Source organism: Simochromis diagramma, unplaced genomic scaffold (assembly GCF_900408965.1).
Source record: "Simochromis diagramma unplaced genomic scaffold, fSimDia1.1 OVJJ01000567.1, whole genome shotgun sequence".
NCBI lineage: Eukaryota > Metazoa > Chordata > Actinopteri > Cichliformes > Cichlidae > Simochromis > Simochromis diagramma.
The window spans coordinates 161,501-305,091 of record NW_024386973.1 but is presented as its reverse complement, the minus strand read 5'-3'; the positions used below and the strand labels follow the sequence as shown (position 1 = coordinate 305,091).

The 143,591-nt window shown below is 42.6% G+C and overlaps 6 protein-coding genes across 13 annotated transcripts in view; 5 read left to right on the top strand and 1 right to left on the bottom strand.

The window, feature by feature from the left end:
• Positions 1 to 20,137: 20,137 nt before the first annotated feature.
• On the top strand, positions 20,138 to 24,340 carry LOC120738291 (ZP domain-containing protein-like). Its single transcript, XM_040039480.1, has 10 exons — positions 20,138 to 20,321; positions 20,666 to 20,806; positions 20,931 to 21,074; positions 21,157 to 21,219; positions 21,461 to 21,519; positions 21,844 to 22,034; positions 22,121 to 22,521; positions 22,790 to 22,889; positions 23,387 to 23,582; positions 23,675 to 24,340. Exons 2-10 carry the CDS (start codon positions 20,685 to 20,687, stop codon positions 23,815 to 23,817), a joined length of 1,419 nt encoding a protein of 472 aa, XP_039895414.1. The 5' UTR covers positions 20,138 to 20,321; positions 20,666 to 20,684; the 3' UTR covers positions 23,818 to 24,340.
• Positions 24,341 to 46,970: 22,630 nt separating this feature from the next.
• Positions 46,971 to 53,965, top strand: LOC120738289. The gene is made up of 15 exons (XM_040039478.1): positions 46,971 to 47,141; positions 47,676 to 47,881; positions 48,065 to 48,202; positions 49,058 to 49,196; positions 49,277 to 49,535; positions 49,593 to 49,844; positions 50,189 to 50,330; positions 50,455 to 50,598; positions 50,681 to 50,743; positions 50,983 to 51,041; positions 51,524 to 51,714; positions 51,801 to 52,201; positions 52,475 to 52,574; positions 53,072 to 53,267; positions 53,360 to 53,965. The coding sequence occupies exons 1-15, from the start codon at positions 47,019 to 47,021 to the stop codon at positions 53,500 to 53,502; spliced, it is 2,556 nt and encodes an 851-aa protein (XP_039895412.1). The 5' UTR covers positions 46,971 to 47,018; the 3' UTR covers positions 53,503 to 53,965.
• A 1,030-nt stretch (positions 53,966 to 54,995) lies between these two features.
• Positions 54,996 to 63,161, top strand: LOC120738294 (NACHT, LRR and PYD domains-containing protein 12-like). Its single transcript, XM_040039483.1, has 7 exons — positions 54,996 to 55,128; positions 57,209 to 57,389; positions 59,301 to 59,474; positions 60,562 to 60,732; positions 61,453 to 61,620; positions 62,438 to 62,611; positions 63,033 to 63,161. Exons 2-7 carry the CDS (start codon positions 57,268 to 57,270, stop codon positions 63,037 to 63,039), a joined length of 816 nt encoding a protein of 271 aa, XP_039895417.1. The 5' UTR covers positions 54,996 to 55,128; positions 57,209 to 57,267; the 3' UTR covers positions 63,040 to 63,161.
• A 2,437-nt stretch (positions 63,162 to 65,598) lies between these two features.
• LOC120738287 (NACHT, LRR and PYD domains-containing protein 12-like) lies at positions 65,599 to 108,919 on the top strand. 7 transcript variants are annotated; one of them, XM_040039471.1, is made up of 21 exons: positions 65,599 to 65,698; positions 72,522 to 72,665; positions 73,290 to 73,397; positions 84,132 to 84,367; positions 84,750 to 86,538; positions 88,867 to 89,040; positions 89,960 to 90,133; positions 95,352 to 95,528; positions 95,704 to 95,880; positions 97,562 to 97,741; positions 98,689 to 98,865; positions 101,054 to 101,230; positions 101,486 to 101,659; positions 102,157 to 102,194; positions 104,035 to 104,105; positions 104,470 to 104,525; positions 105,321 to 105,535; positions 105,745 to 106,004; positions 106,357 to 106,476; positions 106,584 to 106,713; positions 106,814 to 108,919. In XM_040039471.1, exons 1-21 carry the CDS (start codon positions 65,625 to 65,627, stop codon positions 107,212 to 107,214), a joined length of 5,052 nt encoding a protein of 1,683 aa, XP_039895405.1. In that variant the 5' UTR covers positions 65,599 to 65,624; the 3' UTR covers positions 107,215 to 108,919. The 7 variants fall into 7 exon arrangements, with proteins under 7 accessions (XP_039895405.1, XP_039895404.1, XP_039895406.1 ...); XM_040039470.1 differs by having other exon boundaries at positions 65,600 to 65,698; positions 84,747 to 86,538; XM_040039472.1 differs by having other exon boundaries at positions 65,601 to 65,698; positions 84,747 to 86,538; positions 98,689 to 98,733; positions 101,099 to 101,230.
• Positions 108,920 to 119,014: 10,095 nt separating this feature from the next.
• On the top strand, positions 119,015 to 130,398 carry LOC120738309 (NACHT, LRR and PYD domains-containing protein 12-like). The gene is made up of 10 exons (XM_040039497.1): positions 119,015 to 119,087; positions 119,182 to 119,264; positions 120,290 to 121,572; positions 123,646 to 123,819; positions 124,494 to 124,670; positions 125,818 to 125,994; positions 126,954 to 127,127; positions 127,209 to 127,385; positions 127,838 to 128,005; positions 129,540 to 130,398. Exons 1-10 carry the CDS (start codon positions 119,015 to 119,017, stop codon positions 129,547 to 129,549), a joined length of 2,496 nt encoding a protein of 831 aa, XP_039895431.1. The 3' UTR covers positions 129,550 to 130,398.
• A 1,441-nt stretch (positions 130,399 to 131,839) lies between these two features.
• The window catches only part of LOC120738288 (melanoma receptor tyrosine-protein kinase-like), a 41,530-nt gene continuing 29,778 nt past the window's right edge, over positions 131,840 to 143,591 (bottom strand). Inside the window, exons 14-28 of one of the 2 annotated variants that reach the window (XR_005696929.1) lie at positions 143,173 to 143,263; positions 142,529 to 142,686; positions 142,388 to 142,420; positions 141,091 to 141,235; positions 140,805 to 140,927; positions 140,535 to 140,633; positions 140,100 to 140,285; positions 138,204 to 138,359; positions 137,980 to 138,055; positions 137,198 to 137,344; positions 136,809 to 136,906; positions 135,438 to 135,572; positions 135,063 to 135,153; positions 132,143 to 134,924; positions 131,840 to 132,063 (exon numbers count right to left, since the gene is read on the bottom strand). Coding sequence is in view for 1 of the 2 variants with exons in the window: in XM_040039477.1 (XP_039895411.1) it covers positions 134,581 to 134,924; positions 135,063 to 135,153; positions 135,438 to 135,572; positions 136,809 to 136,906; positions 137,198 to 137,344; positions 137,980 to 138,055; positions 138,204 to 138,359; positions 140,100 to 140,285; positions 140,535 to 140,633; positions 140,805 to 140,927; positions 141,091 to 141,235; positions 142,388 to 142,420; positions 142,529 to 142,686; positions 143,173 to 143,263 (1,882 nt within the window). In the remaining variant the exon portion in view is untranslated. Of the gene's footprint in view, positions 134,925 to 135,062; positions 135,154 to 135,437; positions 135,573 to 136,808; positions 136,907 to 137,197; positions 137,345 to 137,979; positions 138,056 to 138,203; positions 138,360 to 140,099; positions 140,286 to 140,534; positions 140,634 to 140,804; positions 140,928 to 141,090; positions 141,236 to 142,387; positions 142,421 to 142,528; positions 142,687 to 143,172; positions 143,264 to 143,591 lie in introns of both variants that reach the window. The other variant, XM_040039477.1, reaches the window with a different exon arrangement.

Below are 143,591 nucleotides of genomic sequence, written 5' to 3'. Positions count from 1 at the left end.
TTGCTGTAGAAAGAAAGAACGAGGACTGTGAGACAAGCATCATCATTTTTGCATTAAAACTTCACACGCCACCTTAAAAGCTCAAAGTGATCTGACCTAAATTTCTACTGAGTTCAAGATCTTTGAATGAGAACAGGGCTTACACCGATCACTTTACATAAAACCGCTGACAACTTGAGACTAAACCAACTCAGATCTTTATCAAGAGGTGCACATCTCATTATTCTGATTTGTTTTTTTTACAAACTGATAATCTTACTTCATCATTAAAATAACATTTGTGGTCTCTGCTTCTCTTTTTAATCTATAATATACTTTTTAAATTATATTTCCAAAGATAAGAAAACATTTATTATTTGATGAAAGATAGACTCTTTCATTTTCCCTCTCTGTTATCTAAGCAGAAGCATTACTCGGCTTCACCCAGCCACACACATGTTTTACATTTCTCATGTCTATCAAAAGACTAAATCACTGTTAAAGCATCAGTGGCATGTAAGCAAATAATTCCTTGTTGACACGTCTGTTGTTCTAAGTGTTCACTTCATCAGTGTCAGTGTTACCTGAGAATTTCCCATTTAAAGACTGAAAGAGCTTGGCCGACTTCGAATCTCTGTGATGAATGCACTGAAAAGAAACAAAGACGTTTGTGCAGATATTGGTGTATGTCTTGATCCATGCTGCATCAGGTATGGAAAGGACTCTGTTTTATGTTTACAGTGGGAGAAACATTTCATCATCATCCTGGTGACTTCTTCAGTCTCAGCTGACTGCAGGTTTCCCCAACCTTATACACAGTACGTTTGCACAATGACTGAAACCAGCCCACTGACTAACGATAAACTGTGAGCTCAGTTTCATCATCATTAATATTTAAATTTTTCATGGCCATTGATCAGTGGCCATGAGTACCATTCACACAGAGGTGAAGAATTGCTGCAATCACAGCATTGTAAGATCCAAGGTGTTCTCCAGAACACCTTGGATCTTATTGAGAAGGTGAGAGATTGGAACTGTGTCTTCATTCCACCTACTTCACACACAAGGGTCAGTACTACAGGCAGAAACATGGGTGTGCCATTAGCTCCCCAGTTTCACCCAATTTGTACATGGAAGAAGTGGAAAAGAGGGCTTTGCTATCCTACCCTGGAACACAACCAAGCCATTGGTTCAGATATGTGGATGACACCTGGGTGAAAATCAAATCTCAGGACGTTCCACATTTCACGGATCACATTAACTCGGTGGAGCAACACATCAAATTCACCAGGGAGGATATGAAAAGTGTCAGGTTAGCCTTCTTAGACTGTGAGATTGCCATCAGTAATGGGGGACATCTAAAAGCTGACGTGTACTGTAAACCTACACATACGGATCAGTATTTAAGGTTTGACTCTCATTATCCACTGGAGCACAAACTGGGTGTCATCAGGACGCTACAACACAGAGCGAACACCATCCCCACAGACACAGCGGCCAGGGAAGCATCCATCCATTTTCTGCTGTTTAACCAGGGCTGGGTCATGCAGTCAGCAGTTAAGGCAGACAAGCCCAGACCTCCCTCTTCCTGGCCATTTCCTACTGGGAGCACACCAGATGATTTACTCTATCTAGAGTGTCCTGTGTCTGCTCTGGAGCCTCTTCCCTTTGGGACATGCTGAGAACACCTCAGCTTGGAGATACTCAGGAGAAATCCTGATCAGATGCCCAAACCGCCTCACCGGCTCCTAGTGATGCCCATGAGTAGCAGCTCAACACTGAGCCCCTCATGCTGTCAGCCCAGCCATGGTTTTTGTGAGGTTTCTGGTTATTTTATGAGACTGTTTAGTTCTTGGCTTTCTACTGTCAGTGTAGGGCTTTAGTCTCATTATTGTTTCTATGATGTTTTTCCTGCCACTCTGAAGTCTCTTGAGTTTTTTCATGTTTTGATATTTATTAGTCTGGCCTCCTTAGTGTCCACTAAATATTGATTAATTATTCCAGCAGGCATTCATTATTATTATTATTATTATTATTATTATTATTATTATCATCAGTTTTTGTTTTTTTCAAAGACATTTATACCTTGTTCCCTGCTTTTTAGAAACTTGCTTCTATGAGCCTGGCCTGTATTATCTGATTTTAAACCGATCTACATGAATGCATATGAACAAAAACAAAAAAAAGAGAAAACAATAGAAAATGAAACTATTCAATGCCACTGATCCAGATAGATGAACTCACAGCAACTTAAAAAAACACACACAGGATAAGACAGAAGAGAAGAGAGAAACAAAAAGTTAAATACTTGCTTTATTTGCACAGCACCAGTCTGTCATGAGAGCATTACACAATGTACAAAAAGAGCCGTGTTGTTTCCAAATACCATTTGACAGAAGGAACCAAATTGATCCAGAGTTGTCGACTATAAGAGGGCAGTGAGCAGCTACAAATGCCTGCCTTGACCAGTGTTGTCTGAGAGAACAAAGACGAAGGGGGGGGGGGGTGAAAGAAGTCCAGGCCCTTGTAGCAGAGGTCAGGGGCACCTGAAGGGTGAGGTGCATGAGTTCACCATTTACAGCAACTTCTTGGAAAAGCAAGACATTCTGGTAAGAGAAAGAGAGGAACAGAAAGCGAAATACCTCTGCTTTGTTTGCACAGCACCATTGTGCAATGAAGCGGTGCCAAAAAGAGCCGTGCTGTTTTCTGAATGCCATTTGACTGAAGAAACCAAACTATTAAATGTCTGACAACTGATATCACAATAAAAAAAATCTAAAAACTGAAATAAAAACCCCACGGAGAACTTACAAACATAGAAAGGCGCTGCAGAGACTGAAATCCTGTGAGGCAGAGCTAATTACTGAGCCAGGATTCTACACCTATTATTATTACATCCACATGACTGTGAGTAAGTCACAAAGCACAGTGTTTTATCCTGAGGTCATTGTCCATCTGGACTCGCTGATTCTTTATTCTGTTGTGTTTCTATGTAAAAGACACAAAGATTCAGAGACCAAACTACGATATGATACATTTGAAATCCTGTGCTATAAAAATACAGGTATCTGTACTGTGACACAATAAAAAAAAGAAAGCTGTATCAACACCGGCCAGTGCTCAGGCAGTCTTCATATTCCTGTATGTGATGGTACAGTTAGTATACGACCTAGGCAGAGGAACAGGAAGTAGCTCAGACTGGAAGGAAAACCAGATCCGGTGTGTGACCTTTGATGTGGGTGGCACTTGAACATGCTGTGTGGAACTGAGACAGTCCAACGGTTATAAGAATTTGCTGGCAAACCATGAATGATGAATAATGAAGTGGGTGAAGTAAGAGAATGGATGGAGACATGGAGCAGGTGAAAGTGAGAAGCCTACACAGCTCCCGCATGAAGGCAGTAGACAGGACAAGCTGAGAAAATTAAACTGTTCACATTCATTTTTGGTCCCAGCATTAAAGGTTATTAATGTATTAATGTACTAACTTAAACCAAACATTAAAACACTTTCTAAGGCATCTTAAATATTAATTATTAAATATTCCACCAGGTGTTTCTTTTATTTGCTAATTTTATCATTTATTTTTACCCTGTTCCCTCTTTGTTTAGAAGCTGGGCTGTGCGCCACCCTGCATTTTGATCATCTGATTTTAAACTGTTCTACATGTATGCATATGATTGAAAAATGAAACTAAAACTATGCAGTGCAACTGCAAACAAAAAGCAAAATACCTCTGCTTTGTTTGCACAGACCATTGTGTGATCGAAAGAGTTGCAAAAAAAGAGCCGTGTTGTTTACCTGAAGGCCATTTGACTGATGAAACCAAATTATTAAATGTCTGAGAACCAATGTTCCCTCTAATGTTTCATGTGTCTGAGCGAACACACAAACTCCCTGAGCAAACCCTTGGACCACTGTGAGCAACAGCAGACGTGTGCACTGTGGTCACACCAGCATCGAATCCATCCAAGTTACATGTTTATTAAAGTAATCAAATTACTGCATTTATGTTAGACTACTTTTAATTAACTGCTTTAGCCCACTTACAATGAAAATCTTTGAAAAAATCTTGTTCATGACCTGTGTAGCATGTTAACACTATTGGAAGTAAAAATAACTTGAACTCCAATTTTGAAAACACAACTTTCCTTCTTTCTTTCTTTCTTTCTTTTTTTTAAATAAAGCTCTGACTTGTATTATGAGTCTGTGGTCTGGGAGAGAGTCTTTAACTCTGTCTGCAAAATACAGTAAATAATGACCAATGTTGGCCAATTAATTATATAGTTACTTCTTCAAAAAAGTTACTGAGTTTTGCAAACAACAAAGTTTTGCAGCTGTTTACCTAAAAATGCAGCCAAGGCATTTTTTTTAAAATAAACATTTCAAACTATTTACAGAACAATCAGCTGTTCTGCATCAAATCTGATGCCACACAAATTATTTGTGCCGCTCCAAAAAATAATTTCTGTCCACTATGAGATGAAGGAGAACAGCAGCCTGATACCTGCAGGCCTGACAGCAGCAGATGTATCACTGCTGTAACACCTGTAACACTCAGCAGTCGCCTCATTGTTCTGACACACACAACAACACTATTGACTACACTACACACGAACTACACAAGATTTGCGCTAAACGTGGCAAATCTCTCACATCTCAAACACGCCGTCACTCCTAAAACTTCCCCCTCCCTAAACCACTAAATGCCATGTTGCCATATCATGTTTTGATTGGTCGACATGGTACATTTTTCCACCAATAGGAAAGGCTGGGGGTTTTTGGTGTTGTTTTTGCTCACAGGCTTTCGAGCGTTTTCCTTATAAAACGCCGTTTTTACCGTTTCTTCCCGCAGTAAATATAAACAACGACAGTATTCAAGAAGAAAACCAAACATTGCAGATATTTTTATCATAACTCTGGTTTTACGTGGCCGATCAACACAATTTAAAAACTGGTATAAAGTCCTCACTTTTTCCGTTAATTCTTCCGTCTGTCCTGCTCACATCTCCAATGGTTGTACACGTTGTCATTAACGTGGCTTCACTCCACATCAGCCGCTTTGCTAGCTAGTGATGTGGGGATCGATCCTGAAATATCGATTCCTCCGATACCAATCATTTATGTTCTAGAATCGATTCTCTTTTTTTTTTTTTTTTTTTTTGTGTCCCGTTTGGATCTATAGCCATCAGAATTGTTGTCTTAAGGCCAAGAAAGATGCCAAGCGGATTTATTTTACCAAGTGGATCGTCATGGCCTTGCCATATTGGTCCATTTGATTGACCTTTATTATAATTATGAATTTATTTTATTTTCAGTTGCTACAAACGGGACAGACATGACTGGAGGATAGGACAGGGAGAAAGAATGAAAGAAAGAGAGGGAGAGAAAGAAAACCAAATGGGAGAAGAGACGGTGAGAAGGGGGGGAAGAAAGAAAAAACAAACAAACAAAAAAAAACAAACTCCTGGGTCACCTGTATGGAGAAAAAAAACAGAAGAGAAAGCAAACAACAAAGAGCAACATAATAAATAAAAAAAACGGCACCATCACAATAAACTAGCTAGCAGTAGATATCAGTAGATACTAAATAATAAACGATATTGTGCAGCACGCAAGATAGACAGCGCACAATGTGCTTTGAGGCAGCAGCCAAGAAAGCTGTAGTCCGCGTCTGTGAATACCCGTGTGTACACCTGTGTGCATACCTGTGTGGATCAGCATGCTTGCATTCCAAAGGTTTCTCCATGTAACGATCTGCTAGGGAGTGTGGGGAGCCACAGCCCCGTCCTCCAGGGTATGAAGCAGGTATGGAGGAGATCCAGACTCCAGACATCCAGAGGCCCCCAGAACACAAGAGACCAAGGAAGACCAACAGAGGGGCAGCCGCGCCACTGTCCCAGTAAGAGCTGAGGAGAGTCCCAGATGAGGGCTCACTCAGCAGCCGCGGAGCAGAAGCCAGGGGGAGTTGCAGTGACGCGCCCGTGAGCTCCGCCGGCAGCCAGCTGTGCCTGAGTGACCGAGCCCCAGGCCGAGAGGCCGGGGGCACCCCACCTCCGGAGTGGCCCGAGCGAGCCCCAGGCTCCAGGCCCCGATAAGCGGCCGCCAAGGAGTGAGCCGGTGTGTACCCGGACGCCCACCCCCAGACACAAAGAACCACCAACGCACCGACACCTGAGGGAGTCCGCCACTGGCAGGGGAAGTGGTGGTGGGTGGAGATAGGCCTCCAAACCTTGGAGGGCCTGAGATGTCCCCAGGGCTCTAGAATCGATTCTCACATTAAAATATCGATATTTTAGTAATTTAGGGTAAATTTGTAGTTTATCATTAACAGGAACACAGTGGAAAGAAACTATATCATTCGGATTGTCTAAATTCAAAGGAACTACTTCCTCTTCCGCCTTTCAAAGTCATGTGCGAAATACGGCTGTGTAAATGTCTCGCAGCCCCTTGGCATGCGCACTCAACACAATGGCTGAGCGTAATTGTGCAAACGTATATTACCTCCACAAACAGCTGAGACGTGGTTTGCGATACATGTGGCAAAAACGTGAGGTGTTGTAGCTATACTTGCCAACCTTGAGACATCAGAATTAGGGAGACATTAAAAAGGGCTGTTGGGGGGGGTGATAAATACATTTTACAGGGTTTATTTATCGGATAAAATACGTGAAATGTCACCGTTATTATTGGCTGGCCCGGAAACAGCGGGGGTGTCCAAATTCAGAGGCTGCTTCCACCTGAGGACCCGGCCTTCGTGGTCTAAAGAAAGACGGGTAGTACGTCATGAGCTCCCTCGGTGGAGTGAAACTCTGCCGTCTGCTCCTTGCAATCTAAAATATAACCGGGCGCTGATGTAAACTCTCGACCGTCTCACACTTTGCTTAATTCGTTTTCTGTTTGATATTTATTCAGCTGTGTGAATCCCTCGGGAACCCTCCCTCGGGATTAATAAAGTTAAATTTAATCTAATCTAATAACTTTAATCTCAGCCAAACCGATTTACTCACGAACAGATAAAATACTGAAAAAGCCAAACAATAAAATTTTTAAGTTATCAAAGTGACTTATATATCATGTTTAACCCGAGTAGCGAAAGACCGCGGGGGTTTGAAGACGATGTGTTGGTGTCATGAATCGCTGTGCGGCAGGCAGGAGTTGGACCCAAAATGCAGGCACTCAGGTACGAGGTTTAAACACAACGAACTCAGCTTTATTGCTGGCAGGGGAAAGTCATACAGAAGCAAACTAAACTGGAAAATGACAAACTAAACACACAGGGAGACCTACACAGCATGAGAGACGACATGACACTGACTCAGAGAAACACAGGGTTTAAATACACTGGGAAGTAACACGGGGAATGAGACACAGAAGGAGGGCACAGCTGGGAGAAATCAGGACTGACGAGACAAGGGAGCAAAGCAGAACACATTCACATAAGACACAGACCTTCAAAGTAAAACAGGAAGTATTATAGCGGCAACCTTCGGTCCTTCTTTGCCGCTTCTGCAGAACGTAAAGTTTCTGACTCGTGCTCTTGTTAAGTCTCTTGGATGCCTTCCGGTAGTAAAAAACGAGGCGAAGGAAAAAAGGGGCAAAACATTTATTTTCCTTACAAATCGAAAGGTACAAAACAAATGCCTCTGGTGGGAGCTCCGTTTATATTCCCTTTGTGTTACAACACAAAATAACATTAAAACGGCGACGGTCAGAAAACTGTTGCTCCACGTCCTGCTTGCTTACCTAACCTTTTACCCACACCCCTCCGCATGCGGGTCAAATACACACCCCCTTTACGACATCCACCAACACTTTACAACAACAACAGACTAACAAAACAGGATTAATTTATGGAGCACAGCATATTACATTATAACCTAAAATGATCAAGATTATAATAGAAACTTAAAGATCATGACAAATACTTAAATATGGCATGATGTAACTGAGTAAAATATTGGCCTGGACTTGGCTCCAACATCCTGGCCCCTAATTGTTCTTGTGAGCCATAAAACAATTACTCCTATACATACACTTATATATTGTTCAGAACAACAAATCAAACCTTCCAGATAACGAACAGGCAAATATACAAAGTACTTGAACTGCTCATATGGCACATTAATGTCCTTGTTCCAACAGAAACTTCGTTTGTCTTGTTACAGCAGGAACTCTTCTTAAGCTGGAACATGTCTTCGCGGATGCGTGTATGTTGGGGAGATTAGGGAATGGAGTCAGAGGTTCAAGCACATGACTCACCGTAGGAGACCAGCCTTTACCGCTGTCTCTTGAGTAATATGTAGAAGGGGCGCTACATATCACACTCTAGCAGCACACAAAGCTTCGCCACAGGTCGTAGGAGAATGTTTTTGCTGGTTTTCACCTTGGCTTGACGAACCCGACCTTTGGCATCCTCAAACGTCTGAATCACTCGACCCATTAGCCATGAATTTCTTGGAGCGGAATCATCCACGATGAGGACAATATCACCTTGACTGATATTTCTTTGTGGCTGGGCCCACTTTTGTCGCCTTTGCAAGTCTGGCAGATACTCCTTGATCCACCGTGTCCAAAACAAATCCGCCAAGTACTGGACTTGACGCCATCTACGCCTCGAGTACAAGTCGCTCCTGCTGAATACTCCAGGAGGTAGCGGAGTTTTGGCTTTCATCAAAAGCAAATGGTTTGGCGTCAAGGCCTCTAGGTCGTTCGGATCGGTAGAGACTCTTGAGATAGGGCGGCTATTGATAATCGCCTCTACCTCACACAGCAGTGTGTGCAGACCCTCCTCATCAAGGATCTGCTGCTCCACAACGGAGCTGAGCACTTTGCGTATGGACCGTATCTGCCGCTCCCAAACTCCTCCAAAATGCGAGGCAGCTGGGGGGTTGAATATCCATGTGATGCCTTTAACCAACAAGGCTTCTTGAATCTTTGCATTATCCAAAGCACGCACTGCTTCCCGCAGCTCCCTCTCTGCACTTACAAAGTTTGTTCCATTGTCAGAACGCATCAACTGAACCTGTCCCCTCCTAGCAATGAACCTCCGCAAGGCATGAATACAAGAGTCCGTGTCCAACGAATTTGCCAACTCAATATGCACAGCCCTCACTGTCAAGCAGGTAAAAACCACGCCATACCTTTTGATCATGGTCCTAACCCTTTTGATTTCGAAGGGACCAAAGTAGTCCACACCGACACTTGTGAACGGTGGCTCATCGGGCGTGAGCCTTTCAGTAGGAAGATCTGCCATGATCTGACTTGCCGCTTTCCCATGATGCCGTCTGCATGCGACGCACCGGGACAAAATCTTCCGGACAGCAGCATGAGATCTTAGTATCCAGTACTTCTGCCGTACCTTTGATAGGACATGATTCCTGCCACAATGCCCAAGATCCTCGTGAGTAGATCTGAGAATGAGAGTGGCTATATGCTGATCCTTAGCCAAGATTGCAGGGTGTTTTAACTCCTCTTGCATGCTAGATCTGCTCAATCTGCCACCCACTCTCAGAATGCCATCCTGTACAACTGGCGACAACTGACAAAGAGGGCTATCCTTTGACACTGTCTTTCTTTGTTGCAGCTTGGCAATATCTTCGCCAAACCGCTGCCCTTGACTGAAGCGCACGATCTCCACTTCTGCCTCAGTCATGTCACTCAGAGAAAGTGGCAAGATGGGAAGGTTAGCCTTGAAGTGTGTCATTTGCTTCTCCTGCTCCAACCTTCCATCATAGAGATTCGCTTTTAAATCCTTCCTCTTTTGAGCAAGAAGCTTCAGCACACCTTTTAATCTCAAGACCCATGCAACGGCTCTTTTAACCCGACGCCAGCTTGAGTAATGATGAATGAGCTGAGAGGTGGCGTCTGCAGCTTCTTCAACCACAAGAGCATATACTGATGCTTCTTTGACTTCTGGGTCGTTACAGATTGGCTGGCATACACTGTCTGGAATTTCTGGCCACTCCATTTCTGGTTTCAAAATGAAATCTGGACCCGTGATCCATGTCTTTGCCTTGAGAAAGGCACCAACACTGAGCCCTCTGGAAGCAAAGTCTGCAGGATTGGCCGAGGTGTTCACATATCTCCACTGAGAGACAGCTGATCTATCCTTGATGGCAGCAACTCGATTGGCAACAAACGTACGAAACCTCGCTGTTTCATTCTTGAGGTACTTAATCACCGACGTGCTGTCCGTCCAAAAGACAGACTCCTCCAACTCCAACTCCAGTTCGGCTCTTACCATCCTGTCCATCTTTGCTGCCACCACTGCAGCAGTAAGCTCGAGTCGTGGTATGGTAACTGGCTTCAATGGTGTAACCCTGGCTTTACCAATAATGAAAGCACTATGTGGCTGGTTCAGATTGTTTTTTGAAACCAGGTATGTGGCTATGCCATACCCCCTTTCACTTGCGTCGGCAAAGTGATGAAGTCGAGCTGAAGAGATCTTGCCAAGGTTGACTGGTCTCACACATCTGTCTACCTCAAACCTAGCTAAGTGGTGCAAACTGCCGACCCATTGTTGCCACTGCATAGACAGAGCTTCTGGCATGAAATCATCCCATGCATGCTTTGTTCTGCTTAGCTCTTGCAGGATGTGCTTCACTGGCAAGATCAGAGGGGATAAAATTCCAAGTGGGTCATATATAGTGCTTACCATCGAAAGCAGTCCTCTCCTTGTGAGTGGTTTGCTCTCAACCAGAACTCTGAATCTCAGCGTGTCAGACTCCACGCACCACTGAACCCCTAAAGCTCTTTCAATAGGGAGGCAGTCCCTTTCAAGATCGAGCTCCTTGACTTCTTTAGCCCTGTCATCCTCAGGTATAGATGCAAGCACCGCTCTGCTGTTGGAAATCCACTTCGTGAGCTTGAAACCTCCTGCAGCGCACAAAGTCCTGAGGTCCCGAATCAGTGAGATTGCCTGCTCTTCAGTGCTGACAGACTTCAGGCAATCATCCACATAAAAGTTCCTTAGAACAGTGTTCGTCGCAATATGGTTGAACCTCGCCTGATTGTCCTCAGCACACCTTTGCAGCGCGTAGCATGCACAGCTTGGTGAAGAAGTTGCACCGAACAAGTGAACTACCATTCTGTATTCCTTGAGGCCTTTATCAAGATCTCCCTGTGGCCACCACAAGAATCTCAACAGATCAGCATCTTCAGCGGGAACCCTGACTTGATGAAACATGCCTTCAATATCAGACATGAAGGCAACTGGTTCCTGCCTGAACCTCATCAAAACACCTATGAGGGAATTGGTTAAGTCTGGCCCCTGCAACAGCTGTGAGTTCAGTGACGTGCCTTGATACGTGGATGCACAGTCAAATACCACTCTCAACTTGTGCTTGGTTGGGCGGTAGACCCCATGATGTGGGAGATACCATATTCTGCTACCACTTTTACAAGTTTCTGCCACAGGAACTTCTTCGGCATAGCCCCTTTCCAGTGTCTCTGTCATAAACTTTGTGTACTCTTGATGAAACTCACTGTCTCTTAACAGCCTCCGTTTCAGGCCTTCTGCTCTTTGTACCGCCACAACACGGTTGTTTGGAAATGCAGCCCCCTTGTTCTTTAAAGGAAGGCCAATGGTGTAGTGACCATGAACCTGCTTCACTGACAGTGACACAGACTCCATAAATTGTCTGTCTCTGGCCGACATTTCCATTTTCTCAGATAACTCATGCTCAGGGAAATCATACCTCATTTGCTGTTGTGAGAGCTCCTCTAGCTTTGTCACCGATATCCTGTTCACCATCACCGGTGGCCACTCAACAGCTCCTTGAGCAACACCCTCTTCTCTTAGCAGAGGTCCATTAATCGTCCAGCCTAGTGCAGTTTTTACAGCATATGGGCCGTTGCCCTCACTATTGATAACCTTCCAGGGCTCAAGCGCCTTTGGTACATTCGTGCCTATTAACATACCAATTTTTCCATCAATCTGCTTGAGCTGAACCTCCTTCAAATAAGGCCATCTGTCCACATCGCTTTGTTGTGGAATGTTCTCCTTTGTTACTGGAATCTCTGCCTGTGTGAAAACCTGGGGAATCTTCAAAAAGTTGTCCTCATCCAAACCACTGACCTCGAGACCCTTAACGACATGAGTACTGATTGTCGCTTCCTTTCCCATAGTGCGGAGCAGAATGTTGGACCTTTTTCCTGTGACCTGTAAATCCCTCATCAGCTCATCTGTACAAAAGGTTCCAGTGCTTCCTGGGTCTAAGAACGCGTATGATTCAACTGTTGTGTTGCTCCTTGAACATCTGACCTTCACAGGCACAATTGAAAGTGCACAGACTGCTTCGCCAGCCCCGGTACAACCGCATATTTCACTGCCTGCTGCTGGAGAAAAACTTGCTGCTGGTTCTCTGATACTTTTACTGTCACTATCAGGAGAAGAGTACTGCTCCTTATGCAGAATGGTGGGATGTTTCTGAGAACAAGTCTCACACGTGTGTCTTTGCTGACAGCCTTTGCTCAGATGCCCCTGTGACAGGCAACCAAAACACAAGCTCTTTGATTTGAGGAAATCAAGCCTGTCTCTGTGAGGCTTTTGCTTGAGGAGTCTGCAGGTACTGAGGTTATGTCCTCCCTTATGACAGAAAAGACACTGTCTTCCACCTGTAGAGCCTACATTTTCCCTTTCCCTCTTTGTCTGCTCTGCACTGTTTGATACAGGTGCTGTATTAGTAGCAAAGATGCTTTCCCTCTCCTTGAATTTCAGAGCATTCTCTTTGCACACCTTTGCTTTGCCCTTGTCTCTAGACAAAGTGGTGTCCTGAATGTTACCAAACAATGGGTGAGAAGCGATCTTTGCCTGCTTCTCTACAAAACTGACCAGATCAGCGAATCTAACTCTCATTGCTGTACGTTCTTTAATGTCACAGGCGAAACCCCTCCACCTTTCCCTTAATTTAAAAGGAAGCTTGGAGATGACTGTTCTCATATTAGTAGGGCTATCCATCTCCTCAATGTACTCCATGCTGTCTACTGTGTTACAGCAACTAGTGAGGAACATAGCAAACTCCATCAGTGCATCACCATCCTCTGGCTTAATTACAGGCCATTTTAGAGCTCTTTCAATGTAGGCTGAGGCAATAGTATATTCATCCCCAAAATGCTTGTGCAGAAGCCTCTTAGCTTCAGCGTAGCCCCTGTCAGGATACATGTGCGAACAGCTACGAACAAGAACCTTGGGTCTCCCTTGGGTGAACTGCTCCAGGAAGCGCAACCTATCTCTATTGCTGTCTGTCCTTTCCTCAATCCCATGCTCGAACGCTTTCATAAAAAACCCAAACTCCAGTGGATCCCCACTGAATACTGGAACATCCAAAGGAGGGAGAGTGGATGCTTTCTGTTGTTTTACTAGGAGCTCTGTAATCTCGTTTTGTCGCTTCATGACATTCAACAAGTCTTTAACATCAGCCATCCTGCCTTGACTAGTAATAGACCGGCTATTATCCTTCTTATTCAATGGATGAGGAAGCCTGCTACTCCTTTCTGAGCCCTGCATTATCTCTGACTCACATCCTCGACCGACATCTTCATGTTCTGGCTGAACCAAACCAAAACTGGCCCCAATACTTTGGCCCGGAGATCTTTGGCAGGTAGCCATTTTGTTGACCAAGTCAGCAGAAGTGTTATGGGCTGGCTCCTTCACAGTCAGCACCTCAAGCTTTGCGTTAGCTGCAGCAATAGCTGTTTGCAACTCCCATTTCTCCCTTTTTGCCTTAAGAACAGCTTCTTGTCTGTCAATCTCCATCTTTTGCTTTAATGCCTCAGCACGCGCTACCAGAGCAGCCCTATCTGCCTCAATCTTTAGCCTGGCAGAATATGTGGTCGAAGACACAACAGAAGAGGTTCAACTGCTTCGATGTGCTTTACTGCGTCTGGACGATATTGCTGAAGCACTGTCTGCAGGCTCAACTTCAGCATCAACCATTCTTGCTTCAACTGCTTGCATTTCCACTCCTTTTAACCATCTCTCGACTTTCTCCACAAAACTTCTCAAATAGCTAGCCTTTGGCTCATACCACTGTGTCTGATCATGAAGAAGTTCCGACTCAGTCAAGTGATTTTTAACTGCATCGTTGTTTTCACAAAACTCAATATATATTTTTGAGAAGTCAGTGGCTAATTTAACAGACACTTCCTCAAAATTGCCGTCATCTTCCATAAGCTCCTCAATCTCTTTTATCTTTCTAGTAAGATAACCCAACTTGGTTTTCCTTGTCACTTTAAGATGCTGAAGCTTTTCCTCTTGTGCTTTAAAGGTTGGCTTGGAAACTCTTTTTTCCTGCTGCTCCATATTAATTGCGCTGCCATAAACCTTTCAATGCAATTAATCCTTTACACAGGCCATGTACCACTTAACCGTACAGGAATTTTCACAAACCGTAAAGCAGGCACAGCCTCTTACTTTTCAGATGCGGGGTTTTCTTACTGCCGAAAGGATCCGGAAACACGGGAAGACTGAAGCGCATCCTCTTTCACGTCCCGTTTTCCAGTCTTCCCTTGCCGCGCCGCGGGCCGATTAACTCTGTGCGCCGGTGACGTGTGCGTAATCCTCTCACTTTCGGAGCAGTTTTCTGACTATTATAGCGGCAACCTTCGGTCCTTCTTTGCCGCTTCTGCAGAACGTAAAGTTTCTGACTCGTGCTCTTGTTAAGTCTCTTGGATGCCTTCCGGTAGCAAAAAACGAGGCGAAGGAAAAAAGGGGCAAAACATTTTTTTTACTTACAAATCGAAAGGTACAAAACAAATGCCTCTGGTGGGAGCTCCGTTTATATTCCCTTTGTGTTACAACAAAAAATAACATTAAAACGGCGACGGTCAGAAAACTGTTGCTCCACGTCCTGCTTGCTTACCTAACCTTTTACCCACACCCCTCCGCATGCGGGTCAAATACACACCCCCTTTACGACATCCACCAACACTTTACAACAACAACAGACTAACAAAGCAGGATTAATTTATGGAGCACAGCATATTACATTATAACCTAAAATGATCAAGATTATAATATAAACTTAAAGATCATGACAAATACTTAAATATGGCATGATGTAACTGAGTAAAATATTGGCCTGGACTTGGCTCCAACAGGAAGTATAACACAGAGACGCAAACTTGACTCGGTGGAGACAGCAACTAAGAAACACAGACATAAACCATAAGGCAGAGGACTCTAAGAACCAAAATACACAGAGGGAAATACTCAGCTTGGAACACAAGAAACTAGACTTGAGGGAGTAACAAAAGACCAACCATGAGAACATAATTCACAATACAGAGTGACAGAAAACACAAGAAACTCAAACATGCAAAGACACAGACGTACACTGAACAGAGTGAACATCTGTACAAAATACAAGAATCACAAAGAACTAAAAACGCTGGGTCAGGAGACCCAGGACCCTGACAGTCGGTCGGCCCAGATATTTGAAGTTTACACTTCAAACATTCTTCAAGCATTTTCACCTGAAAATATGTTAAAAGTTATTTTGCAACCCAGAAAGAGAAATAAGACTAATATTAAAACTAAGTCGCTGCCGCCATTGTTGGAAACCGGAATTGGCTGGGTTTTTCAATTTTGTTGTCCAGGTGGAAATTCGGGAGAATGGTGGCCCCGGGATTCTCCCAGAAAAATCGGGAGGGTTGGCATGTATGGTTGTGGCAACATCACTAACCTTGTCAAACACCTCAGAGTAAATCATATCACAGAATATGAGGCGCGTATGTTGAGACGAACTGAAGAGGAGGAGAGGGACAGGTGCTGCTAGGGCGAGACAGACGTCTCTCACGGAGTCCTTTAGTGCTGCAGGCAAGGTGTTCAAATAATGCACAACTTCAGTTTTTTTTATTTCTATATGATGAACTCTGCATTATTAAGTGATAAGAACAAGAAACAAGAGAGACGATCAGCTGATCATTGATCAGTTTCATGATTGAAGTAGCAACAGGAGAGGGAGGGGGAGAGAATGAGAGAAGAAGAGGCAGCTGTTCAATGTAAAGACAGAATAACTCCAGCTTTGTATCTTTTTCATTGTAGCTGAAGTCTGGGACGAATCGCGTTCCTTTCCCCCTCAATACGGATGTGTTGTAATTGGTCCAGCCCAGAGTTGATCGTGACCAACTGGCTAATCCACCACCTTTCATTGTTTATACCGTTACAAAGACAAACAAACATAAAAATGAAAAATCATCATCGGCCCACCGGGCAAATGTCCGGTATGCCCAACGGCAGGTCCAGCTATGCGATCAGCTGGTGGGTAACAGGCATCTCCGAAAACGTTAGAGCACTTATGCAAATATGTGATGTCTTGATGAATCGAGCAGATACTTGAAGTTTACGCAGCACCATTCTCGCATGAAAATATCTTTAAAGGTTATTTTGTGACCCAGACAGAGTAATATTTCAAACTCCGCCACTCTGCGTTCCTCCGCCACTGCCTCGTTTGAGTTTTGGACGAAATGGATTCTGGGATATTGCATTTCGTCATTTCGAGCTGATTGGAGACCAGAACAGCCAATCAGATAATTTTGCATCCAGGTCTGTGATTGGCTGGCTTTGTGGCACAAATATAACAGTGTAGAGAAAGAGTTGAGTGTGCACGGGCAGAAATGTTGAGAGCGCGAGCAACATGTTGCGAGCGAGCGCAAATGCAAAAACTGAGCGAGAGGGGCTGCTGTTGTGTGTGTATAATAGCAAACACTGAAATACATTTTTTGCACGCAACAATGAATTTTTTTCACTCAAATTTAGCTTTTCTTCGCTCAAAATAAATTTCTCCTCAAAATACAACACTTGTACCTGCAAACTTTTTTTTACATGCGCTCAAACTTTTTTTACGTGCGCTCAGAATAGTGGCACAAAAATAACGCCATACGGCTCTAAGAGCCGTTTCGTTTGCGACCGACACATCACTAATAAGGACGCTGTCATAGCCTGTCAACGACGTTGATTAGCTGCGTATATATGAATGTGAATCGCGTGATTGGCTGGACTATGGGATAAGGTGGCATCGTTCTAATCCCATACAGGAGCAGCCAGTCACTCACTGACTAACACTGCAAAACAGAATTGTTAAAGTTTTAATGTTAATTTCAATTCAGGTTAGATTATTTTTCTGTGCGCAGAGACCGTGCCAGCAGCTTAGAGGGAACATTGCTGAGAACACATATGTATTTAACTTTACATCGTCAAGCAAAAGGAGAACATTCAAACTATGCAGAAGGACTCTGCCCAGATTCATGTACTGTGATCACCGTGATCAAAGTGACATCACTGCAGTGATGTCAGCTCGCTACATAGGAAATTCTGTAGTGTTAGAACAGATGCATTTGTTGTTTTTTTTTCTTTTATTGTTTATTTTATTAGAACAGATGTATTTGTGCTGTACTGAAACCTGGTGTGATGTGAAACTATCACGTGGATTAAACTGGTTTTTCAGGCGTAACCCTGTGTTTACGAGATAACAATAACACGGTCTGTGTGCCAGGAATCAGATAATCAGATAAGTTAGGTTTCATTTACTCATTCACAGTATATATATTTTTAAACAGGTGTGTTTTCCTGCTCAGACCAGTTTGCAGCTCTTATTGTTCTCTCACATAGCGTGCATGCCACTAGACTTGGCAGGACTGTGCCCTGCTTCGTATATAAAGATGCTGCAGGTGGATGTGAGCAGCATCTCTGGAGACAGAGGTGGGTTTGGAGGATCATGGCGTCCACACTGATGCTCCTGCTTCAGCTGCTCCTGGTCTCACTGGTGTCTGCTTCTCATTTTTTTTGGGGGAACCACGACCTACACCTACAAAGGAAGAAACCCTGATGGCTCATTTAATGTGAGATACACAACGTTTAACTGTACTTAATATTAATGACAGATAATAAGTGAAGCTGTGACAGAACAGGAATCTCCTCTTTTCACACTGATTATTCTGACTTTTATTTCCTTCTGTGCACAGGTCTGATTATTCTGATAGAAGAAACAGAAAATGAAGTTAAAAATGTAAAAGGTGTCGCTTCTTAACTTATCCATTGAAACACATATTATTATTTTTAAATGCACGAGTGCACACATGTTGTCTTTTATAAAAGTTTAAACAAATAGTAAACTTAAAAAAACTGAATAAAACTAATAAAAGTCCGTTGTCACATAGTTGTTACTGAAAGATGCTCCTCAAAAAACTTATTATTTATTAGCAGTAGTATTAGTAGTTGTAATAGTATTGTGTGTTTCACTTTCTTCACCTCTAAATCCAGAGTGCCTTGACTAATAAATGGCTGCAGACGTGGCTTCCATGACCAACACTTGTTGTGTTAAAATTGTGATCACATGATCAAACACAGATACAGAACCTTCTTCTTGCAGATAATATGGAGTGATAAACTAAAATCTGACTGAGTTGCTTGTATGATGTTTTAAAGGTGGAAATTCGGGACAGAGACACCTATGATGGATGTTACTACTCCCTCTACTGGTATTGTTCCAGTGGATACTGTGGCTACACCTCCAGAAGTCAGAGAGGCAGACTGGACAGCAGCACCAGTGCTCCACTCTATAACAGACAATGGTGTGAAACTGAAACCGTCACCACACGGGTCGTCCCGAGCAACAGACCTTTTGAAATGCGGTGAGCATTTTTCATTTTAAGTATGAAGATACTGTTGATGTGCTTCATTATGTGTAATTATTGGTTATTAATTTTTATTAATTAATATTCATCTAAAGTCACCACAGTCATTAAATCTGTCTGATATTATGATAAAACAAGAGCTTGGTGGGTGGATGACTTTGTTATTTCTAAACAAACCAGGGCAGCGAGCTGCTGCTGGATCCCCACACGGACCTCTTACTGGGGCCATTCATGGTACTTGAACACTCTTGTGGATTTGGGAGAAAGATCCGACACTGGAAAACCAAACAGAGCACCAGAAGTTGCCATCCTACCTTTCCTCAGGTAAGCTTCCTGAAGTTTGATTTCTCTCACTGGGCCCACGTCCTCATTTCAGATTTGACAGGATTTTTAGTAGATAAAGGCGAAAACATGAGCTGAGCTGCGGTTTGGGGAAGGCCTCGAAGGGCACTGGTGGCGGCTACCAGGCCTGGCAGATCCCCATGTACTAAGCAGAAGTGAAGAATGGAAAGAATTGAAAGAATTAAAAAAGGAGAGGTAGGGTGGGGCACAAAAACAAACATGCATTAGAACTGGAAGGGCAGTGTTTGGAGGCGAGGTCCAGCTCCTGAAATTCAGATAATTTATCTCCAATTAAACTATGAGCCTCTAAACAGCAGAATTTAAAAATGTCATGTGGCAAAACCTGCTTCTCTGAAAAAGGAAAACAAGAAGTTCTTGTTTTTTTATCAACTAGCTGACAAATTAATTTTAGTTTTTATTCTATTGTCTACATATTTTTCTTTCTACCTTTTTGATCAGTTTTACAAGATAATACAAGATAATCATGCCAGTGAATGACTCGTGTTACTGTGTGAGACACTGAGAGAGACTTTGTTAATGTGTTTATTGAAGAGTTCCTGAAAACTGCCCACGGACATACAAGCTGATGTCCTTTGATCCTGATGGAGACAAAGTCAGATGCAGATATGGAAATCCAGGAAGTGCAGAGTGCGCCGTATGCACCCAACATTCAGGCTTCCACTTACACCAGGTTAGCTAAATTTCTAATCCACTGTACAATAACTCACTTGACTTTTTCCCCTTTAACTCCAAAATGTCCCACTGTCAGGACTCCTGCACGTTACATTACCAATACACTAATGCTGACCCCAGGGTGAATTCATTTGAGTTGGTGGTGGAGGATTTCCCACAAGGACACATCAGTCTGAGATACTCCGATGGATCCCAGTCCTCCAGGTCTCCTCTGTCCGCAAGAAGGAAACGATCTGCCACCATGTATCCAACAACTACATACCCCCCCACTACCACATCATGGTGGTGGTGGACAACTACAACTGCACCCACTACAACTACAACTGCACCCACTACAACTACAGCTGCGCCCACTACAACTACAACAGCCCCCACTACAACTACAGCTGCGCCCACTACAACTACAGCTGCTCCTACTACAACTACAGCTGCTCCTACTACAACTGCACCCACTACAACTACAGCTGCGCCCACTACAACTACAGCTGCGCCCACTACAACTACAACAGCCCCCACTACAACTACAGCCGCCCCCACTACAACTACAGCCGCCCCCACTACAACTACAACAGCCCCCACTACCACACCATGGTGGTGGACTACGGGCAGACCGCTGCAGGCGACCTCTTCTCCCCTCAGTAAACTACCGTTGCAGTTCTCTTTCCTTGGTAAGGCCCATTGTTGTCTCAGTGTTTGATGATGTGATGATGCAGCACACTCCGCTCTGCTCTGTTCTCAGCATGTTGCTGCTTTCATGACTCTGCACATGAAGACAGTGGTAACTGTGGTAGAAACAGCTGATTGCAGCAGACCTATTTACTCATGTGACCCACAGTTTATCTTAAAAAGTTAATATTAGTTTTACCTGTTTGCACTGAATTCTTCAGCAGCCCAAGAACCAAACTCCACTTCATGTGTTTGTTTAAAGCCTTAAACTTTTGCTATGCAGACAGCTGCTTCTTCCTGCTTTGGTAACGGATGCTTATTTGTTGCTACTCTAACTGTACTCCAGTGGATCCACCTGCTCCTTCATGCCAGGAGGGACTATACTTGCCCCAGTTTGTGCACCCAACACCTGCACACGGACAGCGCATTCATGCAGAGGTCAACAAAGAGGTGGAGATCAGAATCAAGCACAGGCTTCATATGCAGCGTGAGTGAGACAAAGCTTGATTAAGGAGGCCTGATGGCAGCGAAGCATTATTATCACTTCAGCAGGAAAGCTCAGCTCAGCATTAATGAGCTAATCCTTGTTTCCTTCTGTTGTTTTCTTACAGAATACAAGATATCATCATGAGCGGGCCAATGAATATGACCACGCACAGAACCACACATAATGAGTTTGTGCTTCGGTGGACGCCGTTCTCCAGCGATCTGGGAGATTATTTCCCAGTGTGCTTTGCTGTTGAATCGGCGACAGGGTTAGCCTCGGTTTCATTCCTTTAAACACAGAATTAGTTTGGGAGAGCAAAGTCATGATTGGACTCTTTGTGGGTTTTTCAGGTCAGGAGTGACCAGTTTTCCAGGCAATACCCACTCTCATAACCACGGCACCCCGACTTCACAGTAAGTGACTTTTTGTTGTTTTTAGTGCTTTAAAAAAAATGTATTTTCTGTCTAGGTGTGAGAAGTTTAAATAAATGTGCTTTTGGAATAAATAATGCCACTATGAACAAATTATAAAATGAAGCTCTCCTCATTTGACCTTAAGCTTTACAATTTCAAGAGTGTTTGAAGAAATAATAAAAAGGAAAATCATTTAAGTCACACATTAAGTCAACTTATCATCGTTCTAATGTCTCTTCAGGTCCGGCGTCTATCAGTCAGAGATGAGGTGTGTCATCTTGAAAGTTGGAACAGAGGAAAGTGAGTCTAAAGTTGTCTTTGATACCAAAATGTGTGCATTTTATTTTATAAGGTGATGTGTGTGTTCAAATATGTGACATATTTTCTATTTTCTTCACTGCATTCGTTTTATAGTTTTATAACTTTTTAACAATTGGAGTTGGAGGATTTTGACATATTTCTGGCAACATTAAAATAAACTGAAATTGTAAATCTTTAAATCTGTTGTGTTGGATTGCATTAGGTTTAGCTTAATGAAGAGTCCTTCGAATGGGTATCATAAGGTAAATTCTAAGTCTGTATGTTTTCTTACATCATATTTTATATGTTTTTAACTTGTTTCAGTTAAAACCAACGTGATCTGCACCGAGTCTGAAATGAGAGTAGAGGTGGAGAAATCGTCCCTCCGTGGACTCCGTGAGGATCACCTGCGTCTCAGTGAGCCCAGCAACACCCTCTGCAGCCTGGAGAGATACTCCAACAGCACTCACATCATCGGCGTCATCCCTCTCAATGCTTGTGGCACTCAGATCGAGGTAACCAGAGCTCCTTTGTATCTATTCTGTTGTTGTTGGTTTAGATATCAGAACGAGGACTGACAGAGTGATGTTTGACTCTGCAGGAGGACGAGGAACATCTCATTTTCAAGAATGAAATCACCACAGTGGATGACAGCAGAGCTCTGATCACCAGGAAACATAACCTGGAAGTAGAGTTCTACTGTCAGTACCCCAAAAAGGGGAACGTGTCACTGGGCTTCACAGCACACAGGAAGATTGTGGAAGTGTTTGATAAAGGCTTCGGCACGTTCACCTACCAGTTTGAGTTTTACCCCGACAACCAGTTCAGAAGCATCATTGATCCCAGTTCGTACCCTCTGGAGTACGACGTAGGGCAGAAGATTTACATGGAGATAGAAGCGTCCTCCATAGTCAACGACACAGAGATGTTTGTGGAGTCCTGCAGAGCCTCACCATACGACAACCCCAATTACCAGCCAACCTACTCCATCATTGAAGACGGGTACGCATGTGCTGATGGAAGTGTATATTATTTAGGGCACATCAGTTACCTCAACATTTGATCATTTGGCCAAGTTTGACACGAAAACCCACCATTGGATCAATATATAAAAGAAAAGAAGGAAAACCAGAGTTTTACCAAAGTTTTCTCTTTTCTTTGATTCTGAAATGCTGCAGAAACCCTGTGATGTCTCTGCTTCTGTAGCAGCTTTGATTGTAAGACATGGAGTTACAGCAGCTGTGTCGTCTTTGTGCTCGGCTCTGATTAGGTGCCCCGTGGACCCAACTGTGATGATCCATGAGACGGACAACAAGAGACAGTTTAGATTCTGCATCGAGGCCTTCAAGTTCATCGGTTTGCACGATCAGGTAAAGAACTGTAGATATCTAAAAGCTCCAATTTCTAAAAGCACTAATAAATATGCCCAATTTTAGTCTCATTTTAAAGGTATTTATTTCGTTTTTAGTTGCTTTTTTAAACTTTTCTTAGAGTTCTCTTATGTGCTTGTGGTGGAAAACTATTTCCACTACTCGTCAGTCAATGTCATATTACTTTTGAGACTCTTAATATTTGGTAAATGTATAAAAATGGCTCGAATTCCTGAACAAATAATGCAATACTGCTGCTGAACTGCTTCATTTATCTTCATTGTTTTGATTTTAAATCCATTGTAGTAGTCTACAGAGGCAAAATTACAATAACAAACTGTGCAGTAACACATGAAGTTAATTAGGCTGTGACATTTGTGCTTTCTCCTTGGCTGGGATGGAGAAGCAAAGGTTTGACTGCAGCTCTGCTCTTGTTCTACTAGAGGGGGCAACTGTACGTCTGCTGATATACTGACAGTGTGTCCTGTTTCACTCAGGTATACATCAGCTGTTCAGTAATGATGTGTGAAGCAGGTAATCCCAACAGCAGGTGCTCACAGGGATGCATCAACTCAAACCATCACCACCACTCCCACCGCCGAAAGAGGGACTCTGCCATCCAGACTGCAGCGCACTTCGTTTCCCAGGGTCCTCTGCGTTTGAAGAGGTCAGCAGACACCAGCATGAGTGCAGGTATGGAAACACAAAGTGCTTCTTAACATTAGCTTCTTTGTTTGACTTTCACTAAAGTGTGAACAATGCTGAGGTTCTATTGTGGTCTTCAGGGAACAACCTGAACCTGAACCTGAACCTGGTCTTCATCGCTGGATGTCTTCTTGCTGCTGTTGCCATGATCTGTGGAGTGCTCCTGTACAGGGCCAAAATGTCAAAGGTCAAATACCAGCGTTTGGCCTCGAGTGAAAATTAAGACAGCAGTGTAATCAGAATACCAGTTCCTGCATTACTTTTGAATGAACCTCATTTTGCTGTCAGAGTTTCGGTGTTTGTGTATCTGCTCATGTTTAAATCAATCATGAATTTAATTCTTTATAATTCAGCTTCATTTGTGTAGCGTGAACTCACAACAACAGTCACCTCAATTAGGTTTATAATGTAGGGCACAGTCCCAGCTGTTACAGCTGTGTTTGTGTTTGCGAGCTTTAAGAGAAAACAGACAAAACAGACTTTCAATGATGAATCTTTGGATTGTTGTTCGGTCGTGCAGCTTTACAGCAGCTTTTCTTTTTATATGTTAGAGTGTGATTCACAGAAAGTGTTACTGTTGATGTGTGCTCCTCTTTCCTCATCATTTTTGCTTTGAATATCTATGGCTATCATTGGACTGGTTACTATACATCTTTGTTATTAATCAATAAAAACATACGTGTTAGTGCTTCCTCAGTCAAAGTGTTACTCTTCATCAGCATCATATGACACATATACAGTGCCTTGAAAAAGTATTCATACCCTTTAAACTTTGACACATTTTGTCACCTTACATCCACAAACTTTGATGTTTTTTATTGAGGTTTTCTGTGACAAACCAACACAAAGAGCACAAAATTGTGAAGTGGTACAAAACGATACATGGTTTTCAAAATTTTAAGCAAATAAAAATTTGAAAAGTGTGGCATGCAATTGCACTCAGATCCCTCTGCGTCAATATTTTCACTGCAATTACAGCTGCGAGTCTTTTGGGGTATGTCTCTACCAGCGTTGCAAATGTAGAGACCAAAGTTTTTGCCTTTTTTTCGTTGCAAAATAGCTCAAACTCAGCCAGATTGGGTGCAGAGCGTCTGTGAATAGCAGTTTTCGAGTCTTGCCACAGATGCTCAGTGGGATTTCTGGACTTTTAATGGGCCATTTTAACACATTAATATTCTTTATATTTCCACACCATTTTTCACAGTGGGAATTGTGTGTTCAGGGTGATGAGCAGTGTTACTTTCCCGCCTCATGTAGCGCTTGGCATTTAGGCTCAAAAGCTCAACTCTGGTCTTGTCTTAACAGAACATCTTCCACCTGATTGCTGTGTCCCCTACATGGCTCCTGCCAAATTGCATGTGGCATACTTTTTTCCATTTTTGGATGATGGATTGAACTAGTGATGGCCTGCTTGAAGCTGACGCTCCGGCGCGAGTGTCATAAAAACCAGCACACTGTTTCAGAAACACTGTGTCGAGGCTTCATTCGTTTGGCCAGAGTCACGTGATCAGTGGCGTCCAAAGCTTCATTTGGAACGATAATGCTTTGGCACCTGATTCAGTGGTTCATAAGGAAGTGAATCATTCGGAGGATTTGTCGAGTGTTTTGATGGTGAGAGATGGCTAACCATGGATCATTCTATTGAGAAACAGGGAGCCAAAACTTGAAAAACTTAAAATGTCAAAAATCTGCTTTTCATAATTTAATTAAATAACTTTCACTTGTTAGGATTGAAAATTCTTGATTTCTCTCACTAAAATAAGTGGTTATAATCATTTTCATACACACATTGCAAATGTGCTCATAAGAGTTGGCACTCAGTCTTTTGAAGGTCAGAAGCCTCGTTCAGCGTGACTGTCCGACTGATATATTGTACGAATGACTTAGAGTGCAGAGTGGGATTGCAAACATGCTTACATACAAGGATAATGGTTAGAATAAGTCTCTGGGTCAGAGAGTCCCGAACATGATATCCTAAATCAACTTTGAATCACTAGAAGAACAATGGATAATAACATTAGATTATCAAGGCTAGGCAGGGAAGTGTTTTCCTTTTCTGTGTCTTACAGAGGAAGGGGCAGACACCACACCCCTTGTGGGGGTTTGAACAGCCGATTCTGCTTTCTTAATTCTTCGATAAGCCAGTGCCAAGCCAGCTCCGATCAGCAAGAACCCTGTTATCATGGTTCCGAATAGGTAGATATCTTCAGCGTCCTCGATCGACAGTCCCGCCAGGCACACGACCCTCCAGTTATACCACCCGTCCATCGTGTATCCGGCAGGGAAAGTCCCTCCAGGACACTCAGGCTCACCCGAGCCCAGACTTCTCATTAAGACAAGGGCGTCAATAGCATTCAGGGACCAGTTGATCAAATCCATAATTCCTCTTTTAGGTTTTAGAGAACAGACTGTGAGAGACTGTTCCAGGGAAAAGTACTACAAAAACCCCCCACGAGACTCGACAAGGACACAAGAGGCTAAGCAGGGAAGCTAAGGGAGGGGAGGAGAGGAGAAAAGTGTGACTGCCTTTGTCAAGAGCCAGAACAGTAACAGTAGCAGAAACAGGAAAAGCGCTCTCATGACTCACCACTGCGAATTGCTCTGTAATCACGGAAAAGGGCTGAGGAGAGGATTGGCGAGGGCGACGTTTCCTTCTGGAAGAGGGAACCAGTGGAGAAATAGAGTCGACCTCCTCATCCTCCGACCGCATAGCCGCCAAGACAAAGGCAGGCGAACGGAAAGGCGAACGAGGGAGACGAAAACCGTGGCAGCGGCGCGGAAACTCTGTCCCGCTGTGGTGACCGCTGCGGAAGCTGCTTTACGACGAGCTCAGACCGCTGCTGCGTTGGCGTGGTGAGAGAGAGGGCAAGCTCACGTGCCCTGACCTGCCCCCTCCGAAGCAAACTGCTGAAGCCAGGGGCTGGTTTTCACCATTGCTTCCACTGTGCTCAGTCCCACAGACATAGCCCATAGGCTGTTGGACTGGGATATGCGGTCCAGCAATTTAACCAGCCCTTCCATCTCAGCATCCAACTCCGAAGTGAAAAAGTCTGCGGGGTCCATGTTCTGGTTGCGATCTTCTGTCATGTGAAGGCTGCGTGCAGGCAGGAGTGGTGAAATGGAGGACCCAAAGTGCAGACTCCGGAGACAAACATGAACTCAAACAGAACAAAACTACGAATCCAAATAACTTAAACGGGCAGACAGACCACACAGCATATATGAGGGTAGATCGCAACACTGACACAGAGAAACACAGGGCTTAAATACACAGAGGGAGCTATCAGGGAATGGGAAACAGGAGGGAAACGCAGTTGGGACAAATCAGGGCTCACGAGACAAAGGAAGCAAAGTCACACACATTAACATGAGACACGGACTTTTAAAGTAAAACAGGAAACATAACACAGAGACTTGACACGGGGAGACAGCAGACAGGGGAGACAGCAACTATGGATCATAGACAGAAAACCAGAACACTAAAACTCTAACAAAACCCACACAGAAAACCTAAGCTAAGAATAAACCTATAACCCATAAGGCACAGCTAGAATATAATGAAATAATCAAAATCAAAGAACCAAAAACACAAAACACTGGGTCGTCGACCCAGGCACCCTAACAACAGTGGAACAAATTCTCTTCTAAAATAAAAACAGGATGACCTTAAATACATCGAGTTTTTACTTTACAAGGTTATAAGCATTCACCCTTTCCAGTTCACAATCAATTCTACCCCCAGGTCAAAAATATGTCTAGGAAAATTGGCCTAATATAATATTACTTATAAACATACCTGTCCAGCTGTCCAGTGATTAATTCCAAAAGTACGTGGAGGCAGGACCTCACAGCAGAAGCATCCTCCATAATGTGTTGTACGTTATTATATATATTTTTCATCTATTGTATTTACCAACATCAAGAAGTCACAAGCAAAGAAAGACCACATCATGGCACATGTTTAAATAAGGAAAGTTTATTGATCACATTTATTTATTAAATAAATAGACATGACAGTTTTTTCACCCCCCCAAAAATACATGTTCAAAGCAACACAATGGTGGCCCACAGTACTGAGAATTCCACTCTGTAGAATGGGCAATCATAATGAAGCAGTACATTTTATTTTGTAGATTCAAGCTGCTCTTCATATTTTTGGCCACCAGATGTCACTAGAGAAGACTGTGTTGAAAAGCTTCGAGTAATGAAACCTTTTTCAACACAAGCTTCAAGGCTTCAGAAAGCTTTATTTGGCCATCACCAAATTGAACAGTGCTCCTTGAGATGTTCAAAGCTTGGAATATTTTTTTTTACCTAATTCTTAAACTTATGTACAACTTTGACCTGATGCTGTTTGTTGAGTAATGTTCTCTAACAAGAAACACAGAGCACGTGTATTTCTAATGTGACTAAATTACACACAGGTGAACTCTATTATCTAATTAGGTGACTTCTGAAGGCAATTGATTGTACTGGATTTTATTTAGAGGTATCAGAGTACAGGGGGCTGAATACAAATGCATGCCACACTTTTCAGATTTTTATTTGCTTAAAAGTTTAAAAAACGATGCATCATTTTCATACTACTTCACAGTTATGTGCTATTTTGTGTTTGTCTGTAACAAAAAATCTTAATAAAAAACATTTAAGTTTGTGGTTTTAAAGTGACAAAATGTGTAAAAGTCCAAGGGGTATGAATACTTTTCAAGGCATTGTAGGCTACATTCAAATAGTCACATTTTTCTCCAAAAGGTTCCAACCTGCAGAGGCTTGCTTGGCTACAGTCAATATTCCATTCACAATCCCTTCAACCTGCAATAATTCATCTTTTACGTAGGGATGGGTACCAGTATCCGGTGCCATCTGACATAAACGGTAGTAACCAGACTGAAAAGCAGAGCACATTTCGATGCTTTATTTCGGTGCTTTTTTTTCCCTGAGATGTCATGCACTTTGGATTCCAGCCAATCATTTTACCTTTGCGAGCGTAGTAGGCGGGCCCAGGTACGTACGTTCTTTTAGAGCAGAGCTACAGAGTAAAAATGCCCAAGACGAAGCGGTCAAAGTCTGGCTGTACTTCACAGCAAAAGACGCAAACTCAGCAGCCTGCAACAAGTGCTTTAAGGTGATACTGTGATACTGTCAAAGGAGGTAACACCTCGAATCTGATGAAACACCTGGCGACGTATAGCGTTTTGTTAAAGCCAAGGAATGCGGCGTATCTGATAGCTTGCTGCGAGACCTCACACCGAGCACATCTACTGCGGGTGTGGTGCCTGTTATCGGACCCGGAGTTAGCAACATCCCCCAAGAACCCGAAGAGGAGAGTCCTGGCCCCTAGCCCTGCCAGTGTAGCAGAAATGATGAGGATGATGATGCAGCAGCAGCCGTTCTTCTCTGCGTGAGTAGCTTAATGTTGTTTGTGTAATTTACGTTGAGTAGGCTAACCATGTTATTACATTAATGCATGTAAGGTGAACTAGCAAACATCATCATAACTACATGCGGCTGTCTTCTTGTTTGATGGCAGATACTCCCTTCACCCTGGCCAAAAAGGCTAAAATGACCAAAGAAAAAGTGGAAAACAGCTAAACATGAGAGTTTTTTGGACAAAGTTTGTGTTTTTTTTCCATTGTTTAAGCACTGCTTCCAGCCAAGAGTGATACCATATATGCCCCATAGCTGCAGAAAAGGCTGACATTGTTATCTTTTTACAAAAAAAACCAGCTGAACATGAGAGGTTTTTGGACCAATTTTGTGTTCTTGATTCTTTAAGCACCGGCACCGTTTCAAAAGTACCCGTTTGGTACTGATATCGGATTAAAACCTAAACGATACCCATCCCTACTTTTATGTAACAGCAGTCCACTAGCTAGAACCTTAATAATAAAAGGTGTTTAATGTGACCACTGGTTAACTACTAACAGTTAAATGGTAACAAGATTATATTTCTGATGACTGTTTTAATACTTCATTGTTGTTGAAGTCTTCTTCACTGTTATGAATGTAAGCTACAGCTGTGAGTGACAGGAGGAGCTTTGTGTGTCTGTCTGTGTGAAGTTGCGTGTCAGCTGCAGGAGGCAAATAGTATTGCAAATATATATCTTAAATCAATATTAATTCTAACTGTTAATTAATATTTGAGTGTGGATTTTTTTTGGCAACCCTAGCATGAATGTTATATTCCCAGGTAGGGATGGGTATTGATAAGATTTTCACGATTCCGATTCTATTTTTGATTCTGTTTAACGATTCGATTCTTTATCGATTCTCTTATCAATTCTTTTTAAAAAGGAGAACACTAAGGTCGATTAGCTTAGAACTTTGTTTTATATCTTCTCTTTGAACAAGACAGAAATTTAGGAGTAACATGGCCTTACAAACCCAACAGTGAGATCTTAAGAGATCCAGCCTACGGCTCTTCAATGGGGGGTCACAGGGTCCCCGGGAAAAACATTGTAAATGTAAAATAATAAAATAAATATTCTTCTGTAGCAATAACAAAGTATAACATAAATTATTCTGTAGCAATTACACAAGAATATCCAGTAATGTCCCTGCCTACAATTAAACACATTTACTTACCTAAAATTGGGGGCCTCTGCTGTGGGAAATGGGTGCAAGCCTTTGACCACAAACTGAGTCACTGCTCGGTGACATTCGTCTATCCCGGCCTGAAAGGAGACGCTACCGGCAGACTGCAGCGAGAACTGCCAGCATCTGAGCCAGACTCCGTCTCTCATCATGGTCACTAAATGCACAGTAATGGTTTTGTAATAAGGCAGATCGCGCTAACATAATATGCACTGTTAGTTGATTATTTACCTGCCGCATTAACGGGAGAGGACGTGCAAACGTTACCGCTGCTGCTGGGTTGAGACTCACAGAATTAAAAACACGACATTCATTTAAGGTCATCGTGTGTTTTGTGAGCAAATGCTTTTGCATATTCGTAGTGTTTCCTCCCTTAATGAAATATCTACTTTGCAAGTATTGCAAGTTGCCCTGTTGTCATCTGTTCTCGTAAAGTATAACCAAACTTTTGAGCGTTTGAGCCGCTTACGCGCCGTGTTTCCTGCCACGTAAATGACGCTCTGCAACGTGGTGACGTCATTCGGGGCGACTGGAATCGATAAGGGAATCGTTTGCAAAAATGGCAAACAATTCCAAGGAACTGAAACAGTGGGAACCGGTTCTCAACAAGAACCGGTTTTCGATACCCATCCCTATTCCCAGGTGTGTCGAGCTGTAGCTGTGTAAAGGAGCGTTCAGGAGTATGGGGGCAATGGGCCAGACACCCCATATATAAGCTATATAAGCATTCAAAGCTTATATAACCTTTGCAAGAGCTTGGTCCGCATAACTGAGAATAACTCGGACTCATTCCCGGTGGGTGTTGGACTCTGCCAGGTCTGCCCTTGGTCACCGATTCTGTTCTCATCTCTGTGTTTTGTGGATGATGTGACTCTTTCCTTTTGTGTGTGTGTTGCACTCTGGTTTCCCACAAACACATTTACTACTGTTGTGCAAACTACAAACTCTATAGAGTGCAATGCTACTTTAATGGCACACAGTCCTATTAGGCAGTCGCCATTGATCACCAAGTTACCTTATAACACTCAAGAATTGTCTTTGATATTAAACCACAAAAATGTATTTTTAACCACAACATTAACTAGAAAGATAACACATGGTACAAAACCCGTTTCACAGAGTGCATAATACATTAAAGGCTCAGAGTTCAGCAGTCTCTCAGTGGTTTAGGTTAGCTTCACAACACACTATTCCACATTAGCCAAGTCCTCTAGCATTAGAATCAGTAACATGTAGCCTTAACTCACAATTTACACACAATTCTCAAAAGAAACCACTTCCTTTACCGAGTTGTGCAAATTCTCAAATAAACAACATACTCTACTTGTAGGCTGTGCAATGTAAATTCATTTTAATGCACATTTACTAACCCGTGGTAAAGAGTAGAAGTGGCACACACATAGAGCTGGTGTTAGCTTCACAACAGGAAGGTTTATTCTTCCTTTGTGCCGCAAAACACTGCTGGATACCACCAGCATGCTATGCGCCCTCTAGTGTCTAGATGTAGAATAGCATTTCAATACCTGAAACTGCCATAATCCAACAAGAATGTTGAATGACAGGTTCACAAATACCAGAGAATATATCAGGGAGGAGCGGCTATCTGCCACAACCGGTTGGGGTGAGAGGAGTGAGACAGGATAAAGACATGCTGTGGAAGACAGCCAGAGATCAATAACAAGTATGACTCAATGCAGAGAGGTCGCTTCACATGCCACTATGTCAAAGTAACTGAGGATCAAGCACAGAAAAACATGAAGGATTTTTTCCTGGCTTCATTTTTTTTTTGTCTTTTATAGCACATAAGCACTTTGAAAATATGCTACAGCAAATCAAAAATGGAAGAAAACCATGAATCACCACACGGATGTTTCCTGTGCAAAGATCGATGCTGCTGAAGTGAAGCAGGGCAAAGTTAAAGAGGTTTTATCAGAGACTGAAAAATGATCTTATGAAGTGAGACACAGAGTAGCGAGTTGCACCGCGTTTATTTTACAATAAACTTTTGTTTGTGTCCAGGGTGAGAGCTGACGGTGGTGGAGGGTCTTTTGGGTGACTGGTCCTCTGTGTGTGGCTGTTGCCAGGTTCTCTTTACAGTTGCATGCATGTTCATAAGTGTCTGAGGTCATCTATTTATCTTAAGTAATATAAATGCTGCAGCATCGTGTCTGTGAAGGTTCTCAGTCATCCAGGTCATCGTAGTCTAAGGAGCTTGCAAAGAAAAGCGTCTGGACTTCTTTAAGTTACTTGAAGACGTTTCACCTCTCATCCGAGAAGCTTCTTCAGTTCTAGGGCCAAATGGTGGGGAGTCCCAGATTTAAACCTAGTGGGAGTTTCCCCCCAAAGAGGGACAAAAGGACCCCCTGATTATCCTCTACCTAATCACATGAGGGAAGGCATGAAGTTGGTGTCATAAGCATTCCTCGCTTATGGACTGGACATACACACACCCACAACCACCTACACACACAATGGACAACTGTACCCTCATACACACAATAATAACATGGACTGAACCACCACTCACAACCACCAGCACTTTATATACCTCTGTAGAAATTATCCACATATCTCACTTATCTTAACTGCACTACTGTATGTAGCCCTCATTTACTCAATACCATTAAATAAATGGGCTTTGGGTTCTTTTCCTAGTGTACTCTTGTACGATATTTTTTTAATTAACTTCTCTTTTGTTTCTGGGATCAATGAAGCTTATTCCTTAACAGTAGCACTACACGCAAAAATGAACACTAGTGTCTATAGTGCAGTAAATCATGTCATACACCATGTAAAGTAGAGCATTGCAACCCTCCTTTAATTTACCAAACAATGAAAACAAAATAATAAAACCAAAAAACGCACACAGCAATTTACCCACTGTACACAGGATCTCCACATATACAGTGTAAACCACCAGAGATAAAACAATTACAGTCCCAAACTAAACCTAAAGCCGGCAGAGATAAACCCTACCTTGCAGGCCTGTATTGCTCCAGTATAAATCCAAAAGATCTCCCAACCGGAAGTTCTTCACTCAACGAGCAAAACATAAATAAATAAACTCAGTACCTTGTGAAACGTGCAATTCCCACCAGATTAATCCAGGCAACAGGTTGTCTTCAGCTCCTTCAGAAACACTCCGCTCTGAATGCAGCAGCACAAAGATGAGGAAGGTCCGTGATCTCCACCTGCTCCACAAGCTACCTGTTTTAGCTTCCCACGTTGCCAGAGGTACTCTGAGTGACTATCTGGGGTGTGTCCCTCGTTATCCAGTTCGCTAACGATCCTCTGCAGCCTGTTAGGCTCCACAACTTTAGCGAAACGGCAGCCTACAGTAGTCCTTATTAGCGAACGGCTGGTTAGCCTCACTTTAACTCAATGCTGCACGGCCGCAAGAAACAAAGCACACAGTCCAGCAGACTCACGCTGAAACTTTACGTGTTGTGTCACTAGCTTACCGACACTGTGACTTATCTGTCCGAAAAGTCACAACACACTTACTACTAGTAGATAAAAACAAGCTAACTTCTCCGGATGCTCCATGTAACTCACGCGCCACCGCCCTCTCTCCTCGCTCTCTCTTTTTCCTTCTCCACCCTGTGTTACCTTCACAGACCATATCCCCGTAGGAGATTACAGTTCCCACAAGCAATTCACAATAAAACAAAGATAACTTATTTTAAACAATGCAAACATGTTTTTAATCAGTTGACATGAACTTTGATCTTTTTAATAAACAAGAAAATGTAAATAAATGAACTTTACTCTTTGATATTTATATTCTCAGACTTCACTCTTCTTTTACTATTTATGCATCTTTTTAACCCGGGTTACACGTATAGCTCTGTAAATAATCATTCTGTACAATACGATAATTTTTAATCCTACAGCTGTTTATAACTTGCATAGTTCACATTTCTGTATAGCTGTATATTTCATATTTCTGTATAGTTTTTTTATTTCATATTCTTTATAGTTTTCATATTTATATCCTGTACATAGCTTGTACTCACTACAGCCTGTACATACTTATAGTTATAGAATATTCATAACATACTTCATACCGTGTACATTATAACATACCATAATAGACCCATTTCTGTAATATACTTACATATCTATATTATTGCTAAGGTGAGCCAAGGCATGAAAAATGCATGTGGGTCACACACAACAGGACCCTCTCCACACACTCCCTGTTGTGGGGCGATCGTGGCTCAAGAGTTGGGAGTTCGTCTTGTAATCAGAAGGTTGCCGGTTCGAGCCCCGGCTCGGACAGTCTCGGTCGTTGTGTCCTTGGGCAAGACACTTCACCCTTTGCCTACTGGTGGTGGTCAGTGCGCCCCAGGGCGGCTGTGGCTACAATGTAGCTGCCATCACCAGTGTGTGAATGTATGGGTGGATGACTGGATATGTAAAGTCCTTAGGGACTAGTAAAGCGCTATATAAATTAGGGGTGCAACGATATTCGTATCGATATTGAACCGTTCGATACAGTGCTTTCGGTTCGGTACGCATATGTATCGAACAATACAACATTTGTAATTTATTTTATCAACTTTCCTTCCGACGATGCTGTCTGTGTTGAGCGCTCAGTGGATCTGCGCTCGACAGTGCAGCCTAGGCGGAGTAGTCGAACGCAGATTCACTGAGCGCTCAACACAGACAGCATAGTCAGAAGGAAGAGCGCAGGGCAAGCTAGCAAGACACATGGACCTCCCCCACCCTCATTCAGATCTGGCGTTTGGAATTATTTTGGTTTTCATGTGACGTATGACCCTGAAGGTAAGCGAGTCATGGACTAAAGTAAAACAGTATGTTGGATGTGCCATGCAATGCTCAATTACATGGGTGGGAACTAGTGTGTTAGCGCAGTTAGCTCGTTAACGTGTTGGCCGTCTAGCCCCACACACGGGCGATCGGCGGTAGCTCGTTAACGGAGATTTGCCGTGTTGTGGCGTTAAGGTCATTTCAACGAGATCAACCTGAAAGCACTAGTGGGAACACAACGAATATGACTGCACATTTACGCTGACATCATCCTAGTGCAAAGACCAAAACAACAAGCATGCTACTAACTTTAGCCGAGTCATTTAGACAGCTGTTAGCACATGATTCTCCTTATGCTGCTGAGAATATAGCCCAGAAGAAGCGGATAGTATAGCTTTTATTTTGGAAAGAGACATTTCTCTGTAATAAACTCTCTTTTCCAAAGATGAGTGATTCCTCAATCAGATACAGGGCTTGCAATATCGCTAGCCCGACGTCCTGGAGCTAGCGATTTTTTTTTCAGTCGGGCTACCAAAATCTATCTCTGCCCTGCCCGTTGGGCTATTGTAGGAAGGAAAAATATATGTCAATGCTTTTGCATTCTTTCAGAAATGTAGCTGGGTAATTATGTCATTGGCATCTGTGAGCCACTGTCAATATGTGACATATTGAAATCGCGTGTGAATTTGCGCTTGTTTTTTTGCTTTCACTTTGCAATCGTGCGAACTGTGTATAGAGAGCGACAGCACTGATCTGTGAGTGATGATAATTTGTGCACCAATTCCTCTGACATCGTCTTATTAATCGTTAGCTTACTATGCAAACATGACAAGTGAAATCTCCCGCAGCTTAAACATGTGAGAGGTTGATCACGCAGAGAATCGCTGAGCTTATGTGAGTGCCTGTGTAAAAGCAGCAGGATATATATTTTAGTTCTGCTGAGCCAAATAAGACAGGTCATAGTGAAGAAGTGACAGCCAAAGAAAAGCTTACCACAAAACGGAGAAGTTATGACAAATCAGACTATAAGGCAAAAAGAAAGTGCAGCTTTATGGTTTCATGGACAAAATAATTTCTGTGGCTACAATATGACGAGCTAAATAACCAGGGCTGCACATAAGTGGTCCGCAGGTGCGCATTCGCTGTCAAAATAAAAAACACGCACAAGGGTTAGGGTTAAATTTAAAAACTGTACTTTTGAGTTAAAATATATATTTATAATTTTAATAAATGACAAATTAAAAAGGCATGAACATTTTTTTTGTATCGAAAAAATATCGAACCGTGACACCAAAGTATCGAACCGAACCGAACCGTGAATTTTGTGTATCGTTGCACCCCTAATATAAATACAGGCCATTTGATGTAAAGGGGGGCTAAGTCAGTGCTGTGTCTCCTGAAGTCAACAGTATTAGTATTCAGTGCTCTGAACACCAGGCTGCCAGCTTCAGGACCTCCTCCTTCCTGTACTCTACCTCGTCTCCCTCTGAGATGAGTCCGACTACCGTGGTGTCATCAGCAACTTGATGATGAGAGTGTTGTTGTGGGTTAAACTGCAGTCGTGGGTGTAGAGAGAATACAGGAGAGGGCTCAGCACACAGCCCTGTGGGGTTCTCAGTGTGCGAGTGGAGGAGAGATGAGGCGTCTTCTGTGGATCTGTTTGCGCAGTATGCGAACTGGTGGGGGTCGAACGCTCTCTGGTGGGGGACTAGTCTCTCGAAGCATTTCATGATTGCCAGCGTGAGGGCCACAGGGTGGTAATCATTCAGCTGGGTCCAAGCTCCAACAAAACACTTTACAAATATTAATGAGGTCATTTACATTTTCCCACTGTAACATTTCACATTTCCCAACAATGCATTGTGATACTGTAAACAAAAAGCAGCCAGTAAAACACAGTTTCCTTCACACAAAATCAGTAACACAGAAAAGTAGCAGCTAAAGGGTCAAGTCTGCAAGGCCCGCACACAGTCTTACAGTCTGCCCTTCTCTGGGCTTTGTCATCCTCCTGCCCTGCAAAAACAAACAAAAAAACCCCACAGACATCCACCCTTTCTCACTGTTTGTGTGGATCAGGCATTAGAAGTGATTAATCCTAAAATAGTTACCGTCTTCTCAATTTCAAGTCAGTCGCACTTAGTCCACATCATCAGTCCAGTCACATGCATTCATACCAATCACTGGTGATAGTGGAAAACTGCACACTAATTTAAGTATCCACTGACAGCAATTTTACATCATTCCAAAAATAAAAACAATTCTTACTGCTTTTGACTTAACACAGGACTTAGCATCTAATATGGTCAGCATCCTAGGTAGGTGAATTTCCTCCAAAACCCATCTAATCTAGAGAAGCTCACCTTGTATTTGCTCTCAATTAAATGTTTTATATTGCTTTTAATTCCAATCTTGCAGGTCTGCTTAAAGAGAGCTAATTATAAAATATCACCCCCAGAGGGACGAAAGTTGACAGGTATTCCCTAAGTGCACAATTACATAAAAACCATATTGGTCATGTATCATCACACCTATGGGCAATTTAGATTGTTCAATTATCCCCACAAGCTGCATGTCTTTGGACTGTGGGAGGAAGCCAGAGTACCCGGAGGGAACCCACGCAAACAAAGGGAGAACATGCAAACTCCACACAGAAAGACCCCGGCCTGGTGTTGGAATTGAACTCAGGACCTTCTCGCTGTGAGGCAACACTGCTAACCACCGTGCCACCGTGCCGTCCAGAAATGCACATTCAAAAAATTATCACAAAAGAGAATTTCCTTCATACACTGAATCACTTGGGTAGCTCCAATCAATCAGAAAGCATCTCACTTCTTACCAGAGGTGTGCACTCGAGTCATTAATTTTATGATTTTAGACTTGACTTGAAAAAATGTTGTAAGACTTGTGACTCGACTTGGACTTTTACACCAATGACTTGGGACTTGAATTGGACTTGAACCTGTTTACATGAAAAGACTTGATATTTTACCCAAATCTAAAATTTAACGTACATATTTTATAAAAAGTGCGGACCATTAATTCATTTTATTCATTCATTCTTACCTCCATGTGTATGTGAGCGTGAGATTTTAAAAACAAAAACGCTCAAACCAAAAATGCTGCCAAGAGTAATTTCTTTCGGTACATAAACTATGAAGTAGTCAACAAAAAACGTGCAAGAAGAGAATCACAGATGGAGATGGAACAACTTCCAACTTTGTCCGACATTTGAAGTTGCATAAAGAACGGTAGGTGGTGCTTTTTTTTGCTACGATGAGATAGCGACTTAGCTAACTTCATCTTATTAGCAAATGTTCTCCGGGCTACGTTGATTAAACTGTTTGGTTGTAACATGTATTATATTATTGTCAGGCTATTTTAAATCCGGTCCTGGCCCACCTTGGTGTGTAATTGAGTAGCAGAGATGGGCAGTAACGCGTTACTGTAATCTGATTACTTTTTTCGAGTAACGAGTAAAGTAAGGGATTACTATTGCAAAAACGGTAATTAGATTACCGTTACTTTCCCGTAGGAACGCTGCGTTACTGCGTTACTAACGACTTCTACTGTCGTTTTGACGAGCCATCAGGCAGCCTTCACACCTCCAACGGCCCCAACAATAGAGACACTTTGGACACTAATTCCCCCACCTCTCCCCCCTCCATAGAGCCATCACCACCTTCAAACCGTTCACCTACAACACCCCCCTCCTCACCCCACACAAAAGAGGATTTCACACCACCTCCTCCCACCACAACTCTTCATATTCATGAAGCAGATGTGAGGAAGCAGTTTAAGAACCTGAATGCTCGGAAAGCTCCCGGCCCAGACGGCGTGTCTCCTGCCACCCTCAGACACTGTGCACACGAGCTGGCCCCAGTGTTTTCTGGCATTTTCAACTCCTCACTGCAGGCATGTCATGTGCCTGCCTGCTTCAAGTCCTCCACCATAATCCCTGTCCCCAAGAAACCTAGGATCACTGGACTAAATGACTACAGACCCGTGGCTCTGACATCTGTGGTCATGAAGTCCTTTGAGCGCCTAGTTCTCTCCCATCTCAGGACCCTCACGGCCCCCCTCCTGGACCCCCTGCAGTTTGCATATAGAGCCAACAGGTCTGTAGATGACGCCATCAACATGGCCCTACACTTCATCCTGCAGCATCTGGACTCCCCAGGAACCTACGCCAGGATCCTGTTTGTGGACTTCAGCTCTGCCTTCAACACCATCCTTCCAGACCATCTCCGAGGCAAGCTTTCCCAGATGAATGTGCCTGATCCCATCTGCCGGTGGATCACCGACTTCCTGACGGACAGGAAGCAGCATGTGAGGCTGGGAAAGAATGTCTCGGACTCCCGGACCATCAGCACCGGCTCCCCTCAGGGCTGTGTTCTTTCTCCTCTGCTCTTCTCCCTGTACACCAACTGCTGCACCTCCACCCACCAGTCTGTCAAGCTAATCAAGTTTGCAGATGACACCACCGTTATTGGACTCATCTCGGACGGGGACGAGTCTGCCTACAGGAGGGAGGTTGAACGTCTGGTGTCCTGGTGCAGCCACAACAACCTGGTGCTGAATGCCCAGAAGACAGTGGAGATTATTGTGGACTTCAGGAAGCACACAGCCCCACTCCCCCCCATCATCCTGACTGACACCCCCATCACCTCTGTGGACTCATTCCGCTTCCTGGGTACCACCATCACCCAGGACCTGAAGTGGGAGCCCACCATCACCTCCGTCATCAAGAAAGCCCAGCAGAGGATGTACTTCCTGAGGCAGCTGAAGAAATTCAACCTGCCAACACGGACGATGATGCAGTTCTACACTGCAATCATCGAGTCCATCCTCACCTCCTCCATCACCGTGTGGTACGCTGGAGCCACTATCAGGGACAAACAGAGACTGCAGCGTGTTGTGCGCTCTGCTGAGAAGGTGATTGGCTGCAAACTCCCATCTTTGCAGGACCTGTACACCTCCAGGACATTGCGGCGTGCAGCTCGGATCTCAGCTGACCCTTCTCACCCTGGACACAGTCTGTTTGACCTGCTCCCCTCAGGCAGGAGGCTCCGGTCCATTCGCACCAGAACCTCTCGCCATAAGAACAGTTTCTTCCCCTCTGCTGTTGGACACATGAAGAATAACCATATGACTATCCCCACCACTAACACATGACCCTACGCTGTGGTCACTTTTCATTCCATGTTGGCACTGCTCACCACTGGCCCACTCATGTATATATCTTTCAACGTAGCACTTTTATTCTTATCCCTACTTTTATTTTTTCCATGATTTAAGTGTTACTTTTGACACCATGTTGCACTGAAGCACGCGCAATTTCCTAATGTTGTAAACCTGCTCAACTTTGGCAATTAAAACCCCATTCGATTCTGATTCTGTTCTACTAAAAACCGTGATTCTTTTGCCGAGAAATGTCTCACGACAGTGACGTCAGCACGTGCGCGTTCGTGACAACAGCTGTGTGCAGATCAACAATGGATCATATATCGAGTGCGGAGAGAGTATGAGCGTGCAGCGTTTAAAGCGTGGAAGTACTGACCTTATTTTGAGTTTGATTCCATAAAAAGTGACAAAAACATTAGTGTCCATCGTGCGTGGGAAGAAAACTTCTTTTTACAGCGAAAAAACCCCTAAACTTCCAAACAAGCACCGAGTAGCTACGACGTAATGGGAAACTCCCAGAGAAACTCGCGGATTCTTCCACTGACCGCGGCACACCTGCACCAGGGTAAACCTCCGCCTACCGCAGTGCTGCTTAATAGGTGAAAATAGAGCAACAGGACCGCTGAGTCTTTGACTTTATTTATTTTCTGCTGTGTTTTACTTGCATCTATTTGAAAGACTGAGTGTAAACACAAAAAATATTTTATTTTATGTGCTGGAATGTGCAGAAAATAGGTTTAAATATTAAACTAATTTGTTCAACTCAGATAATGTTGCATATAATTAAATTTTTGTTTGATGCATAAAGTTAAAAGATTAAAACTAATAAAACAAGTTAAAAAAAGAGATTTTTCCATTTGATTACATTTTGTATGATGGATTATGTAGAAAAAGTAGAATTGGGCTGAAAGATCTATCGCTTTATCACCTCTTCAGGTTGTAAATTGTGTTTTTAAAAAGTAACTAAGTAACTAAGTAACTAAGTAATTAATTACTTTTGAAAATAAGTAATCAGTAAAGTAACGGGATTACTTTTTTGGGGAAGTAATCATTTTTTCAAGTAACTTGACCAACACTGTTGAGTAGTCATGCTATACATGGCCTTTTTCTTCTGTCATTTATGTCAATACATCACATAAAATACTTTGATCTCATCTTATTAGCTGTTGTTTATTTGCAAAGGTCAGTTATTCTTAACAGGGATGCTAAACATTGCTTAATGGGTCCAGTGTGCGTCTGATGCCCCAAAGCTGCCTCAAAGCTTTAACACCATCCATGGCTGCAGTATGGAACAGGTGTGGGTGTGTCCTCATCTCCCAGAGGAGTCCAAACCGTCATCAAACAGCCCTACAGACACAAAAATGTGAACATATAAACAACCAGACTATCAGCAGTGATTTAACTACTTTAAGACCTCTGTGAAAATCATTTACAGTATATATCACAGAATTTAAGGCCTTTATAATCACAGAGCACAGAGAAAAGTACTAAACTGAATCAATTTCAGCTTTTGTTTTTCATGATGTATATTCTATTAATAATTACATTTCATTATCTGTGTCTTTACCACACATTTGCCACACAGGTGTAGATACTGTAGGCTCAGTGAATGCTGAAATTGCACCGTTGCCAGTTCACAAAATGTAACACTGAACACTCCTTAACTGAAAATAAATTGTGTAATCTCTAATTATCCAGCCAGAGGCAAAGGCTTTATCACGTTGACCTGAACTTCCCGACGTAAGTCATAGAACAAAGCAGATGAAAGAAGCACAGCATCGTCTCAGTCTCTTGGAATGAGAGGCACTCCCCATATCGTCGACTAATTAAAGTTCCATTATTCAATAAAGAAAGTGGAAAATTATACATTATACAGGCTTGTTTCACATAAAACTGCCTTCAACGTGACACCAATTCAGATCTTTATAAAGAGGAATGTAGGTCGTTATGTGATTTTTTTTCTTACAGACTGACCTTACTCTTAAATCTCATCTTACATCTTACACTGTGGTTCCTGCTTCCTCCTTTTTTAAAATGAATCTTTCTTTTTATCTTTTCATCTATCTTAATTTTAAATTGTATTTCTAAACATAAGAAAACATGTATTATTAGATGAACGATAGACTCTTTCACTTTCCCTCTCTGGTGCTTAAGCAGAAGCATTACTCGGCCTCACCCAGCCTCACAGATGTTGAGATTTCTTGTGGCTTTCAAAACACACACTAAATCACTGTTAAAGCCACAGCGGTATGTAAGCAGATACTTCCTTGTTGATACATCTGACAGTGATGAAGTGAACACTTAGAACAACAGTGTTACCTGATGCTTTGTATTTAAAGGCTGAAAGAGCTCAGCAGACTTCAAATCTCTGTGATGAATGCACTGAAAAGAAACAAAGATCTTTTGTCAACCTAAAGACTTGTTCTTCATTTTCTCACAGGTTCAATGAAGCATCTTGAATTTACCTTTAAACTCTGACCCAGACTCAAGAAATGAACAAAGAGAAAATGTGACTGTATTTCATAGATAAAATATATGTTAGAATTGTAAAAAAGCTAAAGAAAATTTGTTTTCATAGTCTTCACTACTTTCCAGAAAGGTACGCCATGCAGTGATAAACACAGATTTAACCAATAGCAAAGTTCATGCATAATCCTCAGCATTTTTTTCTGTATAGTACAAATAACACAGCAGTACAGTGTGTACAGTTTTGTAGTACTTTACTTTGAAGTTTTTGATTTGAGGACAGTTCTCCTTCAAAATAACAACTTTTCACTTCAGAAATCATTCAGAGCTTCACAGACTGTCCTGTTTTCAAAGGTTGTTCTGCATGAAATCTAAACAATGAAAGCTATGACGTGTTTTTATTATGAAGCGATTCAGACGTCATACACAATTTTCAAGTCTTTTTCTTTCAGCTGTTCCCTTTGTGGGGCTCCACAGAGGATCATCTCAGCCTATCCTCCTCTGACACTCTGACCCTCTCCAACTCCTTTGCTTTGGGTGGTTGACTCCAGGCATTTAAACTCATCCACCTTCAATCACTCTGCTCCTTGCATGTTCATCTGTATCTTTCCTCTGGAGACGAGCCATCAGGCAGCCTTCACACCTCCAACGGCCCCGTGTATAAATACACAAACACATATGCTTTCAATTGTGTAATTTAAGTGATCTAGGTAGCTACACATGCACAAGCACTCACTTGTGTAGCCACATAAAATGTAATAAATAAATCATATAATACAAAAACCAACTAGTCACAGTTCAACTTTTAACTATTTAAATTTTCAGCTTTTTCCTTTTAAACCAATTTAAAGTGAAACAACACAAAACACTGCAAACCACAACACAATTAAATATAATTAAGGATAAGGAGCCGGCTCGCGTCATTCATGTCGAAGATCCGGCTCTAAGAGCCGTTTCGTTCACGACTGACACATCACTAAAAAATATGACTATCCAGCATTATTCTAGCGTTAACTGAACTTCCAAAACAGCTAGTAGCTGTTTTGGAAGTTCAGTTAACGCTAGAAATGTGTTTTGGAGTTTGTACGTGCTTTGTCTCTAGGGACCACCACATATATTTATATATAAACATATATAAATAAAAGCAACTTTTTTTTTACGTTAGTAATTCCTTTTGTGCATAATTTTATGTTATTGTTAATAATAAATTAATTAAAGCAACAAAACACCCTGAAGAGCCGGTTCGGAGCCGAAAGAGCCGGCTCTCTAAAAAGAGCCGGAAATCCCATCACTAATATTTTGGGGGGTTTAATAAATTTGTCCATATTTCTAGAAATGAGAGCTGCTCCATCCAAAGTGGGATGGATGCCGTCTCTCCTAACAAGACCAGGTTTCCTCCAGAAGGTTTGCCAATTATCTATGAAGCCCACATCATTTCTGGGACACCACTCAGACAGCCAGCAATTTAAGGAGAACATGCGGCTAAACATGTCACTCCTGGTCTGATTGGGGAGGGGACCAGAGAAAACTACAGAGTCCGACATTGTTTTGGCAAAGTTGCACACCGATTCAATATTGATTTTAGTGACCTCCGATTGGCGTAACCGGGTGTCATTACTGCCGACGTGAATTATGATCTTACTGAATTTACGTTTACCCTTAGCCAGCAGTTTTAAATTTCCTTCAATGTCGCCTGCTCTGGCCCCTGGAAGACAATTGACTATGGTTGCCGGTGTCTCTAGCTTCACATGTCTGAGAACAGAATCACCAGTTACCAGAGTTTGAGCCCCGGCGGGTGTGTCGCCGAGTGGGGAAAAACGGTTAGACACATGAACGGGTTGGTGGTGTACCTGGGGCTTCTGTTTAGGACTATGCTTCCTCCTCACCGTCACCCAGCCGCCCTCTTTCCCCAGCGATATCAGCGATACTGGCCCGTATTTACTTGGTATCGGATCGATACCAAAATATGCAGTATCGCACACCACTACTGTTTGGGTTTCAAGATGCAGCTGGAACATTTGGCTTGACTTGGAGGAGAGGAAAACGAGGACTGAAATGCACGCTTGTGGGGAGAATGAGAGAAGTCCAGGCCTTTGTAGCAGAGGTCAAGGGCACCTGAAGGGGAGGTGCATGAGTTCACCATTTATAGCAACTTCTTGGAAAAACATACGATATTCTGGTGAGACAAAGAGAGGATCAAAAAGCGAAATACCTCTGCTTTGTTTGCACAGCACCATTGTGCAATGAAGCGGTGCCAAAAAGAGCCGTGCTGTTTTCTGAATGCCATTCGACTGAAGAAACCAAACTATTAAATGTCTGACAACTGATATCACAATAAAAAATGTAAAAACTGAAATAAAATCCCCATGAAGAACTTACAAACATAGAAAGGCGCTGCCCAGATTCAAATGCTGTGAGACAGAGCTAATTACTGAGCCAGGATTCTACACCTATTATTATTACATCCACATGACTGTGAGTAAGTCACAAAGCACAGTGTTTTATCCTGAGGTCATTGTCCATCTGGACTCGCTGATTCTTTATTCTGTTGTGTTTCTATGTAAAAGACACAAAGATTCAGAGACCAACTCTAAATGTAAAACATTTAATTTAAAATTGTAAAACAAAAGAGCAAACAGTTTAACAGTTTTTAAGAACCCATGAAAATGCAAATCAGAACAACTCTGACTATTATCCTCACACTGCAATAATGGGAGTTTGATACACATGAAATCCTGTCATCTAAAAATATAAGAATATGTACTGTGACACAATAAAAAAAAGAAAGCTGTATCAACACCGGCCACTGCTCAGGCAGGCTTCATATTCCTGTATGTGATGGTACAGTTAGTATACGACCTAGGCAGAGGAACAGGAAGTAGCTCAGACTGGAAGGAAAACCAGATCCGGTGTGTGACCTTTGATGTGGGTGGCACTTGAACGTGCTGTGTGGAACTGAGACGGTCCAACGGTTATAAGAATTTGCTGGCAAACCATGAATGATGAATAATGAAGTGGGTGAAGTAAGAGAATGGATGGAGACATGGAGCAGGTGAAAGTGAGAAGCCTACACAGCTCCCGCATGAAGGCAGTAGACAGGACAAGCTGAGAAAATTAAACTGGGCGGAGCCTCTGTTCACATTCATTTTTGGTCCCAGCATTAAAGGTTATTAATGTATTAATGTACTAACTTAAACCAAACATTAAAACACTTTCTAAGGCATCTTAAATATTAATTATTAAATATTCCACCAGGTGTTTCTTTTATTTGCTAATTTTATCATTTCTTTTTACCCTGTTCCCTCTTTGTTTAGAAGCTGGGCTGTGCGCCACCCTGCATTTTGATCATCTGATTTTAAACTGTTCTACATGTATGCATATGATTGAAAAATGAAACTAAAACTATGCAGTGCAACTGCAAACAAAAAGCAAAATACCTCTGCTTTGTTTGCACAGACCATTGTGTGATCGAAAGAGTTGCAAAAGAAGAGCCGTGTTGTTTACCTGAAGGCCATTTGACTGATGAAACCAAATTATTAAATGTCTGAGAACTCACATGTCTTTAGCTTTACATCTTCAAGCACATGGAGAACATCCAAACTACACAGAAGGCCTCTAATAACTGAGCCAAAATACTGCACCTATTACTATTGAATTATGTAGTGTCAGTTTAATTCTGGGGTTATTGTTCTTTGTTCTCTCGTTTATTTATGTAAAAGAAACCAAAGAATGAGACAAAACTCTAAATTAAAATGGCGTTTTGAAAAAAGAGCGAACCCACTCTGGACATGCTCTGAAAAGGAAAATGTAAATCAGAATAGCTGATTTATTATCCTCACACTGCAGTGATGTGAGTCTGTAATGTAAAAAAACATGTATTTGTGCTGCACTAAAACCTGGTGTGATGTGAGAAAATTCTGAAAGTGAACTTTTCAACTTTTTCTTGAAAAGAAGTGTTACGAATGAAATGCAGGCTTGCAGTTATATGTGTGATCTGACAGAATCTAAATATAATTCTTTGTTGTAAACATGTATGTTTATGTGAATTTAAGTACTGTCAGATTTTAAAACTGTCTTTAAAAGAAGCAAAGTAGAAACTATCACGTGGATTAAACTGGTTTTCAGGCGTAACCCTGTGTTTACAGGATAACAATAACACGGTCTGTGTGCCAGGAATCAGAGAAGTTGGGTTTCATTTACTCTGTGCAGGCTGTAGCTCACCTCATTTACAGTATATATATTTTTAAACAGGTGTGTTTTCCTGCTCAGACCAGTTTAGCAGCTCTTATTGTTCTCTCACATAGCGTGCATGCCACTAGACTTGGCAGGACTGTGCCCTGCTTCGTATATAAAGATGCTGCAGGTGGATGTGAGCAGCATCTCTGCAGACAGAGGTGGGTTTGGAGGATCATGGCGTCCACACTGATGCTCCTGCTTCAGCTGCTCCTGGTCTCACTGGTGTCTGCTTCTCATTACTTTGGGGGAACCACGACCTACACCTACAAAGGAAGAAACCCTGATGGCTCATTTAATGTGAGATACACAACGTTTAACTGTACTTAATATTAATGACAGATAATAAGTGAAGCTGTTTTCCCGACTGTGGCAGGTCTGATTATTCTGATAGAAGAAACTTTTGCTTTTCAGCCTTTTCCTTGAATTCCTTAATTTTTGCTTCTTAACTTATCCATGCATTTTAAACACTTTGTCTTTTATTAAAGTTTAAACAAATACTAAACTTTATTTTTTTTTAAAAACTATTGAGAACAACTAATAAATGTTCATCAATGAAAACATTATGAAAAACACAATAATAATAATTATGATGATGATGATGAAGATGATTATTATCGTGTTTCACTTTCTTCACCTCTAAATCCAGAGTGCTGTGACTAATCAATGGCTGCAGACGTGGCTTCCATGACCTACATTTGTTATTGATTGTGTTAAAATTGTGATCACATGATCAAACACAGATACAGAACCTTCTTCATACTGATAACGTGGAGTAAAACTGAAATAACTGGTGACAATCTGACTGAGTTGATTATATGATATTTTCTATAGGTTCAAATTCGGGACAGAGACACCTATGATGGATGTTACTACTCCCTCTACTGGTATTGTTCCAGTGGATCCTGTGGCTACACCTCCACAAGTCAGAGAGGCACACTGGACAGCAGCACCAGTGCTCCACTCTATAATGGACAATGGTGTGAAACTGAAACCGTCACCACACGGGTCGTCCCGAGCAACAGACCTTTTGAAATGCGGTGAGCATTTTTCATTTTAAGTATGAAGATGTTGTTGATGTGCTTCATTGTGCGTAATTATTGGTTATTAATTTTTATTAATTATTATTCATCTAAAGTCACCACAGTCATTAAATCTGTCTGATATTATGATAAAACAAGAGCTTGGTGGGTGGATGACTTTGTTATTTCTAAACAAACCAGGGCAGCGAGCTGCTGCTGGATATACAGACGTGACAACAATTATGATTGGTACTTGAACACTCTTGTGGATTTGGGAGAAAGATCCGACACTGGAGAACCAAACAGATCACCAGAAGTTGCCATCCTACCTTTCCTCAGGTAAGCTTCCTGAAACTGATTTAAACTGTTAGCCTCTGAACTGAAATCTGAATTTCAAAATGTCAGCAAAACCTGCTTCTCTCAAAAAGGGAAACAACACGCTCATTTGTTTTTATCAACCAGCAGTCAAATTAAAACATTATACTTACTGACCAAGCATCATTTAGGCAGCCAGGACTTATTTGGTAATTTTGGCTGTGAAATCTATAAGTGAATGCTTTTGCCCCCTTTTCAGAACAACCTCATCATTTTACATTATTGTATCGTTATGACAACGGAACAACAGTATAAAAAAATAAAAAACGAACTTTGTTTTTTCAGATTTATAGTTAACTGTAAACGCATATTTAACAAAATGTAACACAACATCGATTTTAAATATCAACAATGCTAAATATGATATTTAGACATAGCACGTTTTGCACATATTTAAAATATGTGCAAAACGTTTTTGAGCCGGGACACTCAGTTTTGTAAATCTCCAGGCCTTATTGGGGGCATTGCTGCTTCTCCACACCCACCTCTCTGCTCGTGCGTCATCAATTTTTACTTGTGATTGGACTGAAACCGTTGCATTTTCCCTCTAGCGTAAACGACGTCGGAGTTACAGTCATTTAAAAAGCACTTGTAAAAGGGTTCATTTCATTTACAGTGAGAACTCTACCAGTTGCTGTATAATTACTTCTTTCATTTAGATTTATTTTTAATTCTATTTTATTCCTTCAGCTCTGTCATTAAACATATTTTTCTTTTTACCTTTTTGATCAATTTTCTATACAAGATAATCATGCCAGTGAATGACTTGTGTTACTGTGTGAGACACTGAGAGAGACTTTGTTAATGTGTTTATTGAAGAGTTCCTGAAAACTGCCCACGGACATACAAGCTGATGTCCTTTGATCCTGATGGAGACAAAGTCAGATGCAGATATGGAAATCCAGGAAGTGCAGAGTGCTACGGCTGCACCCAACATTCAGGCTTCCACTTAGACCAGGTTAGCTAAATTTCTAATCCACTGTGCAATAACTCACTTGTGGTTTTTCCCTTTTAACTCCAAAATGTTCTCACTGTCAGGACTCCTGCACGTTACATTACCAATACACTCATGCTGACCCGTTAGTGAATTCATTTGAGTTGGTGGTGGAGGATTTCCCACAAGGACACATCAGTCTGAGATACTCCGATGGATCCCAGTCCTCCAGGTCTCCTCTGTCCGCCATGTATCCAACAACTACATACCCCCCCACTACCACATCATGGTGGTGGTGGACAACTACAGCTGCTCCTACTACAACTACAGCTGCGCCCACTACAACTACAACAGCCCCCACTACCACGCCATGGTGGTGGGGGTCAACTACAACTGCACCATGGTGGTGGTGGTGGGGGTCAACTACAGCTGCGCCCACTACAACTACAGCTGCACCCACTACAACTACAGCCGCCCCCACTACAACTACAGCTGCACCATGGTGGTGGGGGTCAACTACAACTGCACCATGGTGGTGGTGGACAACTACAGCCGCTCCTACTACAACTACAGCCGCCCCCACTACCACACCATGGTGGTGGACTACGGGCAGACCGCTGCAGGCGACCTCTCCTCCCCTCAGTAAACTACCGTTGCAGTTCTCTTTCCTTGGTAAGGCCCATTGTTGTCTCAGTGTTTGATGATGTGATGATGCAGCACACTCCGCTCTGCTCTGTTCTCAGCATGTTGCTGCTTTCATGACTCTGCACATGAAGACAGTGGTAACTGTGGTAGAAACAGCTGATTGCAGCAGACCTATTTACTCATGTGACCCACAGTTTATCTTAAAAACTTAATATTAGTTTTACCTGTTTGCACTGAATTCTTCAGCAGCCCCAGAACCAAACTCCACTTCATGTGTTTGTTTAAAGCCTTAAACTTTTGCTATGCAGACAGCTGCTTCTTCCTGCTTTGGTAACGGATGCTTATTTGTTACTACTCTAACTGTACTCCAGTGGATCCACCTGCTCCTTCATGCCAGGAGGGACTATACTTGCCCCAGTTTGTGCACCCAACACCTGCACACGGACAGCGCATTCATGCAGAGGTCAACAAAGAGGTGGAGATCAGAATCAAAGCACAGGCTTCATATGCAGCGTGAGTGAGACAAAGCTTGATTAAGGAGGCCTGATGGCAGCGAAGCATTATTATCACTTCAGCAGGAAAGCTCAGCTCAGCATTAATGAGCTAATCCTTGTTTCCTTCTGTTGTTTTCTTACAGAATACAAGATATCATCATGAGCGGGCCAATGAATATGACCAAGCACAGAACCACACATAATGAGTTTGTGCTTCGGTGGACGCCGTTCTCCAGCGATCTGGGAGATTATTTCCCAGTGTGCTTTGCTGTTGAATCGGCGACAGGGTTAGCCTCGGTTTCATTCCTTTAAACACAGAATTCGTTTGGGAGAGCAAAGTCATGATTGGACTCTTTGTGGGTTTTTCAGGTCAAGAGTGACCAGTTTTCCAGGCAATACCCACTCTCATAACCACGGCACCCCGACTTCACAGTAAGTGACTTTTTGTTGTTTTTAGTGCTTTAAAAAATGTATTTTCTGTCTAGGTGTGAGAAGTTTAAATAAATGTGCTTTTGGAATACATAATGCCACTATGAACAAATTATAAAATAAAGCTCTCCTCATTTGACCTTAAGCTTTACAATTTCAAGAGTATTTGAAGAAATAATAAAAAGGAAAATCATTTAAGTCACACATTGAGTCAACTTATCATCGTTCTAATGTCTCTTCAGGTCCGGCGTCTATCAGTCCGAGATGAGGTGTGTCATCTTAAAAGTTGGAACAGAGGAAAGTGAGTCTAAAGTTGTCTTTGATACCAAAATGTGTGCATTTCATTTTATAAGGTGCTGTGTGTGTTCAAATATGTGACATATTTTCTATTTTCTTCACTACATTCGTTTTATAGTTTTATAACTTTTTGACAATTGGAGTTGGAGGATTTTGACATATTTCTGGCAACATTAAAATAAACTGAAATTGTAAATCTTTAAATCTGTTGTGTTGGATTGCATCATGCATTTTTTTTTTGTTTTTTTGTACTTTTTATATTTTACATTTATATTTATTATTGGAACTTGCACCAAGGGAGTGGCACTCCAATTTCGTTGTACTGTGTACAATGACAATAAAGGCTATTCTATTCTATTCTATTCTATTCTATCTATTAGGTTTAGCTTAATGAAGAGTCCTTTGAATGGGTATCATAAGGTAAATTCTAAGTCTGTATGTTTTTTTACATCATAACATATTTTATATGTTTTTAACTTGTTTCAGTTAAAACCAACGTGATCTGCACCGAGTCTGAAATGAGAGTAGAGGTGGAGAAATCGTCCCTCCGTGGACTCCGTGAGGATCACCTGCGTCTCAGTGAGCCCAGCAACACCCTCTGCAGCCTGGAGAGATACTCCAACAGCACTCACATCATCGGCGTCATCCCTCTCAATGCTTGTGGCACTCAGATCGAGGTAACCAGAGCTCCTTTGTATCTATTCTGTTGTTGTTGGTTTAGATATCAGAACGAGGACTGACAGAGTGATGTTTGACTCTGCAGGAGGACGAGGAACATCTCATTTTCAAGAATGAAATCACCTCAGTGGATGACAGCAGAGCTCTGATCACCAGGAAACATAACCTGGAAGTAGAGTTCTACTGTCAGTACCCCAAAAAGGGGAACGTGTCACTGGGCTTCACAGCACACAGGAAGATTGTGGAAGTGTTTGATAAAGGCTTCGGCACGTTCACCTACCAGTTTGAGTTTTACCCCGACAACCAGTTCAGAAGCATCATTGATCCCAGTTCGTACCCTCTGGAGTACGACGTAGGGCAGAAGATTTACATGGAGATAGAAGCGTCCTCCATAGTCAACGACACCGAGATGTTTGTGGAGTCCTGCAGAGCCTCGCCATACGACAACCCCAATTACCAGCCAACCTACTCCATCATTGAAGACGGGTACGCATGTGCTGAAGGAAGTGAAGTGTATATTATTTAGGGCACATCAGTTACCTCAACATTTGATAATTTGGCCAAGTTTGATACGAAAACCCACCATTGGATCAATATATAAAAGAAAAGAAGGAAAACCAGAGTTTTACCAAAGTTTTCTCTTTTCTTTGATTCTGAAATGCTGCAGAAACCCTGTGATGTCTCTGCTTCTGTAGCAGCTTTGATTGTAAGACATGGAGTTACAGCAGCTGTGTCGTCTTTGTGCTCGGCTCTGATTAGGTGCCCCGTGGACCCAACTGTGATGATCCATGAGACGGACAACAAGAGACAGTTTAGATTCTGCATCGAGGCCTTCAAGTTCATCGGTTTGCACGATCAGGTAAAGAACTGTAGATATCTAAAAGCTCCAATTTCTAAAAGCACTAATAAATATGCCCAATTTTAGTCTCATTTTAAAGGTATTTATTTCGTTTTTAGTTGCTTTTTTAATCTTTTCTTAGAGTTCTCTTATGTGCTTGTGGTGGAAAACTATTTCCACTACTCGTCAGTCAATGTCATATTACTTTTGAGACTCTTAATATTTGGTAAATGTATAAAAATGGCTCGAATTCCTGAACAAATAATGCAATACTGCTGCTGAACTGCTTCATTTATCTTCATTGTTTTGATTTTAAATCCATTGTAGTAGTCTACAGAGGCAAAATTACAATAACAAACTGCGCAGAAACACATGAAGTTAATTAGGCTGTGACATTTGTGCTTTCTCCTTGGCTGGGATGGAAAAGCAAACGTTTGACTGCAGCTCTGCTCTTGTTCTACTAGAGGGGGCAACTGTACGTCTGCTGATATACTGACAGTGTGTCCTGTTTCACTCAGGTATACATCAGCTGTTCAGTAATGATGTGTGAAGCAGGTAATCCCAACAGCAGGTGCTCACAGGGATGCATCAACTCAAACCATCACCACCACTCCCACCGCCGAAAGAGGGACTCTGCCATCCAGACTGCAGCGCACTTCGTTTCCCAGGGTCCTCTGCGTTTGAAGAGGTCAGCAGACACCAGCATGAGTGCAGGTATGGAAACACAAAGTGCTTCTTAACATTAGCTTCTTTGTTTGACTTTCACTAAAGTGTGAACAATGCTGAGGTTCTATTGTGGTCTTCAGGGAACAACCTGAACCTGAACCTGAACCTGGTCTTCATCGCTGGATGTCTTCTTGCTGCTGTTGCCATGATCTGTGGAGTGCTCCTGTACAGGGCCAAAATGTCAAAGGTCAAATACCAGCGTTTGGCCTCGAGTGAAAGTTAAGACAGCAGTGTAATCAGAATACCAGTTCCTGCATTACTTTTGAATGAACCTCATTTTGCTGTCAGAGTTTCGGTGTTTGTGTATCTGCTCATGTTTAAATCAATCATGAATTTAATTCTTTATAATTCAGCTTCATTTGTGTAGCGTGAACTCACAACAACAGTCACCTCAATTAGGTTTATAATGTAGGGCACAGTCCCAGCTGTTACAGCTGTGTTTGTGTTTGCGAGCTTTAAGAGAAAACAGACATAAAACAGACTTTCAATGATGAATCTTTGGATTGTTGTTCGGTCGTGCAGCTTTACAGCAGCTTTTCTTTTTATATGTTAGAGTGTGATTCACAGAAAGCGTGAATGTTGATGTGTGCTCCTCTATAATCATTTCTATGCACATTTGAGTAAATTTGAGACCAACATTAAAGCGGTTATTATAAACTTTTCTTCAATAAAAATCATTAAAGGCGCTCTCACGTGTTAGTGCTTTTCTTTCATTCTCTGCTGTGCCTTCAAATGCCTGAGAAGTGTTGCATCAGCCACTGCATTTCATTAGCCTGCATGTTTACACGTGAATCGGCAATAAAGTTAAATTCTAATCAGTGCTCTTCATCAGCTGGTTACCAGGCAACCTGAAATGCTCAAGAAGCCGTTTTTTGTGGCTCCCGCCCTGACATGTAAAATGAGGGAAACACTGCATGTGTGTTAAAAAGTACAGTGTGTTGCGTTTATGAAATCAATGGGCTGCTGCAGAGAAAACTACAATTTTCTGCGTGCAATAAAAACAAAAAGTTGAAGGTTGCGTTCAAATAAAACACATTTCTATTTGAGTCCTGCTGGTATTCATGAAGGAAACAGCCAAACTTAAATCGTCCGCCTGCAGCAAACCAAAACTGCAGCGTGCCGTCACCATGCTGTCGCCGGCGTGCAGTCGGCCTGAAGAAAAAAAAGAGTATTCCACTGAATGATGTAAAACATAAATGTGCTGAATGACAACCAACTGAAACATTTATTGTGCCTGGTTAATGTCAGCGTTGTTCCTGAACCTCAGCGCACATCGGTCAGACACCACCTTCATCTTTATTCTGGAAATCGATTTCAAGCTTTAACTTTTTGTGTTTTGAGAGGTTCTCTCCTCATATTTGCCATCAAACGTTCAGTTTTCTTCAGGAACATTTTTTATTTCTTGGATTTGTCCTTGTTCAACCGAGGAAAAGCTCACAAATCCTAATCTTCAAATTTTGAATGACATTTAAAACAAAACAAAACTGAAGAACTGAGATGAAAATGAATTGAAACAGCCGTTAGTCTCGGGGAGCAGCGGGAAGAAGGAGCCACACAGAAAGCTTGCTCCAGACAAAGACCTGCAGGTGAAGAGCTCACCTGTGAAACGTCACAGTGTCTCCCGCCCCGCGTGAGTCCTGAACAGCTGCTGTCCGTGCAGATCGTTCAATAACCCAAGCGACTGTTTTCATAAACTGCACACGCTGAATATCAGTGACACACACACACACACACACACACTCCTGATTTACTGAGTTTGGAGAAGGGAGGGGCGATTCTGATCACGTGATTACACAAGCACAGGAAGGCGGAAGGAGCAGAGTTGGTGGTGCGCTGGAGGTGGAGGCGGGTGAGTGTTGGCACAGCGTGGTTGTAGCTTTGCTGTCGGAGTGTGTGCGTGTCTGTGGACTGCAGAGGGGAGAAGGACAGTCACGGTGAACTCTGTGATCAGTGACTCAAAGCCAGCTCAAAGAAAACTGTCTGCGCTGTTTCACTTCCGGGTTCGTCATCCATGTGACGCTGCTGTTAAATGTGCGTTTAACGGAACCGCTGTGAATAACATGTTGGCTGTAACGTGTGAAACATGTGTCAGGTGTGTCCCTCATCCTGAACCACTAACAGTGTCCGGTCACAAGCCGGAAGCTGCAGTCAGGGTTTGGCAGTGACTTCGTAAATCCTGCAGTTTGAAAGTGTCTGTGACATGAAACATGTCGTCTGTGACAGGAGCAGGAAGGACAGCAACACTGCACTTTTAGAAAGACTTTTAAACTAGACTACGGTTGGGCGACGTTACTCAGTCCAGTAACCGACGACAGCTGATCTATTCGCGCAGGTGACTTTTTGATGGGCGGGGCGATGCAATCATGCACGGACTGATTTGCGCGTTTAGAAAATCCCTCAGAACCAGCCAGTAACCCCTCACCCCCGACTGCCTGCCTGAGCCTGGTCCTGGTGGATGTTTCTTCCTGTTTTTCTCTCCCACCTTTCATTGTTTCTTTGGTCTGAAGGATCCAGATTGTTTGACTGATGAAGCGTCAACATTAACGATAACTGACACAGATCACGTTAACAGCCAGTTTTCATCATGCCAAAGCTGATATGTTACACAGGCTGTTAAAGCTGCCGCTGAACACTGAACAAAAACTGTTTCTAATCAGCTTGTTTCTTTGTGTGAAGCTGATTTGAATATAAAAACTCAGCTCACACAGTTCAGTTTGCATTCGTTCAGTCTGTCTGTGAGGAAATCTGAGGACCTGATCTCATGTCACTTCATTACAGCCTCAGTAATGCAGAATGACCTGTTTGTAGTCCACCTGCAGGTGTGTGTAGTTGGACTACAGCACGCCCACAGTATCCTCCTTCCACCCTGCAAACAGACGGGTTTCAGACTTTATTTGGAGGAACAAGTTTTTAAATTAAGTCTTTTTTTAAAATGGTCTGAGGTTATTAATAAATTCATTATTAAGGCTTTAAGTCTCTTAATAATTCATTTATTATGCAATAATTGGAGTATTTTAAAAAATGTTCAGATAGTTGTGACTTTGTCTTCATAAATTTCCCTTTGAACTGACAGCAGCTTATTAGCTTACAGACGTGATTTCTCCCCAGTGTAATGAGTCTGTTGTTTGTCATGTGAACATTCTTGATAAATTTAAAAGCAGAAGTTTCTGATAGTGTTGGAGCTCTGCTGTTAACACAGCTGTCTGTAATATATTCCTCAGGGATATATTGGGATCTTGTTACTGTTTAAATTCAGGACTTTCTCTGTGCTCTAACAAACCGTTTGGTGAATAATCTCGAGACGTTTCTAAAGCAAATCAAACTGGGATGTAAAATGTGTCAGGTCGAAGCTGAAGCTGCTGTTTTCTTCTCAGACTTGTCTGTGTTCACTCGTGGATGGAGCTGTGTGTTTGTCCCTGTAGAAGTCACCTCCGTCCTACGTGGACACAGCGTCAGTGTGCCGTGGGACAGGAAGCTGTAATGCTTAAATGGAGCCACTTTAAAGTTGTGCAGCCATCTCCTTAGAAATAACCGCCAATTTGCACAATTTCCTGCAGCATTAATCTCGTAGTATGTGCAGATTTGGATTTTGCGGTTATATTTTATAGTTTTTAATAGATTTTTATCACCATTTTATTACTGTCTGATAATCTCTCTGACTGGAGCAAGCAGATCTCACAGAGGTCACAGAAGAAGAGTCACATGACCTGTGACATGACGCTCATGTGAGCGCACTTGGGGTTTAGGTTTTGTTTAGCTAACACAAAAAGAGCTTGGCTGTGTTGAACATTCTGGTCCTCCATAACTCCGAAGACAACTCTGTGAAGATTAAGACGTCACACAGAAAATCCTTTAAATGAATCGTGAGTCTCGTGTGTTCATCTGGTGAAAGTGCTTCCCTTTGATCTTTTGCTGTTCCTGTTCAGCAGATTAAAGCTGAACATCATCCCTGAGGCTGAAGCCGTCAGGGCTTCTCAACAGCAGAACTATGGACTACATGATGGACGAGGCGGAGGAGATCGTGGATGAGTTTGACATCGAGGACTACAACATAGCAGAGCAGGGACGACACAGAGTGATTGCACTTGTGAAGAGCTGCAAAAAGGCTCGGTGGGTCCAGATGTGCTAACAGTATTCACCTTAGTAGTTTCAGTTTCTTTTTTTTCTTTTTTTTTGCCTGTCCCGTTTGGATCTGTAGCCGTCAGAACTGGTGTCTGAAGGCCAAGAAAGATGCCAAGTGGATCATCATGGCCTTGCCATATGGGTCCATTTGATTGACCTTTATTATAATTATGTATTTATTTGATTTGATTTTTTGGTCGTTACAGACGGGACAGACATGACTGGGGGATAGGACAGGGAGACAAAAATGAAAGAAAGAGAGGGAGAGAAAGAAAAATAGAGGAGAGAAGACATGGTGAGAAAGGGGAGAAGAGAAAAAAGAAAAAAAACAAACAAAACACCTGGATCACCTGTATGGGGATAAGACAAAACAGATGAGAAAACAAACAAAACAGAGCAACATAACAAATACAACACCATCACAATAAACTAGCTAACAGGAGATAACAGTAGATACTAAATATTACATGTTATTGTGCAGCACGCAAGATTGACAGCGCACAATGTGCTTTGAGGTAGCAGCCAAGAAAGGTGTAGTTTGTGTATATTAATAATGGATTGCATTTACAGCGCTTTACAATTCCACTATTCCTTCATTCACACACTGGTGGAGCCAGCTACAGCTGCCCTGGGACAGGCTGATGGAAACGAGGCTGCCATATCACGCCATCGGCCCCTCTGGCCAACACCAGCAGGCGGTAGGGTAAAGTGTCTTGCCCAAGGACAGACAGAGCTGGGGATCGAACCGGCAACCTTCCGGTTACAAGATGAGCTTCCCAACCCCCTGAACCACAGTCACCCCGTAATATAAAATAAATCCACACTCATAAGTTATTGTGACCAGGACTGCACAGAACTCCTCTGGTTATCACCCGTTTTTATTGCTGTGGTTGTTTGAAGATTTTAATGATTCGAAGAAAAAAGGAAAATCAGTTGATTGGTTTAATCATACATGAATGTAACACAGCTGCTGCGTTTGTACAGAGGTGTAGAGCAGCTGCCTTCACCTTTTGGCTTATTTTATTTGAGTCTCACAGGTGGTGTCATAAAGAGTGTAGAGAGCTCCATGAACTGGCCCAGCTAAGAAAACTCTAGACTCTCTTCTCCACCTTGTGATACAGACTGGTACTACAGACTGTAGCTGATTAAATTCACTTCATGGATGATTTGGATCACGTTATGTTAGAGTTTGTCGATCTTTCATAAACTGCTAAAAACACTGCTTTTTTCTTTGAATTCCGGGACATCACTGACTTTAAAGCATGAACTAACACGCCACTGTGAGTCCTCCCTAAAACGGTAAGTGATATCACATTAATATATCTGTGCGTCAGCCTCACACTGGAACTTCACCGAAAGCTTCTGGATTTATGCTCACTGAACAATTCCTCAAACCCATGTCGAGTAAAATCTGATGCTGTAGTGTGTAACTCTATTTTTCATTTTCAAGACCTGGGTGGCTCCCAAATTATTACATTTTTAAAATAATTTCTGCTCCATCATCATCAAAAAATGTTATGGTCCAAAGTTTGAATGTACAGTATATAACGATTGCTGTTAATTTTAGCTTCATATGTCACATACCTTAATTAAATATGTGTTTTTGTCCTTTAAATAAAGGCATTTTTATGTAAAATATGTGGCAATGGTTGATTATCTCAGAAATTATGAAACATAAATTAAACAAAAAAAGTTGCAGTTCTTTTTCTTTTCTTTTTTTTTAAACGATCAAAATAAACAAATATCTATAATTTTGGGGCTGATAGATCAAAAATGTCTGCATATTGGGTCAATAAAATGTAAAAAAAATTAAATCTCTCTTGTAAAGAAAAATGAAGGAAATGCTATTTTCATGTACAGTAACTTTCTTGAAACCTTTCATATTTTCTCTGATCACAGACTGATCGGTTGTGGGCTCTCAGAGACTGACTGTGAAGTCGTGGCCTCAGCTCTGAAGTCCAACCCCTCCCATCTGACAGAGATGGACATGAGTCTGAACAAACTGCAGGATTCAGCAGTGAAGCTTCTGTGTGCTGGACTGGAGAGTCCAAACTGTCAACTGGAGACTTTGAGGTGGGTTTACTGACTGCAGCTGTTGTTGTTTTTCTATATTTCAGATCTGTGATGTTTGATACTTTCTGGAGGAGACGTCTCTGATATGACCTCCTCTGGTAAATGGTTAAGATGTTAGAGGTACACATAGAGCAACATCAAGCACATCATCGGATGTAACTGAAAGGAATTATTGAAATGTTCAAATATTTTCTAAAACACACAGGAATCAGGTGAGGCCTCACTGGTATTACATAAACTCTTGATGATTATTGATGATGAGGAAAGACAACGCCAATATACTCTGTAAAGTCTGTGTAAAGCAGTAATAAATGCTTGTCCTGAGTTTGTCAAACAACATTTAAATTATTAAAAAATGACCACATGAATAAAATGATCTTTCCAAATAATCCAGAGAATTTGACCACCAAATATCTGCAAAGGGTCAAGTAAGTCCTGAGGAGTCAGCTGAATGGGAAGAACAGGATCTGGGCTATCAACACCTGGGGAGGGGGAGGGGAGGAAGAAACGACCAAAGACAAAGCCATCAATAATAATAATAATAATAATAATAATAGATTGGATTTATATGGCGCTTGATTAACTTGATTAAATGTAGAGTGGTGCATAAATGGCCTGGCCTGCATTTGTATAGCGCTTTTCTAGTCCCTAAGGACCCCAAAGCGCTTCATACTACATTCAGTCATTCACACATTCACACACTGGCGATGGCAAGCTACATTGTAGCCACAGCTGCCCTGGGGCGCACTGACAGAGGCGAGGCTGCCGGACACTGGCGCCACTGGGCCCTCTGACCACCGCCAGTAGGCAAACACGGGGTTAGTATCTTGCCCAAGGATATTTGGCATGCAGCCAGGAGGCAGCCTGGGATCGAACCACCGACCTTCTGATTAGTGGCTGACCTGCTCTGCCACCTGAGCTACAGCATAAACACAAATAGAGTTTAAAAAAAAAAAAAAAAAGTAAAAGCACAGAGGGTGTCTGTGTCCTGAATCCACTCCACTAAGTCTGACAGCTCAGCACAGACAGAGAAGAACTGATGTGTTCACAATTGTGACTTCATCTCCATTTTTATTATTTTATTTAGATTGGAGCGCTGCTGGTTGTCAGATATCAGCTCTATGGGTTCAGCTCTGAAGTCCAACCCATCCCACCTTAAACATCTGGACCTGAGTCACAACATCAACCTGCAGGATTCAGGATTGAAGCAGCTGTGTGGTTTTCTGCAGGGTTCACTGTGTACACTGGAGACGCTGATGTGAGTCATCGTGCTTGATTTGTTCTGACATGAATATGATGTGAAAGTTGTCCTGACAATGAAGACGTAAGGCTGATATTATACTGATCCACACTGAAGATCTTCATGTTAAATTTTGTTTTATTCTAAGGTTTAAACCAGGGGTGTTAAACATAAGGCCCAGGGGCCAGAATCAGCCTGGCAAAGACAACAAATCCCACCCACTGGTCATCTTTGGAGCGCGTGAACCATAAATGTTGGACTTTTAAAAGTATTTTCATACGTTTACTGACAAGATACAGAGGGAACTCAGCTGAACAGAATCTAACTAATGACTAATGAACATGAGACGGGGGACGATCAAAGTAAAAAGGGAAGCAACAAACACTGAGACCAGGACCAAGACTTGTAAACTGTACAGAACTAAACAGGGAACACGGAGACAGGACACAGAGAGACGGGGTCATGACTGACTTCCACTCTGGGGACGAGAACCAGAACCATGCTGAACTCAAGACTAAATAATAGAGAGCTTGAACATAAAATTCCACATGAGACATAGAATGAGTCCAGAACAAAACACTGGGTCGAAGACCCAGGATCATGCCGTAGAAAGATGGAGACCTTATATTTATCAGTTTTAATCTGGGCCGTCTTCAGCTCTGAACAGATTATGAAACACTGAATGATTTCAGGCAAAAACACTGTCTAATAAACCTGCATCTTTTATTCTTCATTCAGATTGGATGACTGCAGTTTGTCAGATATCAGTTCTCTCGCCATCGCTCTGAAGTCCAACCCCTCCCATCTTAAAGATCTTGGTCTGAGCTGGAACAGTCTACAGGATTCAGGAGTGAGAAATCTGTGTGGTTTCCTAGAGAGGCCAGACTGTAAGCTGGAGTCTTTGAGGTCAGTCACCATGTTGTTCTTGTAGTGATATGAATATGATGTAAAAGCTGTGCTGACAGTAAACAGAAAGCTTTTAATAAAATGATGCGCACTGAGGATTAGGCCAATGACTGTAGCAGAGCAACGTTCTCATTTCTGGATAATTCACAGTAAATGAACTCGTCCATCCTGATACGCTTGTTTTCTTCGGAAACATGTTTGTGTTCCCTCCCTCATGGACATGTTTCAGTGATTTACTAATCCAAGGCTGGTTATTGTGGAAAATAATTCCTGTTTTCAATGTAATCCCCATTTTTCCCAGAAAGAAGTAGAAATACACGACACACCTTGTGATTTAACAGTTGATGGTTTTTGTGACTGCACTTGGGGACACATTCAAATTTTTAGTGATTTTCCTTAAAGAAATGATGGACTGTTGTTTCTTTTTACTTAGCTGATTGGTTCTAATATGAATTCTAACAGTTGTCAAATAGGGCTAACAGCTATGTACCAACCTGACTTCTGCACAACACAATTGATGGTCCCAAGCAATAAATGAGAAGGTGTGTCCAAACCTTTGACTGAAGTGTGGATGATCTAAGTGAGAACATGAGCCTTTAAAAAGTCCCAGTGGGTGCAGTCAAAGCAGTCCCTCAGTCCCAGTATAGAGTCTTTGGTCCAGACTGGAACAACTGTGTGCCCAGTTTGAGCTCTCTTCAGTGCTGTGACCTGACAGACCCAGAGGGGCCATCACATCATATTTAGAAGCTCCCCTAATGGAGCCACAACACATGTCCAATACTTAGTCTGTCTTGTTGGACTTTCATTCTTTATACAGATTGGAGGGCTGTGGTTTGTCAGAGATCAGCTGTGATTATCTGGCAGCAGCGCTGAAGTCCAACTCTTCTGCTATGAGAGAGCTGATCTTACGGGGAAACGATCTGCAGGAATCAGACATGAAGCGGCTGTTCGAGCTGGTGGAGAGTCCAGACTGCAGACTGGAGAAACTGAGGTCAGTAGAGTGATGGAGTGAGTGGGTGGTGCTGTCAGCAGTATTGTACTAAACACAGTCAGTATGAAACAAAGATCCAGTGTTTCCTGTAAAGCTGCAGCTTCTCAGTGAAGCTGTGAGAGGAGAACGGTGACAGGCTTCAGGATTGGACAGAGAAATTGATAACAGCCAATCAGAAGCTGACATGTTCAGTGTCCTCCGTATTTATTAGTCGAAAATGGATGTTCTTCAACAACTCTGTGGTTTAGTGGAACAGCATGAAATCGTTCAGGTCTCTCAGCAGTTTATTTCTACTGTGAGCTGGATTGAAATCAAAGACAGAATTAATGATAAAAGACTGCAGGTGTGTGAGCTTCATGAGAGCTTACAGTCTCTGGAAACACTCGTTTATCTCCTCTGCTCTTCCTCCTTCTCTCTGCAGGTGGTGATGATGGTAAACAGGACGGTGTGTGTGCTGAGAGAGGAGCAGCTGTGTCCTGATGATCCAGAGAGGTTGAAGCAGCAGCAGCTTGTGTGTAGAGACGCTCTGACTGGGCCATGTTACTGGGAGGTGGAGAGGAGAGCTTCATCCAGCAGTGACTGACAGAGGAATGAAGTGCAGATGACTGTCAGTGCTGCAGAGTGAACTGCTCTGAGAACAGCTCCACTGTCAGACACAATGTAGAGTCCAGCATCAGCCCTGTGTGTCCCTCTGGATCTGACAGAGGATCATCAGTGTATCTGGACTGACACGTTGCACCGGATTGTTGGGAAAAAATATTTTGTGATGTAAAAAATGTTTCACGTGGAAATGTTCAGTGATTGTTTCATGGTTAAACATAAACACATATACAGATAGATGCCTCTGCACTCCTGGCTGTCCAGTTTCTGTCCAGTACAGTTAACTCTACTGGAACTCTACTGCTCCTCATCATCCAGTCAGAGTGCTGCTGTCTGTTAGCGGATATAAAGAGAGTGGTCAAGGTGCAAGAGACATTTGTTTGTATTTTCTATTTCTATACTTTTGCCCCTGTGTGGATGACACAACATCTAAATAAATTCCATCCTGTGCTGACCCAGTTATTAATTTTACAGTCATTAAAGATCATGTCCGATCATTCAGCCTTGGGAAACAGCATCCAAGCCCATGATAACTGAACAGGTGCAACAGTGTAAAGTTTGGTAATCTCTTCATTGTTTTTACAATTTTTTTCTAGTTAGTTTCAAGCTGGTTAATTTTAAATAACCTGAGTGATGAGCCTGCGGTCTGCTGCGTGTCACTGATGAAGCTGTGCCTCATCCTCTCTGCCTCAGGGTCTGCTAATGTTAACGGATGATCTCAGGAACCGCTTGTTTGTTTAGAGGAATGAAAAAAAACATTCAACTTCAGTGAGAGATTGATGTTCCAGTTGGGACAAAGAGAAGAGGCTTCCACCAAATCTGCAAACTTTTACAATTAGAAGCTTTAAATGTTAGGATGCGAGCGAACATCAGCACACAGTCAGTGAAACGGCTGGAGGCGTCACCATGGAAACTAAACTGTGCAGACGTTTCATATTGAAACAGTACAGCCACGTCCTGCAGACTAAAGCTGCAACTTACATGATCATATGAGCAAAGTCAGCTGTTTTAGAAAGGAGAAAATGATATATGCGAGTAGCTTTGTTTATCATGCGTGTGTGTTATTGATGTATGTAATTATCGATGTGACAGAGCCTGCTTTTCATGTCTCTGGACTTCTGCAGCACTCGAGTCATGTGAGTAACACCTGCTTTATCGAGGCGGTGCACGTTTGTAACTAAACGAGACTCCCGTTCAAAGAAATGTGTGTGATGCAGGAACTTTCACGTTAGTTGTTTAAAATAATAATTCTGAGCAGTTTATACAAATTCAAAGAAGCCAAATTTCAGCCATGGAAAAAGTACCAATTAAAACTGAAGTTTTAATATGAACTTGTGAAAATGCAATAATCTCTCGTATGTGGTATTTTCATGGTCTCAGATTTTATCTTTCAGTTTAAATTAAATTCTTATATTTACCCTTTTAAATCTTACTTTTTCAGTTTAAATGTTGGGGGCTTGCTTTCACTTGGTGGGTGTTGAAAGAAATAATATTAAAAAAAAAAAAAAAATACTGCTAATCTGAACTGTCAGTGGGAAGCTAACAGCAGTGATGAAGTGTTTATTGAGCTGTTTTGTCCGTCCGTGACTCTTATCACAACATTTTACACGTCTGTTTCTTCCACGTCTGCAGAGGGAGCTTGAAGTCTTTGTGGTGGGATTGGATCGTCAGCCTCTAAGAAACTGTCCCCACAGCAGCTGTGGACTCCACCTGTCCCACTGATGCTAGTGTTGTTTCTCAGGTATACATGTGTTTGACTGATATCATTACTGCCAACTCCAACGTTAGTATCCAACAAAGCTGGGACACTAGAGAACATCTGGTCATGCTTCGCCTCTAGTACCAGCAGGGGGCGATCGTCCTTTAAAGCCAGCAGCTCTGATCCACAGCGGTTTATGAAGACTGCAGCGCCATCAACAGAATCTATTCATCAGACCAAACTGCATAATTGTAATATTTATTTCCTCCATATTGGTGATGTTGTTGGGCATCAATGCAGTTAAAACAGAGCACGAATAAATAAAACGTCCTTGAACAGTCATGTCATTCTAATAGCATCCTGATAAATTTCAGCACTGCTTATGACGTGTCACAAAACATCTGACAGACCAAAAGAGTTCAGAAGCTACAACTGCATCCACCAACCACAACTAAAAACCAGTAATAAACACCATTAAACTGAGGCCTGCGATAATAAGGCGCTGTGCTGCCACAGCTGCACGGAGAGCAAGAAAAACAGAATCGAGTCCTCTCGCTGCTCAGACATTCAACAGCTTCAGAAACATGACGTCTCTGTGCTGACAAAAATCTACAGAAGTTTAGTTCCCGCTGTTACAGAGAACCTCTCTGTTAGGGTTTCTCCAAACCTTTTAAGGCAAAGCGGTTACAGCTGTCACCTGAACGCTGCTTTTTCATGGTGTGCGGTTTCTGCCCGCGAGGGTTCACCCCGGGGTTACACAGCAGCATCGATTTCCTGCAGAGAGGAAGGTAAGAAGACTCACAAGTTCGAGTCCGTTAGTTTGGAGAGAACAGAGGGAAGAAGCTGAGGCTGAGGCTGAGGCTGGTGAGTGTTCACGCAACGTGCTGCTTGTTTTGCTGTGTTTGTCTCCGTGTTTGACTGCGGAGACGCGAACAGCCGCTGTGCACCTGCTCTATGGCGAGAACATCCTCCCACAGAGCCCGCGGGCTGTGGAGTCATCCCTGCCAGCACAGACTTTACACCGAACGAAGGGTCCCGTGTTACAGGTTTTTATCTTTGATGAAGAAAAAGCGCAGAGCGCGTCAGAGCTGCTTGGGCCTGATTTATTCAGCAGTACGCGCGCAAAGCTCCCAAACTCGGAGACTTTTCCTTCGTTTCCTCGGCTCCTCTCGCTCATCTTCTCTGGAACATCACGTTGATCTGAGATGATAAGTTTAGCACGTGTGACAGTGACGTCTCTCACTGGATGTCCCCCACAGACATCCGGTGTCCAGTTTGTTCGCGCTGCTGTGAGCTCGTAAAGATGCGCGTGACACATGCTGTGCGTCCTTAAACACATCAGCGAGTGAGCTTCAGGTGAGCTTCAGGTGAGCTTCAGGTGAGCTTCAGGTGAGCTTCAGGTGCACAGGGCTCGTTTTCTGACCCGTTCATCTGAACCCGGCGGCTCGCGCTCCTTTCTCAGCACATCAGTCGTCTGTGTTTCCGCTGTCTTGCTCGAGAGCTGCCGTTTCCTGAGAAAACGGGTCATCTGAGCTGCGGTTGTTCTCTGGCGTTTATTAGATGCAGCAGCAGTGAAACACCTGCGCGCTCAGCAGCTCTCAGACACTCAGGGACAGTCAAACATTCAGAGACTGGAACTGGGTCTAAAACTGACGATGAATGAGATGGATGAGAAGCCCTTAGAGCTGAGACGTTTTCAGAGAAATACTTTAAGAATTTATCACAAAGAGCAGGGGAGGCGTCCCCATAAGTGATAGTGCAAGGGTTTATCACAGAGTTAAAAGTATTAAAAAGGTTGGGTGTGGCTATTAGTCATAAACACCGGATGTCATGGGGCGACCGTGGCTCAGGGGGTTGGGAATCGCATCTGTAACCGGAAGGTCGCCGGTTCAATCCCCGGGCTCTCTGTCCTGGTTGTTGTGTCCTTGGGCAAGACACTTTACCCTACTTGCCTACTGGTGTTGGCCAGAGGGGCCGATGGCGCGATATGGCAGCCTCGCTTCTGTCAGTCTGCCCCAGGGCAGCTGTGGCTACAACTGTAGCTTGCCTCCACCAGTGTATGAATGTGAGAGTGAATGAATAGTGGTATTGTAAAGCGCTTTGGGTGCCTAGAAAAGCGCTATATAAATCCAATCCATTATTATTATTATTATTATTATAATAATGATAGACAAAAGGCAGATTTGGCAGCTTTAACAGGGCTCTAGACTAACTTTTTGCCATGGGCGTACCGCCGTACGCCTAACTTTTTAAAGTTAGGCGCACACAAATTTTATAATAATTGATATAATATAATGTGTTTTTCTGGATACACTGTGCTTTTTCAGCATTCAAAGATTGATGACGCCGTGTCAGAGCACTGGCTATGAATTTCAGAAGGATCAGGTCTTAACAGAAAAGTTAGCAATAGCTCTTTTCCTATCACAGCTACATCCACTTCTGTCGTGCCTAGGCTGCTCACTAGGGCTGGGTATCATCACTGATTTCTATAATCCATTCGATTCCGGTTTTCAAAGTCCCGATTCGATTCAACTTAGCCTCAGACAGTCAGAAATATTATAACTCTGATCATTTATCAGTACTGACTTCATCAGAATTGTGAACATCACAGCAGATGCCTTTGTGTGAAAGTAACTGAGAATAAAACAGAAAAACATGAAGGAGATTTTCCTGGTCTGGCTTTTTATAGCAGATAACCTTAAAAATATTCTACAATGTTCTGCATATAAAGTTTAAATTTCTTCAGTATTGAACAACAGAAAAAATAGGCTTTCTTGTCCGAGGTCATTTAAGTACGGAGCCCTGCAGGGGACATGGGAGGAAAAAAAATTAAGACGGACTTTTGCGAGATCTCGCAAAACTTTTGCGAGATCCCGAGTTAGTTTTGCGAGATCTCGCAAAAGTCCGTCTTAATTTAATGTGAAGCGCAGTTTGCTGCTGCTTTTGCTGCTGGCTCGGTGAATTTTGGTTGGAGAGACAAAACCTGCAGCTCAGAATCAGCGCAAAAAGACGTAAACACAGCGCGGACCGGACGCATCAGGATCCCTAAGCTCCGACAGCGTGTCCGTCTGCGGGCCGTCGGGTGACAAAGCCGAGAAAGACAAAGCTGATTCTGATGCGTCGGGTCTGTGTTTACGTCTTTGTGTGGAGTCCGTGTACCTGCTCTCATCTGCTGTTTGGTTGTTGTTGAACTGGTTTTGTGAGCTTTAATCTGAGAATCTGGCGTTTCTGGCAAAACACAGTTATATTTAAAAGTCGATTCAGGATTTAATGAATTGATATCGCTTTATTCAAGCTACTCACCTCCCACTTCCACCTGCACTTTCAACTGGACCACGGCCAATCAGAGAGGTCCCGCCCCTTACTATCTCTGATTGGTTTAGTCCACGATAGGGGCATAATGTGTGTCTGTTGTTGACCACAGGGAAGGTTGCAGATTTATTTTTTATTTTTTTGCTACCCGAACAGTTGGTCGCACAGATGCAACCAAATATTTTTTTTAGTCGCACCACTGAAAAATTTGGTCGCACTCTAGAGCCCTGATTTAACTTTTGATACTTAGATAAACAATTATGAAGGATGTCCAGAGAGACGTGGAGTTTGTCTTTCTTCTGTTTTCTCTCAGCGCGACGACATTCACGCCTAAGGGCGCGAGTAGTATCATTTAGCCAGGGTTGTGAGGATTTGGCACGTTTAACCCTCAGAGGGAAAAGAGGTTAGCGAGCTCGTCCGCTGATAAACCCCCGTTACAGCTAGCATCAGAGAGGGGAGAGTCACGGAAAGCATCAGTGAAGGGAGCGATTGACTGGGAGTTAATCTTGCGCGTTTGCCACACAGGACCATCACTGTTCAATTCCACATTACTCACTGCAGTATTAAACAAAACTGGGAAGTGATCTGAAATCTCAGAATCCTCAATGTCCGTGATGCAAATGTCCAGACCATAAGACCACGTATATGACCTTTTGTGTGAGTTGGTTTACACACAAGCCCTGCACCTCTGCCAGTGGTGGTATTATAAGACACCTCAATAGTTTTGATCTGCAGCCCACGACCCCCACGACCCCCACACAGGTTCAGCTCTCTCACCTCATTTTTAACCTGCTCACCCTTCTTCCCTCCTTTCCTACTGGACGTCAGGTCTTCTGAGACAACATTAACATCAAATCACTCGATCTGATCGTCTCTATCTAACTAATGTTTTCCACATTCATGATTTAATACAGGATTTAAACTTTAAAATCACATTTTCTTCTTTCCTGTAAAAGTGAAAACTCCATCACATGTGAACATTCAGTCACATATGATTACACTTCCTGTTTCATTTAGTTTATGTAACTCTCCTTCCATTATCAGCACATTTTCCCTATTAATCCAGTTATTTACAAGTACTTTGTTTTTCTCTTTAAAGCTCTCTTGATCACAGTTTACTCAAAACTGTTTATTTTTATTAAATGATAGATTTTATAAGTCAGACATTCAGAGATCAGTAGCTCCTGTGTGTTGCTCACTGCCTCCATCCAACAGTACACGACAAGTGTGACCTGCGGTTCATTTACACCAAACATTCAAAGTGACTTAGTGCTAACTGCTATAATGAATGTCACATACAGACTAAACAACAAAATAAACCAACATAAAATGTATTTACTGTCATATAAACATATTATGTATATATATAAATATATATGATGTCACACTGCATCACGACAGGAAAACATAAGAAAATGAGAGATTTGATTTGTTACAATATGGAATAGATTTACTAAATGAGGAAAATCACTGCGATGCTGCAATCAAAGGTGATCTACTTTCATTTATACACAAAGATGCAGTTCAGTAAGAGCCTGTGTGGGCTCAGGTGTCCTGCATGAGTTTCTCTTTGAAAACGGAGGCTCTCCAGATAAAGGAAAGGTGCATGAATTAAAACCAATGTCCTTTTAATATAAGAAATAACTCTGGTGACAGAAATCATCCAGCACTGAGAAAAAGGCTTCTGAACACTGAGACCTGCATTATCAGTTTCGGGGCTTTTGCAACATTCACAGCAGCTCAGGTGAAAAAATACAGTCACCACCCAGACAGGATGTGAACTTTAACACTTAAATACTCCAAGACAAGGCCGTGGGTGGCAATGTGTGGTTTGTTTAGAGCGCACTTCCAACTCAATTCTCTGAAAAATACACGCTGTTTATTTCTTGTAAAAATATAAAACCAAAGTTAACCAAATATTTTCTTAGAACTAGACTCTCAGATGGAAATATTCACACATTTCATCAAGTTCTTTTAACATCTTATATTTGCAAATGAAAACACAGCCACATAGAAGATATTTGTCTTTATTCATGTTGCTGCAGCCAAGTTGTAATTATTCTCTGATTTTATGGTCAAACTATGAGATTTTCCAAATGTGTGTGGAGTGACATGACCTTTCTCTGATGAGCTAAATGTCGTGACCAAGAATCATTCAGGATGAACAACGTGAACAGTCTGTCTCACAGTTCTCACAGGTGAGCGTCAGAATTACAGACACATTCCTTCTCATGTCTGTGGTCTCTGGCTAACTTTTCATGCTCTCCATAAATGCAGGAATCTGCAGGTTTTATTAAAACTGTCACATCTCAACACTCAGTGCCAAAAACAGGGCTGATCCCTGTTTCATTTGATAACTGCTTCATGTTAACAAATCCAGTTTTTTTTAAACCGTGATGTAGAACATGATCTCTCTCACTCTCTCGTTCTCTAAATAAAACCCAGCAAACTGGCAATCACTTCTGAAAGATGGGAGTAGTTCACTCTTTATCAGCTGCAAGACTGTGTAGCGCTCGGATGTTAGCCCCAACCCCCAGCCTGCAGGCGTCTGACCTTTAACCCTTGCTGCAATGTGTCCCTCTGAGGGCCTAGTGCAGTAGTAGTAGTAATAGTAGTAGTATTGTGCGACACACATGCACACAGGCTTAAAGAGACGTCACTCTTATGGCTTGAAAAGTCCTGCTGCAAATTAGAAACACTGAAAGGTGAAAGGTCATTATTAAAAGAGTTTACACTTGAGTTTCAGCCTAGACACAGACTTGAAAGTGAATCAGAGATATATTTGGGGGGAAAAAAACAGAAAAATAAATAATTAGAAAGAATAGTGCACAAATAAAAAAGCCCCAAAACCAAACCTGTACAAGAGTGATACTACTAATCTACAAATGGCTGCAATATGCAGAAAGTACACTTAGACAATTTTGCATTGATGCAATAAATGGTAAATGGCCTGTATTTATATAGCGCTTTACTAGTCCCTAAGGACCCCAAAGCGCTTTACATATCCAGTCATCCACCCATTCACACACAGGTGATGGCACAGCTGCCCTGGGGCGCACTGACAGAGGCGAGGCTGCCGGACACTGGCGCCACCGGGCCCTCTGACCACCACCAGTAGGCAATACTTAAATTAAGGCCGTCTGCACTTCAGTTAACTCTCTTTTTTCTAAAAAAAAGAAAAGAAAATGTAATTGTGGGGACATGGAGGGAAAAAATGATATTAATGTGTTGTTGTGGTCCTGGGTCTTGGACCCCAAGACTTTTAAGTTCTGTCAAATATTTTCAGCTTAACTTTTGGGTTGTTTAGTTGTTTGTGGTGTTTTGAGTCTTGATTTTTTAGATGCTAATCCTCCTTTGGGTTGTCCATGTTTATGTTTTCAGGTTTTCTTAGTTCTAGTTTCATCACTTTTACTTCCCTTTACCTTTTATCATTCAATTAGTTTCACTTGTTCCTTATTGTACTCCAGCTGTGTTCTTTCCCCCTCATTAGCCTCCAGTATATTTAAAGCCTCCATTTGCATGTGTTCACTGTTGTGTTGCACTGCTTGTTTCCTGCATGCCTGTGAGCTTTTCCCCATTTGATGCCACTTGGTGGATGATTTTTTCTCTGTTATGTGACTCTGCATTTTAGGTTTGCACTTTCCACCACACACAGGATATAAAGGCCTATCCACAAATTTGATCAAATCTATATAATAAATCATGTTGGCACACAGTATTTAGATTTCACATGAATTATTAGAAACCTGTATTATAAGTAAATATGGGTGGGTTCAAATAGTCCCACCAACATAAATTGAATTGAATTGAAAGCCTTTATTTTCACTATACATAGTGCAACGAGATTAGAAACAGCTCTATAAAAGTGCACACATGCTTATAGCACATTATAAAAACTATACAATAATGTAACTATACATTTACTATAAATATAAATACACAGTGCAGTGCTGACAGAGACAGACAGTCAGAGAATTGATGATATTTCAGATATTTTGAGTTGAGTATGGTGATGGCTTTTGGGGAGGAAGCTAAAGCGCCTGCCAGAGGGCAGTAGGTTGAAAAGATTGTAGCCGGGGTGGGTAGTGTCCTTTAAAATGTTTCTGGCCCTACTAAGACAACGGGAGTTGTAGACGGCAGACAAGGAGGGCAGCGGGCAGCCGATGATTTAAATGATAAAGCAGACAGTATGAGCATGTGGTGTGAAATATCAGTTTAATGTGGTCATGTCAGAGCTACAATACAAAGAAAATCCAAAACTCAATTACTGTGAACTCACTGCGTGTCTGTGCCTCTCAGACTGATTGAAGTCCATAAGATGATGATCGAGGAAGAGGAGGACAAAGCGAAGTCTGCAGGACTCTGCCGTCTGCCTGTGAAGAGTGACCGGTCCAAACAACAACCTACAGACTTCACCGATGAAGCTGGACCCTCAGACACAGAGTAAAATCACTGCTAGTAACTCGTCTCCAGGAATATCCAATCCATCCAGTTCTTAACTGCTTATCCAGTTTAGTCACAGATTGGCTGAGCCTCTATCAGCTGACTTGGATTTAGAAAATGAGCTATTCAGTGTGTTTCACAGAGCAGCTCATTGTTCTGCTTAATTTTAGCATAAATAATAATGCACGTTATCCATGTTATCATTTTAACTTCTACAGTATTTGAATTACTGAGATGTGTTGGGTATTGTGTTGTTTCTTGTTACATTTTGCTTATTAGTAGACTTCGCACTATATTATACCTTTACATTAATGTCACCTTTATGTAATGAATGATTGAAATAGTTTGTAAAATAAATAAAATTTAATCTTAAATGCTTATATTTTTATATCTGAACTGGTAAAAAGAGTTGACAATTAAAAACTTCACCTTTTCAAGAAATTACTTCTTTGCCATGAGCTATGCACACTGCCCCAGTGGTATCTAAAGTATTTTACTGGGTATCGGTATTAAGTTAAAAATTCAAGTATGGTGAGAACTGCAATTTAGACCAATTTAAATGACTTTCAACTGAGAAGTTATTAATGTCTGATGACATATGAATAAACATATCTTTGTTTGCAGAAGTCAGAGGTCACAGGCTTCAGGGATCAGCTTTCTGTCTCAGAAGAGTGACCGGTCCATTGGTAAACCCCCAGACTTCAGAGAAGAACCTGGACCACCACACACAAAGTAAGAACCTGACCTGAACATTTAATCAAATCTGTAGTGATGAAGAGGCATACATTATACTAATAGTAGCAATGCACTGATTGCAATTCCCATTTTCAGTTTTGTGTAAGTGTGACCTGCTGACATCAACTAACAAGTAAAAATCAAGGTTTGTTCATCCAGTAAGGGTTCCCAAAGCTAGTCCCCATCCCCCAGATTAACAAGGTCTGCATCAGCTGCCGCTCCTCGACTGTGCAAAATAGAGAGAGAAAAACATTATATACAGTAAGTAAGTAGATACAAATAGGAAGATACAAAGAGGACATTATGCGCAATAAGTGAATAAATTATATACATTAAGTTAAATAGAATAAAAAAATCTGGAAATTTACAGTTCAAAATGTACATTGTGTGAGTGGGGTTGTAGCAGCCCTTGGCATCAAGGGATTACACAGTTCAGTTAAATAAAATATAACAACAGATCATCTCTCATCACATACCTCAGTCCGCTTGCCAAGGGTGCAAAACTCCGGTAAACACTTAAACACTTCGGCCCGTTTCTCATGGGGTGCTGCTAGCTTGCATGACACACATGTCTAGCTAAAAAATAGCACATGGATGTAAGTAACGTAAATACAGAATAAAAAGGTTTTCAGATAGCTCACAATACAAACGCAGCAACATACCTTACATTAGAAACACACTTATCATACTTATCAAAGTATTATCGTAACTTACATGGACTTTGTACAACTTATTCCTGCCGCGACAGACTGCTCTATACGCGTTACGGGGCATGCCTCTGATCACATCTGTCCTTAGTGCGACTGCGCATACAGTTCCGACAACCCCCGCAAGGATGACTTATGGTACAGATCAGCGGTTCATTACACTCCCACCAATCATGCTATGATTTACAAACTAGGTAATCATACATGATTTGAACAACAACAAAATGAGACCACTTCAACCAATATACAGGTGTACAAACATCATAGAGCAGGTGCCACCTGGACTGTTACATTGTTTATGTCAGCTCCTCTCAGATAATAACATGGTTGTTATTACTCTCTTTCAACAAGAACCACCAGTTTTTGAATAGGCCGCTCGATGATGGGGGGCTTGAAAGCACGGTCCTGTTTCTTGGTCTGACTTTGGACTCCTACTTGAACTTTGACCCGACGGACTAAACCATCATCGCCTTCGATAGTTTCAACGATACGCCCCAGTTGCCACTGACACCTTGGTAACATATCTTCCTTGATGATAACAATGTCATTCACTTTTAGATTACGGCGGGTTTTGTGCCACTTCTGTCTTGTGGAGACATTCATGAGGTATTCTCTTTTCCACCTACCCCAGAACTGCTCAGTTAAGTATTGTACTCTACGCCACCTCTTCGCTGCATACAAGTCTTCTCTCACAAATTTCCCAGGTGGTGGTAGAGCAACTTTGGACTTCATCAGTATAAGATGGTTCGGAGTAAGAGGTTCAGGTGCCTTTGGGTCACAGATACTGCCCACAGTCAAGGGGCGGCTATTTACAATAGCCATGGCCTCATAAAACAAAGTTCTAAGAGAGGCATCGTCTAGCCTTCCTGCACACTGAGCAGTAGTGGCATTTAGCACATTACGAATGGTTCTAATTTGGCGTTCCCAGATGCCACCAGCATGACTTGCAGAAGGAGCATTGAAAACAAACTCACACTGTTTGTCTGCCAGGAAAGCCTCCAGTGCCTGCATGTCACATTGTTTGAGAGCCTCTCTGAACTCATTTCTGGCTCCTACAAAGTTTGTGCCTTGGTCACAGCGGAGTTGGCAAACAGCTCCTCTGAGGCTGATGAAGCATCTAAGGGCATTGATGAATGCATCTGTTGATAGGTCTTCTAGCATCTCGATATGAACAGCACGTGAAGACAGGCATGTAAAGATAAGCCCATACCTTTTGTACTCCTTACGTCCCCGCTTGATGGAAAATGGACCAAAGCAATCCACACCGGAGTACGAGAAAGGAGCGGAGGCTTCAGTCCTTTCTTTCGGGAGCTCTGCCATGCGTTGCTCCTCGGTGGGGTGCCGAAGTTTTCGACATTGCACACATTTATGTATTAACTTGGCAACTGCTTTGCTTCCCCCAAGCACCCAAAACCCATTTGCTCTGAGTTCTGCTAGGGTTTGACCGCGACCCTGATGACAGATGGTGGCATGGTAATGAGACAGTATTAGTCTTGTAATGTGACTTTCCTTTGGAAGGATAACCGGGTGTTTTAGTTCTCGACTGAGCGTTGCCTTTGTCAGTCTTCCACCGACACGAAGAAGTCCTTCATCTAAGATGGGATCAAGACAACTTAGGGGGCTAGAGCATGGAAGAGAGTTGCCCTTCTGAAGTGTCTTTATGTCTTGCAAAAAGGCTTGTCGCTGAACCAGACTGATTACTAGTTCACAAGCTTTTCTCCTTTCCTCTACCGTCACAATGCTGCTGACACGATCTGACTTCATGCCTAGTCTCTTAATTCTTGCAACTACTCTGATGAGCGTTGTCCAGCTGGAAAAGCGGCTTAGACGGTTCAGAATGTCATTTTGCTCATTGGCATGGGTGGCAAAGGTTTTCACCGATTTAACTTCAGGGTCACAGACTAGCAAATCTGGTGAAAAATGTAGTGTTGGGTGTATCTCAGGTTTCCATAGAAATTTAGGACCCGATAACCAGTTCGTTGACAGAATGTCCCCTGCACATAGACCTCTCGAAGCGTGGTCAGCTGGGTTTTCTGCCATATCCACATAGTGCCACTGAGCAGGGTCTGTGGTTTCTCGGATTAGCTGAACACGATTTGCGACAAACACATGGAATCGCCGTGCCTCATTGCTGATGTAGGCCAATACAACTTGGGAATCAGTCCAAAAGAATTCCTCGTCAATCTGCATGCCGAGCTCTGTTTTTAACATGACGCTTAGCCTTGCGGAGATTACTGCAGCCGAAAGCTCCAGCCTTGGGATGCTCATGAGCTTTGTTGGTGCGACTCTTGCTTTGGCTAACACAAGGCTACAGTGTACTTCATCCTTTCCATTCTTGTATCTGAGGTAGGAACATGCACCATAACCTATGTTACTGGCATCTGAAAAGTGATGCAGTTCCACCCTCACTATGTTGCCAAAGTCTGGAGGATGGTAGCATCTGGGTATCGCTATTTCCTTTAGCCTGTGTAGATCCCTTTTCCATTGCTCCCACCGTGCATGTAGGCTATCGGGAAGCTGATCATCCCAACCTACGCCCATGCGACACAGCTCCTGGAGAATACATTTACCACTCAGGATAAAGGGAGCTACAAGACCAAGAGGGTCGTAGAGGGAGGAGACAGCGGACAGGATACCACGACGAGTTGAGGGTTGGTCCCTTTTGTCAATGTTGAAGCTGAAGGTGTCACTTTCTATTGACCACTGAATGCCAAGTACGTGACCCTCCGCTGTTGAATCCAGGCTAAGGTTGAGAGGTCCAGTGGTTACTGCCCTTTCTGAAGGCGCAACACCACATAGTGCCTCCACCTTGTTCGAGTTAAATTTGTGCAAGTGTAAACCTCCAGTCTTACACAGCTGCTGTGCATTGATAATCAGGTCTGTAGCTTCTGTGACTGATGGGACACTAGTCAGTCCATCATCAACGTAAAAGTTCTTTTCAATGAAAGCAGCAGCCGAAGGATAATCGGCTTCGCATTGCTGTGCAAGATATTTAAGGCCGAAATTGGCACACCCTGGAGAGGAACCAGCACCGAAAAGGTGCACCGCCATTCTATACTCTTGGGGTTCTGTTTCCAGCTGACCGCCCTTCCACCATAGGAACCTCAGGTAGTTCCGCATGTTGGGTGGAACATAGAACTGATGGAACATTTTTTCAATGTCGCAGGTGATGGCTACTGCTTCCCTCCTAAAGCGGCAGAGAACTCCTACTAGAGAGTTTATCAGATCAGGGCCAGTCAATAAGGTGTCATTCAGAGAGATGCCCAGAAACTTGGCTGAACAGTCGAAGACCACCCTAAGTTTATCTGGTTTCCTAGGATGGTACACCCCATGATGTGGGATGTACCAAATTGTCTCTCCCTCATGTGCTGGGGGGGCTGGTTCTGCAACACCTTTGCTGATGGTTTCCTCCATGAATGCTGTGTAATGGTCATGGTACTGCCTGTTGGACCTTAACTTCCTCTTGAGGTGTTGCAAACGAGCTTCAGCCAGTCGCTTGTTGTTTGGCAGCATAGGTGGAGAGCTGCCCTTGAAAGGAAGTGGCATCTCATAGTGTCCATCCTTCCTTTTTGTGATTGTGCTGCTGAGGAGTTTTACAAAATGAACATCATCTTGAGAAACATATTTATCTTGATAGTTTCTTTCGCTGAAATCCATTTCTAGGACCTTCAACACATCATTGACCGGAGGCAATGGCATTTCCTTTACTGCCACTCTGTGTACAAAGCTTTGATGTTCCTTTCTATCAAGATATGGATTTGCTGATCCTATGATGCTCCAGCCAAGCACGGTTCTTTGAGCAAATGGATGGTTTTCTGACCCTACAATGACTTCTAGAGGGGCCAGTGCTGATGGGCAATCATAGCCAATCAGCAATCCCACTTCACAGTCTTGAAGTGGCTGCAGCTTGTTTGCCAGTTGCCTCAGATGTGGCCACTGAAGTGCGGTGTCCTTTGTAGGAATATGAGACTTATCAACTGGGATGAAATCCCTTGTATATGCCTGGCGTAGCTGAACATGCGACTCACTATGGAGCCCACGAACTTGCAATCCACAAGCCACTTTGCTAGCTATGACTGTGTCTACTGCTGTCATTGTACTGAGCCTTAATTGCACTGGCTGAGTCTTCACATTTAGTGCAGAGACCAGATCTCCCAAGATGAAAGTTGAATCGCTCTGTGTGTCGAGCAGAGCATATGTGAGAATCTCACTGTGGGGGTCTTCTGCCAATGACACAAAAACTGGAACAATGCTAGACGTAGCTGAGGAGTATCTTGTCAATGTGTGTGACATGACATTGCGGACTTCCTTTGTCTCATTTCCTGCAGATGGTGAATCACTGTTTAACATTTCACTGGCTCCCTCAATTCTCTCTATGTGCAAGCAAGTTGGATGATTTCGACCACATATAGTGCATGTGTGCCTTCTTTTGCATTCTTTACTAGTGTGACCCTTTCTTAAACAGCCGAAGCAAAGACGGTTTTCACGAATGAAAGCTCTCTTTTCATCAGGAAGCCTTGTGGCAAAGGTTGGGCACTTGGCGACACCGTGTGTTTCATCGTTGCAGACGAAGCATGGTGGTCTTGGCTTTGAAATTAAGGTCCCTGGTTTACCTGCAGAGTGCTTAGCTTGAGCATTGGTGCTGAGTGCCTTGGTTCTCTTAGGAAGCCTTTCATCTGTAACTTTAGTGGTTAATAAGAAGGGAGAAGCAATGGGGTTGCAGGCTATTCTAGCTTCCCTTTGTAGAAATCTGGTGAAATGAGCAAATGGTGGATACTCTTGACATCTGTCTAGTTCATCCACAACAACACGACCCCATCTGCGTACCAGCCATTCGGGCAGTTTTTTGAGAAGTTTATGATTTTCTTCACAATCATTTAGAATTGCCAGCCCTTTAACATGAGGGATGGCCTCGGCACAACTTTGAAGGAAATCTGAAAACTCTCTGAGGGCTACTGGGTCATTGGGAGCTATTTTTGGCCATTTCATCAGTTTATCCCTGAAAGCCTTTTGGACGACAAATGAACTTCCATACCTCTCCTGAAGAATCTCCCAGGCACCCTGATATGCATCTTCTGAGTTTCGATAGAAGAATCCTTCGACCGCCTTCCGTGCCTCACCTGCAAGATAACTTTTCAAGTACAACATTTTTTCGCCTGCGGGGAGGGGTTTGTGGCCAATCAATGCCATAAAGGATATCTTCCAGTCTATAAACTTTAAAGGGTTACCAGTGAACACTGTGGGTTCAGGTGCAGGCAGACGGTTGGAGACGAACAAGCTTGCAAGCTCCTGTGTTAAGCTGACCTCCTGTTGCTTTTGCAAAATCTCAGGTGGTGCACACTGAGGTCGAAATGATTCAGCCTGTGGATTCAATGGATTCTGAGATTCAATGATTTGGCTATCAAGTTGTGATTTGTCATCTGCTTCATACCTAAGACTTTCCAATCCATCGTAGTTGTTGTAAGCGTTCACTCTGGCTGCTGCTACTTTTACCTCATTTTCTGCCTGTAGCTGTTGCAGTTTAGTTCTCTCTTCCTCTAGCTTTGCTGTCATTTCTGCAATCATTTGTGCTTCCTTGATTTTCCACTCATGCTCTAAGCTACTCAACTTGGCTTGCTGTTCATGTATTCGTTGCATTGCCTTCGCCTGTTCTAGTTTAGCTGCAAGGTCAGCTTTGGCATCCACACGTTTGCTGGAAGTCGTAGAGGTGGCTCCAGAGTATGAATCTGAGCCCTTTGAATGCTCTGAAATAACTGTTTCTGTTTCAGTTTTCCCAAAAACAGATCCATACTCCTCCTTACTTAATATCATCCTTACACGCTCCTTCTGGAGCCTGTCATTAAAAGTCTTATCTATATCTTCTAGTCGTTTACTAATGAGATCACAAATTTCTGTTGTTAGGGCAACACACGCATCCATTTTCTTGACAACATCTGGAGTAGAAGTATGATTACGTCGGATAGGCTCATACAGTTCATGCACTAATGCTTCTTTAGCCTTAATGTCCGTTTGTGTTCTAACAAGGTCTTCGTTTGAGCAGAAACCTTTCAGCTTTGTTCTAACTCCTCTTGCTAACTCCTTCCAGGACTCATATGCCTTGCTAAATGACCTTTCATTTTTCTTGGCCTCCTGTTCATGCATCTCCTGCCCCTTTTCTGTTAGTCTTCGCTCTCTGGAGCTGGACCTGGCCTCTTGTGCCTCTGTAGATTTGTCTATTTCTTCAACAGGGGACAACATTATTATTAATTTTATTTTTGGCTTGTTGCACCTGCCCTTTTAAGTGTATATATCTTAACTCAAATGGGTTGAGTGGTGGTTTCAAACTTATTAACACTCAACTTAGATATTTACACCTTTAACCTCACAGACTGGCAACAAAACCCAAATATTACTGATGATGCCCTCAAATCAGACAATTTGCCACTTAAGTTTTTACAGAAGTACAACTGATAGCATAAAGCCCAGATTCAGTCTTAGACATTCTGATGCAAGAAATGTGGGATATTCAGCATCACAACTTTACATGCTACTGTGTTAAATACAGAAGAGGTCTTTCTTTCTTGCATTACTTTAGACTGCCATGTTGAAGATCATTTGCTCACACAGCTTACAAGATGAAGGTGTGCATGACATTGTATTTATAATGTCTTTATTTTGAGTCCTTTACTGATCCAGTAGTCTCTAGATGATGCGATACACTCCTTTACTCACAGTTCGACGAAAGAATAAGATGAGTGTAGATGGCTGCAAGGCAGCGATGAGTTTTCACTGTAGCAGCCCTTGGCATCAAGGGATTACACAGTTCAGTTAAATAAAATATAACAACAGATCATCTCTCATCACATACCTCAGTCCGCTTGCCAAGGGTGCTCAACGTCCAGAGAATGAGCCGTGTGTGGTGAGGAAATAAATGGCTGCACCCGTTAGAGACTCTTCTGTCGTTCTTGATGCCAAGGGCTGCTACAGGGGTGTTAAAGTGGTTTGTGCCGCAATGAAGTCAGAAGGATCAGGCATGAAATGGTCTTGCCAACGTTCAGCTGGAGGTGATTGTCCTGGCACCATGATGCCAGATTCTTCACTTCATCCATGTAGGCCGCCTCATCGTTGGTGGAGATGGCACCCAACGCCACTGTGTCGTCAGCAAACTTCACAATGGTGTTGGAGCCATGGGTGGCCACACAGTCTGAAGTGTAGAGGGAGTAGAGCAGTGGCGAGAGGACACAGCCCTGAGGTGCTCCTGTGTTGATGGTGATGCTGTTGGAGAAGCACCTGCCCACCCTCACCACCTGAGTTCTGCCAGTGAGGAAGTCCAACACCCATGCACACAGACAGCTGTTGAGTCCCAGATCCCTGAGCTTTGTGAACAGTCTGCAGGGCACTGTTGTGTTAAACGCTGAACTGTAATCAACAAATGGCAGTCTCACATAGTTACCCTGTTTCTTGTCCACGTGGCTGAGGGTGGTGTGCAGGATGTGGGCGATGGCATCCTCCGTGGATCTGTTGGGTTGGTAGACGAACTGGAGCGGATCTGTGGTGTTTGGGATGGAGGAGGAGATGATGTTCTTCAACAGCCTCTCGAACACCTTCATAACCACCGAGGTCAGTGCAACTGGCTGGTAATCGTTCAGGCATGAGGGCTTGTTGTTCTTGTGGACAGGGATGATGGTGGATCTCTTGAAGCATATGGGGACCACAGACTTCGCCAGGGACTCGTTGAAAATCAAAGTGAACACACCTGCTAGCTGGTCAGCACAGCACCGCAGCAGATGGCCAGTGATGCCATCTGGTCCTGCTGCTTTCCTTGCGTTCACTCTCCTCAGCGCAGCTCTGACGTCATGCTCTGCGATGCTGATTGCTGGTCCCTATTGTCAGGCAGTTGTTAGCAATTGTGTAGCAATTGTCCAAGATTCTGTCTCCCCTCATCGGACACATGACATGTTGATAAAAGTTCGGCATGAGATGTCCAAGGTTTGCTTTATTAAAGTTTCCTGCGGGTCCTTGTTTTGAAACGCACTCAGCACATCATGTAGTTCAGACAGAGCCATACCTGTGTTCACCTGGGGTGGGATGTAGACCACTGTGGCGATTAACGAGGTGAACTCGCGGGACAGGTAAAAAGGGCGACACTTCATGCTCAGGTATTCCAGATGTGGCGAGCAGCCGCTGAAGAGAGTAGAGATGCTCCTGACGTCGCACCACTTTCTGTTTACCATGAAACACACTTCTCCACCTTTGGTTTTGTTTGACTCTGCCGTTCTGTCCGCGCGGAGCACAGAGAGTGACTCCGATGGAATTTCTGCCCGATCCGCCACGTTGGGGGTCAGCCATGTCTCAGTGAAGCACAGAATGTTGCAGTCCCTCATGTCTCGTTGGAAGGTGACTCTTGCCCTCAGATCGTCTAGTTTGTTCTCCAACAATTCAACGTTAGCTAGCAGGATACTGGGCAGTGGTGCGCAGTGAGTAAATATGTCGATTTATTCATAGTTTCATGCAACTGTCAAATTCTGTTTCTTTGAAAAATATTAAAATGCCATCTGCTTGTCTGTTCCAGCAGTCTGGCTCTATTCCATTTGAATGCAATAGGGACATAGTCTCTAGACTCTGAAATATTAGATATGATTTAATGTCTTGCAACAGCGTCTGTGTTTCATAGTGCAACATGTGTTGCTATAGTGGACAATCAGGCATTTAGACAAGAAAAGCATGTAAGTTACTAAGAGAAAGAGATCGGCCCAGTCTAGACTGTATGGATAAGTGGGTTGGGGGGTGGGAGCTGTAGTGATTATGTATTTATCAAATCTGTCCATTGAGAAAATCCAACAGTTATGTCTTTGTCCCAACTGCCCACCATGGTGTCTGCTGAGAGGTTTCCCCCCTCCTGCACCATTATTTTCTATAATAGCAACAGCTGTGTGTGTATTGCTTGTTCAGTCCATTATTTTTTCCTTAAAGCTTTCTTGAGCTAGTTCTTGTAGTTTAAGATATTTTTACTTTGCAATGGTTGTCTGTGGTTGGTTATTATTACGCTTTAATACTAAACAGTCTGTGCAGTAGAATGTGAAGTTTACGGTTTTTGTAGGCAGTTTAAGATGAGTAGTCATGTGGAGTTCTTCCATTGGGGCAATTCTAGCCTTGAGTTAGACAAGTCTGCTTTTTATGGAAGAAATTTCTTAACAAAAATGGAATAGAAGATTTTTCCAGGATGGAGCAGGAGTAGCAGATTATAAAATGCTCTGTTTAAGCATAACTGTGTCACTCTATCTATGACAAATCTCTTTAAATGTCTTCATGGTCTTCTACTGGTGATCCCCACCAGTTTTGGTGGCCTAATGACAGGAAGTAAGAGAACTGCTACTATCAGGTACTATTAGGCGAACTAAAATGTATATGTAAAACAGTAAAGACTATATACTGAATTCAAAATCCTGCTCCTCACATACAAGGTCTTAAATAATCAGGCCCCATCTTATCTTAATGACCTTGTAGTACCATATCACCCTATTAGAGCACTTCGCTCTCACACTGCAGGCCTACTCGTTGTTCCTAGAGTATTTAAAAGTAGAATGGGAGGCAGAGCCTTCAGTTTTCAGGCCCCTCTTCTGTGGAACCAGCTTCCAGTTTGGATTCAGGAGACAGACACTATCTCTACTTTTAAGATTAGGCTTCAAACTTTCCTTTTTGCTAAAGCATATAGTTAGGGCTGGACCAGGTGACCCTGAATCCTCCCTTAGTTATGCTGCAATAGGTGTAGACTGCCGGGGGATTCCCATGATGCATTGAGTTTCTTCTTCAGTCACCTTTCTCACTCACTATGTGTTAACAGACCTCTCTGCATTGAATCATACTTGTTATTAATCTCTGTCTCTCTTCCACAGCATGTCTTTATCCTGTCTTGGCACTATATAACCAAAAATCATCTTGATGAATACTCTGTTGTGAAAAGTAGCTCAATTTGTATTATTCTCTGCGACCATTAGAGCTTCTGTCATTAAATAATTTTAGTGATAAAGAAATGTGTTCACAGAGAGAGGAAGAGGAGCGGTGTTTGTGAGGAGGAGCAGCTGTCCTGCTGTGCTTTGTGTCAGGATGTCCTGAAGGATCCAGTCTCTACCAGCTGTGGACACTGGTTCTGCAGACAGTGCATCTCCTCATACTGGGACCAGTCTGCTTCATCAGGAGACTCGTCCTGTCCCCAGTGTGGTAAAAGATCCAGAACCAAAGCTGGACTGCAGACAGCCAGTCAGAGCAGCTGTGTACAAAGTAAGACTGAATATCTGTCTGCTGTTTCCCTTTCCTTCTCTCACCCCAACCAATCACAGCAGATGGCCCCGCCCCTCCCTGAGCCTGGTTCTGTCGGAGGTTTCTTCCTGTTAAAAGGGAGTTTTTCCTTCCCACTGTCGCCAAAGCGCTTGCTCATAAGGGGTCATATGGTTGTTGGGTTTTTCTCTGTATCTATTATTGCAGGATCTACTGTACAATATAAAGTGCCTTGAAGTGACTGTTGTTGGGATTTGGCGCTATATAAATAAAATAAAATTGAATTGATGAACTCAATTCTGAAAACTGGACTTCTTCTTGTGTTGTTCAGACATTGAAGAGTTTTCTTTCTCTTTAGTCTCATTGTTTTTCTTTCTTTCAGCAGATGTTGGTCCTCAGGAGGTTTTAGATGAACATAAGATCAGCCTGAGGAGAAGATGTGAACGTGTGACTGAAGGAAGTGATGAAACAGGAAGTAGAACCCTCCTCAACAGGATCTACACTGAGCTCTACATCACAGAGGGACAGAGTGAAGAGGTTCATACCCAACATGAGGTGAGGCAGCTGGAGACAGCTTCCAAGATGGACGCCCTCCATGACACTCCAATCAGGTGCCAGGACATCTTTAAAGCCTTACCTGACCAACAGAGACCCATCAGAGTGGTTCTGACCAACGGCGTGGCTGGTGTTGGAAAAACCTTCGCAGTGCAGAAGTTCACTCTGGACTGGGCAGAGGGCTTGGAGAACCAACATGTCAGTGTGGTGATTCTGCTTTCATTCAGGGAGCTGAACCTGATCAGAGATGAGCAGTACAGTCTTCTGGAGCTGCTCCATGTTTTCCATCCAACATTACAGAAGGTCACAGCAGAGAAGCTGGCTGTCTCTCAGCTTTTGTTCATCTTTGACGGCCTGGATGAAAGCAGACTTTCATTGGATTTCACCAACAGGAAGCTGCTGTCTGATGTCACACAGAAGTCATCAGTCAGCCAGCTGCTGACAAACCTCATCCAGGGGAATCTGCTTCCCTCGGCTCTCGTCTGGATAACTTCCCGACCTGCAGCAGCCAATCAGATCCCTCCTACATGTGTTGACAGGGTAACAGAAGTACGAGGCTTCACTGACGCCCAGAAGGAGGAGTACTTCAGGAGGAGATTCAGTGATGAAGAGCTGTCCAGCAGAATCATCTCCCACATGAAGACATCCAGGAGCCTCCACATCATGTGTAGAATCCCAGTCTTCTGCTGGATCACTGCTACAGTTCTGGAGCACATGTTGACTACAGAGCAGAGAGGAGAGCTGCCCAAGACCCTGACTGACATGTACTCACACTTCCTGCTGGTTCAGACAAAGAGGAAGAAGAACAAGTACCATGACGGACATGAGACGAGTCTTCAGGAGCTGACGGAGGTTGACAGGGAAGTTCTTCTGAAGCTGGGGAGGCTGGCGTTTGAACATCTGGAGAAAGGAAACATCATGTTCTACCACGAAGACCTGGAGCAGTGTGGTCTTGATGTCACGGAGGCCTCGGTGTACTCAGGAGTTTGTACAGAGATCTTCAAAAGAGAGTGTGTGATCTTCCAGAAACCAGTCTACTGCTTTGTTCATCTGAGCATTCAGGAGTTTCTGGCTGCAGTATACATGTTCCACTGTCACACCAACAGGAAGACAGAGGTGCTGGAAGCCTTCCTTGGAGAAAAGTACAGTGGGTCATCTCTGGATGATTTCCTTAAACGAGCCATGGAAAAATCCCTTCAGAGTAAAAATGGCCACCTGGACCTGTTTGTCCGCTTCCTTCATGGCCTCTCTCTGGAGTCCAACCAGAGACTCTTAGGAGGTCTGCTGGGTCAGACAGAGAGCAGTCCAGGAACCATTCAGAGAGTCATTAACAATCTTAAGGAGATGAACAGTGATGAAATTTCTCCTGACAGAAGCATCAACATCTTCCACTGTCTGGTAGAGATGAACGACCTCTCAGTACATCAGGAGATCCAAGTATTCTTGAAGTCAGCTAACAGATCAGAAAAGAGACTTTCTGAGATCCACTGCTCAGCTCTGGCCTACATGCTGCAGATGTCAGAGGAGGTTCTGGATGAGTTAGACCTAAACAAGTTCAAAGCATCATTGGATGGGCGACTGAGACTTTTTCCAGTTGTGAGGAATTGCAGAAAGGCTCGGTGAGACCAAGTCATTATTCAGTATTATTCTTCATTGTTGATTTGTAGTTTTAGTTTTTCATGTAACACGAAATTATTCTTCTTATTATTTTTAGCTTTGTATTGTAGATATTGGTCATTAATTATTTTATATACTTTTGTATTTGGACACTGAAAAAGTTCTATCACGCCATTTAAAAAACAAAGGGGTCAGAGTTATGGAACACTACAACTAGACCTACTACACCTTGTACCTTGGTAATGGAAATTAATGATGGCTGTGCTGCTCAGTTTACAGGAGATAATTTTAACTTAAATGCAGAAGTTTCCATAAGCTCTGCCTGTAGACTAAATATCCATCCATCCATTCATTTTCTTCCGCTTATCCAGGGTCGGGTCGTCAGCAGCCCAAGCAGAGAAGCCCAGACCTCCCTCTCCCCAGCCACCTCCTCCAGCTTATCCGGGGGAACACCAAGGCGTTCCTAGGCCAGCCGAGAGACATAATCTCTCCAGCGTGTCCTGGGTCTGCCCCGGGGCCTCCTCCTGGTGGGACATGCCCGGAAATCCTCGCCCAAGAGGCGGCCAGGGGGCATCCTTGTCAGATACCCGAACCATCTCAACTGGCTCCTTTCGATGTGGAGGAGCAGCGGCTCTACTCTGAGCCCCTCCCGAATGGCCGAACTTCTCACCCTATCTCTAAGGGAGAGGCCAGCCACCCTTCGGAGGAAGCCCATTTCCGTCGCTTGTATTCGCGATCTCGTTCTTTCGGTCACTACCCACAGCTCGTGGTCATGGGTGAGGGTAGGGACGTAGATCGACCGGTAAATTGAGAGCTCCGCTTTTACACCCAGCTCTCTCTTCACCACAGCGTCCGCATCACTGCAGCTGCTGCACCAATCTGTCTTTCAATCTCCTGCTCCCTTCTCCCATCACTCGTGAACAAGACCCCGAGAAAAAGGAAAAAGCTGAAAATTTAAATAGTTAAAAGTTGAAATGCGAATAATTGATTTTTGTATTATATGATTTATTTATTACATTTTATGTGGAGTGAATGAATAAAAGTATATTTACGGTGGCCCCTACAGACAAAGCACATACAAACTTCAAATCACGTACGAACTCTGAAGCACGTACAAACTCCAAAACACGTAAAAACACGTAAAAACTCCAAAACACGTAAAAACTCCAAAACACGTAAAAACACGTACAAACTCCGAAGTACGTACAAACTCCAAAACACGTGAAAACTCAGAAGCACATAAAAACTCAAAACACGTACAAAAGACAACAGAAGTGCTCCAGGATGCTAGGGGGCAGTGTTGAACTTTTGTTACCTAGTGGCTACACAAGCCAGCAAGTACCAGCGACCGGATTTGGTGTGTGGTAATAACAGGTAAATGAACGATTTTTTTTTTTTAAATTATTTGACTATATATGAATGCTTGTGTATAAATACACAAACAATACACATATGCTTTCATGCTTTCAATTGTGTAATTTAAGTGATCTAGGTAGCTCTGTTTTGGAAGTTCAGTTCATGCTAGAAATGTGTTTTGGAGTTTGTATGTGCTTTTTGGAGTTTGTACGTGTTTTGTCTCTAGGGGCCACTGCATATATTTATATATAAACATATATAAATAAAACCACTTTTTTTTTTACATTAGTAATTCCTTTTGTGCATAATTTTATATTATTGTTAATAATAAATAAATTAAAGCAACAAAACAACCTGAAGAGCCGGTTCGGAGCCGAAAGAGCCGGCTCTTTTTAGTGAGCCGAGCCGAAAGAGCCGGTTCTCTAAAAAGAGCCGGAAATCCCATCACTAGTGGCCATGGAAGTAATTGGAATACTTGAAGTCAATGATTTGGGTGGATGAGTGAATACTTTTAGCAATATGGTGTATGTTAAATTATCTCCTGCTTTGAAATTTGTGTATTTACAACTTTGTGTGGAAAGAAAATGCACTGTACTTACAGAGAGATAGTAGTGTTTATGCATTTAACCAGGACAGCTAAGCACAAATAGTACCAGCATCAGAATAGTAGTCATGATATACCGATCTGCTGAAAAAGAAAGGGAGTTGAATTCAATGTACCCTTCTTTATTCCTGAACTAACTGGCAGTGAGCAAACTCTGAAAACATTAGACAATATTGGACTCTTGCTTTGTATAAACATCATTAGAAAATAACAGAATCATTCTTGTGTCTCGTGTCAAACACCTGAACATGATCAGAGTTGAACCATAGATGTAAAGAGCAGATGTTCATTAGATTATGGTGGCAGAAAGTTTTGTTGTCATATGTCTTGTGCGTTTACAATAACTCATTTATATATTCTCTAATCACAGACTGACTCATTGTGTACTCTCAGCCGCTCACTGTGAGGTTGTGGCCTCAGCTCTGAAGTCTAACCCCTCTCATCTAACAGAGCTGGACATGAGTCAAAACAACCTGGAGGATTCAGGGGTGAAACTGCTCTCAGCTGGACTGGAGAGTCCAAACTGTCAGCTGAAGACTCTGAGGTCAGTTCACTGACTTCAGCTGTTTTTTGTTTGTTTGTTTGTTTGTTTGTATATTTCAGATAATATTAAACAATATTTATTTTTAAAATGTTCATGATTTTCCGTAACACAAATCTGAAGACATTTCAGTGCATCTAAAAAATGTTTTGTCTTTCTAAATGACCAAACATATGTTTTTCCTTTTGGCTCCAAGTAGAACTTAAAGATATGAAAAGAGATTAACCAACCACTGACACAAGTTGAAATGTTTGACGGGACAGTTTTTAAGCCTCCAAAGGTTCATGTTGTGCTCCATCAGTCAGTGAAGATGAAGTCAGGATGTGAATGAGGCTTTTGAAAATCTAATGATAGCAGATAAAGGCAGGCTGCTTAGACTGCGCATCTGTATAAATATATATTTAGAGACATGGCTCAAATAGAATATAGAAAGATGAATGCAAAAGCTAATAAAGGTACAGTTAGGAGCTCTTTCTCAGATGACTGTGTTTGAGTTGTGATATTGTGTATATAGTGCATGAAGAAATATTTGATGAGTAAGAAATGTGAAAGTTTAAACAGCACCGCAAACATATATATATCTTGTGTTACTGCTGCTCATTTAAAACTGACAAGATGTACAAGTCATTTACAAAGCCAGCAGGCTCTGACTACAAAGATTTGAGAAAGTCAAGTATTAAATCAAATATGACTGAAAGTACTCATTGAGATGTTCAAATGTATTGTAAATGTATTGTATCTATAACTAGTGAGTCCTGGCAGTCTGACCTACCTGCTGTTTGTGTCTAAGAAGGAGACAAGTGGAATGGTGATTGGAATGATTTAGGATGCGTGCCTTGTTTGTTGGAAATAATCTTGTTGATAAGAACATATAAGAATGAATCACAAATTATTTTGTCTATATGTTTTGTTCTTTATTCAGATTGAAGGACTGCTGGTTGTCAGTTAACAGCTGTGAGTCTCTGCTGTCTGCTCTGGATTCCAGTCCTTCCCATCTGAGAGAACTTGACCTGAGTAAAAACCATCTGCATGATTTACATGTGAAACAACTGTGTGGTTTTCTGGAGAGTCCACACTGTAGACTGGAGACTCTGAGGTTAATCACCATGTTTTACTTTTTGTGCTAGGATGATTATAATGTGAAAGCTGTGGTCACACTAAATTCAAAATCCACCCTGGGGATCTTCATGTTAAAGTCCATTCTCTTCTTTAGTTGTTTAGTTCATTCACTGAAGCAAAAACCTAAAATAATTGTTCTCAACTTATGACCCAACTTAGCCTGCTATGGCTCCTGAACTTTATTAATTCAGAGAGGGCTCCCTGATTAACTGTATACTGTTCTTTCAGTTCTAAGTGCATAACAGGTTTGACATTAACCACTGAATTATTCATTGTATAGTTCATATAATTATGATTGACAGAAAACTATTTTGAATAGATAAAGATTTTGATTATTTTCAGCAAAGAAAATACGAAAAATGCCATTGGCTTAAGCTTCAGTTTGAAAATATGTTATGTTGGTATCTTAATTGAACAGTAAACTCCATATCTTTGGCTTTGGAGAGATGGCCATGCAAAACAGCACATTTAAGGCAAGAGGACAGACAGAAAACACCTGTTCTGTGAATTCAGCTATCAAGGTTAAGTCACAGAGTATTTCTCCTAGCTTATTTCTTCCACTGAGGAAGCTATCAGTCTGAGCACTGCAACATGCTTTAAACAGAGAGGTTGGAGCTGGCATAAGCAGGAATGGTTTTCACATGAAAAAGCTACTAAATGAGGAAAAACATTCAGCTTTGCTGACAAAGGCAGCTCTCGGTTGCTGTGGCCTTCTTATTATGTAGCATATCCCACTGGCTCTTTAAAATGGTCTGTGCTAGCTTATATAGCATAAGACACTGACATAATTTTTTTTAATTCGGTTTGGATTTATTTAGCATTATGAGATATGTAAAACAACAAAACAGAATCCTCTTTATCATCTACAATACAAAGCTGTTCTGACATGAAATAGTAAATATATTATAAATATATAATAAATATAAAACAGCGGGGAAGAGGAACAGTGATGAAGGGCAAAAAACAAAAACCAACAAAAGCAGACAAAAAATACATATATCAATCACCTGGATCACCTGTTGAGAAAGAAAAAAGAGAAAACAACCAAAAAAGAGAGAACAATATAATAAAGAATCAGAATCAGAATCAGAATCAGAAAGGGGTTTATTGCCAAATGTTGAGCAGGTTTACAACATTAGGAAATTGCTGCGGTGCTTCAGTGCAAACATAGTGTCATAAATAGCACTTAAATAGACATGAAAAAAATAAAAGTAGGAATAAGAATTAAAGTGCTACGTAGAAAGATATGTGCATGAGATATACATGAGATATATACATGAGAATAAGAATTAAGAGTGCTACGTAGAAAGATATATACATGAGTGCAGGTGGTGATCAGTGCCAAACATGGAATGATGCAGTGACACAGCGTAGGGTCATGTGTTAGTGGCGGGGACAGTCATATGGTTATTGTTCATGTGTCCAACAGCAGAGGGGAAGAAACTGTTCTTATGGCGAGAGGTTCTGGTGCGAATGGACCGGAGCCTCCTGCCTGAGGGTAGCAGGTCAAACAGACTGTGTCCAGGGTGAGAAGGGTCAGCTGAGATCCGAGCTGCACGCCGCAATGTCCTGGAGGTGTACAGGTCCTGCAAAGATGGGAGTCTGCAGCCAATCACCTTCTCAGCAGAGCGCACAACACGCTGCAGTCTCTGTTTGTCCCTGATAGTGGCTCCAGCGTACCACACGGTGATGGAGGAGGTGAGGATGGACTCGATGATTGCAGTGTAGAACTGCATCATCGTCCGTGTTGGCAGGTTGAATTTCTTCAGCTGCCTCAGGAAGTACATCCTCTGCTGGGCTTTCTTGATGACGGAGGTGATGGTGGGCTCCCATTTCAGGTCCTGGGTGATGGTGGTACCCAGGAAGCGGAATGAGTCCACAGAGGTGATGGGGGTGTCAGTCAGGATGATGGGGGGGAGTGGGGCTGTGTGCTTCCTGAAGTCCACAATAATCTCCACTGTCTTCTGGGCATTCAGCACCAGGTTGTTGTGGCTGCACCAGGACACCAGACGTTCAACCTCCCTCCTGTAGGCAGACTCATCCCCGTCCGAGATGAGCCCAATAACGGTGGTGTCATCAGCAAACTTGATTAGCTTGACAGACTGGTGGGTGGAGGTGCAGCAGTTGGTGTACAGGGAGAAGAGCAGAGGAGAAAGAACACAGCCCTGAGGGGAGCCGGTGCTGATGGTCCGGGAGTCCGAGACATTCTTTCCCAGCCTCACATGCTGCTTCCTGTCCGTCAGGAAGTCAGTGATCCACCGGCAGATGGGATCAGGCACATTCATCTGGGAAAGCTTGTCTCGGAGATGGTCTGGAAGGATGGTGTTGAAGGCAGAGCTGAAGTCCACAAACAGGATCCTGGCGTAGGTTCCTGGGGAGTCCAGATGCTGCAGGATGAAGTGTAGGGCCATGTTGATGGCGTCGTCTACAGACCTGTTGGCTCTATATGCAAACTGCAGGGGGTCCAGGAGGGGAGCCGTGAGGGTCTTGAGATGGGAGAGAACTAGGCGCTCAAATGACTTCATGACCACAGATGTCAGAGCCACGGGTCTGTAGTCATTTAGTCCAGTGATCCTAGGTTTCTTGGGGACAGGGATTATGGTAGAGGACTTGAAGCAGGCAGGCACATGACATGCCTGCAGTGAGGAGTTGAAAATGCCAGAAAACACTGGGGCCAGCTCGTTTGCACAGTGTCTGAGGGTGGCAGGAGACACACCGTCTGGGCCGGGAGCTTTCCGAGCATTCAGATTCTTAAACTGCTTCCTCACATCTGCTTCATGAATATGAAGAGTTGTGGTGGGAGGAGGTGGTGTGAAATCCTCTTTTGTGTGGGGTGAGGAGGGGGGTGTTGTAGGTGAACAGTTTGAAGGTGGTGATGGCTCTATGGAGGGGGGAGAGGTGGGGGGAATTAGTGTCCAAAGTGCCTCTATTGTTGGGGCCGTTGGAGGTGTGAAGGCTGCCTGATGGCTCGTCAAAACGGCAGTAAAAGTCGTTAAGGGTGTTGGCTAAGAGCAAGTCATCAGTGGAGTGGGGGGTTTTAGGCTTGTAGTTGGTGATATTCCTAAAACCTTTCCACACAGAGGCCGAGTCATTCTCTGAGATCTGCTGCTGCATCTTCTCAGAGTGCTGTTGTTTAGCAATGTCCACTTCTTTAGTGAACCTGTACTTGGCCTCTCTGTAGCAGTCCCTGTCTCCGCTTCTGAACGCCTTTCTCTTTTCCAGCCACAGCTTTTTGAGTTTAGGAGTAAACCAGGGTTTGTCATTGTTATAACTCACCCTGGTGCGTGATGGCACAATGCTGTCCTCACAGAAGTGGATATAGGAGGTGACAGTGTCCGTAAACTCGTCCAAGCTGTTAGAAGCAGCCTTCATTGTGTCCCAGTCTGTGGTCTCCAAACACGTGCGAAGCTCCTCCACAGCCTCGTTGCTCCACAGTTTTTTAGTCCTCACGACAGGTTTGGAGAGCTTCAGCCTCTGTCTGTACGCGGGGATTAGGTGGATCATGACGTGGTCAGAAAGTCCGAGTGAAGCGCGGGGCACCGCGCGATAGGCCCCGCTGATCGTGCTGTAACAGTGGTCTAATGTCCTCTCCTCTCTGGTCGGGCATTTAATATACTGCTTGTATTTGGGAAGCTCATGGCTCAGATTGGCTTTGTTAAAGTCCCCAAGAGCAATGAACGTCATCACGATGATCTATGTGAATATAACAGTAAATACTAAATGTTAAACATTATTGTGCAACACGTAAGATCGACAGCGCACAGTGTGCTTTGAGGTAGCAGCCAAAAAGGGTGTAGTTTGTGTCTGTGAGCAACCGTGTGTAACCTGTGAGCATGAGCGCCCTTGTATTTAAAAGGTTCCTTCATGTAATGATCTGTTAGAGGGTGTGGGGGGGGGGGCCATAGCCCCGTCCACCAGGGCATGAAGCAGGTATGGAGGAGATCCAGGCTCCAGACATCCAGAGGCCCTCAGAGCACAAGAGAACAAGGAAGACCAATGGAGGGGCAACCTTGCCACTCTCCCAGAAAGAGCTGAGGAGAGCCCCAGATGAGGGGTTACTCAGCATCCCCAGAGCAGAAGCCAGGGGGGGTTGCAGTGACGCGCCCGTGAGCTCCGCTGGCAGCCAGCTGTGCCAGAGTGACCAAGCTCCAGGCAGAGAGGCTGAGGGCACCCCACCTCCGAAGGGGCCCGAGCGAGCCCCAGGTTCCAGGCCCTGATAAGCAGCCACCAGGAGTGAGCCGGTGCGTACCCGGACGCCCATCCCCGGACACAAAGAACCACCAATGCACTCATGTCTGAGGGCGTCTGCCACTGGCAGGGGAAGTGGTGGGGGGAGATAGGCCTCCATACCTTGGAGGGCCTGAGATGTCCCTGGAGAGGTAGTGTCTGATACCCGGCCTGACATATAGACACAGACAAACAGGCACACACAGATACAAACATCCATTCCCACCCTCATGCTCTCATAGGCAATTACTCAGCACTCACCCAACGTGGAGACAGACATAAAGAGACCCTGTACACACAATCACACTCCCCAAGCGTACTCTATACCCCAGGTCTAGGTACCCTTGCCCCTGGAGGGGGAAACTGCACCCAGACCCAGGTAGTGTTACCCTCTTCCCTGGGGTGGAGAAAATCAGACCGCCCCTATTCCGCAGCAGCAGGGAGGCCCCACATTTCAGACCCCAATCGGACGTCCAACTCCTCCTCCCAGCCCCCCCGCCCCAACAGGCAACAGAGAATGTGGGTGTGTGAAGACTCCAAAGGAAGCTAACAAACTCTTAAATTATTATTAGACTCATTATTAGACTCAGTTGTCTTCTCTCAAACTGTAACATATCACAGAAACTGAAGAATTAACATTATTTAATTTAAGAACCCCTCCTTTGTTTGTATAACAGCTTAGTCCAGCTGTATAACAGCTGGACTAAGCAGCACTGTCATTCTCCCGTGCTCAGCCCACTTTCCTGTCTGCTTTTCACACCTCCCTATCAGTAAAGGCAGACATGCAGAAAAATCTCAGACAGTTTTTTTTTCCTGTATAATGTTATTAAAATTAAAAACATGCTGTCTGAGAGTTTGAGTGCTTCTGACAGAATCATCTTGGTTTTATTTATTTATTTATTTATTTTACTAAACCTCTTCTTACACAGAAAAATGTTCTGCATAATGAATTGTTTGTTTTTATTCAGACTGGGAGGCTGCCGTTTGTCAGAGAGCAACTGTACCTCTCTAGTGTCAGCGCTGAAATCCAACCCCTCACATCTAAGAGAACTAGACCTGAGCTCTAATGACAACATGCAGGATTCAGGAGTAAAGCAACTGTGTGGTTTTCTGGAGAATCCACACTGTCGACTGGAGACTCTGAGGTTGGACATCATGTTTTAGTTGTGCTGAGATGAATATGATGTGAAAATTTGCACTAAATTGGAGATGCAATTTAGAATGATCAATTCATAATTATGTCTGAACATATTACAAAACACTGAATAAGTTCAAACAACGGGTTTGGTTACATTGTTTTTTGTTTCCAATTGTATTCAGATTGGAACGCTGCAGTTTGTCAGAGATCAGCTGTGCTGCTCTTGTCTCAACTCTTAAATCCACACCCTCCCATCTGAAACATCTGGACCTGAGTGAAAACAGGAACCTGCAGGATTCAGGTGTGGAGCTGCTGTGTGGTTTTCTGGAGAGTCCACACTGTATACTGGAGACTCTGAGGTCAGACACAGTGTTTTAGTTTTGTGCCAAGATGAATATGATGTGAAAATTGTGCTGACACTAAACTAAAATGATAGGGCTGATATTATACTGATCCATACTGAGCATCTGGAGCATATGGTGTATGGACGATCTGATATCCTCGTGTTGGCGTTGTTCCCTCGTCATCAATACAACAATAATGTTGTTCCAGGTTCAACATTACAAGTGACCAATCACCTTCTCCTGACAGCATCCGCGACCTCGAAAAAAAACAAACGCCTTCAAAAAAATCTACTTCACTTGCGAGAAGAGAAACCACCTCTGTAAGGACAATATGTATAATGCTTACCGTTTATTAAAGAAAAGTATCCTGAAATTCAAAGAAATCAAGTTCCTGTATCGGCGGACAGAAGCGGTTGTGAATTAGATTTTTTTAAGGTGGTATTTTTCAAAGGCACAAAAGGGGGATGTCACAACAATGTGATTGGTCACTTGCAATGTTGAACCTGGAACAACATTTATTATGATGATGTGGGAACAACACCGACACGAGGATATCAGATCATCCTATGGGGACATAGTTGTTAGGTTTTGTATTGTTGATTGTCATTTATGCTTAGAAATATCTACTCATATATGCTTAGAGTTTTATAATTAGTTGTAGATTGGTAGAGGTTTGATCCTTGATAGTCTGCAAACTTTGTGTGCATTAGAGAGCACTCTGGGAGCATGGGAGAGGTCGTACCTTCTCTTATTGTTTTATGGTAGGATAAACGTGGCTATATCTGTTTTAGGCTAAGTGCCTTTTGTTTAGATGAACCGCTGGACTTCCAGACCAGCAGGTTTAGGGAAGTCATTTATGGGGTCACACTCTGACCCCACACACACATACAAACACAGACACACACACACACACTTACACAACGCACAGGCAAGGTACTCTTTGTTTGTATGTAGACCTCATATGTTAATGAAGCTATGTATATTCATGTAACCTCAATAAAAGAGCAGTGTTACAGGGGAGCGGACGAGAGCAACTGGGGTCAAGCGAAGGAACGGCGTTTGTCCGGTTCTCTCCCGTGCACGAGAAACATGAAGAACTTTGCCTACTTCGTGTCTTGCTTGCTGTGTAATTATATTGTCTTCAACGTTCCAGCGAATAGGTTCAAGCTACAAACCTATCAATAGTCTTCTATTATTTATTGCAGCAGAACAATGTTGAGATTTGAAAAGTTAAAACAATGATACTCTTGATAACTTGTGGCTCACAGTGTGTATCCAGCCTGCCAAAGGGTTCTAACTTGCCTGCTGACCGTTCCCATCTCAGAGAGAGTTGACATTGATTGATTGTGCATTGTTTTTACTCACAGTTAGCATAAGACATTGCAGCATAACTCTTCATAAAATGTACTTTGTGACAAAGCCAGACTTCAGGAACATGAGGGTAAATAAGTAGGATGGTAACCTTCCATAAAAATCTTCTATGGATAATACTTGGTAAATATCCAGAAAACTTCACTTAACATTTAAATCTATCGGACATTTAAATAAAACCAAAAATCATGTTTAACAAGAAAACATTCCGTATTAAAACAGCTGTTTGTGGTTTCTGCTCTCTAATCTTCTGCATCAAGGTTATCAAAGACTGAACGATTTCAAGAAGAACTTTAACTAATAATATATATTTTTCTTTTTTCAGATTAAAGAACTGCAGGTTGTCAAAGATCAGCTGTTCTTATCTGGTCTCAGCTCTTGCTAAGTCCAACTCCTCCCATCTGAGAGAGCTTGATGTGAGCCACAACAACACACTATTGGATTCAGGAGTGAAGAAGCTGTGTGGTTTTCTAGGGAGTCCACACTGTAGACTGGAAACTCTGAGGTCAGTCACCATATTTTAGCTGTGCTGAGACAAATATGTGAAAGCTGTGCTGACATTAAACTGCAGACATGTGGCTGACATTATACTGAATCACAGTAAGAATCACAGCATGTGTAATAATTGCACACTTTCATTACCTTTATGCTTCTAAAAGACATGCTGGGTAATAATAGCTACAGCTGTGAGAGGCGCAATTGCCACAGAACTCTCAAGAAAGGAAACGTGGAAAGGAGGGTCAAGAAAAGAGGCCAGAACTAAGCTCAACTGCAACAGAGGAACAGTCCTCTAGACATTTTTTGTTCTTAAACCTCATATTCTCAGATAGGATTGTATTGGAATATTCCTGAGAATTACAAAAGAAACTGAAAGTCTGGTACAAAATACAAAACTTCTAAAAATCCCTGAACTGAAGTCAGGGTTTTAAAAAATGCCTAATTTTACTTAGTTTAAAATTAGTTTTACTAATTTATTACTGATAGTTATTTATTTTACTAGATAAAAAATGCAACACTCCCATACCCACCCGTCTGACAACGAGCCAGCTATAACAACAGCTGGCTATAAGCTAATGTTGTGCCAGACAATGCTCGACTTCAGTGTTCTAAAAACACACACTTTCCCACCAATAAACAGTTTGATTGCATTCTCACATCATATGAGTGTTTATTTGCTAATTCTCTTGTCCAAAATGTTTCATTCTGTAAATTCTCTTCCAAATTCAACCGGAAGGTTGGAAACTTGGAGATTTATAATACAACCAGTTTCTAAAGATGTAACAAGTGGTGGAGCTGCAGACTTTTTTGGTTTGACTGTTTCAACCTGCATCCTTTTGGTCTGAGTTGTTTGAAGTTTCTGTTTTCTGAATTTTTACATTTTGTAACGTCTTCAGCCCCAAAAAGATCCCAAAGCTTTGTCTGATAAACGTACCTATTTTATTCTTTATCCAGACTGGGGAACTGTGCTTTGTCAGAAATCAGCTGTGATTATCTGGCCTCAACTCTAAAGTCCAGACCCTCTCATCTAAGAGAACTTGACCTAAGTGGCAATAAAAATCTGCAGGATTCTGGAGTAGAGCAGCTGTGTGGTTTTCTGGAGAGCCCACACTGTCGACTGGAGACTTTGAGGTCAGACACAGTTGTGATGCAACATTATATCCAATATTATAAGGGTAAAGCCGAGGATCTTCAGTCACTGTAGCATGTTGATGCTTTAAATCAGATTCAGACAATGCTGTTGACATTGATGTACTTTCTGTACCTTTCTAGCTACAGTTTTAGACAACATCTGTCTCTGTTTGGAGTTCAAAGATGATGAGGACAAGGGGGTGTCCAAATTCATGGGCTGCATCCTCCTGAGGCCGCATTTGTAGGCCGATTACGTCACAGCGACGCGACGAAGGCTGTCCAAATTCGTAGACTCCTCCAAATGCAGCTGACAAATGCGTCCTCCTTTTCCCCGAATTTAAAGGATGGGTCGGGTGTGTCCTTCGTGGCCCACCATATCCCAGAATTCATAGCGTGGCCCAGCCAAACTCCAGTTTCCAACAATGGCGGCTGCTACTAAGTTTTAAAATTACTCTTATTAATCTTTCTGGGTCACAAAATAAACTTTTAACATATTTTCAGAGAATGTAGCTGTGTAAACTTCAAATATCTGCTCGGTTTATCAAGACATCACATATTTGCAAAAGTGCTCCGATGTTTTCGTAGACATCTGTTACCCACCAGCTCGATAGCTAGCTGGGAGCTCGAGGGTCACTAGAGCCGCCGAGAACGGCAAACTCTCGACACATGTTCAGATCACCGCGGTTCTTCGCTACTCAGTTTAAACAGGATATATAAGTGACTTAGACAACCTAAAAATGTTGTTTGGCTTTTTTCAGTGTTTTATTTGTTTGTGAGTAAATCGGTTTGGCTGAGATTAAAGTTATTCGATTAGATTAGATAAAATAAAACTATTAATCCATCGGGTGGGTTCCTCCTTGGTTTTCACACAGCTGAATAAACATCAAACAGAAAACTGAATAATCAGAAGTGTGAGACGGTCGAGAGTTTACTCCAGTGTCCTGTTATATTTTAGATAGCAAGGAGCAGACGGCCGAGTTTATTAAACTCCACCGAGACAGCGGTGACGCAAATCTGAAGGCTGGACCGTCCCATTGCACTGCAGTTTACTTTCAGCCTACCCGACCTTCTGAGGACCCGGCCTTCGCGGTCTACGTGGGCTGGGTCCTCAGGAGGACGCAGCCTATGAATTTGGACACCCCTTAACCTTAGTTACTCTAGGCCAGAATAATAGTCTACAGCGGTCTATTAATGCAAACACAAAAGAATAATAAACTGAGACGTGGGATGAACAAAAGATACCAGAAATGAACCAAAAATGTTTTTGTTCAAGAGGTGTGTCATAACTACTGGACAGACTCACGCGCAGACAGAGTTCTTTGCAAACAAAAGAAGACAATTTATTTACAACAGGGAACACACCCTTTAGTGCTATACTTTGAGTTGGATCCAGGGCTCCAGGGAGAGGGGGCAATCCACACACACGCTTCCTCTTCAGCACAGTCACCGCCAGAGCTCCTCCACACACACTCACTCTCTCCTTTTCAGCCGCACTCGCTCCAAAACTCCACTCATGCAGGGTCCGTAATCTGGTCCAGAAGGGGGATATCTACACACAGAATACAACAGTTAGTTCCACAGGCAAATATACACAAAGCACTCTTTTGATCAAGCCAAGAGCGCGAACTCAGGAGATTCCACATTCCAGCGGCGAGCTACTCTGTGCCACTGCCTTAAATAGCAGCTGGGGAAATCAGCCAGATCAGCAGCAGGTGGTGACAATCACACGGGTGTGTGGGCCAAGAGCGAGAGCCCGTAACGAGCTCCGCCCAGGCAGAGAGGAGGAGGAAAAATAACAACACCTGTAGCCAGCATGAGCCAGCCAGAGAGACAAGGGGACCGTGACAAGATGTCTGTTGTTTCTAGACTCCTGAAATGTGTATAAGCTACAATAAAGCTATGAAATGGCACATTGTGCAACAACAATAATAATACTAACATCAAGTTAGTACAACTTATGAAAAAGAAATATTAATGGAAAAAAACACTGACTTCATCTACAATAAATTCTTTCAAAAACAATGGTTAAGGATTTGAAATTAATGACTTATTAGTTTTATCTGACAGATATTCATTTGCAGTTGTTTTCATTTAATAACCATTTTTCTGTTCTCTCTCTGAACGATGAAAAACTGAACAATTTCAAGCAGAAACTTTTGAGCTTACAAATGTATTTTGTTTTATTCAGACTGGAGGACTGCAGCTTGTGTGAACACAGCTGCAGATTTCTGGTGTCAGCTCTGAAGTCCAACCCCTCCTTTCTTAGAGAGCTGGACCTGAGCTCCAACTACAAACTGCAGGATTTAGGAGTGGAGCGTTTGTGTGGTTTTCTGGAGAGTCCACAGTGCAGACTGGAAACTCTGAGGTCAGTCACCATGTTTTCAAGTTTTGTTTTCCACTGACCTGCAGACATTAGACTGATATACTGACCCACACTGTGGTTCTTCATAATGGAGTCTTAATTGTTAAAGTTGGAGATAAAAAGTTTGGCTCTAAAAGGATAAAAACATGTCAATCTGTGGCCACAGGCATGTTTAATAAAAGTAAACAATAAACAATAACTATATGATTTCAAGAATAAGTTTGTACAATAACCTTAAATTTTTTACTTTTTACTCAGACTGGAGTACTGTGGTCTGTCAGAGATCAGCTGTGAGTATCTGGCTTCAGCGCTAAAGTCCAGCCCGTCCTATCTGAGCGAGCTGCGCCTGAGAGGAAACAACCTGCAGGAATCGGATCTGAAGCAGCTGTCTGAGCTTGTGGAGAATCCACAGTGGAGACTGGAGACTCTTGGGTCAGTAGAGGGTCGCAGTTTTTTTTTAGTTAAATAACACTAAGCTGAAAGCTGGAAGTAGATGTAAAAAATGTTTGACTAAAATAAAAATAAAAAGTTGACTTTAGAAAAAACTCATTGAAATGATATTGTTTAATATATTACCTGAAATTAAGAAAAACAAGAACAGAAAATGAGTTTAGTTTTAGTCTTTTGTCAGTCTGGTCAGATATGACAAATCAAGCTTCAAGTCCATATTTTTAAGTTCAGCTGAACCAATTTAAAAAATGTGATTTAATAAATATTCAGTATTTGTTGTTGTTGCTGTGCTTAGATAAAGATCCTATAAAATTGTAGAGCAACCCAACAAACCAAAGATCTCCTTTGTGCAGAACTTTCTGACTGGAGAGAAAAAAAATCAATTTTTAAATGTAATTTTTTAAAAATTAATAAAGCTGATCTGAAGCTTCAAGCAAAGATGGATTATTCTACTCAAACTCTTCTGTTTGTATCTGCAGGGTTGACAGGATGATTGAACCTTCCAATGAAAATGCCTGTGAGTACTGACATGTCTCCTATTCACCAATACTTTATTAACAGCATCAAATATGTATATGACTGTGTGCTTATTTTAACATAGAAATCCTATAAATTATGTTGTATGGAGGTGTGGAAAATATTTGAAAAATGTATTTCAAACATGCTAAAATGCTACAAGGTTTAAATAAAAAGGCCATAAAACATTTTAACATCTTAAACATCTTAAAATTCAAAATTGCAATTTGATGATGAACAGGTATATTTCATGTTTTAGAAATCATAATAGTTAGAAGGTTACTACTCGGGACTCCTGAACTCCTCCTAGATATCTTTTCTTAGCCGGCTGCACTCAAACGCTGGACGTGGAGAAGCTCATAGCTGATGTGAGACACTAACCCAGCAGCTTCACTGCATCAGAACCTTTTGACACTTCCACTCTCATATTTCGAGTTCAGCGCATAAACTTTGAAACAGCCTTCCTGCATCATCCTGTGAGGTCGACTGAGTATGCAGGCTGTTTCTTGCACACCCCATCATTGGATCACAGCAAATGTTTCTATGCAAATATTTATTGAGAATGCACGAGTGCAATTTTGTATGTTGGGATATGCACACCTCTTTAATGTGTTTTCAACCAACCTGTGAATCCCTTTTGTGACTGTGCGCTTTGAAGAGTGCTCTCCTTATAGAGTTATTGTTATCTTTTAAAAATAGATGAGTGATACGCACGTTCAGCTACAGGGGGCAGTACAACTGCGCCAGGAGATGCTGCTCTAGTCCAGCATCTCCTGGCGTAGGTGTCCTGAAGCGGGGGGAGAGCAATCCTGCAGCAGCGTTCTGCTGTACGGATCACTCTCTGGAGAGCTTTTTGGTCCTTCACACAGCTGTTCCCAAACCACGATGTCATGTTCTGTGTGAGGATGCTCTCCACAGCGCCTGTATAGAAAATCTTGAGGATCTTTGGAGAGACCCTGAACTTCCTCAGTTGTCGTAGCTGGTACAGGCGCTGCCTAGCCTTTTTGGTCTGGACCTGAATGTGGGCAGCCCATGTCAGGTCTGAGGAGATGTGGACACCAAGATACTTGAAGGACTGCACCCTCTCCACTGGAGCTCCATTGATGATGATGGGCTTTAAGTCTCTGTGCTGACTCCTTCTGAAGTCCACCACCAGCTCCTTGGTCTTGCTGACGTTCAGCTGGAGGTGGTTGTCCTGGCACCATGATGCCAGATTCTTCACTTCATCCATGTAGGCCGCCTCATCGTTGTTGGAGATGGCGCCCAACACCACTGTGTCGTCAGCAAACTTCACAATGGTGTTGGAGCCGTGGGTGGCCACACAGTCTGAAGTGTGGGTTGCCAACTCCCAGTAAAACAAAAGAAGATGAAGAAGAAATTACATAATAGTCATGCTGTGAGACGATGCAGCGTGTAATATTAATAGATAAATACCTGAAAAGAAAAAGTAGGCAGTCTGACCACATGAAAGCCCTAGCATGATTAGTGGTCAGAAGCAAAAAAGGTGTACTGGGGACAAACCAAGCGGATTCCACTATAACTGGTGCGCAGGGAAAAACTATCAATATGCTTTTTGTGACATTTTTGTTTGTGATTTCTTTCTAATGTGAAATATGTGCTGTGGCTCCGAAAGGTTGGGAAACATTGCTCTATAAAAGTTTATCTGTGGTGCAGCTGAAAATGGTAGCATGTTTTCAGATCTTGATTAAATTATTCAGACACAATCCAGCTTTGATTTCTAGCAAAATATTTCTGAGTGTACACTTTGGACGTCTGCAGTCAGCTCTGACGAAAAGTGTTCCAGGGAATCCTGAATTATTCTGCTGTCTGTCTCTCATCAGGTGACTCTGAACAAACATTGGATATAAACCCTTTAGCTGATTTATCTGAGGATGACATAGAGCCAATTAAGGTGAGACAAAAGCAAGCGGATCCTTATCATTTACACATGTAATGACTGTTAATCTCGGCACTTTTTCATAGTAGTAGTCTAAACTTTGTCTGATGGAACAAAGAAGGAGGCTTCAGGACAGAAACTAACTCCACGTGTTGAATTTACCTGCACTGCAACACTGATTAATTGTACGTTATCAGGATGCTTTAAGCTTTATCCTGCATGGCTCCATGTTTTCATTGTTTTTAGTCCCACTATTTTACTGCCAGTTTTGAAAGTACGTACATATAACTGCTGATGTGTACGTTGTGTAGTTTGTAGTTTCTTCACTGCTTACTGGTTTGTTGCTGCTTTAAACAGCTGGTGTTGTTCTGATTTCCAGCCTCCATCAAGCTTCACACCTGAAGTACAACCTGAATCCACACAAATCTCCCACAGGTGATAATAAAACCACAGCTGTCACTGCTTTCACCTCCACATTAGAATGATGTCACACATGCTCTGATGTGACCTGATTTGTATTGCACACCTGGAGGTGTGACATAGTAAATTACCTCCTCCTCTCCGTCGATGTCTAATATATGAGACATTGTGTGTATTTGTGTACTTTGCTTTTCTCTCCCTCTGTGTTTTCCTTTGTCCATCTCACTCAGACATCATTTCCACTGAAAGATCATCTGGAGCTTCAGTTTCTGATGGGAGCAGCACAGTTGCATCTCAGTTATTCAGCTCTAGTTTGCACTATCAGTGATGAAGGAACTGATCAGACAGTTGACGTCCCTCACCTCAGTGACAGACAGAGATAATGTCAGACTTCAGGCAGGACCTTCACTTGGCCCTCCAGCTCCAGTAACAGCTGCCTCCACAGATGCCTGGCTGTGTTAGAGATGACAGGGTTCATCTGGGTTCTGTGTGATTTGAGGTGTTCTGATAATATAAAACTCAAATACAGCGATGGCAGGTTACTATCAGTCCAGAAAGAGGCTGAAGCCTCCGGGATGACTAACCACAACCGTGTTCTAATTATGTGACATGTGAGTCAAACCCTGAGATATCCCAAACCACAAGTAGAATTAATAACCTGCTTTGGCTTTAGAGCCAAAGCAGCAGAGTTACAGATGTAGCATCCCCTCACTTTGGTGGATGTGACAGTTTGGACTCAAACAGAAGCTTCAGATGTTCTCGTTGGTTTCTTTCTTTTAGATTCTAGTTTAACCGTTTCATCTTCTACAGGTTCAGGTGTCCTGGTCCAGGTGTGTTCCAGTGTACTCTGACCAGACTAGTGTTTGTTATGGCTCAGGAGGCGGAGCTGTTGTACAGGACTGTCCAATGGGATGAGAGCCTCCTTCAATCAGCTGGAAAAACAGCTGCAGGGCCGCTGTTTAACATCACATGCTCTGAGGATGCAGTCTGGGAGCTCCACCTGCCACACTGTGAAACAAAGGAGGGTGAGCACTGTGCTGCGATGATGAGATGAATTGTGTTCAGTATCAAAACAAGCACTTTATTATGATGTTTGTTGCACACATTAATAAATGGGTAGCATCTAACTTGTAGATAACAGTGATTAGTTTGAACTACCTGAAGTGTTGAAAAGTAAATGGTGCAGGATGAATCCCTGAGCAGGAAATAGTGCAGCAGCTCTTTGCTTTCACAGCGTTGTGTGTTGATGGCCTGCTGTCTGTCGCGCACGTCTTTGATGATGGGATAAGCATCTTGAAACCGATGAGGATCACCGACACGCATGTGATTGTGAACATCTCCCACCTCTCTGCCTTTGGCCTTATCTGGAATTTTTTTAAAAAGTCCTTTAAAATCCCAGAAGCAGGCCAGGTTCTGCTGTTCCTGCGATTTAAAGACACAGTGCCTCTAAAAATCAACGTGTTTCTCCTGCATGAAAGAATCCATCTGTCAGAGGTAAGCATAGAGCACTCAGGCAGTCTCACTCTGCAGATTTCTGATGCTTCTACTAGGGGGCAGACACCCTGGGCTTTATTCATTGGTTAGTAGAAGCACAGAGTCAAGCTTCTCAGACTGCAGACTCTCACTCTCACTGACCAATCACAGCGCTTTATTCTTGACTTCAGTAACGATCCAGAGTTGATTGCATAGTTATCTCTCCCCCTACTGAGAAAGTAAACCTGGGTTTACTGACTGCACTGGATCATTTGTTCCACACTTTAGTCGACACTTGATAATTATAAATGATTTCTATAGATAAACAGATCAACATATGAACATTAACATAATTTTATATCCTACCACTGAGGTTAAAAAGCAACAAGGCAATGATGCTACATACATTGAGACGTCTTCAGACTGCGTGCTTCACATCGGTCAGCGTTACAGTGTCCACTGTGAACCCGAGGGCCTGAAGATACAGCCGAACGTGAGCCAACAGTCGTGAATAAAATGCCCCTGAAAATAAAGTCAGATATAAAATAAGCAGTTTTCTATCAGTCCCTATTAAAACCGCAGATTCTTGTTGGTTTTCAGCACGCAGAGTTTTGGAACAAGCTTGGACCGAATTACTATCCAACATTTGAGGTTTTCCTGACTGCAAATCTGGAGGTTGTGACTCTGATAGTCAAGGACCAAGATGGAAATGAAGCCTGGCGTCGTGATGGTAAAAGTTCCACTGCAGCAGCAGAAATGACTGTATAAATTTCTGCTACAAGGATATTTTATAAACGTTCAACTGAAATCATATTTAAGTCTCTTTTTAGTGTTTGTCCCAGAAAAGGACCGAGTCTCACCAGAGGACAGCGCACACCACAAAACAAAAAAAGATGAGGATAAGCTGCTGCTAATCCGCTCAGAGTTTATTGAAAGAGTGTCTGCAGAGGGTTTAAACAAAATTGTAGATAAACTCCTCGAGCGTCATATTATAATTGATGTAGAGATGGAGTCTGGGACATGTGAGACAAAAAGCAGAGCAAATAAAGTGCGATGCATAATCGACACCGTGCGACGAAAAGGAAATGACGCCTGCAGACATCTGCTCGATGTTCTCAAAGAGGTGGACCCAACCCTTTTCAGAGTGCTCGTGCCAAACGAAGCCAAAAAACCTCTAAAGAAGCTCATGAGCTGTGGTGCTAAAGTCTCACGTTACTCAGTGAAATCTTGAAATGACCAGTTTTTGTAATCACTCTGAAAGTGATTCTCTTGAACCAACTTGGACTTGTTTGAATGGATGCTGAGCAGAAAACCAGATGGAGTTGTCAACAATCTCAGACTGCTTCAATATGTTAAAGGTGTTTCCGTAAAGTTTAGTCATTCTAGCTTTCTCTCACTAGATGGCGACAGAAGATCGGTGATAGAGGCAGTACCTCACACATATAGACAGGAAATGTGCACGTTAACATGATGTTTATCAGTTTTAAACTGATAGAAATGATATTTTTCATTTTTACTCAAACTATTTTTAAATAATCCCAGATTACATGATAAATGGACTGATTCTTATATAGTCAAGTACTCAGATTAACAATAACAATTTCAAGGTGCTTTATTTTGGAAGGGAAAGACTTGGTCTTCAAACTTTCGTGGTTTGAAGGATTCTGGATCAACGCTGCAAGTTTATTTTTTTCAGTCTTGATCATCTGAATCAATCAAATTAATGTTACTGTGGAATTATTCTAATTATTTTGTACGAATTTTGGCTGTTATGTGTTTACTTTGCATTAGTATTAGTAACCATCTGTCTTAACTGTTCCTTATGTGATTAAAATCACCACAGTTTGGTAATCACACAGATTCATGTTTCCTTCCTCTCTGCTAATAAATGAAGCCATTAAATTTCCTCTAAAAGTCTTCAGTCAGTTTTTCTGACTTCCTGTATCACACATACAAAAGTTGACAGGGAAGAGCATGTGTGACACAAAAGACCAGAGGTCTGTAGCATGAAGATGGCTTTTGTTTTATCCCAGTAGCTTCAGGGCAGGTGGGTGGGTGGCATTTCTGTTAATATCTGCTAATATTGTAAATAATTACTGTTGAGCGTGTGAGAGATGTGAATGAGGTTGATGATGGCAGATAAAAATAAGCTGCAGTGAGAGACGACTCTTCCATCTCTGTGTCATGTAAAGAAAAGAAAGATATGGATGTAAAAGCTAATAAAGGTGAAGTTAGGTGTGAAAACAAACCAGGAGTCAGACTGTGGGAGGACTTCAGACAGAAGTTGTTAAATACAGAGAGAAGAGTTGGAAATATGACAGAACATGTGAGACATTTAGAACAATAAACTATGTATAGCAATGTAAATGTGGGAGGGGGGCACTGAAGGTGCTGATTGTCAGCTTTCCCTATCCAGAGTACTGCTGCAGCTTCATTAGCCTCTGCTAACACTACATACCTCAGCCTGCCACCCAACTGTGGCAATGCAAATGACAGGAAACAGGAATAAATGCCGGACACAAGAGACACCCAGAAGGTTTATGTAAGGCTGCCAGTGCATACTTTGACAGAGAGTCTGTGAGGCAAACAACCCGGGCGAGGAAAAGCCCCAGAAATCAGCCTAAACATCTTCCAGGCGCACACTACAGCTCATGCTGTGAAACTGGCCTGTTTCTGTGGGTCAGGTCACTCAGGAAGTGAAGAGGACTATAAACTAAGAAAGGTTAGACTGTAATAAAAGCTCTCTCATCACAACTTGCTCACTTTTTAAACATGTTTACCTTCACAGATGATCTGACCACTGCCAAGCCTACACGACACGCGAGAACGACATGACGGTGATGAAAATGAGACAAAGTTACAGATAAGAGGAAGTGAAAATGTGGAAAGTACAGAGGATTACAAAATAAGACAGGGCATGACTTGAAATAGAAACTCAAAGTAAAGATGGGGAAATGTACCTGTCAGGTTTGGACACGTAGGATGGGTGAGATAAAACACTGTGTGTGGATCCTTTCCACGCATTTAATGTAATACACACCTTTAAAATAACTCTTTAAACATACAGCCTGCTGATGTTCGTCTGTACTATCATTATCATCGCGACTCTGTGTTTGTGATGCATTTTTCATGCTGGTTCACCACTGATGCTTTAGGTTGAAGTAAAACCAGTAAAAACCTGCGTGACAGGAGCTTTGAATCCCGTGTTGAAGTTTGTTTGCAGGATTTACATTTCTTTAAAAAATATCTTCAGTCTTGGGGGGAATGTTTCTTGTGCAGAAGGATTCAAAGTTCCCGTATCTCTCTCACACACACGCCTGCCGAAATCCAGCTGATTTCCTGTAAACGGAGGGGGAGGAGAAAGCAGCCGCTGATGGGGCAGTGTGAGGGCGCAGGAAGCAGAAACGTCGAGCCTGGAGCAGGGTGAGTGTTACTTCAGCTTTCTCCTGCGCTTCTTATCACAGTGTTTTATTCCGTCTTTAAAACCTGCGTGACTCGGTGAAGGGTGGGTGAAACAGATCAGAGTGAGCCTGAAACTGTGTTTGACTTGTTGAAAAGTTTCTGTTTTTTAAACACTGCGTGTTTTAATCACTTCCTGGGGGGGTGAGCGGGATTTGTGGGACACGGCTCCTGTATCGATATCTAAACTGATGATCTCATATCGTCGTAGTAAAACATAAACATAGTAAATGTTGTTGCAGGATCAACATTGCAAGTGATCAATCACGTTGTTGTGACGTTATTCTTTGGCGCGCCAAGCCATTCGTGCATTTATGAAATTCCAGTGTTGCACAGACAACATCAGTTCTGCTCAGCGTTTATTAAAGGGTCAGGGTCCGTTGATCGGCGGACAGAGGCGGTTTCTTGCAGCTTAAGTACAGTTTTTTGTTTTACGCCGGTTTTTCCCGAAGTCGCAAAGGCATTACGTCACAACATTCTGATTGGTCACTTGCAATGTTGATCCTGGAACAACACCAACACGACGATGTCAGACCGTGCGGTCGGTGACACTGGTTTACAGCTGGAGTCTGTTTATCTGACTCCATCACCATAGCAACCACCCAGGAGGCTCGTCTCTCAGGTGTAAACTGGTCACGCTACACGCAGACAGAACGATGTTCACCTTGTTTCCACGTAAGGACCGCTTAGCACATGGCCGTGTCTTCTCCACGTACACCAGCTCCTATAAAAGCATAAACCATAAACACGCCGGCTATTTCCGGTTTGATAATCTGACTTGTGTTTTCGTTTGTGGCGTGGTGAAAGCGCCTCTGGTTAGCCCCACTTACCGCTTTCGAATCACCAAGTTCACGCCGGCTACCCTGGAAATATTTTTGCGCACCTTCATGGTTATTTACGGTTCAAGGTGTGTCGCGATTCACGGTGCTTTTAGGTGCACCTCGGGTTGTTTAAAGGGCCTTCTGGGGTTATTTCCCATGGTGGGATAAACTGATGTGACTTTAGATTTAAAAAGGCTTCACAGACAGCAGATCCTGTCATTGCTTCTGCTCCTCTTTGGATGTTGGTGCCTTTTGTTCCATTCTCTGTGAGCGCACGTGAAAACGATCACAGATGTAGTTGAGGACATTTAATAAGAACGTGGCGGTGCTGGTAGAAAACAAGCCTTTCTAACAACCACACAGGTGCACAAATTACTTTCGAGTGTAGCTGGAGATGGAAGGAAAAGAGGTCTTTGGTTCGAGGCACTTTTGACATCTCTAACCAAGTCGTTTTCTTATTGTTGGACAGTTACAAACATGAATTTCGACTCAACGCTGAAAGCATGTGACGCACACTTCTTTGAACTTTAATATATCACAGCGATAAAAACTATGCTACTGGATCTCTAATGCAACACTACAACAAGATGAGGTGCAAATTACTAAAATGCTCCATAGCAAAGTATTAAAATGGGACTCGGCCGAAGAAAAATCTGCCTTCTGGCTCCATCACCAGCTATAGTCCCTCAATCAAAGCATCCTTCAGCCCAGGGGAGTATCCAGAAGTCTGTGTCTTTGACGGATGTCCTCCAGGATCAGTCTGCAGGCATCAGCGTGTGTCTCAGTCTTTTCGAAACAGTGGAAAACATTTGCCATAAAAAGAATTTTGCATATACATTTTAGGAAAACTGTTATTTTTTTTAATCTATTTTAATCCACACGATAAGGGGAAGAAAAAATAAATACGTTTGCCACATCATCATCATCATACAGAAAGAAACCAAAGACTGATTTCAAACGGCTAAAGCAATCCTCACCCACACTGCAGTGAAGACCAATAACTGCATTTTACAGACATGTAAACTATTCAAATTAGTCTTAAAACCTTTCCATAATCCCGACAGACAGGAACAAGATGCACATTTCTTTATTAACTCTGAAAATAAACAGACATTCACCTGTTAGTGAAGCATGACAGGAATAAGGTGATTCTCTACATGTCTGTGTGAGACAGCTAATATGTATCAGAGCAAACCGGTCAAACCTGACTTTAGATAGAGAAACGTGCACAGACATGCAGTGTGTTTATTATGGATGACTGACACATGAATTCAGGGATTAATAAAGTATTCTGATTCTGATATTATGCCTGAAAAATGCTCGGGACAGTACGGCACCTAAAGCAAAGCAGAAGTCACCCTGCATGAATGTGGCGTGGTGACAGCTCCAGGTATCTAAGCTTGGCACAGAAAAGTAAGGAAATGTATATTTGGTGTATCTGTTTTTCTTTGTTGTTGTCTGTTACCTTTTTCTGCCACTGACATGCTGGATGTTGTGTCAGACCTGAACACACCAACATGTGTTTCAAGTTTCACTTATTTCTAATGTTCAGCTGTTAGTTTAACAGCAGCACAAGCAGTACAGTATAGTGGGAGAAATAATTATTAGATCTGCAGCTGATTTTGTACTTACAAAGAAATGAACAGTTTCTAATTTGTGTGGAAGTTTCATTTCAACGGAGAGAGACAGGATATCGACCAAACATCCAGAAAACCCCCCTCCCATCTGTTACAACGTAGTGTGGCTCCTCCACGACACAACGACTTGCACGGAGCTCCAGACCGAGGTCCATTGATGGTCACTATATTTTTTCCATTTCAGAATAATGGCACCAACAGTTGTCCCCTTCTCACCGAGGGTCTTACTGATGGTTTTGTAGCCCATCCCAGCCTTGTGCAGGTCTACAGTCTTGTCCCTGACCTCCTTTGATGGCTCTTTGGTCTTGTCCTTGGTGGTGGAGAGGAAAGAAATTGAATCTGTGGACAGGTCTGCTTTATGTACAGTGAGAGTGGAGATCAGGAGTATCTGTAATTGATTTATTGGCCAGTTGTAATCTGTCAATCTGCAGAAGCCAAAATTCTGGGAAGTAGTAGGTCATGTTTTGTTGGTGGGCGAAATATTTATTTCAATCAGAGAAATGCAAATCAGTTTAAATCTTTCGTGTATTTTCGTCTCTCGCCCATTAAAATAAAACTTCCATAAACGTCTGACCTGTTCGTTTCTTAGTGAGCAAACGTACAAATTCAGCAGAGGATCAAATCATTTTTTGATCCTTCACTGTGCAAAGTACTGCTGTGATGATCGTGAATTCACAAGATGAATGATCTTTGGCAGCATTACTTTTACTTCCTGTCTCGTTGCTCTCAGCTTATTTGCAGCACTGGTGTTATAGTTATAGTTTTATATTGTAATTGCTCTTCATGGGTCTCTATGACCTGTTCCTCAGATAATGTGTGTGGAGGAGCTCAGTTGATCCATTTTGTTTAGAAGAGTTTGCCATACGTTATTATAGAAATCACTGTTATTTGATTAATAAAAAATAATCAAACTAATCTTTATGACGCTTTGAATTATTTGTCATTTTGTGATTGGTCATAGATTGAAAGGGGGCACTGCTCCAGCAGGTTGTCTGTGTCTGCCAGTTGTCAGTTTTTTTTTAACTTTATTGCTTTTTTTAGTTACGTTGTTGTCTGATTTTGAGCCCGAGGAAATCCTTAAGCATCGGCTTGTGCTCTGTGGAATGTGTTTTTTTTTTTTATTGGCAATCCTGACAGTTGTTTGAAGTCTTTGTCATTCACAAACAATTACATACTCACGGGAGTTTCTTCTGGATCTTCAGTGGAATCGCCCGTCTCTGGATTCTTTTCACCCTTCAGTGTTTAACAGCCCTGGATTATCCAGTAATCACAGGAGCACTTTAGATTTTAATAAAGTCAAAATAAGGAAGTGGTGTAAGAAGGGAGGTCTACACAGCGATTGAGAAAGCGAATACGATACAGTCGTTTTCCTTTTGCCATCAATAATCCTGGCTAATGTGCAGTCTCTGAGGAGTAAACTGGCTGAACTGCATTTGAATGTCATGCATTTACGTGTCCACAGGGATACATGTCTAATGGTATTCACAGAGACTTGACTCAGGGATTCTGACCCTAATTCTCTGGAATTAAATGGCTTCGGGTTTCCCATACGTTTGGATCGGGACCCCGGAGTTACCCAGAAATCTCACGGAGGAGGAGTGTGTTTATATATTAATCAGAAATGGTGTGAAAAGAGATCTAACCCTAATAACAAACATGGTCTTCGAGAGCTCTTATAAGGCTGATTTATGAAAGAAAAAAAGCTTTTATTAAAGCTTTGTCCTTTGATGAAAGAAGGGTGGAAAATCTTTTTGAAACAATTATGACTAATAAAAGTCCAGCGCCTGATAATATGTGCTACAAAATGTGTGCTGAGCAATTATGTGGCATCTTTTCTTACATCTTTCTTTTATCACGTCAGCAACAGAAGGGTCCAGAAAAGCTCAATTATTTCTCCAGCTGCAAAAACACAAAACCTACATCATTAAATTATTTTAGGCCTGTTGCCATCTTTAGTGATGAAGTCCTTTGAAAGACTTATAAGGAAGGAGATTCTGCAGCAGGTAGAAAAGCTTATCAATCAACTACAATTTGCACACAGGCCTCGTAGAGGTGTTGATGATGCAGTGACTACTTTATTAAATTTCTTATATCACCATCTGGATGGGGCCAAAGCTCATGCTCGGCTCTTATTTATTGATTGTTCTTCAGCTTTTAATACTATCCAGCCACACCTCTTAGCCGATAAATTTCTTAATCAATTTAAACTTGATTTTAATCGCGTTAGTTTGATTTGAGACTTTTTAAATTTCTCTACTGGTTCACCACAGGGTTGTTGTCTCCCTCCTCTACTACTTGGTATGGTAATTTGTCTTTGACCAATAAGACTAGACTTAGTAACCTGGTTAAAGTGGCTGGTCAGATTTCAGGGAGGTCTAAGGTCCAGCTTGTGGACTTTTATAACAGGCAGGTGCTGTGGAAGACAATTTCTGTTGTATTATGTTCAGACCGTCCTCTGAGCATTACACGATAGTGGACATACTGCAAATCAATTTCCCACTGGGGACAATAAAGTTACCATTGACCATGGGTGTTCCTATGCTGGAGATGTTGTGAATATTTGAATGAAGATGAGTGCAATAGCTTTGAATGTAGAGTTTTTTTAGTGACACTGTGTTCTGTCATTATTTGTTCACATATTGAAATATAGTCATTCAATTATTTGGAGCAACATTTTGAAATGTAGGACAAATGTCTCAGAATTTAGTGTTTGAATGTGTCTCTCTAACATCTAAATGGTTCTTTTCTCCCTTCCTGTGATTTAAGAAAAACCCTCACATTCGCGTCCTCCTGAGACCCTGCCCATTCATTTATGTTTCATTTATGTAGTGGACACACACAAAAGTTAAACTGACAGATGCTTTTTTTTCACGCTATTGCGCTGATCACTGCTTTTTTCATTATTTCAGGGTGACCACTGGCCTGAACTACCTCTGATCAGCTTTTCTGGAACTGAAAACTCGATGTTTCCCCTCAGCTCAGAGTTTGGGGTCAAACAAAGGCCCTGAGCTCACAGTCACTGTTTGTTGTTTACGTCTCATACTAAAGTGTAGAAGATGAATAATTGTGTGGAAAATGAGAAGGACGGCGCCGACTCTTCACAATGTAACAGTAAGCAGTCCAAAGCAGATCCACTGGCCTTCAGTAATGAACCCAGAGCCTTGGACACAAAGTAAGAGAACTGCCACTGACTTATTTTTAATCTCTTTATCCCAGAGATGCCATATTATATATACAACAGTGTAAATTAAGTAGATCCTGTTTCTGCTTTAAACTGTAGTGTAACTTTCTTAAGATGGATTCTGGAGAGAGTATGATAAGCTGGAAATATGGAGTGTATTTCTGTGTTTCAGATATTTGCTGCAAATGATTTCTAGTTGAGAGAGAGAAGAATTAACGTGGGAGATTATCCTGCCTGATTCTTAATTTGTGGGGGTTTTTTTTTAAAAAAAAAGAAGAAAAGAAGAAAATTAATGTTATTATCATGAACATCATAGTAAAGACCCACATGATCAATAGTGTGTCTCACTGTGAGACTGTGGAACTGTGGCTACCAAAACTAGTGACTTGGGTCATGGAATGTCACCTCTCTGATGGGGAAGGAGCATGAGTTAGTGCACGAGGTTGAGATATATTGACTAGATCTAGTGGGGCTCACCTCAATGCATGGCTTGGGCTCTGGAGCCAAACTCCTGGTGAGGGGCTGGACTCTGTCTCAGTCTGAAGTTGTGCCCTTGGTGAGAGGCAACGGGCTGGGATGCGTGTCCTAGTATCCCCTCGGCTTGCTGCCTGCATGTTGCGGTTTCTCCTGGTGGACGAGAGGGTTTGATCTCTGCAACTTTGGGTTAGGTCAGGGGTCGGCAACCTTTTACACCCAAAGAGCCATTTGGACCCAGTTTCCATACAAAAGAAAGCTCTGGGAGCCGCAAATACTTTTTGACATCTAAAATGAAGATAACACTGTATATATTGTTTTTTAACTTTATGCTTTGTGTGAACAACTAAGGTGTGTTGCTTATGAAATCCATGAAGTGCTACAGAGAAAATTATATTTTATTTATGTAATTAACACATTTTGAACTCTTAAAGAAATATAACCAAAGGAAAGACACCCAGCTGAACTAAAATGATCCAGCAAACAAAAACTATTGTGAGCCACCACCCTCATATCTCCTTTGGGCTTTTGGAGCCTCCACCTGACTTTAAAAAAAATTAACTGGAAAAAAAAGCACCATGCTGCTAAAAAATGAAAAATAGATATTTGCAAAATTCTGCCTAAATATGTATTTTACCTGGTTATTGTGTGTGGCGGGGCGTGGTCTGCAGCGCTGCTGCAGGGGAGGCGGACGCACCTGAGCGGCACCCGCAATCACGCCTCGCCGCCTTTACGTCTGTGCTCGCTCTGCTGTTGTGTTGGTGTGTGTCGGGCTGTGAGCTGCAAAGCTACAGCCGGCTGTATGCGTACAGCAACCGTGTGTGAAAAGCGGTCGATAAAGAGATGCTGAAAAGCGTGTTCATGGAAACATCGTCGGGTCTGCCGTGATATGTTTACAATAAGATTTATGGTCCCGAACCTCTGCGCACAGCGAAGTCACTTTCATCTTTACGCAGGACTGTAAGCTGTCATCTGTGAGGCGTGAGCGGTGTTTGTTTTTAACATAGTTCACGGTGGAGCTGCTGACATAATGTGGATCCGAAGGTCCATAACTGGCCTACCTGGGGTTGAAAGTCTCGGTAAATTCATGGCGTTTCAGCGGGTATATCGGCTTCCGCGAGTGTGACGCTTATTTTGAGCAATGAAAAAATAATAAAATATAATTATTTATTTTTATATTTCAATATCACAATAATCCAATTTAGAACTACAAGTTAAAAAAGAACTAACATAAATAAAATACACTTCAGCTAAATACTTCTAATTTATTTTCCCAAACCACGCAGAGCCGCACTATAAGGACTAAAGAGCCGCATGCGGCTCCGGAGCCACAGGTTACCGACCCCTGGGTTAGGGAATGGGTGCTGACTGTCACCTGTGCTTATGCGCTAAATGACAGTTCAGAGTACCCAGCCTTCTTGGAGTACCTAGGCAGGGTGCTTGAGGGTGCTCAATCTGGGGACTCATACGGGGAGACTTCACCGCTCATCTGGGCAATGATAGTGAGACCTGGAGAGGCGTGATTACGAGGAATGGCCTGCCAGATCTGAACCTAAGCAGAGTTTTGTTATTGGACTTCTGTGGACCACAGTTTGTCCATAACGGACACCATGTCCGAACATAAGGGTGTCCATAAGTGCACATGGCACCAGGGTGGTTGGTACCTGTCATGGTAGAAACCCCCGAACCAAATGGTGGACACCAGAGGTGAAGGGAGCCACCAGAAGGAGTCCTATCGGGCTTGGTTAGCCTATGGGATATCAGAAGCAGCTGAAAGGTACTGACAGGCCAATCGGAATGCAGCTCGGGCAGTGGCTGAAGCAAAAAGTTGGGTGTAGGAGAAGTTTGAAGAGGCCATAGAAATAACCTTTTGACTGCCTCGAAGAGATTCTGACAAACTCTCAGGTGACTCAGGAGGGAAAAGCAGTGCTCTACTCGCACTGTGTATAGTGCGGGTGGAGAACTGCTAGTTTCGACTGAGAACATTGTCGGGCAGTAGAAGGAATATTTCAGTGGAGGAAGCAGAGTCTGGGGAATAGAGGATTATGGATCAGATTTGATAGACTCATCTATCAAACCCACATAGCAGACAGGTCTGGCCTGGATCTGGTGTCAAGCTGGCACTGCTGGCTGACTTCTGGCATGGTAAGTGGTATGTCATCCAGATATGGACCATGCCTGGCAAGATGGCACTGTTTATGTGATGGCATTCCACATCTGGCCCGATTGTGGTTTGGGTTATGTGGCCCAGGCTCATAGAAAACGGGTCTGGCCCGGATTCGTCATCAAGCTGGAACTTCTGACTGACTGATATCATGGCAGTCTGTCAACCGGATGTGGGCCAGGTCTGGCAATGATGGCACTATTTATGTTCCTATTTTCCTATTTTAGTCAGAAGACCCAAATGCCATGTTGCAGTACTATACTGCTATGATAGCTAAGGTTTCAAATGCAGGTTTAACAGGTTTGTGAGTGTACACTTTATCCAAACCTAGTGAGGGTTTACTCATGTTTACCACTCAGTGGCTGTAGCTCAGGAGGTAGAGCAGGTCACCTACTGATCGGAAGGTTAGCGTTTCCATCCCTGGCTCCTCCAGTCTGCATGTCTGTTACAGCCCTAGCAGGGCCTCCTCCTGAAGGTGCCTGTGTGGGTGTGTCCCACCACCTCTTCTGCCTGAGGTGCCACCTTTCCCTTTTACACAGCTGACTCACATCAGTAATTAAAAGTATTTAAGCCCAGGGAAAGGTGAGCTCTGGGCCAGAGTGCCATTAGTGTGTTTGCAGCTAGTGAGCGGTGTGGTTGCAGCTAGCAAGCTGTGCGTTTGGTGTTTTTGCAGTTAGTAAGCTGCTCTCTCTTTTGTGCTTCACTCCATACTGGACACCTCAAACTTCGTCGTCATCGTTTCCTCTTCAGAGTCCAGCAGGGGCGGCAGGGCGACATCTGCCATAGATGACGGAATGTTCTCCTCAACCCACTTCAGGTCCTCATCCACTTTGTTAGCTTTGGCTGAGCCGTTGGCCTCATTCTTCATGCCCCTCATCTTCATCCCCACAAAAGCCTCGTTCATCATGGGCTCCTTCTCCTCTTCATCGCTCTCTTCATCCACCAGAGGACTGAAGGCGTACCTCTGGTTATTGGCTGACGGTTGCCATAGAAACATAATGACCAATAGGATGATGGAGAACAAGAAACGCCAGAAAGTGTCATCTATCCACAGCTCCCTCCAGTCAGACTGATATTTGGACATCCTGAAGGTCTTCGTGGTCCAGATGATGAAGATGACCGACAGTTTCATCATGTTACTTTTGCACTATTATGTTCCGGTACATGTTGTTATTACATGGCTTGATTAAGGTACACATTAGGCTGACATCTGGGGCCAGAGCTGAAACTGTTCTGGGCCAGCACAGGGCCAGCAGTGTGTCTGCAACTGGCCCGTGGCTGCGCACAACTTAGACATGGCCCACATACGTAAGAATGAAGGCCCTTTGGTGGCCCTGATCTGGGCCACCAAAGGGCCATCATTCTTACGTATGTGGGCCATATGTAAGCACATTGTGTGGGCCAGATCCGGGCCATACCAATTTTGCTATGTGGGAAGGGGATGAGAGTCTTCTCGGCTTAGGCTGCTGCCCCTGCGACCCAGCCCCAGGTAAGCGGAAGAAGAAGAAACTGGATGGATGGATCGATGGGTGGATGGGTTTCAAAGTGATTTTGTTTGTGAGGGAGAGATGTGTTTCGAGTCATATCGAAATGTTATGAATTCTGAACTAAATCTGTTGTTTTAATCCTTCATGTTAAAAAAAAGAGACAAGGGGGCTCATTAAAATATGAATTTGATACTTTTGGATGCCAGTAGCTTAAAGTAGAGCATGTCTTTAAAAGGTCTAAAGGAAGCATAAATTTAATTCAAGTCTTGAGTTAAAACAGGAAAGTAGCTGCACACTAACCCTTCACAGTGACTATCCAGGATTTTACATGTTTTGTCAGATCTAGATCTTTTTCACTTACACCAAATGATGAAAACATTTGTTCACAGAGAGAGGAAGAGGAGTGGTGTTTGTGAGGAGGAGCAGCTGTCCTGCTGTGCTTTGTGTCAGGACATCCTGAAGGATCCAGTCTCTATCAGCTGTGGACACTGGTTCTGCAGACAGTGCATCTCCTCATACTGGGACCAGTCTGCTTCATCAGGAGACTCCTCCTGTCCCAAGTGTGGTAAAAGATCCAGAACCAAACCTGGACTGCAGGAGGCTTTAGATGAACATAAGATCAGTCTGAGGAGGAGATGTGAATGTGTGACTGAAGGAAGTGATGAAACTGGAAGTAGAACCCTCCTCAACAGGATCTACACTGAGCTCTACATCACAGAGGGACAGAGTGAAGAGGTTCATACCCAACATGAGGTGAGGCAGCTGGAGACAACTTCAAAAAAGACTTTTGATGACACTCCAATCAGGTGCCAGGACATCTTTAAAGCCTTACCTGACCAACAGAGACCCATCAGAGTGGTTCTGACCAACGGCGTGGCTGGTGTTGGAAAAACCTTCTCAGTGCAAAAGTTCACTCTGGACTGGGCAGAGGGCTTGGAGAACCAACATGTCAGTGTGGTGGTTCTGCTTTCATTCAGGGAGCTGAACCTGATCAGAGATGAGCAGTACAGTCTTCTGGAGCTGCTCCATGTTTTCCATCCAACATTACAGAAGGTCACAGCAGAGAAGCTGGCTGTCTCTCAGCTTTTGTTCATCTTTGACGGCCTGGATGAAAGCAGACTTTCATTGGATTTCACCAACAGGAAGCTGCTGTCTGATGTCACACAGAAGTCATCAGTCAGCCAGCTGCTGACAAACCTCATCCAGGGGAATCTGCTTCCCTCGGCTCTCGTCTGGATAACTTCCCGACCTGCAGCAGCCAATCAGATCCCTCCTACATGTGTTGACAGGCCAACAGAAGTACGAGGCTTCACTGACGCCCAGAAGGAGGAGTACTTCAGGAAGAGATTCAGTAATGAAGACCTGCCTAAAAAAATCATCTCCCACTTGAAGACATCCAGGAGCCTCCACATCATGTGTAGTATCCCAGTCTTCTGCTGGATCACTGCTACAGTTCTGGAGCACATGTTGACTACAGAGCAGAGAGGAGAGCTGCCCAAGACCCTGACTGACATGTACTCGCACTTCCTACTGGTTCAGACAAAGAGGAAGAAGAACAAGTACCACGAGGGACATGAGACGAGTCCACAGGAGCTGACGGAGGCTGACAGGGAAGTTCTTCTGAAGCTGGGGAGGCTGGCGTTTGAACATCTGGAGAAAGGAAACATCATGTTCTACCACGAAGACCTGGAGCAGTGTGGTCTGGATGTCACAGAGGCCTTGGTGTATGCAGGAGTTTGTACAGAGATCTTCAAAAGAGAGTTTGTGATCTTCCAGAAACCAGTCTACTGCTTTGTTCATCTGAGCATTCAGGAGTTTCTGGCTGCAGTCTACATGTTCCACTGTTTCACCAACAGGAAGACAGAGGTGTTGGAAGCCTTCCTTGGAGAAAAGTACAGTGGGTCATCTCTGGATGATTTCCTTAAACAAGCCATGGAAAAGTCCCTCCAGAGTAAAAATGGCCACCTGGACCTGTTTGTCCGCTTCCTTCATGGCCTCTGTCTGGAGTCCAACCAGAGACTCTTGGGAGGTCTGCTGGGTCAGACAGAGAACAGTCCAGAAACCATCCAGAGAGTCATCAACAACCTGAAGAAGATGAACAGTGATAAAATCTCTCCTGACAGAAGCATCAACATCTTCCACTGTCTGATGGAGATGAACGACCTCTCAGTACATCAGGAGATCCAAAAGTTCCTGAAGTCAGAGAACAGATCAGAGAGACTCTCTGAGATCCACTGCTCAGCTCTGGCCCACATATTGCAGATGTCAGAGGAGGTTCTGGATGAGTTGGACCTAATGAGGTACAACACATCATTGGAGGGACGACGTAGACTTATTCCGGTTGTGAGGAACTGCAGAAAAGCTCGGTGAGTCCAGATCTGATCATTAGCATTATTGATCATTGCTAATTAGTAGTTTAGTTAGTGTCAGGTTTCATGTTTCACCTCTCAGAGGGGAAGTCCAGATGCTTTTCTATCCAAGCTCCTTAGACAACTGCAGATGAGCTATGAAGTGAGCATTGAAAACTGCATTTCTCCGTAAATTTTCTGCAAAGTCAAAACTTATTGATACGTTAGTCTTTAATAATTTAATTTCAGGGCCTCTTTAGTACCAGGTTTTAGTACCCAATTCTACTCAGAAAAATAATTAGAAGTTTGCATCTCCAGCCTCTACCAAACCAAAAAAAATAAATAATTACTGCTAGAGTTGCAGTGCTGAAAACAAGCATATTCCAAGCCCGAGATGTGTATCTTTTACACGCCCTCTCCTTTAGAATCTTTGATCATCATCCACAAAGAGAACAAATGAGGGCCATAATGATCAATAGCACTGGCTAAAAGTGGATAAAAAAGTTGGAACAATAACACCTGTCCATTGTTGGCCTGTAGCCCATGGCCAGGTCTGACTGCATTCAGTCTTGATCTTCCAGTAGCTACAGGTCCCAGTAAATCCCCCCAGTACTCTATCTGTAGGCTGATCAGCTCCAAGTCCACAACATTTCACCAATGCCAGGTTATGACTGTTATCATTGGCAGGCCAATCATTTGAAATAGTAAATCAGCTATAACCCATTGTTTCCAGGTGGCTAATTTTTGAGGCATAGATAATAAAGCTAAATTTAAAAGGTATAAATCTCCTGATCCATCCACCTGTTCCAAATATGCACTCACTCCTTGTTTCAATTAAATGAACACTTTTGGTGTCACAGCAGCACAGCTGACTATGTGGTTTGCATCCATGAAACACTTGTTAGATTTTCTCTGCCAATGCCAAACAGCTTACTCTGGTATTTACTTTTTCCGCTGTCATTTCCTGGATTGAATGTTTGAAGAAACAATTGGCCCATTTCTGGGAAATTTAAAGCTCATTAGCATGCAGAAGAACCAAACACAACCACAACAGCCTGGCTCCACCTTATCCTGGTCACCAATTTGGTCACATACTACTGTGGCATAGCATTTGTTACAAGTCAGCCAATGTGGTTGTATTGGTTACTGGCATGGACAGCACACCCAAGCTGATTCCACATGTGTGCAATGAGGTTAAGGTTAGGACTGCGGACAGGTCTTCCTCTCCACTCCCAAACGTAGTCGCTGATAAACCCCACTCTGTGCGTGCGAGTGTTGTCATCTGGAGGATAGAGTCCAGGCCCAGACTGTGGAGATATGGGATTGCCACTGGTTCCAGTATCTCAGTATCTCTCTGCATTGAGATTTCCTCCAATAATGCAAAGCCTTATTTTTCCAGTGAGTAAGATTCTGCCCCACACCATCACACTGCTTCCACTGAAAGCTGTTACCCGATTGGTGCAGCAGTCAGCATAGTTTCTCCTTAACCAAATCATTTAAATATGGTATACTTGGAGCAGACATCAACTGACCACCGTAGCAGGGTTCATGCTCACAGGCACCAATCAAGAACCTGATTAGCAGCACCTGGGATACTAGAAGCTCAAAAGAAGAGTCAGTAACAGAATAAGCTGTTTGGCACTGGCATAGAAGATTTGGCAAGATTTTTTTCATGGTTGCAACCGACATACTCAAATCTGCTGCTCAACCCACAAATGGATTTTCTTTCATTTCCTAAGAAATAGGCCACATTTAGGGAAAGATAATCAGGATTTTCATGGTATAAGATCTATTGCCAAGAAGCAGTTATAGCAAAGGAATATTCTACCAACACAAATTTCCTTTTCTTTTGTGCTAAGTTTATATCCCATATGTTACTTTTTCTTTAGTCGGACATTTGTAATAAAGTGCTATTTTGTATTTTATCAGAATTTTAGAGCTCAGTCGTCAAATTGTTCACACACAATCACAGATGAGATGTTTGCATATTATGATGTTACCCTCTTTTACCTTCATATACATTCAGTCTGTGTTTATAATGGAGAGTTTCTGCTTTTATACTAACACATTTTATATTTTCTCAAACTGAAGACTGAATTCTTGTGGTCTCTCAGAGACTCACTGTGAAGTTGTGGCCTCAGCTCTCAAGTTAAACCCCTTCCATCTGATAGAGCTTGACATGAGTTACAATGACCTGCCGTGTCCAGGAGTGAAGCTTTTGTGTGCTGGTCTGGAGAGTCCAAACTGTCGACTGGAGACTCTGAGGTGAGTTCATTGACTGCAGCTGTTGTTATTTTTCTGTAGTTCAGATATTTGGTGGAAAGTTTGAAACTTATTTCTGTTCATATATGTTCAGGATGTGTCTGCTTTGGAAATGTTTCCTTACCAAAAGTAACTACGACCTGCAGAATCCAAAAGACCAAACAACTGTTTTTTTCTTTTGGCTCATTGTCAGGCTGTAGCAGGATTCATTTAATTACTGAGAGTCTTTAAAATCAGGTTTCTAAATCATCCTCACACAGCTTGAACCTCAGACTAAGGTACGGATTAGGATTGAGCCTGTAGTATAGATAGCTTTAGTAAATGCTATTGTGTGGAAAAATATGTGATGATAGTGTTACAGATGCTTGAAAGAATAACATCGCTAATTAGATTTTAATTTACATGATTTATTCTTTCAAATTTACTCAAACTGCTTTGGTTGTTACATTTGAGACAAAGTGAAACACATTCAGATAACTGTAATATTTATTATTTTAGTGCTCTGCACTGACAAAGAGGAAGTCATATATTGCAGTTGCTTGAGGTGTGGTTAGTGTCTGACCTGCATGGTGTTTGAGAAAATCACATTGATGAGAACATATCTTAATAGCTAATCAATGACTTACTAGTGTGTGTGTGTGTGTGTGTGTGTGTGTGTGTATTTTCTCTTCACTCAGACTGAAGGACTGCTGGTTGTCAGAGATCAGCTGTGCAACTCTGCTGTCAGTTCTGATGTCCAACCCCTCCCATCTGAAGCATCTGGACCTGAGTGACAATATCAGCCTGCAGGATTCAGGAGTGAAGCTGCTGTGTGGTTTTCTGGAGAGTCCACATTGTCAACTGGAAACTCTGAGGTCAGACACCAAATTTTAGTTGGGTGCTAAGATGCATATGATTTGGAAGTTGTAGTGACACTAAAATGCAGATATAAAACAATGATCGGTATACAATGAAAGTATGTCTCATGCGTGCTTTCAAAAAGACAAGCATCATTGTCAATTCAGTTCTGGATTTAACAGGAAGCCAATGAAGGGAAGCCAATACAGGAGAAATCTGCTCTCTCTTTCTAGTCCCTGTCAGGACTCTTGCTGCAGCATTTTGGATTAACTGAAGGCTTTTCAAGGAGTTTTTAGGACTTCCTGATAATAATGAATTACAGTCGTCCAGCCTGGAAGTAATAAATGCATGAACTAGTTTTTCAGCGTCACTCTGAGACAGGATATTTCTAACTTTAGAGATGTTGCACAAATGGAAGAAAGCAGTCTTACATATTTGTTTAATATGTGCATTGAAGGACATGTCCTGGTCAAACATGACTCCAAGGTTCCTCACAGTGTTACTGGAGGCCAAGGTAATGCCATCCAGAGTAAGAATCTGCTTAGATACCATATTTCTAAGATTTTCAGGGCCGAGTACAATAACCTCAGTTTGTTCTGAATTAAAAAGCAGAAAGTTAGCGGCCATCCAGGTTTTCATGTCTTTAAGACATTCATGCAGTTTAACTAATAGGGGTGTGTTATCTGCCTTCATGGACAGAGTTGGGTGTCATCAGCATAGCAGTGAAAATGTATGCTATGTACAGTACCTGGTACAAGTGATTCCAAAAACTCTGTACAGTTTTGATTACTGGTTGAACCTCTATCTATCTGTTTAACTTTTCATTAATATTGAGTCAGGTTAAACTTTATTAATCCCAAACTGTCAAAAATCCTGTGTTCCTTAAATTTAAGATAAAAACAAACTCATTCGAATACCTCTATAAAGTTCATACTCCAATTATTGGTCACCTCAGAGAGATGAGGTCATGTGGTCAGGTTTGTTTGGAGTCTGACCTTCTTCCTGTTTATGTCTAAAGTTTGATTCAATCTTAATGTTAACAGAAGGCTTGATGATGATTCATGATAATAAGTCTGTTGATTTAAAAAAAAATAACCTCACTGATGAGGACATCAAAAAATGAAACTTAAACTTAAATATCTACATCTTTTTTTCTTCATTCAGAATGACAAACTGCCGATTGTCAGAGGTCAGCTGTGATTACCTGAACTCAGCTCTGAAGTCCAACCCCTCCCATCTGAGAGAACTGGACCTGAGCAGCAACTACGACCTGCAGGATTCAGGACTGAAGCAGTTGTGTGTTTTTTTGGAGAGTCCACACTGTATACTGGAGACTTTAAGGTCAGCACCATGTTTTAGTTGTGCTGAGATAAACATGTGAAGAAGAAGAAGTCCAAATTAAGTTTGTTTCAAAGCTGAATATCTGAGCTTCAATGAGGTTTAAATTTCAGTGTGTGTTTATGGGTCTTTAACATAATTTAATGGATTCTTATAAATTTAGTATTTGTAATTCAGATAATTCTTGCAAAGAATTACTGCAATCTAAGAATGGCCAGAAACTGCAGGTTTCTTTCTGCATCTTATTTCTAACATTAATTCAAATCTTCATTATCTCACTTTCACTTGACACTATACACAGTACAGTTGTGTGTCATTTAATTTAATACAGTGGTACTGTGTCATGTTTAACCGCCAATCAGAGCCAAGGATCAGACACTGACAGCCGTTGACAGGTTCAACAGGTTTCTTGAACAGGTAGACAGTCCTCTGCTTGTTCTCCATGCGCCAATTCTTATCTACCAATCTGAGAAACACAGCCTTTATTGATTTCCAGGCGCAATGCCAGTGTCGCAGATGGTGTTGCAGCAGATGGGACCACTTCACCATCTTGACTGGAAATTACAGTCAAGATGGTAATTTAAAGAAACTTCAAATGTAAATAAACTGTTAGCAGAAGAGCTGAGGGTGTTGTGTGCATACTCAATCCAAGTTAGATGGGAGCTCAAGGTGACTGAGTTTGAAGATACTTCACATCATAAGACTGTTTCTACCTACTGGTTTGGCCAGGACTCACTCCAACAATTTATTTACCAGGATGCAAACCTGACGTTAAGCTCACCTTTGCCCCTAAAGCTTCACATGTCAAACACAGTAAGAGAAGCTGAAACACAGATGTGAGGAGCAGATGTTCATCAGATTATGATGTCACTCTGTTTTATCTTCATATACATTCAGTCTGTGTTTCTAATGCAGATTTTCTGCTGTTATAAAAACACATTTTATATTTTCTCTAACCACAGACTGGCTGGTTGTGGACTCTCAGAAGCTCACTGTGACAATGTGGCCTCAGCTCTGAAGTCCAAATCCTCCCATCTGACAGAGCTGAACATGAGTTACAATAAGCTGCATGATTCAGGAGTGAAGTGTTTGTCTGCTGGACTGGAGAGTCCAAACTGTCGACTGGAGACTCTGAGGTCAGTCCACTGACTGGTTCTTACTATATTTCAAATCTTTATGTTTGAAACTTTTTTTTACATGTTTTATTCTTAAATTAGATTGGAGTACTGCTGGTTGTCAGAGGTCAGCTGTGCTTCTCTAGTCTCAGCCTTAAAGTCCAGCCTGTCCCATCTGAAACATCTGGACCTGAGTAACAACACTGACGTGCAGGATTCAGGAGTGAAGCATCTGTGTGGTTTTCTAGAGAGCCCAGGATGTAAACTTGAAAGTCTGAGGTCAGTCAGCATGTTTTAGTTGTGCTGAGATGAATATGATGTGAAAGTTGTGCTGACACTAAACTGCAGACATCAGGCTGATATTATACTGATCCACACTGAGGATCTTCATGGTAAAGTCTGTTTTCTTCTTCTCTGGTTTAGTCCATTGACTGCAGCAGAACAATGTTCACATTTCAAACCTTCAAAGAAGAAGAAAAATCATCCACTGCACAATTCACTCTGAAACGCTAAAATACTCCATTCTACCTTAAAATCTAGCTGACATTTAAATAAAAACCAAAATCTTTTGTACAAAATCTGAGTGAAACAAATAAAAGTTCAGTAGTATGGCATCATGTGAAGATTATATAGTTCTAGATTTTTAACCTTCTTCGTGTTTCAACAGATAATGAAACACTGAATGACTTCAAGCTGAAACTTACTAATGAACTATTTTTTTTCTTCTTCAGATTGGAAAACTGTGGTTTGTCAAAGATTGCCTGTGATTATCTGGTATCAGCTTTGAAATCCTCCTATCTGAGACAGCTGTACATGAGAAGAAACAACCTTCAGGATTCAGATGTGAAGCAGCTGTCTGATCTGGTGGAGAGCCCACACTGTAGACTGGAGACTCTGAGGTAAATAAATTGTTGGAGTGAGTCCATGGTACTTTCAGCAGTACTATAATTAACACAGTGAAGAATTAAAGCAAAACTCCAGTGTTTCCTGTAAATTTACAGCTTTCTCAGTACCTCTTCTCTCAGTGAAGCCTATGAGACAAGAACACAAAGAGAACAATGACTGTTTTTATTGTGTTCATGTCTACACGAAATACATTCGAAATCCAACTGACATTACAGATTTATAGAGACGTTGGTCCTCACTCATCAAACTGTGGGAGGATTAAATCTGATCTCACACTTTGTTTTCTCATTTCAAAACTAAACACCTGGTCAGTTTCATTTTTGTCACAGCCCTGAAATCAGAGAACTGTCATTAAATGTATTATCCATGTGACATTTACAGACCAGAAGCTCCGACATCCATGAATCACATTTGTACATGTGTCTTTCTTTCAGTACATTCGGTCATGTTTATTAGTCCAATGACATTTCAGAAACAGACAACCATCTTAAGTCTTTGTCTTTATCTGATGAGCATTAGTAAAAATAATAGTCTTATGTCCTGTTACATATCACAGAGGCTGCGACTGAAAACTGTGATATTAATCTAATAGAATAATAATTACACTGTCATGACTTGATGATAAAGACATGATACTGAGTTAAATGTTGATTTACACAGTTAACATTTCAGCCAGAATTTTTCCAGCTTCAAATAGGCTGGACTTGAATGATGAAGGCTGGAATCTGGGGTAGATTTTTAAGCTAATACTCCAAAAGAAGTCAGGTTAAGTAAAAACAGATAATGGAAAAATATCCTGGGTATGTTGAACTTAATTCATAGTGCAAACCTGAGCCACCTTGTTGCCCTGAATGGGACTAAAGTCCCTGCTGCTCTTTATACTGGATGTAACTCCCTCCAAGTAGAATGACAGACACAAGGTGTTCTTGACTCCTACTGGCATTTATTAGATGCCATGAGAACTGTACAAAACTGTACAAAGCAACATAAAATAATCAATTTTCACATTAAGGCGTTGTCATAGCGAGTAAACATTAAAACATATTATTCACCAACACAAAACATCCACAATCAGTTCATTTGACCTTTACAAAATGACGACTGTATTACACATAAATAACATAAACTCGACAGGTCTGTCACAAATAAACATCTTATTTTCATACCAGCACATAAAATACTAATTACATGCTCCATTGGCCGCATTAACTTGAAGAGGTTAATAAAAACACCCTCTGTACCCAAACCTTGCTGCACACATCCCCAAATGTCTATCCACAGACTGAGAAAGGAAAGATGCTGCCCTCTACCGAGTGTGGCATGTAAAATATTGTCAAACCTAAACAACAGATTGAACATTGGTTCCATCCTGGACACATTATGTAGAACCTTTAAATGCGTGTTTAAAAACAACAATGGATTTATTAAACATAAATTATTTTAAATTGTAAGTCAAAACCATGAAATTAACTTAAACTGCATAACTGCCACTTGTTATCCCCTCTGCTCTTTCTCTTCTCTCTGCAGGTGGAAATGATAAATAAGGTGGTGCATGTGCAGAATGAGGATGGGCAGTGTCCTGATGGTGCAGAGAGGCTGAATCACCTGCAGCATGTGTATAGAAACACTCTGGACTGGGCCAGGTGTCTAAGAGGTGGAGTAGAGACGAGAGTGATTAGAGCAGCTTTTAGTCTGTGTTTAATGACGCTAACAGAGAGAAAGAGTCAGGCTGAAGAGAGCTGTTAAATTCACAAACCCTCCAATCTCACTGTACTGTTGGGGGGAGGTGACTGTTATCACTGCACTTTCGTGGTCCCACTGAGGTCTTGGTTCATTTCTGTCTCACTGTTCTAGAGTTTTTCAGGTTTTGTTTGTGAACCTTTGGTTTCCTGTTGTTATTTCTTGTATTATTTTCATATATTGTGAGAAGTAGTTAATGTGATTTGGGGTCTATAATAACGATAATGTGATCATTTTATTTTATGGGTATTCTAATGATTGTCCAGTTCTGTAACCTAGTGTTTGGTTCATGTGTTGTCTTTTATTATTGCTCCCTCTTTGATGTTGCTGCTTGTATTCTGTGTAGTTTCCAAGCTGTTCAGTTGGATCTCCATTCAGCAGGTCTTTTGCTATGCCTTTTAATCTCTATGAAACAAATTTGACTTTGAACAGAATATTTCATCAGTCATCATCATCACACTGTAATGATCATAGTGTTTGTATTTTCCCTGTCTCTTCCACAGCCGAGTGGATCAAACTTTGCCTAGGGCTCCGTGCCTGCAAATATCTAAATTTAGTATACAAATATTTTATACAAACCCCACAATCACGTGTGTGTGTATGTATGTGAGCACTGAATAAAGTCTAACACTTTATGTTCTTTTTACTTGAGTTTTGCTCTTTAAAGAAAAAAGACTGAACTTTGAGCAGGTTACAGTTTCTTTCTTTGATTCCCGTCAAAAGTTCCTTGGAGGATATTGAAGCTGGACTTCAGTGAAGTTTAATGCGAGATGGAACGACTTCAGAGAGAACAGTGACCCCACACATAATAATAATAATAACGGCACATGAGATTCTTTGCTTTTTGCGGATGATGTGGTTCTGTTGGCTTCATCGGGTGGGGGCCTCCAGCTCGCACTGGAACGGTTCGCAGCCGAGTGTGAAGCAGCGGGAATGAGGATTAGAACCTCCAAATCTGAGGCCATGGTTCTCAGCCGGAAAAGGGTGGAGTGCCCACTCCGGGTCGGAGATGAGTTCCTGCCCGAAGTGGAGGAGTTCAAGTATCTCGGGGTCTTGTTCGCGAGTGATGGGAGAAGGAAGCAGCGTAAATAAGCTTCCTCCGAAGGGTGGCCGGCCTCTCCCTTAGAGATAGGGTGAGAAGTTCGGCCATCCGGGAGGGGCTCAGAGTAGAGCCGCTGCTGCTCCACATCGAAAGGAGCCAGCTGAGGTGGTTCGGGCATCTGATGAGGATGCCTCCTGGGCGCCTCCTGGGTGAGGTGTTCCGGGCATGTCCCACCAGGAGGAGGCCCCGGGGCAGACCCAGGACACGCTGGAGAGATTATATCTCTCGGCTGGCCTGGGAACGCCTTGGTGTTCCCCCGGATAAGCTGGAGGAGGTGGCTGGGGAGATGGAGGTCTGGGCCTCTCTGCTTAGGCTGCTGCCCCAGCAACCCGGCCTCGGATAAAGCGGATGAAGATGGATGGAGATTCTTTGATGAATACATATGACAGCACAGATCCAGTTTCACTCAAGTTTTTTTGTTTTTTTGCTCAAACATCCTTTATTGTAAATATCCATTGTTTTTACAGTTAGATTGTAGCAGTGTTGAATATTTTAGTATTAGCTAATTTCATTTTGCTGATCATTATCATGGGCCTACTTTGAGCGAGTGTCCACATGTTCTTCAGTGTCTCATTATTTTGAGACCCTAGGTGTCAAACTTATAGTACCATATCACCCATTAGAGCTCTTCTTTCTCACACTGCCAACTTACTTGTAGTTATTAGACGTTTTAGCGCTTTCAGACACCGCTCATGTGGAACGAGCTGCCAGGATGGATTCAGGGGATGGTTAGAGATTCGACTTTAAACTTTCTTTCAGGATGAGTGATAACACAAAATAATTATTTTCCAAACGCATGCAGTTGGTGGGGTTAGGTTCACTGGTGGTTCTTGCCCATAGCTGTGAATGGTTAGCCCTGCATCAGAGTGACGACCTGTCCAGGATGTACCCGCCTCTCACCCTGTGGAAGCTGGGATGTCTTCACTCAGGAAGCCATTGAAGAGGTGCGGGCCACTCAGGACAAGGAAAAATGACAGACACGGCGTTCACAGTCACAAGGCTTTTATTTCTCACAACAAAGCTACTCAAATAAGGTTTGATCATTGCAGGAGAGAATCCTTCTGCCACTGTTTCTTTTTACTCGCAGGGAGAGGATCCCTGAAGACCAGGATACAAAGGAAGTGTGTTCCAGAAGGAAGAGGACCAGCTCTGAGGAAGCAGGTAAGCTGTAAAGGTGAGTAACGCCCTCCTCAGGTAGGGGAGGTGATGCTGGGAACAGGGAGACAAAAGCATTAGCAGGAGCAGACTATCAGGTTTAGACTGGATGCTCGAGCTGGTCCTTAACTACCTGTGTTTAATGAGGATGATGAAGGGCGGGAATCATGACTCCACCCCTGGATGATGGAGGAAACGCCTGCTCTGGACTCAGAGGGGGTCACAGAATCCACAACAAACCAGCACAGAACACGACAGAGACAAGGTCCCCATTCATCAGCCGGATCATTTACATGTTTCATGCAGGGACATGTGCCAGTGTCTCTGGAGTGAAAATAATATAACTGATAATCAAGTGACTGTTAGAGTGGAGACACAACATGGCAGCTGTCATCACACTCCATAAAAGATCAAAAACTGAAATTAAACTTTGAAAAATCAATGTCACGAAAAGCTCATATTTTACATGTAGGTCTTTCAGATGTATTAAATAAAGTTTTAGTTTACATTTTTTATGAAAACCCAGCAATGTTTACTCAGTGAACCCTGATCTGCGAGAGGCAAAGAACACCACTCACTCAATATTGGCTGAAATAGCAGTGAGGTTAATCACATAGAAGCAACATGTACAGGAATGGTTTGGTTTCTGTTCTCTTCTTATGATCTTTTAGTTTGAAGTTTTCTCAGAGTCTTTCCTGTCCATCCATCATATTCATCATGGTTACATTCCTCCATCCATCCACTTTCCACTGCTTGTCAGCATCCAGATGTTGGGGCAGCAGACATGCCCAGACCTTCCTCTCCATTTCCACCACTTCCAGCTCTTCCACAGGAATAATGTTATATTCCTAATCCAGCCAAGAGACTCCCCACTGCTTCCTGGGTATAAACAGTCAGATGACACAAGCACGTCTGGATCCTTCCAATATGGAGTAGTAGCTGCTCAGGTTGTTATTTTATCTCTTAAGTGGTGAACATACTCTGACACTTAGAGATGGAGACAACACAACATGTGTGCACGGTCACAGAGCTGGCAGGCATGAGGATATCGGCTCAGATCCATAAGTCACTTGGACTTCAGGAGACTCTGGCAGATGTTGGGGAAACTAACACCCACATTAGGCTGAGCTCGACTCCCTTATTATTGTGATACCCACAGTTTATGCCCATAGGTGAGGGCAGGAATATATTTATATCATCTCTTTGTATTAAGGTCTCAACCTTACACTACAAAACACCTTCCACCTGAGGCAACACCTTATTCTGAGACCACACTGAGCATTCCCACGTTTTCCACCTACGAACTCGAAAAGATTGGTGCTGACATTTGTGGAATTTTGCTCTAAATAAACCTTAGAGATAAATATCTTGCAGATATTTAACTTCATTCAGTGTCAAACAAGAAAACAGCGAATGTAACCTGTTAGCAGGTCAGCTAAAGAAAACTGAATTCACACCCGAGTTCACATCTAACCACAGTTAAAGCCAAACCGAGTCACATCACATATACAGACATTCAGTGTGGTTCTCTATGGAGGCTGAAGGCTGTCAAAGGTCATAATTTACATGATATGTCTCCAAATGAGTTCAAGCACAGAGAAATTAGCTGATTAATTCTAAACACTACTGCCTTAAAAAGCAGTTGTTGTTGTTTTTAACTCAAAGCCTTCTACGCTACAAGACACATTCATGTAGTACTTTATGCTTTCCACCACTACAGCCAGTTTACACCTATGTCACAGAGAGGCTCCAGCCAAACAGGGACTCGAATGTCAAGCCATCATCTATGAGGGGCCCTCAGTAACCGATGCACCACAACAATGACAATAACTCAGCATTGTAGATAAAACTTGGGTTGATTTTTTGGAATATTCAAACTAAAAACAACCCGTTCAGCACTGTGAGCTGTAAAAGTTGGATCTAAATTTGATAGATTGAAAAGTTTTTCTGTCTGGACGCTCGAGACTCACTCCAAACTGCTCCCACTCTGGTCAGATGCTCTTTATTGTTCATTGTTGGGCACATCTTCATCATCCATGTTCCTCTAACACATTAAAGTCCTGATCATCATCGTTTCCATAAATATGAAAACTATTTATTCTCTTGAAAAGGAAAAGCTGACAAAGGTTCAGTACCTGCAGACAGCCTCTCAACTTCCATAAATTTACACTATCAACAGTGATACACAGACACGAGCAGTAGTGGTTAACAGGAAATCATGATTTGGCTCATTCTTGTCAAGTAAAGCAAAGAATTCACAACTTTATACACTTTATACAATAAAAGTTCATTCAGAGTATTTCAAGTCAAACAGAAGGTTTTAGTCAGACTGAGACTGTTAAAGAAACTCGTTCAGGAGCTGCAGAGCTTAAACCAAGTCCTTTGGTCCTACCAGTCAAACAAACTTGCAAACATCAATTGTGAGTCTGAGGCTGTCGGTCTGGATGAAGTGCTGCCTCTGCTCGAGTCAGTGTTTCCTGAAGAACTGACTGTAAAACAATTAATTCCTGTGGGCAGCTTGAATGAAAGTAGAGCACAGCTTCAGTCTGACAGCCCGAGTGCTGCTGTCCCCTAGCGGACAGGAGCATGTAGAGCGCCGCCCACGCCCAGATACTCGAGGTTCTCTGCTGCTGGGAGGAACAGATGGTTCTCGGCTAACGTTGCATCTGTAATGGTCTGAGGCAGGAAGTCAGCCTGGTAGTCTGGATTATCAAGGCTGTGACTGGTCACCAGAGGGCGCAGTTTGAAGGACGCGTTCAGGTATTCAGGTCCATAGGGCACTTGGGAGGTGTTCAGATCCTCCAGCGGGTGGGGAAGTGGGCCCCAGCCCAGGCTCAGGTCCTCATAATTAGGGTTTAAAACCTTGGAGAGCCGGCTGCTCTGGCTGGTCTCACTCACACTCTGGTTCATGTACTCTGGAAGACAGAGCAGGAAAATGCTGTTTAGGTATTAATTAATTTTCTGTCATGAAGACAGTTTGCTGTCTGGCTATTAATTGATTTACATCTCCTAATTATTTGTCACTGGTCTGAGTTATGTTTGCTGATGGATACCGTGGTCGATGAAGTCCTTTTCCAGTGCGCTGTCAGTGGGATCGGTGATGTACCGCATGGCGAGGCTGTTCTCTCCGGCCGGATGACCATTCTGACACGAACGAAGAGAATCAATGAAACACCTCTGTTTCATCAAAGCACGTTCATTAGAATGAAACACAGAGGAAATAAATAGCTGTACTTCTGGCCACTTATGGCGAGTGGAAGTAGACGGTTTACATTTACTTGGGTCACCAGGGGGCGCCGAACACTTTCTTAAGCACAATGTTTTTTCATGTAACACTTATTAAAATGTTTGATAAAACATATAGACATGTAACAATGTGTCTTTAGACTAGATTAGACTACAATAGGTGTGTGTGTGTGTGTCCATACCATGGGCCGGTCCTTATGGTTACCCATGCCTCTGTAGGGCAGCAGGTATTCGTCCGGGTCAATAACGTCCTCGGTGTCGTCGGTGCTCAGCAGACGAGAGTAAAACCTGCTGTCTGACGGACTTGGCAGGTCCCCCTGACAAAAATAATTAATGTAGTCGAGTTTATGGTGTGTAACAGTTTTTTTCTTTAAAGACGATCATTATTGCTTGTTCATTTTTATTATAATGATCATCTTCTGGATTGAAACCAAAGAGAAACAGCTTTGCATTTATTGGAAGTTTGTTTGAAATCATTTTCTCGTGTTTCTTTTGAACCGCTTCTTTCTACACACCGAAACTTTACATTCCCTGTTAGTTCTGTGCAGTTAATAAATACTAATATTATTTCATTTTAACAGTTTACTCATCTATATTCACCGAATGAGTTAGAACACACGTTGATCCCAAACTGCTTAATTCTCTAATAAACAGGAAGTAAAGAGATGAACTGATGATATGATGTTTGTCGGGTCTAATAATTCAACTATGTTCATGTGGTTTCATAAAAAAAATCTCAGCTGTAGATATTTCTAAAATACTTTTTCTCCTGGATTAAATTTATTCCTGTTTTGTGTCTGAATGATCCAGATCGTGACATATTCTCCACGTGCACCCCGTACTGTGATCAGAATTTGGTTCTTTACATTTAAAAAATTAATTGTATCATACTTTAATTCATCATATGCCAGCGCATTCAAGAGGAAACAAAAAGAAAAGACGATGGACGGTTTTCCATATGAAAACAAAATTGTTTTATTTTTCTAATATCTTCATTTTCAAAACAGGAAAAACTGAGTTAAATGTGATCATTAGAAGTAGAAATGCTTTATCTTTTTCTAATCAGTTAACTTATTAATTAGGTTAATTAGGTGTCAGCTTCCTTCTTTCATTTTCAGTAAGAAGGTTTTGGTTTATTCCTGTAGTTTTTTGATTACTATAAAAATAGATTATTGTTAAGGTTAAAATGTAAATATTTTTGGATTGTTAATAATAGAACTGATTTGCTGACCAAGTGATTTACCTTCATACAGAAACACTGAGTCCTATGAGCGTAAATGATTTCTCACAAATGTCACAAATATTCGACCGATCAGACCATTAGCTTGTTTAACAACAGTCCCCCTGATGTGTGTGGTGAGTCAAGAGTTCACGTTCAGCACAGCTTTTGAATGAACAAATGTCTGAGAAATAAGACAATATTAATATTATTACATGTAGAAAATATCTGGACAGTCAGACGGTAAAGGATCTCCATATTACCAACCCTCAGTGAAGAAAATCTTTTTATAAGTGTTATTATACAAGTAAATGACATGAAATCCCTGGTTTACCTGTATGACCAGGTATCTGGACGGGTCGCTGGCCATCTTGGAGAACTCCACCATCAGCTCTTTGAACCTGGGCCGACTGGACGGGTCGATCATCCAGCCTGCAGAAGCAAAGTGGATGATTTTCAGTCTTCTGTACAGCTGAGCTGCTCCAGACTTTATATTCGTGTTCGTCATACCAAAGAACTTTTAGTACTTGATGTAGAATTTTTTTGTCTGACTTCATGAAATTTAGACCGTAGCCTGGAGCCATTGTAAGACAAACAGACGCCCGATTTGGAGACATGATGAGTTTTTTGTGAAAAAGCGCCATAACTATTTAAAAGTTTGACACCTTCATGTTCCCATCAAGGCGCAATTTTTCTACCAGCACCACCTGCGTCTCGTCTTACATTTGACCATGATCATGTAGACATCGATGGTGCAGATGGGGGGCTGAGGCAGCCGCTCGCCTCTCCCCAGCACCGTGGCGATCTCGCTGGCCGGGATGCCGTCGTATGGCTTGGAGCCGAACGTCATGATCTCCCACACCGTCACACCTGCAGACCATCGACTGTTAGAGCAGACTCAGCGCTCGGTAAAACCTCCGTCACACAACAACAGACACGATGAAGTAAACAACATGAGTTCAAGGAGGGTTTGTTCCTGATGAGAATTTTAATGATAATGATCATTTTTATTTGCATGTATATAAAAGACAGAAATATGTTCTGGGGTCCGAACAGTGAATCAGTAAGTAAGCATCTTGAACCTGAACCGTTTTTCTTTCAAATGCCCAGGAGGGGGCAGTCCTGTCAGACTGAAATCTATGAGAAGATCACTCTAATGCTCACTGGATCTATGACATCAGAGAGCATTTTAGGAGTTTATGGTCGACCTCTTGTGTCAGGTCATACACAAGACAACAGCATGTTAATGGTTTCAATTTTAATGTTTCCATTCGAAGTAAAATAGACAATAAAGCAGACGATTCTTTATGGAGGGCTACCTCATGATACTTTTTTATATCCAATCTGCTTCCACTTATCAAATTCAGTGTCGTGGGTGGAGCCTATCCCAGCTGTGATAGAACAGCTGTCTTTTTATGTCACAGTAAGAAAATAACTTTTTCAGGTGTAGTGAAACAAGTAACCAGTGGGCCTTGTGCAGGCTAGAGAGCCACAGATTGACCCACCGTAACTCCAGACATCACTCTGATGGGTGTAAGTCCACTGGAGGATCGACTCTAATGCCATCCACTTAATGGGAACCTGCGTTAAACAGAGGAAGACAAACACACACAGACAGGTGAGGAACATTTTAACAAAGAAGCCCAACATCCTGTCTGATTTAGTCTTTTGTGGTTTTGTCCTGATAGAAATCAGCTCGTCTCCGAGTGCCAGTCACATGAAAACACACCTTTCCTCCATCAGCGTGATATTCCTTCTCATCTGCCGTCAGAAGCTTGGCAAGGCCGAAGTCGGTGATCTTGACGTGGTTAGGACTCTTCAAAAGGACGTTCCTTGCAGCCAGGTCACGATGCACCAGGTGACGCTCCTCCAGGTAGTTCATCCCCTGCACACAAACGTCATGCATGCACACAAGTTTTCAGTATGAGTAAAACCAGCTGTGTGATAACTGGCTGGGCTGCAGCACCAGTATCTCTGCAAAAGAAATGAAGTCCAGAAACTGCAGGTGATGCTGACTAGGGATGGGTACCGGTGTCCGGTGCCATGATGGCACCGGTTCTGACATAAACGGTAGTAACCAGACCGAAAAGCAGCGCACATTTCGGTGCTTTATTTCGGTGCTTTTTTTTCCTGAGCTGTGATACACTTCTAGCCAATCATTTTACGTTTCCGAGGATAGTAGGCGGGGCCAGGTACGTACGTTCTGTTAGAGCAGAGCTACAGATTAAAAATGTCCAAGGCGAAGCGGTCAAAAGTCTGGCTGTACTTCACAGCAAAATATGCAAACTCAGCAGCCTGCAACAAGTGCTTTAAGCTGATACTGTGATACTGTCAAAGGAGGTAACACCAAGAATCCGATTAAACAGCTGGCGACGCATAGCGTTTTTTTTAAAAGCCGAGAAATGCGCCTATTTGATAGCTTGCTGCGAGACCTCACACCGTGCACGTCGGGTGGGTTGCCAGTTATCGGACCCGGAGCAACATCCCCCAAAAACCCGAAGAATAGAGTCCTGGCCCCTAGCCCTGCCAGTGTAGCAGAAATGATGAGGATGATGATGCAGCAGCAGCCGTTCTTCTCTGCGTGAGTAGCTTAATGTTGTTCATGTGTAATTTACGTTGAGTAGGCTAACCACGTTATTACATTAATGCACGTAAGGTGAACTAGCAAACATCATCATAGCTACATGCGGCTGTCTTCTTGTTTGATGGCAGATACTCCCTTCACCCTGGCCAAAAAGGCTAAAATGACCAAAGAAAAAGTGGGAAACAGTTAAACATGAGAGGTTTTTGGACAAAGTTTGTGTTTTTTCCATTGTTTAAGCACTGCTTCCAGCCAAGAGTGATACCATATATGCCCCATAGCTGCAGAAAAGGCTAACATTGTTATCTTTTTACAAAAAAAACCAGCTGAACATGAGAGGTTTTTGGACAAAGTTTGTGTTCTCCATTCTTTAAGCACCGGTTCGAGCACCGTTTAAGCACCGTTTCAAAAGTACCGATTTGGCACCGGTATCGGATAAAACCTAAACGATACCCATCCCTAATGCTGACTCCAACAATCGTTCAGTGTCCACAGATCCACGTGTAAAAATGTCAAAAGTTACAGCAGAAATAAACATGTTTACAGCCTCATACAAAAATGTGTAAATGACTGTAACTCATCTGTGTAAATTGTTTGTTTTTGTTTAACTTCTTCAGGCTGCTGCCTTTAGGGGGCGCCAGAGCAGCTCATCTGCCCCCATCTCCCCCTCTCCCAGCATCCTCATCTGTCACACCAGCTTTTTGCACGTCCTCCTTCACTGCATCCATGAACTATCTCTGAGGTTTTCCCGTTTTTCTCCTGCCATCAGCTCCATATTCAGCACCCACGATCCCATCAGCACACTTTATGAATGGAGACTGCTCTCATCAGGTTTCACTGTGAGCCTCTGACCTTGTACCTTGTGATTTTCCCAGCGCTTAAAAATCCAAATCAGACTTAAAACGGACTAAACAGATTAGCACACGGTTTCTTGTGTTTGCATTAATGAGCCTCAGCAGGCTTAAAGAGAGCTGCACACTGAGCTGGCGCCTCAGGCAGGAGAGTTTCTCCTTAGAGGAGGTCTTGCTGACCTCATTTACTCACCTTAGCAATCTGGACACACCAGTTGAGCAGCCACTGCGCCCCAATGCTATCCCTGTGGTGCCGGACATAGTCCAGCAAGCAGCCGTACGGCATCAGCTGAGTAACCAGCTGGACTGATGATGTCAGGCAGATTCCCAGCAGGCGGCACACATGAGGGTGATCCACACTCGCCATCACATACGCTTCCTACACAGACAGCAGTGTTACTGAGAAACATCCACGGGAAAGTCTGAGCTACAGATGCAGCTGTGGAGCATTTTTAACTTCAGTGCGCCCTTTAATCAGCTCAAGATTAAGATCCAACTTTTTTAAACCACTTAAATGTAAGAAGATATTTGGTGGAGCGACTTAAAATTCAAGACACAAAATACTTAACAGTCACTAACAATGTGTTTGTAGAGCAGGAAAAAGAAGAAGCACACAGAGGAGTCTTACATCCAGGACTTCTTGGTTGGCTTTCGGTGACGTGGCCTCTCTGAGAACTTTGATGGCTACTGGGATCTTCACATTCTCGCCTTCAGGGATCCACAAACCCTAAACAAACAAACACTTTATTCTGTCCAACTAGCAGGAGTGCGACTGGGCTGTGGTGCGTTCAAGTCTCAAGTGTTGGATGACAGCAGCATTTCCTCTGCTGCACTCACATGACTAAACATTTAAAGTACCACCATGAGGGGATCATTCTCTTGTATCAAACATATTTACCTTGTACACCGTCCCAAAGGCGCCGGAGCCGAGCACCCTGACCTTCTTAAACTCGGTCTCCTTCAGGATCCTCAGCAGTGCCTGGTTAGGTGCCTGACCACTGGGGGTCAGCGGCTCCACCAGCTACAACATTTGAATGACAAAAGTCATCCGATAGCATCATATGTAGAGAGACTTCAGTTCATATTTTAGAGCTACCAACCAAATCAAACCCAGGTTCATCATTAATGCATTCATTTTACTATCAATCACGTTTTAAATGCAGAATGAAAAGCAGAGTCTTCACCTCTCTCTCCTGCAGCAGGCGGCGTACAGTTCGCTTCCTCTTAATTTGCATTCGTCGTAGCAACACAAAGATGATCAGCGACACAATGACGAGAAGCAGGAGCCCTCCAATCACACTGGCCGCCAGTGTAGAGTGTGCAAGAGAGCTGTGAAGAGAGAGCGTTAAATGATGCTGACAGCATGCAGAGTCATAGAGTCCTGTTCAAACTGGAGATGGCACGACACCACTTTTTTATTCCCTATACCGATATCATAAATTTGAATATCGGCCGATACTGATATAAATCTGATACAGTGCATTTTATAATCGGTAAAACTTTTTTTTTAAAATATCTTTCTGCATTTTGTATAAGTTCATACTCAAGTAAAAAAATATTCTGCTATACCTGTATGCAAAAAAAAATACACTGCACCCAAAATATTTCATAGTTCAGCAAAACTGATCAATCTAATAAACTTAAACCTGCTCCATCCTCCATATTCTGGTATTTTAAAGAGTACTTAGCAGAAATATTAAATAACCTAACTAAGAGGGTTGCAAACTCCCAGAAAAAAAAAAAAAAGGGAACCACCCCCCACCTCATCATGATTAATCGACGTAATCAACTTTAATTTAATGTGCGTGTAAAAAATGCACAGAAATCAATTATTTTTCTACAATAATTAAATAGATTCAACATCTTTCTTCTACAGAACTGCAGACTGCACAGATGGTACCTTTCCAAAGGAAAAAACACTATAGCTTACTAGGGTATATTAGACTTAACAGTTATATATATACAGTAATGGACTTCTATACATTTTACATCACATGAAAACTTTGGTTGTAAGATTCAGATAATTATTTATTAAAAGCTCGACATTTTAAATGAGAATAAGAAAGTATGTCTTTGTGCCCCCTTTCCCCTGTTCATGCCCTATCGCCCCCCCTGGCTAACCTTTGCTAGACCCGCCCCTGCACAGTTACGTCAGCTACATAGAAAAAGATCCTGGTGTAGAAAGTAATATTAAATAAATTCTAACAACAGTTGATCAAGCTTAAACGTGCTGCTGTTGTTCAGCTGCTGGTTTCCTCTTTCTGGTGCAAAGTGGGCCAAAAACAAACAAGAGAGACGGAGTCCCGACAGAAAAGCAGATCAGCTGATCATTGATCAGTTTCATGACTGAAGTAGCAGCAGGAGAGGGAGAATGAGAGGCAGACGCTCCATATATATATATTGTTGAAATGCAAATGTTTATTTGGCATCATCTTTTCTGTGTTGATTTCAGTTAAGATACAACCAATGATATATTTTTACCCATTGCATCCAGACAATCCAGGACCAGAACACCTGCAGACACACAGACACAAAACATCTTAAATCCAGTGTTAGACGCTCTGTTTAACATCAGCTGCTCTGCCGACACCCTCAGCGGGGATTCAGCAGCATGCGCCTCACCCCTCGCTGCAGTTCTGGTGGCAGGACCGGCACTGGCCCATTCTGTCGGCGTATTTCCAGACCAACTTGCCTCCCTCTCCCTGCACACCATGAGGGCAGTGTGGCACGCAGTGGGGGCCATCTTTAACATGGGCACACTGGGAACACTTGTCAGGGCCCTGCAGGTGGGGATGATGATGGGGATGTTCATTTTCTAAACCACGATTTATGATTTTTGTCTTTGTACAAGGACCAAAATATTTACAGAAAAACAAAATGTGCCAAAAAATGTTTCATTCTCAAAGCGAAATCTACAGATTCCTCATGTTTCCTGTCCCGTTGTTAACACCCTTGCTCCTGTATTTGTCTGCAGGATTAATTTAACATCTACTGATCATGCCCTTTTTACCTTAATTTTTGATATAAATCTCAAAAAGAACTAAAAATATGTTTTTAATACACAAAATCTTAAAGATCTGCTTTGAAAAACCTTAAAAAGTTTGAACTTTCAGGTTCAGACATGACTTGAAGAAGAGTAGGAAGTATTAATTAGAAAAATCAGCAGCTGTTACAGTTGCTTGTATGCTTTGACTGTCCGATGCTATTTCATACTGTACACTCCTCCTAGCAACAATGGCAACAATAGCAGTAGAAGCTGCACTGACCGGTCCGGAGCAGGTCAGCGACCCGGTTTGCAGCAGACACTCTGGGTGACACTGGACACAGCTGCCATTTACCTCCACCTCTCTGGGTTCCCTGCAGGAGGACACAGAGAAAGATCCAGAGTCAGTGTGCAGAAGCTCACCGGGGGAACAAGAGCTCGGTTTTCTGCACTGATGGAAATGATGGATTTCCTCCAATAGCCACTTAAGGCTGTATCCAGCAGGGGGCCCAGCCCCACAGACTCACATGTTACAATGAATTAATTCATAATTAACTAACCTTCTAAACAACTGTTCAGGGGTGACTTGTTGTGCAGCTATTTTCATTAGAAGAAGTATTTCCTCCAGTTTTGATGAGTGAAATTCTGCTTTTTTTATTTGTTTCTGAGCAACCTGCACTCATCTGAATTACTGGTATTTAT

Bases quoted from the DNA above. Each gene is read 5' to 3' on its own strand.
- LOC120738294 (XM_040039483.1), top strand. From the start codon at position 57,268: ATGGACTACATGATGGACGAGGCGGAGGAGATCGTGGATGAGTTTGAC. The intron at 57,390-59,300 runs GTGGGTCCAGAT...CTCTGATCACAG, and splicing joins AAGAGCTGCAAAAAGGCTCG to ACTGATCGGTTGTGGGCTCT. The intron at 60,733-61,452 runs GTGAGTCATCGT...TTCTTCATTCAG, and splicing joins TGTACACTGGAGACGCTGAT to ATTGGATGACTGCAGTTTGT.
- LOC120738289 (XM_040039478.1), top strand. From the start codon at position 47,019: ATGGCGTCCACACTGATGCTCCTGCTTCAGCTGCTCCTGGTCTCACTG. The intron at 47,882-48,064 runs GTGAGCATTTTT...TAAACAAACCAG, and splicing joins AACAGACCTTTTGAAATGCG to GGCAGCGAGCTGCTGCTGGA. The intron at 52,575-53,071 runs GTAAAGAACTGT...TGTTTCACTCAG, and splicing joins TCATCGGTTTGCACGATCAG to GTATACATCAGCTGTTCAGT.
- LOC120738309 (XM_040039497.1), top strand. From the start codon at position 119,015: ATGGCCCACATACGTAAGAATGAAGGCCCTTTGGTGGCCCTGATCTGG. The intron at 123,820-124,493 runs GTGAGTTCATTG...CTCTTCACTCAG, and splicing joins TGTCGACTGGAGACTCTGAG to ACTGAAGGACTGCTGGTTGT. The intron at 127,386-127,837 runs GTCAGTCAGCAT...TTTCTTCTTCAG, and splicing joins TGTAAACTTGAAAGTCTGAG to ATTGGAAAACTGTGGTTTGT.
- LOC120738291 (XM_040039480.1), top strand. From the start codon at position 20,685: ATGCCAGGAGGGACTATACTTGCCCCAGTTTGTGCACCCAACACCTGC. The intron at 20,807-20,930 runs GTGAGTGAGACA...GTTTTCTTACAG, and splicing joins GCACAGGCTTCATATGCAGC to AATACAAGATATCATCATGA. The intron at 21,220-21,460 runs GTAAGTGACTTT...ATGTCTCTTCAG, and splicing joins CACGGCACCCCGACTTCACA to GTCCGGCGTCTATCAGTCAG.
- LOC120738287 (XM_040039470.1), top strand. From the start codon at position 65,625: ATGGTGTGCGGTTTCTGCCCGCGAGGGTTCACCCCGGGGTTACACAGC. The intron at 86,539-88,866 runs GTGAGACCAAGT...CTCTAATCACAG, and splicing joins AGGAATTGCAGAAAGGCTCG to ACTGACTCATTGTGTACTCT. The intron at 98,866-101,053 runs GTCAGACACAGT...TGTTTTATTCAG, and splicing joins TGTCGACTGGAGACTTTGAG to ACTGGAGGACTGCAGCTTGT.